Source organism: Tenrec ecaudatus, chromosome 4 (genome assembly GCF_050624435.1).
Source record: "Tenrec ecaudatus isolate mTenEca1 chromosome 4, mTenEca1.hap1, whole genome shotgun sequence".
Taxonomy (NCBI): domain Eukaryota; kingdom Metazoa; phylum Chordata; class Mammalia; order Afrosoricida; family Tenrecidae; genus Tenrec; species Tenrec ecaudatus.
The window spans coordinates 79,992,087-80,112,047 of NC_134533.1; the positions used below are offsets into that span (position 1 = coordinate 79,992,087).

At 41.2% G+C, this 119,961-nt stretch overlaps 3 protein-coding genes and 1 pseudogene across 4 annotated transcripts; 2 read left to right on the forward strand and 2 right to left on the reverse strand.

The window, feature by feature from the left end:
• Window positions 1-8,924: 8,924 nt before the first annotated feature.
• Window positions 8,925-92,534, reverse strand: PRCP (prolylcarboxypeptidase). The gene is made up of 10 exons (XM_075546364.1): window positions 92,484-92,534; window positions 91,842-92,057; window positions 49,348-49,488; window positions 45,729-45,830; window positions 39,125-39,306; window positions 38,774-38,931; window positions 37,007-37,179; window positions 25,653-25,817; window positions 23,645-23,832; window positions 8,925-9,649 (listed from the first exon to the last, which is right to left on the reverse strand). Exons 1-10 carry the CDS (start codon window positions 92,517-92,519, stop codon window positions 9,445-9,447), a joined length of 1,566 nt encoding a protein of 521 aa, XP_075402479.1. The 5' UTR covers window positions 92,520-92,534; the 3' UTR covers window positions 8,925-9,444.
• On the forward strand, window positions 92,226-107,466 carry DDIAS (DNA damage induced apoptosis suppressor). 2 transcript variants are annotated; one of them, XM_075546363.1, is made up of 7 exons: window positions 92,226-92,589; window positions 93,115-93,329; window positions 96,930-97,027; window positions 97,434-97,562; window positions 100,523-100,684; window positions 101,117-101,234; window positions 104,736-107,466. In XM_075546363.1, the coding sequence occupies exons 4-7, from the start codon at window positions 97,450-97,452 to the stop codon at window positions 107,322-107,324; spliced, it is 2,982 nt and encodes a 993-aa protein (XP_075402478.1). In that variant the 5' UTR covers window positions 92,226-92,589; window positions 93,115-93,329; window positions 96,930-97,027; window positions 97,434-97,449; the 3' UTR covers window positions 107,325-107,466. The 2 variants fall into 2 exon arrangements, with proteins under 2 accessions (XP_075402478.1, XP_075402477.1); XM_075546362.1 differs by lacking the exon at window positions 96,930-97,027 and having other exon boundaries at window positions 92,227-92,589.
• A 340-nt stretch (window positions 107,467-107,806) lies between these two features.
• LOC142444959 (small integral membrane protein 30-like) lies at window positions 107,807-107,944 on the reverse strand. The gene has a single exon (XM_075546366.1). It carries the CDS (start codon window positions 107,942-107,944, stop codon window positions 107,807-107,809), a length of 138 nt encoding a protein of 45 aa, XP_075402481.1.
• Window positions 107,945-115,200: 7,256 nt separating this feature from the next.
• Window positions 115,201-116,440, forward strand: LOC142446965 (small ribosomal subunit protein eS1-like; annotated as a pseudogene).
• Window positions 116,441-119,961: the final 3,521 nt, after the last annotated feature.

Here is a 119,961-nt window from a genome sequence, read left to right on the forward strand (position 1 = left end):
ATTCAACACCTTGTGTTCGCTGAGGCCGTGTGCTTCTTCTCTGCATCACTTCTCTTTTCTTCAGATGGGAAGAGACCAATATTTACACCTTAGATGACCCCTTTGGAGCTTGTAATACCCCAACCAATACCTACCAAAGTAGGATTTAGAACACGGGCTTTGTGAACTCCATTAGGGACCGTAGTTTCCCCATGACAATGCTCCTGAGTCCGCAGGCTCAGAGATTCAGTCTGTCAGGGGAAGCCTCCTTTTATATAACACCTATTAGCATCTTGTATTGCTAGCAATCTGTGAAGCTCATCTGATAAAAACTGCTTTATGGTTTGCATATCAAGGTCCATTGTATATCATGATCCCTTTTAAATCTCTCTGTCCCACTTGTGTTTAATGTATATCTTTCAGTCACCAGAAACCCTTTCATAATCAGGTGAGATAAAAATAAATGAATACACAAACAAGCATGTTGACCTTAGGGCAAATAATTTTCACACTCCAAGTCTGAATTTTTTACATACTTAACACATCCCGAGAAACATACCTTAACCCTATTATAAGCATTTAGTCTCCTATCCTCTTTATTAAAGCTAACAAAATATACTGGAACCAGTACAAGCATAGGAGCCCTGGTGGTGCAGTGGTTGCACATTGGACTGCTGACTGCACGATCAGCAGTTCGAAACCAGCAGCCACTTCTTAGCAAAAGATAGCACTATCTACTGCTGTGAAGAGTTACAGTCTTGGAAACCCACAGAGGCAGTTCTACCCTGTCTTATAGGGTCACTGTGAATGGGCGTTGACTTGATGGCAGTGAGAACATATGCATTGAAAAGAAGCTCCTGAAAAATTCTTCCATTTGGATGGTTTGGTGTCTAGTCAGTGATCTGTTCCCACCTAATATCAAGGCAGAGTTACATTCAGCCTCTTGACAGAGTGATGGACTGGAACTAGCGGCACAGGTATTGAAGTGAGGGTAAAGTGAAAGTGTAAAACCTGGAGGTACTCAATACTAGGTCCCCTTTCCAAGATCCAGGGAAGACAAGGGCAAGACATGAATAGAAGGCCTGCCCATCCACCCTTCATTGAATCCATCCAATATAAATGCATGGAGGCTCTCTTGAGACCTAGTTGCCACATTCCATGCAAGATGTTGGAGGAGTAAAAGGATTGATACACAGACCCTGCCCTTGGAGATTTTGGTTTTCCTAAAATGAAAGTAAGAGGCATTTAGCAAAATATTACAATATAGAGTATGTATAACAATATAGAGGTGGGCACACCGAGGCAAAGCACTGGGGGAGAGCAGCGGAATAGCAAGGGAATGGAGCGGCCAGGTCCCCAGGGAATGATGAAGGTGGTCTTTGGGGCCAGGGCGTGGTGCCCCAACAGACTGGACTGGAAAACACTCCGAAAAGCCAACAAACAATCCTTGAACTAACTACAAGCTTTTCTTTCTTGTTGTGTTTTATTTTGTTCTTTGTCAGTGGTTTGCTGGTGTTGTTTTGTTGTATATTGTTGCTTGGTTGCTTGGTTATCTCCACAAGTCTGTCTAAATAAGATAGGCTGGATGAACAATCTGGAGGAAAAAACAACAGGACCGACAGTTCCGGGGGGAAATGGGACAAGGGGAGGTGGGGGCAAGGGAGTGGTGGTAACAAACCCAGGGACAAGGGAACAACAAGTGCTCCAAATTGGTGGTGAGGTAGGTGTGGGAGGCCTGGTAGGGCATGATCAAGGGTAATGTAACGAAGAGGTATTGCTGAAACCCAGGTAGGGACAGAGCATGATAGTGGGACAGGAGGAAAGTCAAGGGAAATAGAGGAAAGAACTGGGAGGCAAAGGGCATTTATAGAGGCCTAGACAAACACATGTACATATGCAAATATATATACGAGGATGGGGGAATAGATCTACGTGCCTATATTTATAGGTTTAGTATTAAGGTGGTGTAAGGACATTGGGCCTCCACTCAAGCACTCCCTCAATGCAAGAACACTTTCTTCTATTAAATTGGCATTCTATGATGCTCACCTTCCCGACACAACCGTTGAAGACAAAGCGGGTGAATAAGCAAATGTGGTGAAGAAAGCTGATGGTGCCCAGCTATCAAAAGAGATAGCGTCTGGGGTCTTAAAGGCTTGAAGATAAACAAGCGGCCATCTAACTCAGAAGCAACAAAGCCCACATGAAAGAAGCACACCAGCCTGTGTGATCATGAGTTCTGAAGGGATCAGTTATCAGACATCAAAGAACAAAAAATCATATCATTGGGACACACCGCCATGATACAATCACTGAAGACAAACGGGTGCATAAGCAAATGTGGCGAAGGAAGCTGATGGTGCCCGGCTATCAAAAGCTATAGTATCTGGGGTCTTAAAGGCTTGAAGGTAAACAAGCGGCCATCTAGCTCAGAAGCAACAAAGCCCACATGGAAGAAGCACACCTGCCTGTGCGATCACGAGGTGTCAAAGGGATCAGGTATAAGTCATCATCAGAACAAAAAAATCTTACCATAGTGAATGAAGGGGGAGAGTGCAGAGTGGAGACCCAAAGCCCATTTTGTTGGCCACTGGAGATCCCCTTGCAGAGGGGTCTAGATGAGATGAGATGAGTCAGTCAGTGTGCGACGTAGCACCAATGAATACAGCTTTCCTCTAGATGCTCCCTCTCCCCCTCCCCCCCCACTATCATGATCCAAATTCTACCTTGCAAGTCTGGATAGAGCAGAGGATATACACTGGTGCAGATAGGAGCTGGAGGCTCAGGGAATCCAGGGATGATGATATATTGAGGACCAGGGGTGTGAGTGGCGATACTGGGAGGGTAGAGGGAGAGTGGGTTGGAAAGAGAACCAATTACAAGGATCTACATGTGACCTCCTCCCTGGGGGACGTACAACAGAAAGGTGGCTGAAGCGAGATGTCGGACAGGGCAAGATAGGACAAAATAATAATTTATAAATTATCAAGGGCTCATGAGGGAGGGGGAACAGGAGGGAGGGGGGAAAAAAGAGGACCTGATGCCAAGGGCTTAAGTGGAGAGCAAATGCTTTGAAAATGATGAGGGCAATGAATGTACAGATGTGCTTTACACAACTGATGTATGTATGAATTGTGACGAGAGTTGTATGAGCCCCTAATCAAATGTTTTTTTTTTTTAAAAAAGGACAGAAACACATTAAAAAGGGGCTACAAAAATGTGATGAGTTGTATGAGCCCCTAATAAAACGATTAAAGAAAAAGAGGTGGGTTGGTGCTCTTTTAAGAAAATTTTTAAAAAGACAAGTCCCACTGTTTGGGATTTAATTGTGTTCACCAAAATAGGTATTGAAACATTTGTCCACAAAGTTTTTGTGGCACAGGACAATGGTGGATGGCATGAGGTCACAGGCAGGCAGGGGGAGGTTGGGTGAAAGCTTAAAAGTATCAGAGAAATGGAGTGAGGGGTATACAGGGCTGGGATGACGCAGGAGTGAGACCCTCACCCAGGGTCAGTAGCAAGATGTGGCAAGAAGAGGATGAATGGGGTCCCCCACTCAGGATGAGCAGGAAGAGGTGGAAGGTGAAAGCCAGCAAACAGCACGTGATCATCCTCCCCATCACTTGGGCTCTGCCATACCACATGCACACTGAAATATGAGGGGGTACCCCCCCCCCAAAAAAAGGAAAAAAGCTCCACTAGGAGACCTTTTGTAGTACACATTTTCCCCACTAGGTGAACACTGAACAACCTCCTCTGAATTAATGCACACAGTGGTGTCACCTGGGAAAGTTCGCTCTGGTCACAGAGAATTTTTTTGTAAAAGCAGTTTCACTTGAAACTTGTTTTTAAAGATGGCCAACTTAAGAAAACAGTGTGCAACTGTGAAATTTTGTTTCCTACTTGGGGAAAATGCCACAAAAACTGTTGTGATGTTAAACACAGCCTCCAAAACAGCACTATGGGAAAAATTTAAGTGTATAAGTAGTTTTCTCATTTCAAAAAAGGTGAAATGTCAATTTTTGACAAACCTCATTCTGGATGTCTGTCAACTCCCAAATGGACAAAAATGTCAACTCATAGTGCATTTGGCACATTCCACCAGATCAGACTGTTAAACTTTTTATTTAGAGGTTCTGAAAAGATTACATAACAGTGTGGGACAAAAAAGGCCTGACTTGTGGCAAACGGGACTAGTTTTGCAACCACAATGCACCTGCTCACGCAGCCACCTCATTGCGCCAGTTTTGGGCAAAAAACTGCATGCCTCTCTTGCCCCATGCACCTTACCTGATCTCCCTTCCTGTGACTTCTTTTTGTTTCATCAAATGAAGAGGGACATGAAAAGAAGCAATATGATAAAGCAAGACGTGAAGAAAACAAGGAGGGAGGTGCGTCAGCTATCCAAACAGATGAGTTTGAAAACGGTTTCCAAGAATGGAATCGCAGATTTGATGTATGTATTAAGTAATGGAGAGAACTTTGAAGATGAGAAAATTTTTGTTAAAAATTTTAAATACATGGCCATGAAAAATAATCCCAATTTTTTGGGGTACCCCCTCATATACCTATGGTGTCCAAAAGTCAGTAAATGTGTGGGGCTGTAGCACAGAGGGATCACCAGAACTGAAGATAGAGTGTGGCCCGTCCACTTGCAGCATGGCAATTTCATATAACAACCATATATCAGAAAGGGGCAAGGGGCTGTATTTGGAATGGTGAGAAATTATACTACTAGAGTGTCAAGTATTAGGGAAGTGTGTGTGTGTGTGTGTGTGTGTGTGTGTCAGAAAGAGTGCATAGTGAGTACTGTGAGGTAGGTCCCAGGTTAAGAAAAGCTGTAGGAAGATGAGCAGCCCTGGCAGCATATGGTTATGTGCTGAGAGGCTAACTGCAAAGGCTGCAGTTCGAAACCACCATCTGCTCTGCAGAAGAAGGCTTTCCACTCCCGTCAAGAGTTACAGACTGAACAAAGTGGGTGCATAAGCAAATGTAAAGAAAGCTGATGGTGCCTGGCTACCAAAAGACATAGCAGCTGGGGTCTTAAAGGCTTGTAACTAAAGAAGTGGCCATCTAGCTGGGGAGCAGTCTGTGTGAGCAGAAATCAGAAGTTCAAAAAACTGCAACCCACTCAGTGTGAAGGGGCATGGATGCAATAGAGACCCAAAACTCACCTGCATGGTAATTGGACAGTCTGTCTCCCAAGGGCCACATGGAAAGGCTGATAAATCCAGGGTGTGGCATGGCACTGATAAACCACATAATTATCCACTAGTTCTTTAAAATGTCCTCCCCTTACTATTAAGGCTGTTGTTTGTTTTACCTCATTATTCTTGTTGGATTTGCATATGTTCATTTGTATATTTAAGATTGATTGGAACATGAAAGCCAAGATAGATAACCCTGCAGAACAGGAGTAGTGGTTCCCTGAAGGTACAGAAAAGGGGGGAATGGAGAGCTGTTAGCATTGATGATTGTATAACTCCAATCAATGGGATTAAACAGAATTGTATGTGAATGGATATATTGGATCCTGAAAGATTTGTCAATAAAACTATTATAAATAAAATTTTTTAAAGAGTTTGTCTAGGAAACTCACAAGGGTGGTTCTACCCTGTCTTACTGGGTCACTGTGAGTGGCATCTACTTGATGAGAGTCAAGTGGGTTTTTTTTAATATCAAGGCTAAAATGGTAGTGGTTTGGTTCAATGCGGAGTCATATATACTGCAGCTGTAGGGGAATTCATATGTTCAATGACCTATTCATAAAGTATCATAACAGATACAGGATCATCTGAAGAATTTCTCAACACTACTTCCCTCAGCCCCCATTCCACACTTCACCTTCTACTCACCAAGGGCTCTCTAGCCCAGAATTCCAGGTCTTTAGATCCACAGCCTGCTCGACAGCTAACTCCACTTCTTTATTTCAAAGGTCTATAAAAGTTTGTATGACAAAGCTGAGTTGAAATCTTAATTTTTTTCCCCAAATTTAATTATCCTTCAGTTCTCCTTCTCCAGAGTATGGTACCTCCTTCTATTCAAATACTCTACCAGAACCCCACATTCTTGGTCATTGCTCTTCTTGTATCTTTTATAGAACCCATCATCAAACCCAGTTGACTTTCCTTTCAAAGCCCCTTCCCTTCAGCACCACCTCTAGCACTCTAATCCAGTGTCCCTCTTCTCTGACCTGGAGAACTGCAACAGTGGGTCTCTTACACTGCGCTCCACAGCCAGTGAGCCTTCTAAGTAAAAATATGTTCATCTCACTCCCTTGATCAAGAACTGTCCATAGTTTCCCGTCTTTAGGACTTCGTATCATAGTCGAATGGAATGAGCTCTCCCCTAGACTACATCTACAGACTCATGTCACTCTCTCTACAGTTGTCGACTGTCCCATTACAATGGCCGCTTCTCGTTCCTTAATGTGCTAAAGCAAACATTTTTGCAAAAGTCACTTACTCCACTCGTATCTCTAGATTAACTTCTATTTATCATTTGAGTCACAGCTAAAGTGTCACATCTCAAAAATGCACTTTATTCCCCCATCTCCCCACCCCACCCCACTTAGATTTTCCTGCAAAATGCCTCAATTGCCTCCTCCCCTCATAGCATTTAACATTTCCTAACTCATTGCATAACTTAGTGTTTTGGTTTTGTCCTACTAAAAGGTCAACTTGGTTAGAGTAGGTATCATATCTGCTTACTCACCACTGTATTCACTAGAGTCTGGAATAATAGATGCTTTGTACACAAAGTGGGAAAAATGCATTCTTAGTTACCAGTCTGCAGAATCACAATGTATCCATGTCGACTAAAAAACAACAAAACAAGAATTTAACTTTGCTTAGTCCATTCTTTTCCAAACTTAAATCATGGAACTTTCGACTGCATGGTTACTAGCATATGGGGATGGGGTGGGGTGGTGGCAGTTGTGTTCCAAGAAACACTATGACCTATTTTGAGTGTCTGTACTGCTTCCCTGCATACCCAGGAAATAGATCTATGTCGCTATGCTTTTATGGCGCTGTTCCTCCCCTAGAGACTGAGTGGTGGAATTGCCATTCTGAGAAGTCACCGCAGGCCTTCTACAAGTAGAGAAGAGAAAAACGTCTGCAGGAGAAAATGGAGCCACCACAAAGCAAACACTTTAGGATGGCCTCTCCTATTCAGAGTGAGTCAGCCAGGATAATCGGTGTGAAGTGCACAGAGGGGCTAAACCCTTTCTGGAGGGATTCAAATTCAAAACTATTTAAACTAGAGGCTCTCAAAGTGTGATCCACCCAATTCAAGCACTGGCTCTGACAAAAATGACTACTGAGTGAGGCATTAGACAAGTCTCTTCTTTCTGGGCAATGAAACGATGGCGTTGGACTGGATATGTGCGTCATATTCTAATACGCTAGCCTACACACAGGTTCATCTGAAGTCTCCTTCTACAGATCCCCGAAGGAAGAGTCAAATTTCTTTAGTTTGGACTTCAAGTAGGTAAGTAACAAAAAACAGCTCTGGGGAGAGATGATGGTGGGGAGAGCTGTGCCTCTCTTTCCCTATTTCAAAAACACAATAGAGAAATGCTTTAAAACGTAAGGCTTATTTGATGTTCCAATTCTTTTTCAACTTAAAAGTAGACTTTTATACTAACTTCAGTTAGACCTATGAAATACATGTACATAAAGACCAAATTATGCTTGTGAGAGATTATAATGACAGGGTGGCTTCAAAATGTTTGGGTGTTGGGGGGAGGAATTCTGGGGGGATGGGAATCTATATTCTTTTTCAATTCACTTTTTCTATGAACTTTTTGAAACCCCCTCATTTTTTTCTTCACAACTCTTCAACTCAACCAACCAATTGACATTACAGGAAATCAGAGATTTTTCAACATTTTAAATAAGTAAAAAGTTTTAAGAAAAAATACCCCAAGATTAATAGTAAGAATGTCCGAGGGTAAACCTACAACTATGGGTTATATAACATTTTAGTTGACAATGAATAAAACTAATATTGTTTTGATTCTGCCCCAGCACACTGTTTTGTGATGTTGAAATGAAAATACTAACCAGAGGCTCGGCTGGACAACTCACTACAATGAGAATGCCAGGCTTCCAAAACGAGACGCAGGTTCTCCTGCCTCTCCCAGAATGCAGGAAAGTATGTCAATCTCCCACCCAAGAATAAACCCAATATCTGCACTGTCTTACATCCTTTTAAAATGATTCAGCTCAAGGTACTTTTTTTTCAAAGAGAAAATGTTCCCAAGGCAGATGAAGGGAAAAAAATTACTGAGAGGGGGGGAAAAATGGGGAGGAAGAAATCTTTCAAGAGTGTAAACTGTTGGTCTCTCTGTGTGACCTTGAAAGGTTTAGATCCAACCCTGTTTGTTATCCTAGAAAGGCTCTTCTGAAGAAAGGTTTCAGTGTAAAAACTGCTTGAAAGAAGCCAACCCCTTGGAAGAGGAACGGCTCAGCCATTTATTAATGTCAAATACGCTGCCGCATGAATCGGTCAGCTTGTCTTTCTGGAAGCCATGGAGAAACGCTCTGTGCACCTGCTTCTCGAGCCCTGACACAGCAGCAACAGCCACTCTGTCCTTTCAGTCGACCGTAACTGCACTCCCTGCATGGATGCCTGCTAAAGGCACTGGCTGAAGCATCATCGGTGACTACAGCGTGTCAGCCTGCTCAGATGTAAAGTCAAAGGCAACACAGTTATTTTCCTAAACTGGGAGAATTTAGGCAAATTATCACAAAACTGACCCTAGAAACAAAGAGAAACGGAACAGAAAAAAGGCCAGATTTTTCCTTGGCAACACCCAGTGGCATATATCCCAGACCAAGCAAAGCTGCCAACTGGATATTAAGAGACTTTCCAAGAACAGCCAGGAGGTTTACACCGCGTTCCCAACAGCTGGAGCGAGCTGTGAAAGCAACACACAGGGATAAGGTCCAGCCTTATTCTTTATTTATGGCACGGTTCAAAGTCAATAAATCAAGCACAAAAGAAATGGCTTCCATTTCCTGGGTTGGCATCGGACATCCTACCAGCTGCAATTACTTCATTTTAATCTCTCTTTTGATTTTCCGCTTTGGGGGATTGGAGTGAGGAGTGACGAATGGGCCCCAAGGGATGTCTTCTTCAAAACCAAGGGGGAAGCCGCTCCTTGCAGGGAAACAAAGGCAATGAGGCTCCCTGTTGTTGAAGCGAGCTGGAACTTGCCTCCAGTTATGAAGGTCGCCAGTGCCGAGGAGCAGATGAGATTCTCTTCCTGGAGGCGGTTCGAAGACGGCAGGAGGCTCGGAAATCAGACCTCTCCCCCACCCCCACTCCACCCCCGTCAAGTCTAATCTTTCTCCCAGAAGAGGGAGAGATTGTGTAGGAAAACCAAAGTAAACAGGAATGTGGGTGGAGTAAACATACAAGAAGCAACTGCTAGTGACCAAAAGTTGTTCAGTCCTGCTTTTACATGTTGGCATAAAAGTCTTTGATCCACTTCTGCATGTAACGAACTTCCAAGGAGCGGGCTAACCGCACAGTTTGGGGATCTAAGGGATTGCTGGATCGGAGATCCAGATGGTGGGCACCATATTGGATGTTGATCGCAACCAAATCGTCCGTGATGTTCTGGGTTACTCCACCTGCTGACCATGGGTCTAGTTCACCATTGCTGCAAGAGAAGGGGCAGAGGCAAAGTTGTTAGTTTTTCATATCTAGAGTCAGATAAGGCAAGGGAAACCTATTACATATCCAACCCCTACAATTATAAAGGAATAACCTCAGGGTTTAAGGCTCTAATCTGTGATACAGACAATATATCTACATTCACGTGTAAGAAATAGAACGAGAGAAGACTGAAGGTGATACTCCAGGCACCTAGAATGTAAAGACATGGAATTTAGAAGACTGCTTTCTTATTCTTCTTCCAGCTTCATCACTCAATAGCTACATGGCTTTAAGCAAATTACCTAAGTTGATTTCCTCACTTGTAACATAAAGATAATAAAGCCTATTTCTCAAAGCTGTTGTAAGGACTAAACATGTGGAACTATTTACTATGCATGAGACCAGCTACCTAAGAGTCTCTCCATTAATGCTAGTTTCCCTCATCCCTTCGGCCCAAACCACCAAAGTGATTAAAAATAACAACAAAACATCCATATTTTAAAAGTGCTAATTATCTCTTCAATCTTTAAAAAAAAACCAAAAATCATCTTTAAAATAAGTAACAATTTAGCCCAAAAAATAAAAATTGTCACCCTTGCATATTGAGTTTTAAAAAAATATTCTGCATAAAACCAAGGGGGTCAACAGCTATTTTAAAGCAAAGATGAAAAGGTTTGCTGGGTGGGTAGAGGGATTAGGAGATTTGGTTAAGGAAAGTAGAACCACTAGAAAAAAAATAAATTAACTTTAAAGAAAAATACTGTTCAAAAACCAAACCCACTACCATCGAATCAGATCCTATGTAGGGTGTCTGAGATTGTGTATCTTTACTGGAATAGACAGCCTCATCTTTCTCCCACAGAGAAGCTGGTCGGTTTGAACTGCCAACTTCACAATTAGCCATCCAACCCAACCTAACCCAAAGTACCACCAGGGCTTTTGTTTAAAACCTGTAACTAAAACCCCCGCTGGAGTTCATTATATTATATATATGCATATATATACATACACACACACACACACATATATATATTTCACTCCCAGTACAGTATTTTCAGAATAAGTGGTAGAATTAGGAAGAAAAGTCATGGATTTGGAATTAGAAAATATGGGCATAACTCAAAGATTTGCATCTCACATTAGCTGTGAAGTTAAGGAAATATGACTGGGTTGTTACTGTTCTTGGAGGGTCCACACAACATATTTTAGGATGATGTAAACAGGAACAGTCATTGAACCAGGTTGTTTAGCTGAGTAAAAATAATAATAATAAATGACAGTATCCTCACTACTATTTTGTCTTATTGAGCTATAATTAACCAAGCATAAATTTATCCATTAAAAAATACAATTCAGTGTTTTTTAACATATTCACTGAGTTGTACAGTTATCACTATAACCCATTTTCAAACTTTCATTAACCCCAAAAGAAACCTCAAACAATTATGGATCCATTCTGCAACCCCCAATATTGGAGCCTACTCAGTGCCAGGCAACTACTGTGCTGTCTTTATAAGCATTTAGACTGGCTTCTCTCATCTAGTATGTTGCAAGATCCATCCCGGTTAGAGTGATAGTAGCAGACTCGCAGCATGGATTTTAGGATTAGAACTAGGGTTGGCTTTGGATGAAACTGAACAAATATGTACTGAATGAACAGAGAAAGGATATAAGTTTCCATAAACTTACAGGTACTTTATAAAGAAATCTTGTATATGTACACAAGTTCTTGGGCATGGTGCAACTCACTTCAGCCTTTTTTACATGGAAACACAGATTTAATATGAATACATGAAGACGGGCCTTCAGCTGTGTGGATTAGTGGAATAAACAATAAGCTAAGTCAGCAGATTCCATTCAGTCTCTGAACCTGAACTCCAACATGTACCACAAAACATAAAAAGTAAGAAAATATAACACTGTTCCTTCACAGTAAAACAAGCACTGGTGGAAGTGGTAACCACAAGGTCCTCAGGTCAAACCCGGCAGCTACTCCAAGGAAGACAGATGAAGCCAACTGCTTCCATAGAGATGGACAGCCTCAGAAGGATCACTGGGAGTCGAAATCAACTTGACGGCAATGAGTCCCACCAAGGTGATAATGTGAGGACTTGTGTTGATGACATAGGTAGGAATAAGATGTAAACTACAGAACACTACACAAATGTGAAACTTTACTCCTGGGGTGAGGTCCAGGGAGTATGGCAGGGGTCACACCAAATCCATACATACGGGATACATACAGTAGCCAACTAAAAAGGAGAGGGGGAAAAAGAAGAAGTGAGTAGCAGGGAACAGGGCACTAACCCACCCAAGGGGAGGGTATTGTTTATATCTCCACAGGGTAAGAGGGACCAGACTCCAACCCAGTGCCCCAAGATGTGAATGCAACATACCAGCACCAAGCAGGGAACCAATAGAGATGTCTGAGGGGCTGGCCCCAATCCCAACTACGTGGATAGCCCCCCTCCCTCCACAAGAATTTACTTCAGAGGACAGCACTGAAGCTGCAGTTAAGGGAGAAGGACATGTCTCATCAGAGAACATGGGAACAAATGAAGGGGGAGGAAGAGAGTGGAATACATCCTGGCCCACCAAGCCCTGAGGATGTTATCCGTGCTCAGAGCAGTCAATACACAGAGAGGAACACATGGCCAGCACCACGATGACACACAACATCCCTCATTGACCCATCGCCCCACAGGGGACAACACTGGAGACACAGTATGGGAACTGTGCCCAAACTGACCCACCACACCGAGGCAAACCACTAACTGCGTGCAACAGAACAGCAAGGAGGTCAGAGCAAGGAAGTCCCAAGGGAATACCAAAAATAAGCCTGTGGGGCTAGGGCATGGCACCCCATCAGACTTGACTGGAAAAGACTCCTAAAGGTCAACAAACAGACCTTCAACTATTTTCAGGCTTTTCTTTCTTTTTGTCATTCGTTTGCTGTTATTGTTTTGTTACTTGGTTTTGCTCTATCTTGTTTTTACGCATATTATTATCTCTGCAGGTCTATCTAGATAAGATAGGCTGGATAAATAATTTGGAGAAGAAAAAAATGGGACCTACAAATCCAGGGGGACATGGGAGAGGGGGAGGTGGGGGAAAGGAAGTAGTATTAACATACCCAGGGACAAAGGAACAACAAGCGATCCAAAATCAGTGGCAAGGAGGGTATAGGAGGCTTGGTAGGGCTTGATCAAGGGCAATGTAACCGAGAGAAATTACTGAAAACCAAATGAAAGCTGAACATGATGGTGGAACAAGAGGAAAGTAAAAGGAAATAGATGAAAAAACTAGGAGGCAAGATAGTGTGGCAGGGGCCAGACCAAATCCAGGAATACATATGGTAGCCTTTTATAGAGGTCTAAATACAGGCATGTACATATGTAAATATATATTTACATATATATGATGGGGAAATAAATATATGTGCATATATTTACAGGTTTAGTATTAAGGTAGCAGGCAGACATTGGACCGCCACTCAAGTACTCCCTTAATGCAAGAATACTTTGTTCTATTAAACTGGCATTCCATAATGCACAACTTCCTAACACAATCGCTGAAGACAAATGGGTGCATAAGCAAATGTGGTGAAGAAAGTTGATGGTTTCCAGCTATCAAAAGATATAGCATCTGGGATCTTAAAGGCTTGAGGATAAAGAAGTGGTCATCAAGCTGAGAAGCAACAAAGTCCACATGGAAGAAGCACACCAGCCTGTGTGATCACGAGGCGTCAAAGGGATCAGGTATCAGGCTTCAAAGAAGAAAACAATCATATCATTGTGAATGACGGGGAGTGCAGTTGTGGACCCAAAGCCCATCTGTAGCCCATCTGTAGGCAACCCAAAGCCCACAGAAGGATCCGGGGGAGGAGACAAGCCAGTCAGGGTGTAGTGTAGTGATGCTAAAACATACAACTTTTCTCTAGTTCTTAAATGGTTCCTCTCCCCCACTATCATGATCCCAAATTCTACCTTACAAATCCGGCTAGACCAGAGCATGTACACTGCTACAGAGAGAAACTAGAAACAGGTAATCCAGGGAGGATGATCCCTTCAGGACCAGTGGAGAGAGCAGTGATACCAGGAGGGTGTAGGGAAGGTGTGGTAGAAAGGGGGAACCAATTACAAGGATCTATATGTGACCTTCCCTCTGGGGACGGTCAACAGAAAAGTGGGTGAAGGGAGATGTCAGACAGTATAAGACATGAAAAATAATAATTTATAAATTATCAAGAGAGCGGGGCAGGGAGGGAGGGGAAGAGGTGAGTTGCTGATACCAAGAGCTCAAGTAGAAAGCAAATGTTTTGAGAATGATGAGGGAACAAATGTGCTTGACACGATGGATGGATGGATGGATGGATGGATGGATAGACTGTGATAAGAGTTGTATGAGCCCCTATCATGAGGGTAGAGGGATAGTTGAAGAGGGGGAAAGGGGAGCCTATCATACGGTTGGATATGAAGCGCACCCCTCCCCAACCACTAGAAGGTGATGAATAACAGAAATATGGGTGTAGGGAGATAATGGACAGTGTAAGATATGAAATAATAATAATATATAATTGATCAAGGATTCATGAGTATGGGAGGGTGGGGGAGGGAGGGGAAAACAAGAAGCTTATACCAAGGGCTCAAGTAGAAAATGTTTTGGAAATGATGATGACAGCATACGTACAAATATGCTTGATACACTATTGATGTATGGAATGTTGTAAGAGCCCCAATAAAATTATTAAAAATAATTTATTTTAATGTGAAACCTTATAATTATCATAGTCTGTACACATGAGAAGTGTTAGAAGTCCATGACTCGTAAAACTCGATGTGAAAGCATGTCTCCTAACAATGTAGTCAGAAAACAAATGCAGGCAACTTTGTCTAGGCAAACATGCAAATGACATGAGTGAAAAGGCAGGCACGCTAAGCTGGTGTGTGCTAAAACACAACTGCCAATTTCCTATTTTACCATCACCACTTTCAGTATGAAGAAAAAAAGATTGAGTCAATTTCAACTTAATGGCATCATTCTAGAAGGTCGGTAGTAAAAAATAAATCCAAAAAGGCACTTTTTTGTTGTTTTGTTAAGAGCAAAAGGGAAAACTGACATGCAGAACAGCAGCCCAAGTTTTCAGCTGCAAGATAAAATTTTAAAGTAAAACTACACACGGGGTTGGATTCTCTTAGGTGAACAAACAACCTTTATTGTTATTTCAACTTGACAGGCCCAACCCAGATAGGAAACTCTCCATTATTTGCAAAACAAAAAAGCCATCCCAACAGCCACATAATAAGCAAACCGCATTTGATTTAAAAGGTCATCTGAATCAGCCTCGTGGCTTAGCAACAGTGTTTGGAGTTGCTGAGAGACCTAAGATGCACATGGACTTGGATTTCTTGGTCCTAGACATGTGAAAGCTAAAACCAGTCATCAGGAAATCTACAACAAAAAAAATCCACTGCTTTCATAAGAGAACTTAGATGCCTGCATAAGATTAACAACAGTGAGTTTCACATAATAACTGGTAACAATTAACTCACCTTACAAATTATGTTAAAATAACCATATTTAAGTGTATATTTATGTGTTTCTATTTAAATAACTGAGACTAACCATTGGTAAGATCATTTCTACCAGTGTAGAATTTTTAAATTGTTTTCTAAAATAGAACTACTGTTACCTTTTTAAAGCCCTCATTCATTCAATTCATGGGGTTGTTTGTTTTTTTTTCAATTCATGTTTAGAAGCTACCTACTATGTGTTACACACTGGTTGGGCACAGAGAATTGAGCCATAAACAAAGCAGATAAAATCTCTGCCCCTCCGGTGTTTACATCCACGATAATCTATCCACACCTAAAAATAACCCTGGTTAAATAGTCATTATTGGCAACTTTTATAAGTTGGCTATTTGGCCAAAGCTATGCAATGCAGTTAAATCAGTGAAGAATCGCAAGCACACTGCAGACTCCAAAGTGGCATATTTCCAATTCAATAATAACAGGCTGGGCTTCCAATCAGAGAGGCAGACTTGGATTTGAATGAGGCTACTTCAGGAGCAAAGCCTGAATGAGCATCAGCATCTTTCCACATGGTTCCCCGGGTATTTTCTTAGTCATCAGCCAGAGATATTTTGGAGCTGGCAGCCATTAAACTAAATGCACACAGGACCCAGTGTTGTTCCAATACTTTAAGAATGTGCTTTCTTCAGGAAAGTAGAAGAATTTAGAAGTTTTCATTAACTTAATAGTTTTACATTAGCTACTTCATATCTAGTATTCTATAGAAAAATATATGTTCTCAATGTCAACTCACAGCTGCAGAAAGATAAACTATCATCTTCACATAGTCGTAAGCTTTATATTTCATCCTCATGTTTATCAACACATACACTCTTATTTGGCATCTATTATATGCCAGTCTCTGGGGCAGGTACTAAAGAAACTGAGATGATGAAAACAAAGTTCCAGCCACTGAGAAGTTCATAATCTTCTGAGCACAAAAGCAGCACAGCCAGAGAATACCACAGCGTGACAGTGATATTCACTGGCACTAGGGGAGCACAGGTTGACCTAACATCTCTAGGATGTCGGGTAAAGTTTCTTAGAGAAGGCTTGAGTCTTAAAAAATGAGCAGGTCACCTTCCCAATGCAATTGCTAAAGACAAAATGAGTGCATAAACAAATGTGGTGAAGAAAGCTGATGGTGCCCCGCTATCAAAAGATATAGTGTGCCTGGCTGGGGTCTTAAAGGCTTGAGGATAAAACAAGCATCCAACTAGCTGAGAAGTAACAAAGCCCGCATGGAAGAAGCACACCAAACTGTATGATCACAAAGTGTTGATGGGATCAGGTATTATGCATCAAAGACCCCGAACAAAAAATCCTAGCAATGTGAATGAGGGGGAGGGTGGAGTAGAGACCCAAAGCCCATCTGTAGACAATTGGGCATCAGCTTACAGAATGGTCACAAGGAAGAGACGAGCCAGTCAGGGTGCAGTATAGCACAGATGAAACATACAACTTTCCTCTAGTTCTTTAATGCTTCCTTCCCCCACTGTCATGACCTCAATTCAACCTTACAAATCTGGTTAGACCAAAGGATGTATACTGGTACAGATATGAGCTTTCAACACAGGGAATCCAGGACAGATAACCCCCTTAGGATCAATAATGAAAACAGAGATACCAGGAGGGTAAGTGGAAGGTGGTGGGGAGAAAGGGGGAACTGATCACAAGGATCTACATATAAACTTTCCTAGGGGGATGGACCACAGAAAAGTGGGTGAAGGGAGACGTCAGACAGTGTAAGAAAAAAAAAAGGAAATGATGATGGCAACATATGTACAAATGTGCTTGACACAATGGATGGATGGATTGTGATAAGAGCCCCCGATAAAATGATTTTTAAAAAGGAGAAGTAGAACAAAGCCTATTCCTAAAGTCATCTTTGAAGCACTTACTGATGAAGATCAAGGATTGCAGCCTCCAGCATGGATTACAAATCAATGGAAAGAAGACCCAAATCTTCACAACCAAACTAGTAGATTACATCATGATAAATGGAGAAAAAGTTGAAGTTGTCAAGGATTTTGTCTTGCTTGGATCCACAATCAATGCTCATGGAAGCAGCAGTCAAGAGATCAAACAATGGGCTATGTCATAGTAGGTGTACCTACCTATATAGGATAGGCACGGGAGGCATGTCCTAGGAAAGAGCAGCAGGACCAACGGTCCCAGGGAGAACTGGGAGGTGAGGGCGGTGGGGGAAGGGGGCAGTGAGCAGGCTGCGCCATAGACAGCAGAACAACTGGGTGTTGGAGTCAATAACAAGGAGGAGATAGGAATCTGAGGTAGGAGGTTGTAGGAGCAACAGCTAACTAGCTAAGAGGAGGTACCAAGAGACAGAAAGAGGGAACAGTGACAGTGGGGCAGGAGGAAGGTAAAAGGAAACAGAGGAAGGACAAAGGAAGTAAAGCAATGGATAGAGGTATAAACATAGTGTACATATGTAAATACATTAATCCACAAAAATAGAGGTACTGGCCCATGTACATATATTTATACAGCAATACACTGAGGTAGGGGATGGACTTTGGGTCTCTGCTCATACCCTCCATCAATACATGAACACTTTGTTCTAACCAATCGGCAGTCTGAGCTGTTCACCCTCCCGACACAATCACTGAAGAAAAAATGGGTGCATAAGCAAATGTGAAGAAGAAGGCAGATGGTACCTGGCTATTAAAAGATATAGCATCTATAGTCTTAAAGGCTAGAAGTTACACAAACCACCATTCAGCAGTGAAACAACAAGTCCACATGTTAGAAGCACACCACTGATGCGATCATGAGGAATCATAGGGACTGAGTAATAGACATCAGCAGACACATAACGAACAAAATCATATTGTTGAGAATGAGGGGGGCTGAAGCGGAGATCCAAAGCCCTTCTGTAGACAGTGGAACAATCTCCCCACACAGGGTCACAGGGACGGGATGAGTCACCAGTGTGCAGTTAAGCACCAATGAAACACACTCTATTCCTCTGGTTCCTTGAGCTTCCTCACCGCCCACTACCATGACCCCAGTGCTGCTTCTCAATGCAGACTAGACCAGAACATGTACACAGGTATGGAAAGGGATGGAAGCTCATGACACACAGAATCCAGGGACAGGAGTGGGAATAGTGATACCAGAAGGGTAGGGGGAAGAAGGGGAGAGGAAGGGAGAAAGGAGGAACTGATAGCAATAACCATACACCACTCTACAGGAGGAAGAACAGAAAACATGGGGGAAAGGAGGCAGCGGTCAGTGTGAGGGGATGAAAATAATACCAATGTACAATCTATTAGGGGGTTGTGAGGGGCGTGGGAAAGGGAGGGGGCAAAAAAAGAACTGACACCAAGGGCTCAATAGAAAGTAAATGCCTAGAAAAGAATGATGGCAACATGTGTACAAACATACCTGATTCAATTGATGTATGGATTGTGATAAGAGTTGTACGAGTCCACAATTTAAAAAAAAGAGATCAAACGACCAGCTGCATTAAGTTAATCTGCTGCACAAGACCTCTTGAGAGTATGGACAAGCAAGGAGGTTACTTTGAGAATGAAGATACGCTTGACCCAAGCCATGGTCTGTTCAATTGCTGCATACTGCATGTTGGACAGTGAATCAGGAAGATCAAAGAAGAATGATGTATTTAGGGGGGCAATAAGTGATTCAAACTCAGTAACAAGAAGGGCGTCAGAGGTCTGGTAGGGATTTAGCAAGGGCAAGGTAACTAAAAGAAATTACTGAAACCAAATGAAGGCTGAGCATGATAATGGAGCAAGAGGAAAGTAAAAGGAAATAGAGGAAAGAACTAGGTGACCAAGGGTATTTATAGAGGTCTAAAGATTGCAGTGTACATATGTAAATATGTTTATATAAAAGTGTGGGGAAACAGATCTATGTGCATATATTTATAGGTTTAGTATTAAGGCAGCAGATGGACATTGGGCCTCCATTCAAGCATTTACTCAAAGCAAGAACACGTTGTTCTATTAAATGGGCATTCCAGGATGCACACCTTCCTGACACGATTGCTGAAGAAAAATGTGTGCATAAGCAAATATGGTGAAGAAAGCTGACGGTGTCTGGCTATCAAAAGATATAGCATCTGGGGTCTTAAAAGCTCAAAGATAAACAAGTAGCCATCTAGTTCATAAGCAATAAAGCCCACATGGAAGAAACACACCAGCCTGTGTGACCACGAGCTGTAGAAGGGATCAGGTATCAAGCATCAAGGAACAAAAAACCATATCATTAAAAATGTGGGTGAGTGGAGAGTGGAGACTCAAAGGCCATTGGTAGCCAACTGGAAGGAGATGAGCCAGTCAGGGTGCAGGGTAGCAACGATGAAACTTTCCTCTAGTTCTAAAATGCTTCCTCCCCACCCCCCACCCCCACCCCCACTATCATGATCCCAATTCTACCTTACAAATCTGGCTAGACCAGAGGATGTACATAGGCACAGATAGCAACTGGAAACACAGGGAACCCAGGACAGATGACTCCTTCAGGACTAGCGGTGAGAGTGGCAATGCCTGGAGTGTGGAAAGAATGTGGGGTAGAAAGGGGGAACTGATTACAAGAATCTATGTATAGCCTCCTCCCTGGGGGATGAACAGCAGAGAAGAGAGAAGGGGGAGACGTCAGATAGTGTAATATATGACAAAATAATAATATATGAATGATGATGGGTTCATGAGGTAGGGAGGAGTGGGGAGGGAGGGAGAAAATGAGCAGCAGATATTAAGGGCTCAAGTAGAAGGCACATGTTTTAAGAATGATGATGGCAACAAATGTACATGTTCTTGACACGATGTATGTGATAAGAATTGTACGAGCCCCCAATGAAATGATTTTTTTAATTGACGTATTTGAATTATGGTGAACTGCTAAAAGGACAAACCAATCTGCCTTGGAAGAAGTATGGCCAGAGTGCTCCTTCGAGCCAAGAATAACAAGACCTAGTCTCATATACTTTGGATATGTTGTCAGAAGGGAAAAATCCTTGGAAAAGGACATCATATTTGATAAAGTAGAGGGAAACGTCCTCAAGGATCTGGATTCACACAGTGGCTGCAACAACAGACTCAAGCATACGAACAATTGTGAGGTTGGTGCAGGACCCAGTCGTGTTTTCATTATGTTTTACATAGGGTTGATGTGGGCCAGAACTGACTGAATGACCCCTAACAAAAACAACACCCTTAAGACTAGTGTTTGACTTAAAAACCATTACTCAAAAGCAAACATAAAAAGATAAGGGGGTGGGGACACTAGAATACTAGAAATGAGACAAGCAGATCACAAAGAGAATGCAGACACATTATCATAAATGTAACTGTTGTCATCGAGCACTTTTGCTGTGTAAACTTTAAGCAAAAACTCAACAGAATGTTATTTTTTAAAGAAAGAAAACAGCATGAGCACAGTAAGAAAGATTTTTCACAAAGTGGGCAAATATCACCAGCTGTGTGTGTCTCATCAAAGCCATGTTCCTCATACCTAAAAGTTACACCATGTCCCCAAAGCTGAATTTTACTTTAGTTAAAAGTATTTCATTAAAAAAAATACAGTTCCTCATATTGTGGTGACCCCCAACATGAAGTTATTTTCATTGCTACTTCATAACTGTAATTTTATGACTGTTATGAATCGTAATGTAAATTATCTGACATGCAGGATGTATTTTCATTGTTACAAATTAAACATAATTAAAGCATAGTGATTAGTCCCCCAAACAATATGTAATTATTTTTAAAAAGAATTTGAAAAAGAATTATAACAACACAGGCAGTCTTTGATTTACAAGGAGGTATTTGAGTAACAACAAACCACACAATCACCTGGTTTTATTTTTTGTCTTGTGTTTTGGTACATCTTAATCTTTTTTTTTTTTTGCAGTCTCCTCCCGCCCTCCCCCGACATCTTAATCTTAGTACTATGTGCTACATAGATTGTTAGACTATGTCTGTAAATTTATATGTAATGTTTCCAACCACCAAAAACCAATGGGATCAGATTTATAAACATACTGATAATAAAAGTCAATTAAATGAAACCTAAAAATAGAATAAGTTTCTTCAACTTGTTTCAGAAGTGACTTATGAGCCATTGGAGTGAACTCCACTGTAACTCTGGGATTACCTAAAATAGATGCAGCCTAAGAGGTAAGTGTGAGTATCTCTACCATATTTATGTAGCTCTGGGGAATTTTGGTTAACCAGTTGCTACCTTAATGACTGATAACTTAATGATAAACTAATCCATAGAAATTTTGAAGTCACAATCAAGTGTACCTACAAAACAACAACAATCAAACTCATTGCCATCAAGTCAATGTTGATAAAAGTCATAGGACAGGGTAGAAGTGCCCCTGTGGGTTTCTGAGGCTAACTACAGGAGTAAAAAGCCCCAACTTTCTCCCTATAGTCTACTCAATTAATTTGAACTGATACCAAGTATTTCACTCCTTACAAAGTAATGCACCGGGCCTCAACTCCGTACTCCCTCAACGTAAGAACACTTTGTCTAATATCCTGGCATTTCTATGATGCTCACCTTCCCAACACAATCATTGAAGACAAAATGGGTGCATAAGCAAATGTGGTGAAGAAAGTTGATGGTGCCCAGCTATCAAAAGATATAGTGTCTCTGGTCTTAAAGGCTTGAAAAAAAAAAAAAACCAAGAGGCCATCTTGCTGAAAAGCAACAAAGCCCACATGGAAGAAGCACACCAGCCTATGTGATCATGTGGTGTAGATGGTATCAGGGATCAGGCATCAAAGACCCAGCACAAACAATCATATTGATGTGAATGAGGAAGGGCAGCATGGTGACCCAAAGCCCATCTGTAGACAATTGCACATCCCCTCACAGAAGTGTCACAAGGAAAGGACCAGCCAGTCAGGGGGCAATGAAACATACAACTTTACTCTAGCTCTTTAATGCATCCCACCAATCCCACCCCCCACTATCAGGACCCCAATTCCACCTTACAAATCCAGCTAGCCCAGAGCATGTACACGGGTAGATAAGAGCTGGAAACACAGGGATAAAACCCTCAGGACCAATAATGAAAGTAGCAGTACCAAGAGGGGAAGGGGAAGGTGGGAGTTGAAAGGGGAAACCAATCACAATGATCTACATATAACCTCCTCCCTGGGGGAGATGAATAACAGAAAAGTGGGTGAAGGGAGACATCAGTCAGTGTAAGACATGAAAAATAATAATTTTTAAATTATCAAGGGTTCATGAGGGAGGGAGGTGGGAGAAGGGGGAAATGAGCTGATACCAAGGGCTCAAGTAGAAAGAAATTGTTTTGAAAATGATGATGGTAACAAATGTACAAATGTGCTTGACACAGTGGACAGATGGATTGTGTTAAGAGCTGTATAAGCCCCCAATAAAATCATTTTTTAAGATGAAAACAATAATTTATACATCATCAAGAGTACAAGAGAAAGAGAGGGTGGGGGAGGGAGGGAAAAATGAGAAGCTAATAAATACCAAGGGCTCAAGTAGAAGGGAAATGTTTTGAAAAGGATGATGGCAACATATGTACAAATGTGCTTGACACAGTGGATGTATGGACTATGATAAGAACTGTAAGAGCACCCAATAAGATAATTTTAAAAATTTTAAATCCTCACAAATGGACCAATAAATGGATAAATGGAGAGAAGGTAAAAAATGCACCAAAGAAGAAAACCCAATAGTTTTGTAGTCAGGCAGGCCAAGGATGAAACCTGGTTTTGTCGCTTAGTAACTCAAACAAGCTGGTTGAGCTTTGCCATGTAAACTGAACACTGTGACCTTCAATTTCCTCTTCACTAAAAAAGGGACTCACATCCCCTTCACAGGGCTGCTGTGGGGCTCCAGCTAGGTAATTTATGCCTGTTACACTGCTAACACCAAATCAGTCACTTCAAAAAGTGCTCCCTGAATACACGCTGGAGAATTTTATGATCATTAATAATAATAAAATAAATTGTGAGAGGAGTGAATACCAGTGGCTCAAGTAGAAAGCAAATGTTTTGAGAATGATGAGGGCAACAAATTTACAAAAGTGCCTGACACAATGAAAATATGTGTGGATTGTGGTAAGAGTTGTACAAGCCCCCAATAAAATGATTTAATTATTTTTTTAAAAAAGATAAATTGTGAAAATAGGTCAGAATTCATTTTGTGCTACCAAGGTTTTTGTTTTGCTTTATGGTTATTTGTCTTTAAGCCTTAGGTCCCTTGGTAAAAGGAATGCACAGCTTTTTTTTTTTTTCCAGCATCCTCTGTACTTCAAGGACAAGGAAGACCTAATGGCTCTGCGGTTGTCGTCTCTATCACCTTACTGGCCAGCATTTTTGTGGTTCTGGCACCTGAGATCTTCTACCAATGTCTCCTCCATCAACTCAGACTCTCCACCACCAAACACGTACCTGAAAACGATGTTCTTGTGGGATTTAATGTTTCTGCCTCCATATAGCGTATTGATCCAGGAAGGCCTGGGTGTCACACCCCACTGTTTAAAACAGTCTTCAGCTAACTCCTTCGGGTTCCATGAGTGTGGTTCAAACATGTCATTGACACCAGTGGTACAGAGGGGCATGATTATTTCTGTACAGGCCTGAAAGGCAAACCAGGAGAGAATTCAAAAAGAAAAGGAAGCGGGGAGATGTGTCCGAAGCCACAAAGTTATTTTGTAGCACCTGGTTCTGAACTCAGGTGGACTGGCTTCAAATCCCCCTGCTATCTACCTCTGTGCCATGCAACCTTCTCATTGTTCAAAGGAAGTGTGGCTGAAAAGTCATAGAAGTTAAGACTATGTATCCCTTCTTGGTAAACATTGTTTCATTCATATCTATTGTTATACTTAACTCTCAAAACAAATCTGGGAAGTAAATGTTATTATTATTGTTTCCCAACAGTTCTATTGATACATAATTCTTATATATAATTTACTAGTTCAATCTCGTCAAGAAGACTTGTACAATCATCACCATAATAAGTTTTAAAGCATTTTCTTCATTCTTGTACTCATCCTTAATAGCTCCCCATTTCCCCAACACTGCCTGCCATATCCCCAATGAACCATTAATTCAGTTACTGTTTCTATAGATTTACCTATACTGGATTTAATATACAGAAAAATATTTTAAAAAACAAAACTAACAAAAATAACAAACTAAAACAGATAAAAATTTCAATCAAAAAGAAAGGAGAAAATATTAAAAACTAGATCAAATTTAAATGGACCCCAGGGAGATCCAATGATGGGGTTCTGAATCTTAGCCTCGCTGCATCGGTAGCAATCCACTTTCTAATGCAGTGGTTTTTAACCTTCCTAATGCTCTGACCTTTAATACAGTTCTTATGGCTATAGTGACCCCCCAACCATAACATTATTTTCATTGCTACTTCATTACTGTCATTTTGCTACTGTCATGAATTGGGCGACCCACCCCTATGAAAGGGTGGTTCAACTCCCATAGGTGTCGGGACCCACAGGTTGATACCGCTGTGCACTCTGCATGCTAGCATGGCTCTTCACACGCCTGCTCCATGGTCAGAGGGGACTGATTAGTAAATGTTATTATTAATCTAACTGTAGAATAGAGGCTCACAAAGAGTCAATGGTGTACACTAATAACAGTGAATACAAGAAAGAAGAAATTGTTCTAAAATTGATTGTGGCAATGATTTTACAACTCTTCTTGATATGATTTAACTGTTGAATTGTATGATATGTAGATGAAGTGCCAGTAAAATTGTTTATAAAAAAAGTCAAGGCTTCTTTTCTGTCATCAGCCTTGGTGAGGCAATGGTTAAAGCACTTGGCTGCCAACCCAAGGTTGGTGGTTCAAACTCACCAGCCTCTCCCCATTGGAGAAAGCTATGGAAATCATCTTCTGCACAGATTGATGGCCTTGGAAGTCGTGGGGCAGTTCTATTCTAGAGAATCCCACAGAATCACCATGAGTGGGAATCAACTCAAAAACAATGGGTGGGTTTTTTGTGTGTCCATAAAATGCTTTCTTCATAGAACTTCTTCAGATCTATTATAATATTAGCACATAGTTAACCTGTCTTTCTCACCAGGCTGTACTTAATAGTGATGTCATGTTTCATTTATCTTATGGAACCTAGAACAATGACTGATATTTAGTAAGTACACAATAGACAAAGGGGCTTCAAAAAGGTCATGGAAAAGTAGAATTGAAAAATAATGGAGCTTTTCCATGAACTTTTTGTCACTTCCTCGTATATACATTTTTTATAATGACTACTAAATACATGAATGAACAAGGACACTTGTCCAAGATCGCACAGTGTAGCATGAAAAAGCCAAAATATGGATACAAGTTAGGTGACAAAGTATATTTTCTGTTACAGCACAGCTGTATCAGTGAAAGGCAAGTTCTCCTTGGGGAAACTACTCACACTTACCTGATAGCTCCAACCCAAGGACCCCAGATTGCTAGTAGTTGTCTCTGAGATGTTCAGGCATTTCGCCTGGCCTGAATGATTGTAATATACATTCAGAGCTTTGAAAAGATTAAGTATCAGCATTTGATCAGATACTTTGGGATCTTTTAAATGTTTGCAAACTGCCTGCCAAAGAGATAAAAGAAAGAATCACCAGAGTATTAGTACACAAACAGTTTTAGGGGGAACAAATCTGATTTTTTTAATTTTGTCATTAAGCATTTAAGTACCTAACTCGAGCCTCTTGTGAGCACCCCTTCATAAAATGAATAAGGTCTGCAATAACTCCCTGGCTACAGAAATGCTTCTTTACATGGGGAGCAGGTCTGCAAAGCCCTGCTTTCCCCCACCTTCCACGTGTGCAGCCCTCGTGCTAGTCTATGGAAACTCTCCCTCCATCCACCCCACCCCCAGCCTCCTTCCCTCTCTTTGCCTTTGCTCCTGCCAGCATGCCCTTCTCCCAGCCTCTGGGAGACACAGCACTCAGGAAGTATCACCTCCTCTCTCAGGCCTGCCTTAGCAATGCCCCACAGCAGCAAAGAATCACCCACTTCCTTCCTTGCACCTAGTTCTACCAGAGTCGAATCCTCGTGTAATAAAGAATTTTAGCTGGCCTTTGTTCCAGAACTCCAGGATAACTCCCTCAACACTTGGCAACTAAATGTTTGCTGACTAAATGACTACATTTTTTATGACAATGCAAAATGTATAAAGATTTCTCATCGAAAAACTCTATCAAGTGCCAACGTCAGTGGTGTGGTTAAAAAAAAAAAAAAAGCACCAGGCCACAGATATTTTAACTACAGTTTAAAATCAATGCTGGAACTTCTAGCAATGAAAACCGAGGTCATAGACTCCTAACTGAGTAACAACCACAGCAATAACAATAGTAGATACTAAACATTAATCCTGGGCTTATAAGCCTTATGTGACTTCACTCTCAAAAAATCCCATAAATCTATTGTCTGCTATTACACATGAAACGGAGACTTAAATCACATTACTCAGGGTCTCTCTGGTCATAAAACATTTATCTTACCCTTTAGGTTACACAGCTATGGAAATACTCTCTTGAAAAATTGCAAATAGCCCATTATGCTATCATCCTTTTCTAACATCTTAACATGATTTTACTAACCCAGTTTTTTCATGTTTCAGAAGAAAAAGATATATACCATGGAGAAGTCATGAGGCACAAAGAACCTAGTCCAGAGAAGAAGGAGCCAGAAAAGGAGGCAGCTCAGGTCCCCCACCTCAGAGCAGATTCTGGAGAGTCCTGGTAACAATGTGCCTGAGCTGAGGACGCAGTCCCAGCTGGGAATGGCTGGCTGGCACAGAGAACAGAAATGAATGAGCAGCTGGGAGGCAACTCTTTATCCAGTTCTGCCTGTAACCCGCTTCCAGCAACACCTTTCTGAGTGAAAAGAAACTTAACAACCCCCCGCAAAAAATTCATTATAAGGGAAAATTCAAGGTCTTTCCCCCAAAAAATAATAGTTCTATGGAATGTTAATTGGTACTTTGTGAAATTTTAATTCTGTTAATTAAAATGATCTCAGGCAATGCTGCAGGGACAAACGTGAATAGCTTTCTTGCTGGCAGGGTGCTTCAGAGGTGGGAACACCTCACTACAATTGATGTTAGCCAAAAGGCCAAGAAGCGATGCCTTTGGCATCTTACCACCAGCGTCATTTTCTGAAAGAGAGCCGGAAGCTGTTGGAAGCACTGATTGTGAGAAAGTCAGAAATGTATTTCAGATGTTACCTGCTCCTTTAACAAGTCGTGATGAGCGCAGGAGATGCCCCAGGGGTGGTTGGTGTAGCCCTGCTGTCAGGTCCCACCGAGTCATGATAACCCACATACTAGAGTGGAAGCCCCCCAGGGTTTTCTAGAGTGTAACCTTGATGGGAGCAGATGGACAAATCCTTCTCCCACACAGCTGTCATGTGTACAAAGCCCTGACCTTTCCATTCGTGCTTCGCCTTGACACCACCAGTGTTTGTATGCCACAGTTTAGGGTGGACATAAAGAAACAGAACTGAGTTAAAATATGAGTCCAGTCAGAAATACTCCAGAAAACACAAACATCAAGACTAATCGTGGAATGTGCTGTCATAGTAATTCATTGCAACAGCTGGTCAGCATTCTTTCCTGATCTGGACACCTATAGTGGGCTCAGCTTCTCCAAACTGCAGCAAAACCCCACAGAACAGACACCCAGAATGCAGAGAGAGACATCCTGTTCAGACACAGCACGGTAGGTGAGGCAGAGTGACAAAGAGAGTGAGGCAGGGGCACCAGGGGAGACTAATACACAGCACCATGTGGACTGAACTCTGGGAAGGAGCAGTGACAAGTGAGTGTGACTCACATGCTGGCACCAGATCCTCTCTCAGAGCAGGAACACTGGGCCTCTGTCAGGCAAAGAAAAGGAGTCCCCATGAATAGCCATCTCTGTAAACAGCAGTTACTGTCACTGCTCAAAAGACACAAGCATGGCTGGTGACAGGCACTGGCTGATACTACTGGATTTCAGCAGGCCCGGTTGAACAGACTGGATATCCTGGTCAGAAACTTTGGGTCCCAATTAAAACAGTCATGCTGAGCCCACTGTCATCTGTGGGGTCAGACTACCCACAGAGCACTGGGTCTGGTTCCTTTAAGAAGCACACTGAGCAGCCTGAAAAAAATCAAGAGAGCAATATGGATTGGGAATTGAGAAACACTTGAAGTATCCCTAAACTGGTGGTCATTCTCAACCAATCACTCTTATAAATTAATAAACAGTCCTGGGGATATTTCCACATATGCTTCATTGTTTTCTTAAGATAAAGTCTTAACTTGCTGGTTTGAAGTAAATAAACATTGTAAAGACATCTGCTTGTTGCTCTTGTTAGGAGCAAGTTGAGGCCAATGCAGAGCAGCCCCTGCCCAACAGAGCCAAGCCCTGCCCAGTGCTGTGTCAGCCTCATTGTCTTGATGCTGCAGCCCATGATTACAGACACTGTGTCAGGCCACCTGACCCAGGGTTTTCCTCCACCTTACCCAAGCATGAGGTCCTTTCCCAGGACTTCTCTCTCTTGATGTCATGTCCAAAGTCGTGAGACACAGTCTCACCATCTAGTTTCTATGGAACATTCTTGGCTAACTTTTTCTAGGATGAGTTTGTTAGCTCTTCTGTAAGCTCCTGGCACTCTCACTATTCTTCACCAGCACTCTAACTCAAATCTGTCTATTTTCCTTTAGGCTTACTTATACAATGCCCACCTTTCATGTGCATATGAAGCGATTGGAAATACCATGCTCACAGGTGGGCCTTAGTCCTAAAAGTGATGTTCTTAAAGTGACAAGAGACTTTTGATACATCCTGTCAAAGTGCCTTAAAGAAAGGACCAATTTACAATTCTACTGGCATATTAAATTAGGAGGCCTGAAATTTGTTTTACAAAATATTCACACATATACTATGACAATTTTATTTTACATGGTTCTAGACTTTTTAACTCAAAGATGCTGTTTAAAAAGCATCATAGTAAAAAAAAGCATCATACTTAAGCATAAAAAATAATTTCTGCATATCCCCATGCATTTCCTTAACAAATTGGAGAGTAAAGAGTGAGTGAAGTTACTGTACATATATATACATACATATATATAATTCAGACTAAGAACTTGGCATTATTCCCATGCTTATTCAAAGATTAGTAGTTCAAAAGAAGCTATTAACACACTCTTATAAAAAATCCATAAAGTACATAAAATTTATGAAAATATCAAATTCAACTTTATGAAAATACCATTTTTATAGTCAAACAGTGTAAAATATCAGCAAATTTGGTTTGGTTTCATGGCACTCATTTTGGTTTAACCCTTTCAACTTACAGATATTACCTACTTGATGAGGGCAAGCCCGTGGAGCTACCAACAAATCAGACAAAGAGAAGAGTTTGAGAACTACTACTTTTTTGCAAAATACTCAGTAAGTAGCCTCAGCTCCGTAATTTCTATTTCTTTTGTGGGCATTGGAAAAAGGCTTTGTCTACCAATCTCTACCTAAGGTATACCATTCCTATTTATGCCCTAAATGCACAGAAATGGACCACCTAGAGCTGCTGAAGCTGCTGGTACAATTATTGAATATTCCTTGTGGCCAGGTGCTTTCCTGACAATAAGTCAAAGAAGTGGCATAATGGTTATTCCTATTGCACAAAGTGAAAAGTAAGCTCTGGGAAGTTCAGCTACAGATAATCAATTTAAAAACTGTAAACATAAGCCCCGAGCCCACAAAGTCCTAATAAAATAATCTGCTTTCTTGATGTTATGATAATAATAACCTACCCCATAACAGGCAAACGTTAGCATTTATTTATAACAATAAACGTCTCCTGAGCTGCCAGGCTGCTTGGTGGAATGAGCTCAAGAAAGGAGGGAACACTGGGTGTGCTAAAATAAAGCAGAGGCGGTGACAGCTGGCATCCTAAAGGGGCCACCATCAGGGGTAGGGAGTAAGCAGGACCTGAGGACCTGGACCTGGACCCAGGGCCAAAGGATAACAGAAACAGACCAGAGAGGTCTCTGAGATGCGGCACTCAAGTGCCCAGAGCCCACAGGACCCCATGTCAGCTGATTGGCATGCATTCAATCCTTTCATCTTCTTCCATGCCCCCACCTCAGTAAGCAAAGGCTGACTGCGCGGTGCTGGGATCAGTGGTGAGTGGCTGGCAGAGCTACAATTTAACGCAGAGGGAAATGACTGGGCCTGGCTGACAAGACCCCAAGAAAGCACTGGATTGTCAATTCTTGTATAGCGTACGAGAAGTGCACATTGATAGCCTAGGGATGCTTGGTGGAGAGATGAGCAGAGACCAAATGAGCAATGGACTCTCCCCCCCGCCCCCCCCCACTCACACACGGTGGCACTCAGACCTTCCCATCCATAGACAGAGTGCCCCTTGCCCCTACCAAAGCCACCAAGGGCATTTTAGGGTTGTCGAAGAGATGCACCAGAGTCACCCATCCTGTAAACAGAGTGAGGCAAGAGAGGAGGGAGCCCTGAGGATATGATAGGGGCAAGTGGCACTTGGGCACTGAAAGACCAGCAGCCCTCCCCCTGAAGGACGCCATGGGAGCTGAATTCTCCTGAGGTAACCTGATGGGAAGGAGAGCACTAACAACTGACCTCAGCAACGGACTGGCAGGATACTCTCAGTACAGGTGAGATGGTGAGCTGATGTAGTCATCTTCCATTTTTGCAAAACACCAATTTTTGCACACTGACCTAGTCTTTGGAACTAGCCATGCCAATAAGTAAGGAGTGAGTTTAATGATAATTATTATTATACAATAACCAATGGTAATTGAGCACTGCACACCAAGTCCTATTGAATCCTCATAGCAACTCTAATAAGCATTACAATTACAATTATCTCCCATTTTGCAGGTGAGGAAACTAAAGCACAGAGAGGGTAAGGCAGTTGCCTAAAGCAACAGAAGGGGCAAGTAGCAGAGCCAAGATGCAAATGTAGACGGACTGGAGCTTGCATTCACAGCCCTGACAGCACACCTTCGCCACTTTACAAGTTATAGTGGAAGAGGACAAGAGCACAAAGAGTGCTTCAACATACCTACCATTCAGGTTTACTTTTTCTTTAACAAATACTTTTGGATTCTAGCTTGTCCTTATATTTTTCCAAATATATTTGTTTTAGGTAAAAACCAAGAAGAGATCATATGAAAACATGCAGCTTTCTGATTCTGCAACAGTAGAAGGCAAACACTGAGCTGGGGGGAGGGGGTGAATGCAGGCTCACGGAGGAACACTGAAAAGGGACACATCTCATCCACCTGCCATTGCCCAGAGCAAAGGTGAGAATTCAAGACAGCGATTTCAGGAGTGTTAGAAATTCACCTGAATAACTTTGATTTTAAAGAGTATGCAAATGGGGAGACAAATAGAGCATTTCAGCCTTACTACCAAGCTAATCGGCTCTGTCCCCAAATACTTAGGCTTTACCCTTTGACCCTATGTCTACCAAAGAAAGTAGAAATAATGATTTGTTTAAAAACTTTAAGTGTCTCTGCCTCTAGAAATAAGTATTTGAATATGGAAAAGAAAATGAAGGGGGCATGGAAAGAAACGTCTTAAAAAAGCAAGAAAAGAAGATAGGTTAACAAGAAAAGAAAAAGACCAACCCCCTCTGAGAATATGGTCCATCCACATTACAGAAAGGATTAAGCAGATACATTCAGCTTCTCTAACAGATTTTCTTTCTCTAAAGCCTCAATACCCCTCTCTCACACTCGCTCAGATAATCACATTAGTTTTGTCATTAAAAGCTCCCTTTTCATAGAATGCACCTAAACCGCTTAAACCACCCAGAGAGGTCGCATACATTATCAAACAACAGGACATACGGAAGCGATTTTCCATCTTATGTCTTATTATTTCACTGTGCCTATCTGCATGCTCAAATGGCTACGCTAAGAGATTTGGTGCATTATCAGCTGAAAAATGATTCCAGAATAAACAAACTGTACAGTATCTTTTTTTTTTTTTTTAAGCTGCTCTTTCAACTGAGAAGAGACCTAGAATCAAAAGAGTTTTTATGCTGGTAGAACAGTCAAATGACAGAGGGGTTTTCTATTTCCCTTTTATCTTCTTTGTATTCTATCAGCCAAGTCCATGATTATTTCTGCATGAATGTTGCAGCTTCTGTTAACAGTAAACAAAAGCAAATGGAGCCTGAGTGTATAAAGTCCATGGACAAATTAAAAAGAATGATACTTGAGTTGACACGGAAAATGGCATTTAGTCGCTGCCTGTGGGTCCTTCAGAATTGTGCAGGGTCCAGTCAGAACTGGAATCCACCTGCTTGCTTTCTTTCATAACCCAACTGCAACATATTAGCTAAAGATCCTAAGCCTGAGTCACAGACTCGGAAAAAAGGCGACTGACTGTTTGTCAGCCCTTTAAAAAGGAGGAAGTGTATCAGAGGGAGGAGGAATCCTGGCTAAATGGAACTATCCAAGTGAAAGAGCGGTCCCCAACCGGGTAGTGTTCAAGGGATTAGTGGGTTGAGAGAACAGAGAGGGGTCAAGAAAGGAGAACAGAATGAAGAGTGAAAGAAAGTGATCCAAAGCTAAGAGTTTGCTAGGGGGACATTAATGGGAAAAATTCTGAAAACCAGATAGGTAACTATAGGATGAAACTGGAACTGCACAGAGGCAATGGAAGCTTGCCAAGCAAGAGGCAAAGAGTGAGGCGTATTCCGGTGCTGTGCAGGCAGGAAACAGAGTCAAAAGTGTAGAATACGCAACTTAAAATCCCTTAATAGGTTCAGAGAAATGATGATGTCTGTAAGAAATAACCAAAGAGTATAACAAGAACGGGCTCTGGGTAAAAGAATTAAGAGGTGATTATAGGACGACAGATGCGAGAGTGCCTTGCCTCCAAACTAAGCTTCGGGAAGGAATATATACAGAAGACAAAAGGGCAGTGCTAAATCACTAAGACGGGGCACTTTGAAATAGACTCGGCTGCTCAGAAGACAGAAAGAGTAGAATATGTATGTACTCAAAAGCAAAATACTTCAAGAGCAACTTTAAAAATTGGGGAGGAAACTGAAGTTAGATGCTCATTGTCCCAAATTAGGATACACCAACAAACTCAATCTTTTTCTAGATTAGGAAGTAGCAAGCTACGGCACCCAGGCCAAGTCCAAAGCGTTACCCTCTCTACAAATAATTATTGAGAACACAGACGAAATCATTTGCTTATGTAGTGTCTATGGCAGCCTTTGTATACAGCTGCAGGGCTGAGAAAGTGCAACAGAGACTATACAGCCCAGAAAGCCTAAAACATTTACTATCTGGCCTTTTACAGAAAAAAAAATTTGCCAGTGCCTGTTGTAAATAACATGGTAATTCACCATATGCTTTTATCATCTGGTAGCTTATTTGTTTTTCAGAAGGGAATAAAGATGCAAATATAATTCTCACTTTGTACAGAATTCAATCTGAAAGCTGTCACATTTGAGGAGGTGAACTACCCCCATCATATGTTTAAGTCAAATCTCTTCCTAGTTCAGTGCAGTGGAGTAAATGATCAGAGGATAAGTACAAAGCCCACTTTCCACCATCTCTTGGAGCTCACTACCATCAAGTCAATTCCCATTCTCAGTAGAACCGGCCCTGTGGGTTTCCAAGACTGTAACCCACTATGACACCACCAGGGCTCTTCCACCATCTCTTAGTTAAGCTTACCTTCTTTTCAGTAACACTGAGATTTTGCCTTTCCCCCACATAGCATCTTCTTTAGGCATAATTATGATCGCATATCTGAAGGTACTTTATAGATATACTATACTTACTGCTAGAGTCATGTCAACTCATAGAGACCCAATAGGGCAGAGTACAACTGCCCCTATAACTTTCCAACACTGCACATTTTAAAAAAATATTTTATTAGGGGCTCATACAACTCTTATCATAATCCATACATACATCAATTGTGTAAAGCACATCTGTACATTCTTTGCCCTCACCATTTTCAAAGCATTTGCTTTCCACTTAAGCCCTTTGCATCAACAACACTGCAAATTTCGACAAGAGTAGCAAGCCTCATCTTTCTCCCGTGGAGTGGAGGGGGGTTCAAACTGCTGGCCTGTGATTGGCAGCACAGCACATGACCCACTATGCCAGCGGGCTCCTTGATTTATAGATAATGAAGCAAACGGAGAAGGCATTATTACCACATACACACTTAAGGAGACCGAGGGGGTTCGATTTCGTGGCTCCTCATTACTTAGAGCCAGATTTTCTTAACCTGAGATAAATCTACTCTTTTTAAGACGGTTTCCTATAAGAAATCCAGGGCGGATGATCCCTTCAGGTCCAGTGATATGAGTAGCAATACTGGGAGGAGAAAGGGAGGGTGGGTTGGAAAGAGGGAACCGATTACAAGGATCTACATGTGACTTCCTCCCTGGGGAATGGACAACAGAAAAGGGGGTGAAAAACGTAGGACAGGACAAGATATGACAAAATAATAACTTATAAATTATCAAGGGCTCATGAGGGAGGAGGGAGGGGAAAAATGAGGACCTGATGCCAGGGGCTTGAGTGGAGAGCAAATGTTTTTAGAATGATGAGGGCAATAAATGTACTGATGTGCTTTACACAATTGATGTATGTATGGATTGTGATAAGAGTTGTATGAGGCCCCCCTAAAAAAAGAATTGTATGAGCCTCTAATAAAACGATTTTAAAAAAAGACTGCTCTCAACATGGGACCCAAAATGGCAGTGAGGGGGGAGTGGCAGGCCTGGTAGGGAATGATCAAGGGTAAGGTTACATAAAGAAGAGATATAGCTGTAACCCAGGTGGGGACAGAGCATGGTAGTAGAGCAGGAGGAAAGTCAAGGGAGATGGAGGAAAGAGCTAGGAGTCAAAGGGCATTTATAGAGGTCTAGACAAAGACATGTACATGCAAATATATATGTGAGGATGGGGAAATAGATCTATGTGTCTATATTTATAGGTTTAGTATTAAGGTGGTGGAAGGACCTTGGACCTCTACTCAAGTACTCCCTCAATGCATGAATACTTTCCTTTATTAAATTGGCACTCTACGATGCTCACCATCCCGACACAACAGCTGAAGCCAAAGTGGGTGAACAAGGAAATATGGTGAAGAAAGCTGATGGTGCCCGGCTATCAAAAGAGATGGTATCTGGGGTCTTAAAGGCTTGAAGATAAACAAGCGGCCATCTAGCTCAGAAGCAACAAAGCCCACATGGAAGAACACACCAGCCTGTGTGATCACGTGGTCCCGAAGGAATCAGTTATCAGGCATCAAAGAACAAAAAATCATATCATTGGCTGTATACCTCCATAATACGATCGCCGAAGACAAACAGGTTCATAAGCAAATGTGGCAAAGAAAGCTGATGGTGCCCAGCTATCAAAAGAGATACTGTCTGGGGTCTTAAAGGCTTGAAGGTGAACAAGCGGCCATCTAGCTCAGAAGCAATAAAGCCCACATGGAAGAAGCACACCAGTCTGTGCGATCACGAGGTGCCAAAGGGACCAGGTATAAGGCATCATGCAAACATATAGATACACCATAGTGAATGAAGGGGGAAGTGCAGAGTGGAGACCCGAAGCCCATTTGTCGGCCACTGGAGAGCCCCTCATAGAGGGGTTTAGGAGAGGAAATGGGTCAGTCAGGGTGCGAATGTAGTACCGATGAAGAACACAGCTTTCCCCCAGATCCTGGATGCTTCCTTCCCCCCAACTACCATGATCTGAATTCTACCTTGCAGGACTGGATAGGGCAGAGGTTGTACACTGGTGTATATGGGAGCTGGAAGCACAGGGAATCCAGGGTGGATGATACCTTCAGGACCAGGGGTGTGAGGGGCAATACTGGGAGAGTAGAGGGTGAGTGGGTTGGAAACGGGAAAGTGATTACAAGGATTCACATGTGACCTCCTCCCTGGGAGACGGAAGGCAGAGAATGGGGAAGGGAGACTCCGGATAGGGCAAGATATGACAAAATAACAATCTATAAATTATCAAGGGCTCATGAGGGACAGGGGAGCAGGGAGGGAGGGGGAAAAAAAGAGGACCTGATGCGGAGGGCTTAAGTGGAGAGCAAATGCTTTGAAAATGATTAGGGAAAAGAATGTACGGATGTTCTTTATACAATTGATGTATGTATATGTATGGATTGTGATAAGAGTTGTATGCGCCCCTAATAAAATGTAAAAAAACAAAAACAACAAACTGTTCTCTGTATTCTTCAAATTCGATTTTATTCAATATACCCTCATAAGCCATTTTAGAATACAAGTCAGAATTCCGCTCCACCATTCTGTATGGGCTGACTCCTCCAAATTCTATGTAGCACTTCAGATGCTTTAGCAGTAGACTGAATCACATGACTATGATAACAGCTGACATTTATTAAATGTTGGTCATGTCTTACATGGGCATTACATGTTTTACACATGGCAAGAAGAGTACATAAACTATATATGCAACGTGTATAGCACAAGACTTAACACAACTATTATTCTTGATTCTGATCCATATAACTCTGTAACTTAAGCATTTTATCTCAATATTTTAGAAGAGAAAACTGAGAAAAAGAGGTAAGTACTCAAGGACCTGTAACCAATAAATCGCAGAACCCAGGATTCCAGCACAGGTCTGATCAAATCTAAAGCCCCTGTGCCTGGACCTTCCTCCGCTGTTGAAAGTCAGAGACTGACATGAAGGGGAAAGGAGACATGCTATTATAAAAGATGAATTACCTTAACAGGCCATGCAGGCAAAGGCTGTAAGAAGTTACACTCATAAGGGTAGTTCACCATGGCCAGGTTCACCCAGGTTTCCGAAATCCAGTCTTTCAACATCTGGATGTCGTGAAAATCTGTTAATGGGCTGCATAAGTGAAGGGTCTCAGAAAGCCAATACAAACTACTTCCTGAGAATAAAATCACATTGTTGGAATTTAATTCTTCTCAAAAAGTCAACAGAGGACTTTATACAGCACTTGTTCTTCACTTCATATTTTAGAAAATTCAATCTTCCATTTCACCAACAATGTTTCCACAACATTCAAAAAACTATTTTTAGAGAAAGTAACTGGATAATCTCATAAAAGACAAGGCACAGATTTTACCAGAATTAGTATTCTGAATGATCCCTCTTTCTTTTAAGACACTATGTTCTATTGTAATTTTAAAATTACATCTTAAAGAACTGATACAAACCAATAAACTAGAGGCAAATAACACTGTTTTTTAACTGGGCCCTTAAATGATCATTTCACAAAATAAAACACTTAAATGGAAAATTATGATGTGCAAAAGTACTCACTCTTATTAGTCATCAAGAAAAAGCAAATCTGAAGCATAATATCATACCATTACAAACCCATCCAGGAGCGTACTACTTATCTGGATGGTACACGAAAAACAACACAGCCATCAGAATAGCGGAAATGAAAAGACCTAGTGCGGGTTCTGATGTAAAGGAACTAAAATGCTATAAACTATGGGTGGGAGGGCAATTTGGTAAAATTATCTTTGAAAACTATTAAGTAGTATCTTCCAAAGCTCAATATATGCATATATTTTGGCCTAGTATTTCCAATCATAGATCAATGTCCAACTAGACAAATTTGAGAATAGTAGCACTTAGCACCACGGCCAAAGTCTACAACAGTTCCGATGTCCATTATGGGTAGAATGGGCTGGAGATATAAACTGTGAAATCATAAGTTTATTCCCGGAGCCCTAGTGGCACCTAGTGGGCTAGGTGATGTGCTAACTTCAAAGTTGGTGGTTCAAACCCACCAGTTGCTCCACAGGAGAAAATGAGACTGTCTGTTCCCATAAAGAGTTACAGCTTAGGGAACTCTATACAGTGTTATAATGAGTCAGAAGCAACTCAAGGGCAGTGGGTTTGGGTTATATTCATTCTGTGGAATACTATATAGCAAGGAGAATGTATAAATGTAGTGTCAACCAAGAAATAAAAAACATAAAATACACTCGCATGTGATTTCAATTGCTAAATTATCTCAATTACTCTATAACTTTAATTTCTAGAAAATTCAAGAATAGGAAAAATGAATCTATGGTTCTAGAAGTGAGACTAGTCATTCCTCTGGTGGATATGAAGGGAGTGACTAAAAGGGGTAAGACAGGATATCTGAGATGCTAGATACTAGTCACACTATATATTTGCTTTGTGTAAATCCCTAAAACTGTAGCTGCTGATATTTGTACAATTTTTTATATATGCTATCAAAACAAAAACTCACTACCACTAAGTTGATTTCAACTCATGGCAACTCTATGACAGGGAAGAACTGCCCCTGTGGGTTTCTGAGACTGTCACTCTTTACAGGAGTTCTCCTGCGGAGCCACTGGTGGCCTTGAACTGCTGACTTTGCAGTTAGCAGACCAACATGAAACCACTCTGCCACCAAAAGTTTACTTGAAATGCAGAAAACAAAAGGTAAACAGAGACGACACACACACACACATTCCAACTTCCTGACAAGAACTTACTTGACGTTCCAAGTTTATCAATGACACCCCATGATCTGCGGATGTTTTCTGGACAATGTGGGCTACTTCTCTTAAAATCTCTAGTAACAATCTCCATAAACGTGGAACAAGGTACCAAATTTTCAAACTGCATGATAGGAGCAGAGGCTGCAAGAGCTCTGAATGGAAAAAGGAAGGGGAAAAATGTAACTCAAATGATCATTTCAAAGTTGACACTGAGATCAAACTAAAAGGAGGAGAAAACTAGAAATGTCTGTACATAAGAATGGGAAATATTTTACCTGAGACGAATCTCTAAGTTTCCCTGGACAATCACGAAGAACTACCTGTGGCCAACAGCAACACACTTACCCAACTACCATATGAGGGTACTTCATCCTGAACCATGCAGCCAGCATACCACCATAAGAGCCCCCGATTGCAATCACAGGTTGACTCTTAGCTCCTGGAATTGTGTGTTTCAAGTAGTTGACTATCTCTGCAAAATCAGCCAGGGCTTGTTCTGATGTCAGAAAATTCAAGTGTCTGGAATCCTACAGAAAAACAACAAAGCCATGAGTATAAGTGTGTATACAATAGCAGCTTAACACAGCACAGATCTAGGAAAGAGCCTGAGTCTGATAAGCTTTTATCCAAATAGAATGTCCAGGCAATTGAGCTAGTAAGGCAGTGAAAGCAGCAGTAGATCTGATTTAAGCAGCTCAAGAAAGGATGGCGTAAGCTCACAACATACCTTGCACTCATGTAATTTCTACTAAATGTCATTTTCTAAAGATTTTGTTAAGGCTGTAGAAACTAATCTTTGCTCCCAGTTTTCATGGTAGGATATACTGCTGAAGGAGGCCCAGGAGCACAGTGGTTAAACACTTGGCTGTTAACATAAAAGTCGGCAATTTGAACCCACCTCTTTCACAGTGAGAGAAAAGACCTGTGATCTGTCCTCGTAAAGATTTTAGCCTAGAAAATGCATGAGACTAAGTGTAGCAATCAACTTGACAGCACACAGCATCATATACAGTTGTGTAAGTCGGGGTAGGTAGAACACATATGTATATAAGAGAGAGTTTTCTGGAAAGGGTAATTGTACATTAAGAATGCATTTCCTCCCCCCTCCCAAAAAAAAGAATGCATCCCAACCCAGTTCAGTCCAAGCCCATAAGTCTGACATCAGCCCATATGCCCCAAACAATCTATAAAGTCCTCTTCAGACTCATGAAACACATGCAATGACCCCGAATGCAGGATAGTCACAGGCCAGTGAGTAGAAAGTAAACTTTGGATCCAGTGGTGGTGTAAGCATCTTAGCAGTGGCAGAGGTCTCCATGTGGCTTCTCCAGCTTCCTGGGTTGCATCAGGGTAGGTCCATGTAGCTTCTCCTCAGGGATGTCTCCCAGGGATCGCAGAGAGAGAGAAATGTCTCCCACCTCCAACGAGGAAAATCAGATTTTCCAGAAATCTCAGGAGAAGGCCATGCTCACACAGAGGCCTCATTGGCTATGATCTGATGGACAGACTAGACTCCACCTCTTCACTAATCATCCTTTCAATTGACACAAGATCATGTTTAAGCAAATTCTTCTCCCAATCTTTGCATACTATTTGTAACAGCTCCCATGGTACTGAAAAGCTGTGAGCACATGAAAGGAAAGAAGCATATCAAAGAGAACCATTTCGCTAAAAGCACATGAATCCCAGGACCCAGAAGGGAAGTTATGCTTCTATCTACACTACGCTTCCTTCCTCCCAATGGCTTCAAGACCTACAACTCCCTAATCAGATATCCATGCAAGGTAATAAGCTACAGGATAGACTTCCCCATGAAGCCTACCAAGCAAATTAGTATGTCTTCTATTTATAATACATGGGCATATTTTTATTTATTTATAATAAACCTCTGAGAATAAAAATTAAAACTCTTTTGAAAACAGACTGGCTAGAAAATGAGTGGCCCGAATTCTTCTAGCTCAGAATTCCCTGAAAGCATGGTATGGGTGTATACTGGTGGCATGCAAATGATATTAAGTCATATATTAGCATTTTTATCTAATGTTAATCCTTTTATTTTAATGCAAATTAGATAAAATAACTAGTACATAAAGCACTTGGTTTTGCTAACATCATTGCTTAAGATAATGCTAAATGTGAAAAGTAGTTGTTTAAAAGAAAAATATTCATGACAAACATTCAAGTGGCAAGCTGATACATACAGAATCTGGAGAGTAGGACATGAGTGACAGACATTTTCTCTAAAATTTATTGTGGTCAACACTGTACACTCATCGTGATATGACTGAACTATTGAATTGTATGATATGTGGACTAAATGCCAATAAAACGGTTAAAAAATAAAAAAGAAAACTCTTCTAGTTCCTTAGGTGCAGACTCTGTGGCGAAGGTCAAAACTCCTTGTGAGAATAGCAAAGGCCAGAAGGGAATCCAAGTAGTCATGGGGTCTCATAAAATCATAGAGATTAACTTTATTTTTTTGATTATATTTTATTGGAAACACCTTACAATTCAAATATTTGAATTGTTATTGTTAGATGCCATTGAGTCAATTCTGACCCATAGCAACCCATGTACAACAGAACAAAATACTGCCCGGTCCTGCACCATCCTCACAATTGTTCCTATGCTTGCGCCCATTGTTGCAGTCACTGTCAATCCACCTTATTAAAGACCTTTCTCTTTTTCACTGTCCTTCTACTATACAGCAAACATGATGTCTTTCCCCGGACACTGGTCTCTCCTGACAACATATTCAAAGTATGTAATGCAAAGTCTTGCCATCCTTGCCTTTAAGGAACATCCTGGCTGTATTTCTGCCAAGACAGATTTGATTGTTCTTTTAGCAGTCCATGGTACTTTCAACATTCTTCTTCAGTCTTCCTTATTCAATATCCAACTTGCACATGCTTATTTTAGTACTCTATATAAAGGGGTACCCCAAAAAGCAACCACAATTTTTCAAAGCCAAGAATTTAATTTTTTTATTACAAAACAACCATATCACCTTCTAAGTACTCTCCAATACATTTTTCAAATCTGTGATTATATTCTTGGAAACAGTTTTCAAATCCATCTGTTTGGATGGCTGACAGCACCTCCCTCTTTTTTTTCTTCATCTCTTCTACGTCATCAAATTGCTGCCCTTTCATTTCCCTCTTCATTCGCAGAAACAAAATGAACTTGCGTGGAGCGAGGTTAGGTGCGTAAGGTGTGTGGGGCAAGAGAGGAATGCTATTTTTTTGCCCAAAGCTGGAGCATTGAGATGGCTGTGTGAGCAGGTGCATTGTTGTGGTGGCAAAACCAGTCCCCCTGTCTGCCACAAATATAGACCTTTAATGTCACACAGTTATGCAATCTTTTCAGAACCTCCCAATTAAGAAAACTTGATGAACAGTCTGACCTAGTGGAACAAATTCCAAATGCACTAACCCCCTCACATCAAAAAAACAAATGAGCATCATCTTGATCTTTGATTTCATTTGATCTTTTGAGGGACAAAGTGATGATGGCTTGATTGATGTTTTCTTTGGCAGTCCTCAGAAGAGCACCCTGTCTCATCACCAGTAATGACCTTGGGGAAAACAGTCTGGGTCCCTTTGAAGCTGTTCTTTCAAAGCACAGCATGTTTTCACTCAACACCTTTTCTTGGTCAGTCAGAGCCTGGGGCAGTGATCCTTCTCATTTTTTGCAGTGATCCTTCTCGTTCCCAAATCTACAGAGCTCCAAGGTAGTCCAGATAACATCCCCATCTCTTCAGTGGTCCATTGTCATCAGTCTTCAAGCACAAGTGCACAAATTTTGTCGACATTTTTGTTAATTCAGGAAGTTGTAGGCATCCAGAATAAGGTTTGACATCAATCGACATTTCATATTAGTAGGGAACAGGAAGCATTAAAGAACTAGAGGATTGTTGTATGGTTCATCTGTGCTATACTGTACCCTGACTGGTTCATCTCTTCCTTGTGACCCTTCTGTGAGGAGATGTCCAATTGTCTACAGATGGACTTTGAGTCTCCACTCTGCCCTCCCCCTCATTTTTTTGTTCTGGGTCTTTGATGCCTGATACCTGAGCCCATCAACGCCTAATGATCACACAGGCTGGTGTGCTTCTTCCATGTGGACTTGCCGCTTGTTTCTCTTCAAGTCTTTAAGACCTCAAATGCTGTATCTTTTGATAGGCGAGCACCATCAGTTTTCTTCACCACATTTGCTTATGCCCCCATTTTGTCTTCAGTGATCTTGTCAGGGAAGGCGAGCATCACAGAATGTTGGGTTATTAGAACAAAGTGTTCTTGCATTGAGGGAGTACTTAAGAAGAGGCCCAATGTCCATCTGCTACCTTAATACTTAACATATCAATATATGTATATAGATCTATTTCCCTATCGTTATAAATATATGTACATATGTACATGCCTGTATTTAGACCTCTATAAATATCCTTTGCCTTCTAGTTCTTTCTTCTATTTACTTTTACTTTCCTCTTGTCCCATTATCATCTTTGACCTTCATTCGAGTTTCAGTAATTCCTCTCATTTATTTTGCATTTGATCATACCCCACCAGGTGTCCTACACTCTCCTCAACATTGATTTTAGATCATTTGTTACTGTTCACATGTCCTGGATTTGTTGTTACTCTCCTGCCTTACCCCACCTCCCTCTCTCCCTTGTCCCCCCAGAACCGTTGGTCCCATTGTTTTCTCCTCTGGATTGTTTAACACACCTATCTTATCTAGACAGACATGCAAAAACAATAATAAGCACAAAAACAACAACAACCAAGAAAAGCTTATAAACAGTTCCAGGTCTGTTTGTTGACCTTTATGAGTGTTTTCCAGTCGAGTCTGATGGGGTGCCATGCCCTGGCCCAAAAATCTCAGGGACTTCACTGCCTTAACTTTATCTTAAGAAGTGATCTAAACATGTACATATGTAAATATATTTATGATTATGGGGGAAATAGACTTATGTGCATATATTTATAGGTTCAGTAGTAGGGTAGCAGATGGGCATTGGGCCTCTTCACGCATACTCCCCCAATACAATAGCACCTCACCCTGCTAAACGGTCATTGCATGATACCCACCTTCCCGACATGATCACTGAAGACAGACGTGTGTGTAAGCAAACGTGGTGAAGAAAGCTGATGGTGCCCGGCTATCAAAAAGATATAGCATCTGGAGTCTTAAAGGCTTGAAGGCAAACAAGCGGCCATCTAGCTCAGAACCAAAAAAGCCCACAGAGAAGAAGCACACAGCCTAAGCGAATACAAGGTGTTGAATAGACCAGGTAGCATACACCAAGGAACAAAAACAATCATTGTGTGATCACCTTCCTCACATAAACGCTGAAGACGAAGGTGTGCATAAGCAAATGTGGTGAAGAAGGCTGATGGTGCCCGGCTACTGAGAGATATAGCGTCTGGGGACTTAAAGGCTTGAAAGCAGCCATCCAGCCCAGAAGCAACAAAGCCCACACGGAAGCAGCACACCAACATGGGTGATCGTGAAGGGCAGAGGAGACCAGGTCTCAAACAACAAAGGTGGAGGGGGTGGTGGTGGGAATCACATCACCGTGCATGAGGGGGAGTGCGTGATGGGGACCCAATGCCCATCTGTAGACAGCTGGACATCCCTTCCAGAGGGGTAGTGGGGAGGAGATGAGTCACTCAGGGTTCAATGTAGCAACAATGAAACTCAAAACCTTCCTCTAGTTCCTGAACGCTTCCTCCCCTCCCAATTATCATGACCCCAATTCTACGTTGCAGACCTGGTTATACCAGAGGATGTACAGCGGTGCAGTAGGGTTCTGGAAACACAGGTAATCTAGGACGGATGAACCCCTCAACACCAGCAGTGGGAGTGGCGACACCAAGAGGGAAGAGGGTGTAGAAAGGGGGAACCGATCTTGGAGATCTGTGTGACCTCCTCTCTGGGCAATGGGAAGGTGGGTGAGGGGAGACGCCGGGCAGTGTAAGGTAAGATAAAATAATTATTTATAAACTATTAAGGGACCAGGGGGAAGGGGGGAGCAAGGAGGGAGGGGGAGGGGAAAAAGGAAACCGAGCTGATTCCAGGAACCCAAGTGGAAGGCTAATTTTGAGAATGAAGACTACAACAAATGTATAGGGGTGCTTTGCTCAATTGATGTATGTATAGATTATGATGAGAGTTGTATGAGCCCCAATAAAAAGATTTATTAATTAAAAAAAATTTTTTATGAGGCCTTTGGCAGCAGATTCGCCTCGCACCACATGTCCTTCAATGTCTTGGCACTGTTCCCATGGGCACTGATAGTCAATCCAAGTAATATAAAATCCTTTTTGTTCAAAAAAATTAAAAAGTGATCTAAAATAGATGACAATAATATAGTTTCCAAATGCTCAATCTGTTTCAATTACATATAAAAGTAAAAGCAAAAGAGAAAATAAAAGAAAGAAAGAAACCGAAGTTGCCCAATGGTTACCATGGGTAATGGAAGAAGAGATTTTGTCTGAGGGATCTTGAGTTTATGTTAATGGTAGTGGAATAATTTGGAAAAGGCTGCACAACATGAAGAACATAATCAATGGCACTGGATTATACCTGTAGAAGTTGTTGAATGGGAGAATATTTTGTTGTGTTCATTTTTGCCACAATTAAAAAAATTACAATTACACTAATAACACCGAGTACACGGAAGAAGGAAATGCTCTAAACTTGACTGTGCTAATAATGATTGTACAGCTCTTCTTGATATGATTGAACTTTTGAATTGTATGATATGTGGAATAAGAGCTAATAAAATTATTATTTTAAAAAAGTCAGAGTACACTCAATTGACTGAGAGTGTAGGCACAACAAGTTAAAGCTATCATTTCTTTCTCAGGGTGGGGAATGTAATAGAAAATGTTCTATATCCTTAGAGAAAACTTTTAAGCTTCCAAAAAAGAAAAAGCGCACTTACTTGGAATGATCTGGAACCAAAGGGAAGGGACTCTCCATAGTATCGATGTTCAGCAAACACCAACATAGCATTCAGTTCCTCTGCCACATCCCACATGAACCCCTAAGGAAATTTCACAAATTCACAGTCAGGATGTGAAAAAGGTCACTGAACCTGTTTGGGGGAACCCTGTTGAAAGAGATGCTAACCACCCCAAAAAGGGGCCTCCAGGAAGGAGTACAAGTTATGTTTGTTATTTCATTGTTACATATCAGCCTCATAACGCATTAGAGTGAAACAATAGGAAGTAAACCTAGCGTGTTCATCTACCAGTTACTCCAATTATCTGAATCCTGGCATGTTAGGTAGGACATTCGAGTCCTAGAAACAATAGTATGTCCACAATGATCTTCACATTTTCCTCATGCTGTATGTCAACTAAGTACTCTAGGAAATAGCTCAGGACATATAAGCTATCCTCTGACTCACAGGCATTTACCACATAAAGAGAAAACAGGACAAACAAGCACACGGGTTCCTGCGTGTGTGTGTGTGTGTGTGTGTGTGTGTGTGTGTGTGTGTGCAAGAAGAATCTACACTAATATTTTTAACAAATCACAACTAACAATAGCTAATCTTGAGTGTTTACATTATGTCAGGCCTTGGTCTCTATATGTGTAAATTCATTTGAGTCTCACAACAAACAATCTTAGAGACAGACACTTTGATTATACCTCCTTATTCTGCATCTGAAGTTGCTCATTCATTTATCACTGCTTTTTATTTACTTTTTTTTTAACTGTCCTCAACTGTGACTTCAAAATCCTTCTCAATCTAGAAAATCTAGGCAGTCTCCATCAATTGCTTAGATTTAAATTCAGCACGACGAGTCCTCGTGGCTCGTGGGTAAATGCTCAACTAACAAACGTGTCAGCTCACCACCACTCATGCCCACCCTTTGGGAGGAGGAGGGCGTAGGGGGCCGTTTGCATCCACAGAGATGTACAGCCTTGGAAACCCTCTGAGCGGCTCTACTTGCACTGTGGGGTCTCCAGGTCAGAAGCGACTGGAGCAAAAGGTTTGGCTTTATTTTTTTTAATTTAAGATCAAAAGGGCAGCGTTTACCCAAGGGCAAAGTATAGAAGGTTAGGAAATAAGGAGAGGTTGAAAGAGGAATCAGAGAGAAAGTGGAATAAGTAAAGGCACATTGAAGGGATTGCAATGGAGGAGTTAAAACAAAATGTGTACGTGCTGTTAAATGTAAAACCAATCTGCTCTGTAAATCTTCACCTAATTCACAATAAACAGGTGGGGGGTTGTTTTTTTAATTTTAGCACAAAAGATTACAACCCAGTACCAACTACTGTTGTTTTCTAATAAGTTATTACTCTCAAAGAACTAATAACCTCTGAACATCTGTTTGTAGTGATAAGTGAACAGCTGGAAGACCTATGTGCATGTGAGAATGGAGAATTTAACCTGGTATCTCTGATAATTTCAATAACCCTACTTTCTCTTATAAGGATCTACTCACTCACTACCCTTTGTCCACATATCCTCTGTCACTCAATTCAAGTTTCCCTGACTCGGACTGGCTCACTCCCTCCATATATCTCAAGGATATATTTATTGTCCACAAAAGGTTCATATAATATCATATTAACATCTAACACTATGTAACAGCACTGTTCCAAGTTCCTTTTTTAAATTTATTAACTGTGTGAAATTAAATGTTACTATGCCCATTTGACAAACGAAAAAGCTGAAACAGAAAGTGAGCTGAAAGTTATATTACTTCTTACTCTTACAAATATTAAAAACTGGTAGGACAGGAAAGCTAAATTAAAATATAGCTACATTTTTGCCTTTGCCCTTTCACTACATGCTTGTCAACTTTGTAATCACCCTTCTTGTGTTACATTGGCTTCCTTTAGGTTTGAGTCACACATTCACCTAGCAAATATTTCTTGAGCACCTGTTCTATGCCTAGTATAGTCCTGGATTGTGTGAATGCAACACTAAGCAAATGCAAAAATCTAAGTCCTTCTGTAGTTTTACATAGTATAGACAAAACAAACCATTAACAAAATAATTAAGTGAATAAATGGCATTTTAAGTCATATGTGGTAAACAGAAAAATAAAGCATACAAGGAGACAAGAAATATATAAAGAGCTCCATTTTAAATGTATCATTCAGAGAAGAAATTAAAAACATATACTTCTAACAGAAACTTCAGAAAACCCAAATGGGTGAAAACAGAATCATCCATACTTCTACCACAAAATGACAAGGGCTCACATCGAGTCCTGTGACCTAGCCGTCTTTCTGATACAAATGGGAAGATGTAGACAGTAGTAGTTTTTGTTTGTTTTGCTGTTATGAAATTAGGATTATATTGTCCCAACTGATGATAATAATGGGTGGTGAGATCCAGAATTTGTAAAAACAGAACCAAAAAATGCATTTGTAACATAATTTTGGATCTTAACAATCTATTGTGACCATTTCTTCATGTCAGGAATGTATCCTCTACAGCAGTGGTGTCTGAGAGGAAGAAAGAGCTCTATCAGAATCACCTGGGACACATGCCTGAGCCCACCACATGCATGCTGTTATGTTACATAATTTCATGTCAATTCGAAGATATAAAAGTGTAGGGGTGGAGCCTAGCCTATGGATCAGGTCACAGCTTGTGGGTGCCTCCTCCTGGGTGTGGTCTTCTGATAAGGAGGAACCTCCACCTGGGAACCTCCCCACACTCTCTGTGGCTTCCCCTTCCTGTTGAGAAGCCATGTGGACACCTGAGCCAGCCCTGTGATGTTTCCACACCATTGGATCCACAAGACTTTTCACCAACTGGCCTGTGATCTTCCTGCGTTCTGCATCATTGCACATGGCTGTGTGAGCCTGCAGAGGGACTTACGGACTCGTTTTGGACTTAAGGACTTGAGTTGGACTGAGCTGGGATGTTTTCCTGACATACAATTCCTTTTTGATATAAAACTCTTACACATACACAAGTGCTAATGCATTGGTTCTCTAGTCAACCCGGCCTAACACACATGCCTAAGGACATGAGCATCTTGGTGGAGAAAGCAAGCGGGGAAAAGTACTGGAAAGTACTGCTGTGAGCGAACCTGCACAAGTCCTTCCCTCCTTCAAGTAGTTCTTCATTCAAAGTTGAACTCCCTTAGGCCAAGGTAATATTATTAGTGGAAATTACATTGTGTGACTGCATCTTGCCTTACTTGATCACTCCTAGGTCACTAGCATTAAGCAGTTTTTAGTCTTAACTTATAAATAGCATTTTCCTATATCCTTGTTCAAACCAAAAATTAACAAAAGTATTTTAAAATTTGATCATACAGAATAGTGTTTCATTTTTTAATGTGTATACTTTAAATATGAAAATGCAGGTTCACTGGGCATCCTTATTATTCTTTTATGAATGGGCTTATAGTTTTTCTATTACTAGTGTGCTTCCCTCTTTACTCTTTTATGTAAAGAATTTCACAATTATGGAGAGTAATCCTTAGTCATATACACTTCTAATTATTTTTTTAGTTGCTTATATCAAAAGGCAAATTGTTTCAGCAGAGGGAAAATGTCACAAAAAATTTTCACAAATTTGTACGTACCGTATTATTGCAAAACCAAACAATGTCCCCTTCATTTCCAGTGTAGAAAAGTATTGATCCACCCTGTTTCTTCCACTGTTTATCAGCTATTAGGTACCGCTGTTTAAATTTCTTATTAATATCAAATCCAAAATGATCAACCTATGGCAAAAACAAAACATTAAAACCAATTAAATGAAATCAGCATTAAGTAAATAGATTCATTCTTCCATCAAAATCAACCTACTGTACAAAAATAATAACAACAAAATCTTTAAATTTCATTCGGTTTTGTTGTTAGGAGTAATAGTCCTATTGTTATTTTTTATATTTTTTAGTATTATATGAGAAAGAAAAGCAAAGAGGTGATGATGCTTTTGTTACTGGATTTCAAGATTATCAAAGTAGGAGAAAAGACAATTATAAAATCAAAGTAGCTATTTTAAAACACAATCACATTGAAATTAAGGAGGTCCGGTGATGTAGTAGTTTACATACTGAGGTGCTAACTGCAACGTCAGTTTTAACCCACCAGCTGCTCTGCTTCCATAGGGATTTTTTAAAGAGTTGGAAACCCAGAAGGTTCCATTCTACTCTGATTTAGAGGGTTGCTATGAATCAGAATTTATTCAAGAACAGTGGGGGGTCAGGGTATGTTTACAATAATGTGGACCCAGTCTTTTTAAAAAATACAGATATCTGGAGAGCAAATGCCTTGAGAATGATTGGGGCAGGGAATGTATGGATGTGCTTTATACAATTGATGTATGTATATGTATGGATTGTGGTAAGAGTTGTATGAGTCCCTAATAAAATGTAAAAGAAGAAAAGAGAAAAAAATGATTAGGGCAAAGACTGTACAGATGTGCTTTATACAATTGATGTATGTATATATATGAACTGTGAAAAGAATTGTATGAGCCCCAATAAATTGTTAAAATTAAAAAAAAAACAGATATCCTGTTTGTACTTTGATTATCCCAACGCACGAGATCAAAATTCAAGACCTAAGGAGAGCACTGAGAATGCTTGGCACCGTGGCTGATAACAACAGACACTCCAAGTGCCAGGGTCCTGGTGTCTAGCTCCCACCAGACTTCCGAGTGACACAGCCGCTTGTCACGTAGGACAAAGGAGCTGTGCACTGAGTCTACTCTCTAGGAACCAAGGGACTGAGTGACAGTGGAGCAATTTCAGGGACTATCACTGGGTATTTTGAACCATCTGAACATAAAAAGAATAATGGCTACAGCTGCTTTAAACATTCGACTTAGGAAAACCTATTGTCCTCATTATATCCAGTCAGAGAAAGCAGGCAAAAATTACTTTTCGCACCATTTAAGGTGGTTATCAAATCAGGCTACTCTGAAAGTAGAAAATGAAAAGGCAATGAACTCAACATGTAACTTGCCTTTCGAAGAGAACTTCATTTTAGGGTGTTAAAAATCATTTCAGTTGATTCAAAAAAGAGTTGTTTAATTGAATGCCAGCTAATAAATTAAGAATGACAGAGCTAGAAAAATGATAGTCTGGAAATGCTCGATGAAGTTATTGATTTGGACAAAAATTACCAACGGTTGTTAAAAGCAGTAGGAGAATAGAAGGTAGGGAAATAGACACCAATGATCATGGAAGCAGCAGTCAAAAGATCCAATGCATTGCACTGAGGAATCTGCTGCACAAGACCTCTTTAAAATGTTGAAAAGCAAGGAGGTTACTTTGAGGGCTACAGTATACCCAACCCAAGCCATGGTATTTTTAATCACCTTATATGCATGAGAAAGTTGGACATTGAATAAGAAAGACTGAAGAAGAATCAACACGTTATGATACCACAGCCTGCCAAAGAACCAGCAGCTCTGCCTTGGTAGAAGTGCAAGCAGAACATTCCTCAAAGGCAAGGATAGTGAGCCTCTGTATCATGAATGTCAGACATATTGTCAGGAGAGAGCAGGCCCCGGAGAGGAGAAAGACATCATGCTGGCAAAGTGGAGAGGCAGCCAAAAAGGGGAGGGGCCTTGACAAGAAGGCTGGCACAGCGGCTGCAACGACAAAGGGCTCAACATCCGGTGAGGATGGAACGTGCCTAGTGGTGCTTCCTTCTGCTACACATAGGATCACTATGTGTCGGAACCAACTCAATGACACCTAACAACAACAGTGGTACCAAAGTAATGCAAATGTACTATGGGGGAAAAGGATATTCTACAGAACACAGAATGCTGTCTTACTACAATGGGAAAATGTAACTTTATAGTGGAAGGACCAGCCTGTCATCATCGACATCTTGTAACTAATGTCAGCTTCACTAATGATGAGAATCAGCTACTTCCTCATGTGGCACCTAAGGCATACATCCCATAGAATGTATTCCTGCCCAAAATATTCTATTTATGTCTAATTCAGTCTTTATATCTAATTTCTAATGCCCATCAAATACAGAGGGCAGAAGAACTTGTTGAAGATACTCGAAATAGGCAACCTGACAAACCCCAAAACTGCACTATTGTACAAGAAAATGGCAAGTTAATGGCATGGGGGGTGGGGGGGGGAGTTCCGTTCAATTCCATCAATCTTAAAGAAGATAACCAGAGGAAATTCATGATCCTGGGTTGAATTCTGGTTTGAGCAAAATATAAGTGGCAATGTGGGGACAACTGGATTCATTTAATATGGACTGAAGACTTATTGTTAATTTTCTTAGGTGTGGTTTCAGCCACACCTATACATTGAAGGACTCAGTGATAGAATGTCAGGCTGTCTGTAATTTACTTGAAAGCAAACATTAAAAAGTGAAGTTAAAGGTACAGATAGCAGTAATGACTGTATATCATGACGAATATAATTAATCTACCTAATTGTATGTGTACAAAAATGTTTCAGCAGCTACAGTTTTGTTAATAAACATTTAACACACTAAGAAAATTAAAATTTTAAAGTGAACTTTAAAAAAGCAGCATTTAACCTATATGAAGAGAAAACACACCCAAGATACTGAGAGTTTTAAAGGCTGGATAATATGCATGTGTAAAAAATAATAATCATGGATGCAGTAGAGCACCGATGAAACATATAACTTTCCTCCAGTTCTTTGTTTTCTTCCCCCCACCCCCAATATCATGATCCCAATCCTACCATACAAATCCACAAATCCAGCTAGACCAGAGAATGTACACTGGTACAGATAAGAGATGGAAACACAGGGAATCCAAAACAGATAAACACCTCAGGACCAATAAAGTGAGTAATGATACCAGGAGGGTAAGGGAAAGGTAGGGTGGAAAGTGTGAACTGATCACACACTGATCTACATATAACCCTCTCCCTGGGGAATGCACAACAGAAAAGTGGGTGAGGGGAGATGGATAGTATAAGATATGACAAAATAATAATTTATAAATTGTCAAGGGTTCATGAGGGAGGGTAGGTGGGAGGAGGCGAAAAATGAGCAGCTGATACCAAGGGCTCAAGTAGAAAGCAAATGTTTTGAGAGTGATGATGGCAACAAATGTACAAAAGTGTTTGACACAATGGATGTATGTATGGATTATGGTAAGAGTTGTACGAGCCCAAGTATGAGCACACAATAAAATTATTAATAATAAGAATTGTTTTAAGCTTAAATTGGGCTTATTTTAGATTGGGGAGTTGCTTACTCTCCTTAGTAAACTCATAATTGAAAACCCAATCATCAAATCCTGTGACATGAATATGAGTTCCCCCACAGTATAGAACACCACAGCGTGGGGTCATGGGGGGGCTGAATTCTTCAGTTGGTCTAAAACAGACATTGGCCAACCTAGTGCTGCTCCATACTCTCCGAGCAGGTGTTGGTTCTGCCCTAAACCAAAATCCAGAAAGACTTGCCGAGGCCACTAAAAAATGGACGGTACACCCTGTGTACACGGGTTCACACACACTGCGCCTTCATACCACAGATCTCAAAGAGCAAGATTCTCAAAATGTCTTCCACCAAGTGACTACCTTTTGATGTCTATGATAAGCACTGTCTGTAGCCCTAATATATAATTCACTCTTATCTAAAAACTACCTACCTTTCAGGAAATAAGTACCTTGCATAGAGCAGGTATGTAATAATGATCTCCATGTAATCTATACCATTCCAGTTATTTATGATTAGTTTAACCAACCACTCACTGAGCAAGCATCTAGAGTCTAAACCAAGTATTGAGCTAAGCAATGAGATACAGAAGGGGCTAAGCCACGGCACCCGCATTTCACTTATACTAAGTCAACCATATCCATTTGGCTGAACAGTAAGAGTACAAGCAACAGTGAAGGGGAAATGCGCAAGGATCTCACCTGCTTCCGTTCAATTAGGTCAGTGGTTCTCGTCATGAGGGTCCATACTAGCAGTGTTAGTACCACCTAAGAACTTGTTAAAACTACAAATTATCTGAATGCATCCCAAACCTACTGAATCACAAACTGTAGTGGGGAGCCCAGTAATTTGTACTCACCAGATGATCCTATGAGTGACTAAATTTGGAGAATCATTGAGTTAGTTTATGCCCCCTAATGAGATTGGTCTGCTATTCCTTCTCTTGGTTTTGGATCCTGAAACCCTCAAATACATTTCAATGATACTGTGAGCAACTCCCCACATTGGTAAGACTCTGGTCAAAGATCTGAACCACCACCAAATGTGGTCCCCCAACATAGCCAACTCTATCATCTGAAGCTCAGTAGTAGAAACCATGTTACCATTGGCGAGGAAGGCTGGATGGGTGGGATTTCATGAAAGGTGGTACATAGCTCCTTAACAAGATGCTTTCCCAGGGGATTCTCAAAGATAATACTGCTAGTGATTATCACCCTACCCATCAATGTCAGAGCCTAACCTAACCTAACCTCCCTGTACAAAATGAGCTATTGCTCCAACCTTTAAAAGAAGCCCACAGAGAAATACATTTGAATAATCTGGTCTAGCAGTTTCAAATTTGAAAATATGGATGTGTAAATATGGACATTTGAAAAGGGCAGCAGTGATTCAGTGGTAGATGTCTCATCTGCCAAGTGAGAGACCCAAGTTCAATTACCAGTCAATGAACCTTGAGGATAGTTTGTCAGGGGCTTTCAAGTTGCTATGATATGGAATAGTTTTCAGTAGAGCTTCCAGACTAACAGAGTTGGAAGAAAGGCCTGGTGACCTACAGCCAATGAAAGCACTATTGATCACAACAGTCTGACCCTGTTGTTCTTTGGGACCCCGGAAGTCAGAAGCCAATGTGGTGGCTGCTAACAACAATCAGTACACAGAGGAGTCCATGGGTGGAGCAAATAATTGCTATGCTCAGCAGCTAACTGGTGGTCTATCCAGAGACATTTCAGAAGGAATGCCTGAAAATCTACGTTCAAAGAAAGAGAGAGGAGGGTGCATGGAAAGCCCTGTGGAGCAAAGTTGTAGTATGACGCACATAGGGCAGGCAGGGGTCAAAGTCAGCACACCAAAAATGAATTTTTATGTTGTTGTTTTAAGCACAAAGTACTTGAGAGGATAAATGAGGTACAGGAAGAATCCTTAGCATGTCAAATATCCTATTTCTAAGTGTTTCATCTAAATAACAAGGCACTGAACACACACAGTGAAATCCCAAATATTAATTTAAGGAATTTTCATGGCTCTATCCCCCTCATCAAGGATATCAATATTTGTCTAGATAACGCGACCTTGCCAAGGCAAACAGAGTAGCCCACTGGGAGCAGGGTGCCCTCTTCTGGTGAGAACTGGGTCTTACATGCCTCTTCCAGCTCTGTGCGCCTGAATAGAGAGATTATAAATCATAAAGTGAAAAGGCAGCAGGGGCTTTGGAAACCATTTCATCTGCGTGGTCTAAATGAAGAAAACAGGCTTAAATAGGTCAAGTGCCTTGGCCAAGGTCAGAGGCTGACCTGGAACTTTTGATTATCTCTCTAAGTTTGATTTATTGAAACAAGCAAAATAAATAGTGCTGTAAAAGCAACACAAGCATGTCCTCAAAAAGGACATGCCAGGAGGCCTCACGCAGCAGTTCTTCCCAGAAAGCTTCACCCTTCACCTTGTAGAGCAGAAGCAGATTCATGAGCCTGGACAGGAGAGGAGGGACAGAGGGCAGGCAGCACCACGGAATCCGTGCCATCAGACGGCTTTGGGAAGCTGTGCTAGCAACCTGAGGACAACCAAAGTACTCACATGTGCAAGTGGACCCTCACAGAAAGGCTACAATACAGAAATCTGGGGAAATGTTCCACCAGCAGAGGGTGCTGTTGTGTAAGTAGTAAAGCTGGAGAGCCCCATCAAGTTTTAAATATTACTAGATTGGGGGAAGGGGGATTAGGACAGGATGGTGATCCTCTTAAATAAAGAGCCTGAGACTCTGAGAAGTCAATTACTTAAAAATCTTTCTTTTATAAATTATTTTAATACTTGGATGGTAAGATTTCACTTTTTTTCTTTTCTTTTTAGTCACACTTCTTTTTAAAATCAAGATCCAAAATGTATGATGTGAAAAGCCAGGATAGGGGGAACTGATCACAATGATCGACATAACCCGTCCACCCCCCAAGGGGACGAACAACAGAAAAGTGGGTGATGGGAGACAGCATACAATGTAAGATATGAAAATAATAATTTATAATTTATCAAGGGTTCATGAGGGAGGTTGGGGGAGGGAAGGGAAAAAATGAGAAGCTGATAACAACGGCTGAAGTAGAAAGCAAATGTTTTGAGAATGATGATGGCAACAAATGTACAAATGTGTTGACACAATAGATGGATGTATGGATTGTGATAAGAATTGTATAAGCCCCCAATAAAATGATTTTTTAAAGGAAAGAAAGGTTGGATAACAGCTACATTTACTATTGCAACCCCACCCTCCATGCCCATTCTTTTATCTAGAAATACATTCATGCAATTAAAATATGACAATCACTTTTTTTTAATCACCCTTCTTTTTAAAGTCAGAGTTCAACATGCATGCTGGTAGAAGCCAACACAGTGGTAGCCACTATGCCACTAAGGTATGTTGTACTAGATTACACCTATGGTAAAGTATCCATTTATTAAAAATAATTTATTGGGTATTCACTAAATAACAAGCAGTGAACCAGAGGACATATATAAAGCATAGGTATATGAATAGATCTTGGGCTCACATTTAATCACAGTCCTAATTTAAGAACATGTAGTTTGGAGTTTTTTGTTTTTTAAATCATCTTATTGCAAGCTCTTACAATGCTTATTACAATCCATACATCAATTGTATCAGGCATATTTGTACATATGTTGCCTTCATTCTTTTCTAGACAGTTACTTTCTATTGAGCCCTTGGTATCAGCTCCTCTTTTTTCCCGTCCTCCCCACCGCACCCTGCCCTCGTGAAAAACAAGTTGTTGTTTTTTTTTAATCATGTTATTGGGGCTCATACAACTCTTATCTGAATCCACACATACATCAATTGTGTGAAGCACACTTATGCATTCATTGCCCTCTTCATTCTCAAAACTCTGGCTTTCCACTTGGGCTCCTGGAATCAGCTCATTTTTCTTCTCCCCCCTCCCTCCCCGCTCCCCCCTCCCTCATGAGCCCTTGATAATTTATAAATTATTATTTTTATCATATCTTACACTGCATGTCGGCTCTCTTCGCCCATTTTCCTATTGCCCATCCCCCAGGGAAGAGGTTATATGTAGATCCTTGTAACCTATTCCCCCTTTCTACACCCCCTTCCTACATCCCTCCAGGTGTCACCACTCTCACTACTGGTCCTAAGGGGTTCATCTGTCCTTAACTTCCTGTGTTTCCAGTTCCCATCTGCACTTCTGTTTCCTCTGGTCGAACCAGATTTGCAAGGTAGAATTGGGATCATGAAATTGGGGGGAAGGAAGCATTTAAGAACTACAGGAAGGTTGTGGGTTTCATCAATGCTACACTGCACCCTAAATGACTCATCTCCTCCCCACTACCTCTCTGCAATGGATGTCAAGTTGTCTACAGATGGGCATTGGGTCCCCATCACGCAGTCCCCTCATTCACGAAGATATGATTTCCACCCCCCTTTGGTGCTTGATACCTGGTCCCCTCAACCCTTCATGATCACACAGGCTGGTGTGCTTCTTCCATGTGGGTTTTGTTGCTTCTGGGCTAGATGGCCGCTAGTTTACCTTCAAGACTTTAGGACCCCAGATGCTATATCTCTCGATAGCCAGGGACCATCAGCCTTCTTCACCACACTTACTTATGCACACATTCGTCTTCAGTGTTTCTTTGGGGAAGGTGAGCACACAATGATGGTTTTTGATCTTTAGTGTCTGTTACCTGGTCCCTTCAACACCTCATGGTCACACAGGCTTGTGTGTTTCTTCCCTGTGAGCTTTGTTGCTTCCAAGCTACATGGCCACTTGTTTATCTTCAAGCCTTTAAGGCCCCAGACACTATATCTTTTGATAGCCAGGTACCATCAGCTTTTTTCACATTTGCTTACGCACCCATTTGTCTTCAGCGATCATGTCAGGAAGATGGGAATCATGGATTGACTGTTTAGCTGAGCAAAGTGTTGAGGGAATGCGCGAGTGGAGGCCCAATGTCTACCTGCTCCCCTACTACTATATCTATAAATATATGCACATAGATATATTTCCCCCTTAATCATAAAAATGTTTATATATGTACATGCATGTATTTAGGTCTCTATATATGCCCTTTGACTCCTATTTCTTTCTTCTATTTCCTTACGCTTTCCTCCTGTCCCACTACCATGTTCAGCCTTCATTCCGGTTTCAGTAATTCCTCTTGGTTACACTGTCCTTGGTCACTACCATCAGTCCTCTCATCCCTTCCCTGCCACTGGTTTTGAACCACTTGTTGTTCCCTTGTCCCTGGGTTGGCCAACACCTTCTCCCTTCCCCAACAAGTCATTTTTAAGACACTGCCTACTCGATACTCACTCTCTTAAAGAAATACTGTGGATATAAGTGCTACAGCAAAGTGTGCTGAAGAAATCAGATAGTACCCAGATATCAGAAGAATAGCATCTGGAGTCTGAAGGGCTTGTCTTCAAACAAGTAGCCATTTAAGTGAGGTATCTACTAAGTCCACATGGAAAAAGCACACCAGCCTGTGTACGCCCAGGTTTGTAAATAATAAAATCTAACATCAGTAGACGATGTTGAATTGTGGGCACACAATTTGCAAAAGGCTATAGATGACAGTGGAAGTCCAAAATCCACTTGCAGGGTCCCCACATGGATTAAGCCTCCTGTGAATTCCCTCTGAGTATAGAACAGAGAACACTGTAAAATCAATTCTGGCAGGTATAGTCAGGTTAAAATGTAACACCTTACCATTGGATCTCATTTTTTATCCATTTTCAAGCTGTTTCAGTTGCTTGTTTGCTTTTAATATTTTCTGATTCTTTTTCTATTGAGATTTTTCTTTTATTTTGTCATTGTTGTTGACAGGTTTCTGTTTCTTGTTTTTGTTATATATGATTTTCCGTAATAAAATACAGGAAAGGTAAATCTATAGAGAAAATGACTGGTTTAATAATCCCCTAGGGGCATGGTAGGGGAAACTAGTGGGCAATGAGAAGCTAACAATGAGTATGAGAAAGAAGAAAATGTTCTAGAATTGATAGTGGTGATGATTATATAACTTTTCTTAATATGATTGAACTACTGAATTATATGCCACTAAAAGTATTCTTTTTAATTTAACACAAAGTGAAGAAATCATCCTGTGAGGATCAATTGTAATGTAATTAATAAAGTACATTTTTATAGATTGTAAAACTATTTTTATCCATGTTTCATAACAATTTCAAAAATACTTCTTGATTTAGTATGCCTCCCATTAATGAAAACAACGTGTATCAACAAAAAATTCATAACAGAATGTAATTGGGTCGTGACTCATTTTGTAGTTATTCTATTTTAAGAAGTAAAAAAAATCTTGTCAAAATTCGCATCTTATTTTAAAATTGTACAACTTGGCACATTATTGGACAAAGCCTGAATGTTTATATTCTCTGGCTGTGAAAATCAAAATATGAATATATTGCTAATGTTTTCTTCATTTATGATTTATTATTCTGAATGCTCTGGTACATGCAGAACATAATCTGAAATCACTGTGACAATCCTATACCAAACAAGAACTTCTGAGATGTAGAGACTAGTAGCTCGTATAAGGTCAAAGGATAAAAACACTTACACACACTTACATCCTACTCCTTAAAAAAGGTAAAACCATGGTTCTCACATGTGAGAGTAGAACTGTGACCTCGGAAACTTGTAATTTTCTCTTCCGTACATGCTATCCCTCCTCTGAATACAGTCCTGCTAATGAGGGCTGCCTGACTTCCCAAGTCTGCCCTCCAACTGAACAACCTGGTTCTCCCTGTTTTCCATATAACAGTATTTCCAAAAGTCTTCATAACATTGCCCACATCCTAGCTCAACTAATGCCTACAGACGGTATGCCCTAAACCGAGGACAAGTGTAAACTGTAACCTAGGGAAAAGCCTCCCTCACCACTGATGTAAACTACGTAGCTGGTGAGTGTGCTCACAGCTGCAGCTCCACTACTGCAGCCTACTTGTAAAGGAAGGTCACGGGATCTGACACTGGAAAGACAATAAAGAGCTGACAGGGGAAGAACTCTAGGAAGAACAGAGCAAGAGTCTGCAACGTGGACAAGGAAAGTGAGCAGGGCCAGTTACACCATGGGAAAGAGTTTGGAGTTAATTTTAAAAGAAACGGGAAGCCTTCAAGAATTTTAAGGTCTGTTCTCATTGATGTTTTAAAGACATTGCTCTGGTTGTTCTGTAGGAGATGGCCCAAATGAGAGGGGAAAAAATTTAAGGGGAGGTGGGGAGCAAATAGAAAACTATTAAATAGTCCAGGTGAAAGATGAGATTTCAACCCCATCTTTCTTCAACTGCCAGATACATATCTAGGTCTAGCAATATCCAGTTTCTAAAATTGCACTCTATTTAGTGCCATACACTGGGAAAGATCACAGTAGACAAAGCTCCTACCCATCAGAAGACCCAAAACAAACATATCGATGTGAACAAGGGGGGTCAGAGTGGAGACCCAAAGCCCATCTGTAGACAATTGACATCCCCTCACAGAAGGGTCACAAGGAAGAGAGGAGCCCCAGCCAGGGTGCAGCATAGCACAGATGAAACACACAACATTCCTCTAGTTCTTTAATGTTTTCTTCCCTTCCCCCCACTTCCCCCAATGATCATGACCCCTGTTCTACCTTACAAATCTGTCTAGACCGGAGCATGTACCCTGGTACAGGGAAGAGCTCTCGACACACAGAATCCAATACAGATAAACCCCTCAGGAACAATAATGGGAGTACCAATACCATGAGTGTGGGGGGAGAAGATGGGGGAGGAGGGAAGGAAGGGAGAACCAATCACAATCATGGACACATAACCCCCACCCCCCACCCCAGGGGGACGAACAAGAGAAACATAGGTGAAGGGAGGCAGCGGATGGTATAAGATATGAAAATAATAATAATTTATAATTAATCAAGGGTTCACGTGGGTGGGAGGAAAAAATGAAGAGCAAATACCAAGGAGTCAAGTAGAAAGAAAATGTTTTGAAAAGGATGGCAACATATGTACAAATGTACCTGATACAACTGATGTATGGATCGGTATAAAAGCTCTCAAAGCCCCATAAAATGATTTTTTTTAATTCCAGGAAAAAGAAAAAGGCCCTGGTGAATGACACCAGCAGTGTTCATATCAAAGCAATGAACAGCAATCAGTCAATCTTGAACAACTGTCGCCATCTTTACTGTCCTTTAATAAAGCTGCACTCACCTGGACTGTGCCCATCTTCCATAGTCAATTGCTGGTCATTGGCATCAAATTGGCCCGGATCGACGCTAATTTGTGCCATTCTCACAATTATTAGTATGCCAAGCCCATGGTTTCAGTCATTCCATAAATCCATCTCACTGAAGATTTCCTTTGCTTTTGCCAAGCCTCTTCTTTGAAAAGCACACTGTCTTTTTCTAAGGATTGGTCTTTCACAATGACCTGTCCAAAGTAAAGACGACAAGGTCTCACCATCCTTGTGTTACAGGACCATTTGGGTAGCTTTGGTCATTCTTCCAGCACTCACTCCACAGAATAGTCAATATGCTTTGTCAACACTGCAATTCAACTGCATTAATTCTTAATTGAATGTCCTTTTTCATGCAAGTGAAAAAGCGATGGCTTAGGTCAGCCACACCTTAGTCCACCTATTCCTCACTCATAAACCATCTCCTCACTTATTCGATATTTTGAATTAACAACAATTTTGAAAAACAAAAATCTTGGGCAGCACCTCTGGTGGTCTGGGTACCACTTATGGCTGTGGCTAAAGCCCAGGGTACATCTGTCCTTTGGGCCGGAATTGAAGCAGCAACCTAAGGATAGCTACAGGAACCGTACCTACAGTCCTCCACTCTACCAGCTGAGCTATCAAAGGGCCCATAACCCGGGGTACATCTGCAGGCCACTCACACAATTGATTGCTGATGGCCAGGCTGCATGAGGCGCAACACCAACTACCTGTGGGGCACCTTTTTCCATGTATCCTCTATGTCTTAGTCTGACCACAGAGGGCACAGGGTAACAGCAAGACAATGTAAGTCATAGGCCGGGACCAAGAAGCCAGGCAAGGGCTTTGAGGTGCCAGGGAGGTCAGTGGGGAGAGGTAAGAAAGAAAATAGGAAAGAGGAATACATAAAGCTATAGGCCAAAGTAGATGGCATATGATTTGGCCCTCTACCCATTTTACCTAACAACCTGGTCTTTGGAACCCAACTGTTGGTATGTAAGGAGTGGTTATAGTGAAAGTGACACATCTTTGCTTTTTAATACTTTAAAGGGGTCTCTGGTAGATTTTTTTAATGTGATATATTTGATTTCTTGACTGCTGTTTCCATGGGCAGGCTTCAATTTTTGGTCCAAATAGAATTAAATTCTTGACAACTTCTTTGCCATTGATTGTGATGCTTACAGGGACAGTTGAGAGGTTTGTTGTTTGTTTTGTGTTGAGGTGCAATTCACACTGAAAGCTGTTCTTTGCCTTTCTTCAGTAAGGGCTTTAAGGTGTCTTCTTTTTCAGAAAGCAAGATGTGTCAACTGCATATTGCAGGTTGATTGTGACTTTTCCTTCAATCCTGATGTCCTATTCTTCTTCATAAAGTCCAAATTCCTAGATTATTTGTTCAGCATACACACTAAATAAGTGAAAAGATACAATCTTGCCATACGTGTTTTCATACTGTAAATACAGTCTTCCCTTGTTCTTGTCAAACAATTGCCTTTTAGCCCATACCCAAGTTCCACATGAGCACAATGAAGTGCTTTAGAAGTCCCACTCTTAGAATGTTATCCATAAATAAATAAACGAATAAATAAATGAATAAATAAATAAATGCATTTGGATCATCCACAAAACCCAAGTAGACATCTTTCTACAAGCCCTGGTTGTGCAAGGTTAAAGTGTTCAACTGATAACCCAAAAGCCCCTCCAACAGTCTGCTCCCTCAAAGATGAACTGCCTTGGAAACTCTAAGGGACAGTTCCATTCAGTCCTACAGGATCACTGTGAGTTGGAAATAACTTGATAGCAATGGATTTGTTGTTTTAAAAACATCTTTCTGCATTGTCTGCTTTCAGCCAAGATCAGCTTGATGTCAGAAATTATCGTCTATCTTTTGTTCCTCTTCTGAAGACAGCTTTTAGTTTAGGCAGTTTCCTGTCATATGACTGCAGCTACTTTTTATTACTGTAGCAAAAGTTTGCTAGAATGTGATATTAATGTGAATGTTTGATAATTTCTTCAATGTTTGACTATCTTTCTTTGGAAGAGCATGAACACAGATCTCTTCCAGTTGATTGGCCAGCTAGCTATCTTCCAAATTTCCAAATATTGATGTTTGTTGAAGTATCTCAGTTGATATTCTATCAATTGCTAGATTTTTGTTCTTCACCAATAATTTTTTTTCACCAATAATTTTAATGCAGCTTGAGTTGCTTGAATTTCTTCCTTAAATTCCATGAGTTCTTGATCATATGCTACCTTCTGAAGTGGACATCAATCAATTCTTTTTGGTACAGTGTCTCTATGTCTGGTGTGTTTGTTTTTTTAAATGTTTCCTGTGCCATTCCTTTTGGGGGGCCGTAGAATCCTTTTTAGTTCTTTCAGCTTGAGAAATACTGATCATGATTTTCAATTTTGTTTTTCGAATTCTACATCTCTGCAATGATAATACTAAACTCAACTCACTGCCATCCTATCAATTCTCACGCATAGCAACCCTTTAGGGCAGGGTTTCTGTAACTATGGAAATAGAAAGTCTCATCTTTCTCCCTTGGAGTTGCTGGTGGTTTCAAACTGCTGACCTTTAGGTTAGCAGCCAAAGGTATAATGCCACCAGCGCTCCTAATACTAGTAAGAGTCCTACTAAATTGACGATCAACTCCTCTAGCATTTGATGGAAGTTAACAAATACATTCTAATGTCACCTTTTTTCTCCAAACTTTTTTTTAAGTGATACTCTAATAGTTTCCAAAGTTTGAGATATTCCTTGTTTCCTTTTAATGAAACAAAAGACAATGAGAAGCCACAGTCTTAACCTGATTGCTACTGATGCAATAACATATCCTCTTCCCAGACTTTATTTGGAACTTATTCTGCCTCTGATAATTAAGAAAAACTACATGTATAAAAAAGAAAGTAGTATATATAAGGCATGACACTAAAACTTAACAATAACAAAACTGCTCCTCCCCTTACATGAAGGGTCTTCTAAGAATCATGTGATCATCGTTGAAATGAAAAATTCACACTGCTCTCTTTTTATAGAATGATTCCAAAGGAATTACCTATACTAGTAAACTGAACGTTTCTGAAAGGCTTTTAGTATTCTGGCGGGGGGGGGACAACTTTATGAAGTCACCAAATGATGAGCATCCATAAAAGGAAGAAACTGCTCCTAAAGGCTAACAAACAATCCTTGAACTAAAAAAAAAAAAAAAAAGGGGGGGGGGGGTGGGGAAGAAACTGAAGACACTAACCCACCCTGCATTTTCTTCCTGAGGAAATCCCACATCATGTTGTCATTCCTGATTTCAGAGTAAAATGACCTCCGGAGACTTTTAATCATCATCTTAAAAATACAAAGGGGCTTCAAAAAGTTCATGGAGAAGTGGAATGAAATGATAATGGAATTGTTTGCACCAACTTTTGAAGCTCCCTTGTATACGCTATAGGCCATTAAGAGTATTGTGGATTCATCTGGTCTAAAGGATAAAAAGATAAGGAAGGGAAGAGGATATCCTTAGCTGAAACCAAAACACTCAGAACAATGACAGCCAGTTCGGACATCTTCATGTTACTTCCTTTTATTATGTTGCCACAGCTTCACCATTTTTTGTATGGCAACTGCCCAGACCCAATACGGTGCACAGTGAAATGATAGTTGTTGGTGGTTGTGTTCATTCTCTCATCCATTTAACAAGTATGTCTGCAGTGACTACCGGAGGGCAAGTGCTACACAAATATTAGTGAATAAGTTAGACACGGCACTGCCCTCACAAGGCTGACAGTCTAGTGAATGAAACGGACAGTAAACACACTAACAAATGCTTAAAAATTGTTATGGTGCAGGATCTATTTTGATAGCCTTAACTACCAAGTCTTCTCAAAGGTTCCCAAACTTATTTGGCCTGCTGCCCCTTTTACACAGGGGGTGGGGAATTACTCAGTGTGGCAGTTACATAATCGCTTGTCAACTGGCTAAGGGGTGGAGTCTAGCCTGTCAATCAGGTCATAACTAATGAGGTCTCTCTGTGGGCATGGCCTTCTCCTGAGAATTTTGGGAACTTCTGTCTTCCTCCCTGGAGGCTGGACATGCAAACATACAGACTATCAAACTTATGGACTTGATGTGGAGTGAGCTGGGATGTTTTCTTAATATACAATTACTCTTTATATAAAGCTCTCTGTCACATATATATGAGTCCCCTTGGATTTGTTTCTCTAATCCACCCTGACTACCACAGTAAGCAACCCTGTGAAAGGCAGGGTTCTCTAGAGAAACAAAATCAGAACACTATTTTATATATATATATGCCGCGAGAAGGAATATAACAGCTAATTAGTCCAAACAGCAGTACAGCGGGCTCAGTTCAACTCACTTTCATAGAACAACTCACTGGCTGCAGGTCCAAGGTCAAGGAAGCAGAAACAGAGTCTTCTCTCAGGCAAGACAAGAAAAGTCGGCCCTCAGGCAGAAGAGAGCAGGGTGGGTCAGTAGCTCAAGCAAAGCAGGTCCCAATGGGCTCTTGAACTCAAATGATGCATGGTGACAAGATTCACCAGCCTCATGGTGAAGCAGATCTTAAAGGAGCCTCCAGCTCTAGCTACATGATCCATGAGTTGGCTCAGCCCACAAGTAGTGCAGCACACAGTTGAGGCAAAGAACTAGCTCAAGCAGCCACACACTGGACTGATAATAAGGAGGAAGAGGGATGGGTGCAACACAAAGTATTTATCTCAGTCACACTCCAATCAAGCTGTGACCTGAGGTGCCCACATATTCCTATGGAAGCCTAGTTGGCACAATAAACCTAACTATCACAGAGCCCCTGGCAATTAAAAATGTTTGTTCTATGGTCCATAATCCAGGATATGGTGCACATATCTGCTTCTGCAGCCCCACTGGATTGCCTAACCTGTCCCCACCCCCCATGCAACAGCAGCACTTACTTTGGGAAACATTGTTTTACTCTGTTATTTCAGCTGTGTGGGGAAAGTCCCAGGGTTCTTCTGAATGCTACCCCCAACATGAAGCCTCCTGGCCTCCCTGCTTTCTTTGGGCTTCCATTATAATTTGAACTCTGTTATAGTGCAACCTTGCATTTTAATTAGTCAGTTAGTTAATCTCTATATTCTCACAAGATTGCAACTTAATGTAAAGAAAACCAAAATCCATACAACTGGACCAACAGACAAAATGATGATAAATGGAGAAAAGATTGAAGTTGTCAAGGATTTCATTTTGCTTGGATCCATAATGGATGTTCATGGAAGCAGCAGTTCATCGAAGTATTGCATTGGGAAAATCTGATGCACAAGACATCTTTAAAGTGGTGAAGAGCAAGGATGTCACTTTGAGAAGTAAGGTGAGCCTGATCCGTCGTGGTATTTTCAATCACCTCATATACATGTGAAAGTTAGACAATAAAGAAGACTCCAGAAGAGACAGTGCATGTGAATTATGGTGTTGGTGAAGAATGTTGGAAGAACCATGAATTACCAGAAAAACAAACAAAAGTGTCTTGGAAGAAGTAAGCCAGGAAGTTCCTTTGAAAAGAAGATATTGAGATTTCATCTCACATATCTTAAAAATATTATCAGGAGATCAATCTCTGGAAAAGGACACCATGTTTGGTAAAGGACATGGTCGACCAAAAAGAGAAAGGCCCTCAGTGAGATGGACTGACACAGTAGCTGACACAATGGGCTCAAAAATAACTGTGAGGATGGCTTAGGACCAAGTGATATTTCATTCTGTTGCACGTGGGGTCTCTATTAGTTGGAACAATTCAACAGCACCTAACAATACTCCACAGCAGAAAGTTCGATGCTCGAGGGCTTGTTCCATCAACAATGAGTTGAAATGAGAAGAAATGGGATGTAATACCAGAAGGCTAATTGACCTAACTGGACAGAGGCTACGTTGTTCAACTCTGCTCTGAGTCTTTGGGGTCACTAGCTAGATTCTTTATTTTTCTATGAGGGGTGTAATGGCCTCAGCAAATGTGAACTGTTCCTGAAATTACTAAGGTAAAATCCAACTCAATTCTGAAAAGGTAGAAGGAGGGTAAGCACATAACAACAAAGGTGAATACTGATCCTCCTTAGCAGACAAAGCCCTTGAATCTGCAAGACATTCCTTAAACATCCACAATGTATACCTGGCTACATTGGAAACAGGATTAAAGGTGAAGTCTAGAGAACAAATTAAAAAAAAAACCCTATTTCTAGTCAAGGAATGGGGATTATAAATGTGCGTAAGAATAGGATATTTATTTGTTATGGCCGCCAAGAGGATCTGCACCCAACCAGCCAGTGGCACTGGGGCTGACGTAATGACAAACTCAGAGAAGTGGATAATGACTGTCTTGGAGTCCTGCCAAAGTCTTTTCCTGTCTCATCCCCTACCACTTGCCCCTCTCACACTTGATAGTTCAGAGATCCTATGGTCATAATGTTTTTTCTCAAGTCTCCAGTGTTTTTCTAGTGAATTTCTCTCTACTTAGAACACCTTCTACCTTCATACTGATACAGAAAACTACTATTTTATAGGATAAGTGTTCACTCAAGCTGGTCTCCTCTTAAACACTTTCTAGGAAAATCCTAGGTCCTCTTTGCCCTTTATGTGAAAGCAGGCTCCAGCACAGCTGCCACCACATTATGCTGTCACTGTTTTGAAGAGTGGCTCAGTTACACGAACGAGTCCAGCTTTGTAGCCTGACAGTTCTTAATTGTACCACTTCCCAGCTAGGTGACTTCCAGACATTTTCACTGCTCTGTACCTCAGTGGCCTAGACTCAATTAAAAGTGTTTAATCATTCCTTACCAGACTATAAGGATTCAAGGCACTGTGTGTACAGATATCTGCCTACAGAATTACTGTATTAGGCCAGGTTGACTAGAGAAACAGATTCAGTACACTCATATAAGTGTAAGAAAGAGCTTTATAGCAAGAAGCAATTGTATATCAAGAAAACATTGCAGACCAACTCAAGTCCCTGTAAGTCTGATAGTAGTCTATAAGCCCCTCTTCAGACTCATGCAGCCACATGCAATGATGCAGAATGCAGGAAGATCACAGTCCAGTGGGTGCAAAGTTGTGTGGATCGAATGGTGATGGCTCTGGCATCAATCAGGGTCACCAGCAGGAAGGTGAGGCAGAGAGAAAGGGGGAGGTTCGCAGGACCCTCCGTATGAAAAGGCCATGACCATAAGGAGTCACTATCAGTCTGTGACCTGATTGACAGATTAAATTCCACCCCTACATGTTTAGATATCTTCAAGTGACGTGCAATTATGTAACTACCACAAGTATAAATGCACAATTTGAAAAGTTTGGCCATCAATAATTTTGTATGTAGTACTAGAAAAAAACATTTAAAAAATCTGTGGAAGTACAATACCACCATATGGATATTTTCATAGTATTTGGCATGTGCTCCAGGGTTGCTTAAAAAGGCAATTTAGGGGATTTTCAAACTCCAATATAATTTTGTCCTTATTAGGGCAATAACGATAATGCAAGGGATTCTATAAAGAATGGATCTTCAATAAAGGAAAAGAACTGTCACACAGAATCTAGCCAAGAAAAGTCCCAATTCAAAGGCTCACTTCATTTGAAAAAAAAAGTAAACAACAGACATCATATTCTGAGGTCAATTATTCATGGATCATAATTATAGTTTGCTACAACTACTTACAACAGGACATTCCTTCCCTTTAAATTATAACCCTAGCAAGCTACAATTATAAAATAATTACAACTATTTATAAATGATGATGCTTCATCTCAGAGAGCCTAAGACCTCTTAGCACTTCCCATTTTAAACATAGTCCTTTTTGGTCATCCCCAAAGTGGGCAAGTACTTAAGAAGTGAATCTTCTCCCTACTGATAGCGTGTTTTGCTCTGTTGTTTATAACACAGTCCAAGTCAGAAAACCTCAAAAACAAGCCCTGCTATTATGCAAACATGGAGAAAGAAAACAAGATGAATAAATAAAAGCCTAAGAAAACTAAGGGGAGGAAACAAACGTGTTAACACCACTTGACCTCGTGAATAAAAATCACTCTGAAGGGAATGATCTGACAATATGTGAAAGAAGTTGCAAACTGAGAAGACTCTCTCGGTCTCTAATAGATAGCCAAGTCCCTTGTTCACCCAAACAGGACCACCTGCCCACAATACCAAACTGTTTGCAACATGCAATTGACCTTCTTCTGAACTTTCACGGTATATATCTTTTTGGCAAATTTTACAACAGTTTTATGGTAACCTTTTTTTTCCTTCCATTACTTATGACAGGAGAAACATTCATCTGTGTAAGGTCTGAGCAGTGAAGATCAATGTTTTTCAAATGGAGGTTCTAATTCATTACTGGACAATGGAAAATCAACACAGTACATTACAGCATTTTCTTCAACAAAATTGTAAGAATCGTTATGCTCTTGTGGGTGTATTAATCTAGGCCAGGCATCCTCTCCATTTGAGGGGCAAAGCCAAGCTAAATCAAGCCAAACTAAAAGACACCACATGGAGCTCCCTGGCAGTGCTGAGATGCTCACAACGCCACTGGATCCACAAGACTTCCCATCCACTGGCCTGTGATCTTCCTGCATTCAGCGTCATTTCAAGTGTTTCATGAGTATGAAGAGGACTTTATAGATTGGTATTAGACATACGGGCTAATATCGGACTTATGGACTTGATCTGGACTGGGCTGGGATGTTTTCTCAATATTCAATTTCTCTTGTAATATAAAGCTCTTCCTTATATACCTTATGAGTCTCCCTGGATTTATTTCTCTAACACAGTTGGATTGTAGTATGGAGGTGAAGTTAAGAAATTTGAATCACTCGAAGAGGTGCGTGCGAACAAGTGGGCCGCACACTGGGTGTGTGGGAAAAGAATGCAGGAATCCCCACTACTTGTCCAATTAACAGGGAAGCGTTTCCTGAAAGAACAACAGAGTCTTACAATGCTTTAAGCTGAATGATACATGCACCCAGCCCAGACCAACAGAAAAGGGAGAGTTTTAAATTGCCATACACCTTGAAAGATTGAAGAAGAACTTACAGAATAAATCGTTGCAGAAGAAACAAAAAGAAAGAGTAGGTGTATGTTTGTTTGGGGAAGGCTTACACGTGGATTGAACAGTACGGATGGAATAAAAGGCAACCCAGAGACTACCCACTCACTGTTATCTCACTGAATTAAACTTCTAGTGATCTTGTAAGACAGAGTAGAGCCGTCCCTCTAGATTTATGGGAGCAGAAAGCCTCCCCTTTCTCCTGTGAAGCAGCTGGTGGGTTCAAACTGCTGACCCAAAGCCCCTTACCTGGAGAGCAGCGACTATAAATCAATGACTAGCGATTCAAATTAAGAACTTTCCAATGTCATGTTATTGTTAGATGCCATCGCATTGCCTCTGACCCACGTTGACCCTGTGCACAATAGAACAAAACCGGGCACAGTCCTGTGCCAGCCTTACAGTCGTTCTTATGCCTGCGCCCATTGTTGCACCACGGTGTCAGTCCATCTCCTTGAGGCCCTTCCTCTTTCCTGCTGACTCTCCACTTTACCAAGCATGATGACCTCCAGGGACTGGACTTTCTGATAATGTGTCCAAAGTCTGGGAGATGAAGCATTATAGAGTCCTATAAATAGTCCTGGAAATCTTTAAAGAGCACGATCCATACTTTTTGAAGTCTCCATGGCAGCTCAGCCAACATTCATTTTACTATGAAACCTTCATTCTTCAGAGATGTGCCAAAATCCTGTCTGTAAACTATAATCAGCAACAGGCTCTTCTACAAGCTGTCTAACAAGCAGTACTTATACTTAATGTCCATGGCACCATTGAGCATGACACAGAGTGCCATTGCTTCAGCTCAGTGCCACCTTTACAAAGCTTGGTGCTATCAGGCGTCCCAGACTTATGGACAAGTAAGACATGTTTGCCCTTAAGGAGCTTACAGAACAGTGCTCAGGAAATATGAATTCCCTACTCTTTTAAATGGCAGTTTTGTTTTTAATTAAACTACATAAAGAGACAAAGAGCCAGCCTGTTTTAGTCCACACTGGCTGCCTTGATCATGGTCACTGAAAGACAATTGTTCCAGAGAAAGGAAGCATCCAGTGCCAAGGAGAAGGCAGTAATCACCATTGCTTTCCAAAATTATTGTATAAGGACTTCCCTCAGAGGAAGAGGCCATCAGTGCTCAGGAAGAGACAGGGTTTCCGACAGGGTTTCCCGACAGTGTCTGCAGTGTGACCCATGGCTCAACATGCATAAAAATAAAAAATTCACTCACAAATGATAACAAGTACTTCCTCACTTTCCTATCTGCTAAATCAAAGCCATTGTTTGGATTGTAGTCCCTTGTTTAAATTAGGTCATTAAATCACAGTGATGCTGGCCAAGCATCCTAGTCTTAAACCATCAGGAAAGCATAACAAAAACACCAATTGTGTGCCAAGGCTTAAACACATACACACATTTTGCCCTAAAGAATCTAATAAGTACCAATGGCATTTTTTCTTACTTTAGGTTTTGTTTTTCTCCTTCTGAAAATTATAAATACCCTGTGATGCAGTGCAAAGAGAAGGGATTTTTTAATTAGCATATATCACATATTATACCATGTAATTGTTCAATATCAGGAAGAGTTGTGCAATCAGCACCACAATCAATTTTGGGACATTTTCTCCTTGTACTCGGTGTTGTTGGCTCCCGGTTTCCTCCATCTTCCCTGCCACACTTCCAGATAATTATCAACCCAGTTACTGTCTCTCTAGATTTACCCATTCTGGGTAAAACACAAACAGGAAGGAAAAACACAATAACAACTAGACAAAATAGAAAACCCTCAATTAAAAGCAAAGCAGAAAATATAAAAACTGACACAATTTTAAAAGGGGTCAAATGATAGAGCAATGATAGGGTATACAATTTTAACCAAACTATGTCTGCCATAATCGGCTTTACAGTAGTCTCTGTTAACAAGGCTGTTCACCTCCCTGGACTATGTTCCACGGGATTCCCCAGTGCCTTCATCCAGGTGTGGACCCTGCAAATGGATTTTAGGCTCCCACTGTCATCCATAGCCTTCTGCAAACTGGGTGTTCACAATTTAAGCTCTGATACCATCCCCTCCTGTTGATTTGGATTTTATTACTTACAATCCTTGGATCACACAGGTTGGGGTGTTCAGAGAACATAATTTTAAAGCAGACCTGAACTCTGCCATCTCTGTACCTGTTTTCTCATATACACAATAAAACAAATAAATAAGACCAATCAAACATCATTGGACAAATCTCCTGCAAAAGAACCTTTTAAAGAATTTTTTAAATATGATAATCAGCATGATGCCAATAAATAAAAGGAAGACACAAAGAGGTATAAAAAAAAGAAAACACCAAAGATGTCACTTTGAAGACTAAGGTATGCCTGACCCAAGTCATGGTGTTTTCAATGTGAAAGATGGATATTAATAAGAAAGATAGAAGAATTGATTCCTTTGAATTTGGGTGCTGGAAAAGAATACTGATTATACCCCAAAGTGCCAGAAGAATGCCTAAATTTGTCTTGGAAAAAAGTATGGCCAGAGTGCTGTTTGGAAGGCTGGCAAGACATTGTTTTACAAAAGTTGACGTTATCAGGAGAGACCAGACGTAGAGATGGACATCATTCTTGGCAAAACAGATGGTCGGTGAAAAAGTGTTAGACCCTCAACAAGGACTGGCGGGGCCTGGGGGGGGCGGGCACTGTAAAAATAGGCTCAAATATAGCAACACTTGTGAAGATGACAAAAAAAATATCAGTGTTCTGTTTTGTTGTTAATGAACCAGTATGAGTAGAAACAATGTCAGTGGCACCAAACAACGAAAAGCCCAGAGAGGTCTTAATGTCAACAGAATGATCCATGTGAAGAACCCAGCAAGGTCCTGCAGAGTGAGGGCTTTTATATATAGTATATGTATTACACACATCTTACCAATTGAAGGCCATTGCCAAACACACAAACATTATAATATGTTATCAGTGTTTAATATTGCCACCTTAGAAGAAGAAATTAGGAGACTTTAACAACTTGTTTTGTGTTTATTTTTTAATTTTAATGAAAACTTTTGCAACCATCTTGGAACGAACAGCAGTGGCACTGGGGGAAGTAAGAGCCCCTGACATACCAAGAGTGATGTGTCCTAGTGAAGAGTTGTCTTAATATGCTTTTGATTGTGACTTTCTGCTTAGTTATCCATTTCTATTGCTATGGTATGTTCAAAATAAATACTGGATGACACAGTCATCACTATATAAACTGATGATCTATCTCTAAGAGATAGTGTATTTATTGTACAAATAAAACATGATTGCTGTGGATATTTCCCTTAAAAGGATTACTGTTACATAATCTGTGATACCACTTTCATCACTTTATGTGCTTAAAATTGTCAATTGGGCTCCCGAAGGACTATTTCTTTCCTCTTAGATGGCAGGATAATGTAATTATAATCACTGTTCAAACAGCCAGACTTTTCATAAAAGTGGCAAAAGAGACTGGAGTTAACAACCTTTAAAATTAGCACTCATTATTAAGCAGAGATGAGATGAAAGATTATTCTAAATATCATGCTTAAAGATGACAGCAGTATCCATGCTTTGAAAAGATAGCACCTAGGTACAGTTAGGGATGTGATTCATTAGAAGCTGGTAAGATGGTTAATACAGTGCCCAACAGCCTCTGTTTCTTTTTGCTACTGGGCAGAAAGGGCCTCTGCACACAGTGGATGATGAGCAGAGTGACAGGGACAAGTCCGCATAGCATACATTGGGAACATTTACATCAACTCTTTAGTGACTTATTACAAACTACATTGTATATACAGCTGCTGAGAAAGCTTAAAATGGAGAAACCTCTCATGGAATTAGGGTAAGGTGCCCTTAGCAGTGAGTTTAAGAGGACAACATGTTGTAGCTGTGATCTCGCTCCTACCTTACCAATTGAATCTTGCCCTTTATTCTCTCGTGTTGCATCCTTTTGTGGTAGTCAGTGGAGTTATCCTAACATACTGTATACTAAGAATATCTCATAGTCCATTTTATTGTGGCATAGTTCAAAATATATGATATTCCACTTTATCTTAGAACATTTCATAGTCTTCTTCTCAGGTAAGTGTCAAGGTAGAAGAAAGCCCCCATTTGCTTTTAGACAGTGCCATTAAGGTAGGTCTAACTTTGCTATATGAATTTCAATGACTATTAGAGAGACCTGTGTTATCCTGAGCAGGTCTCTTAGGATTGCCATGCCCAGGATTTAGATGGCTATTTTCATATGGCTGGTACTAAATATCATAGCCTGTCAAGCACCAGATAAGGCCCTCAAAAATAGACATCAGCAGTTTATCCTTTCAATCTTGAACTCGTCCAACCAGCTAAGCAGGAACTGGATAGTGATATCACCTTGGGAGTAAAAGAAGAAAAAGGGTGTTGAGAATGACAACAGGATGCGGAAAATATTTGGCCAGGCTGACTCCTAATATCTTGAGCTATACTACCATCCATCTCATGATGATGCCAACATCATGAGGTCAACAAGATTCCCAGGATGAGAGCTAGTGGGGTCTGTGCCTTGACTTTAATACCCCAAGAGGCTACTGCTACTGAAGGATTTCCTAGCAGCATTCATGGAGGACTTGGTGAGTACAGCCTTTCCAATTTACCCTATTTCTCATATATCCACTATAATCAAAGAGTTACTTCATCATATCACATTGCAAGGCTGCTCAAAGAAAGCACCTAAGAAAATCTGATTTAAATAAATCTGCCTTTTCCTAACCCAGCTGTTCTCAACCTGTGGGTCATGACCACTTTGGGGGTCGAATGACCCTTTCAGGAGTAGCCCAATTCATAACAGTAGCAAAATTACAGTGAAGTAGCAATGAAAATGATTTTATGGTTGGGGGACTCACCACCACATGAGGAACTGTATTAAAGGGTCGCGGCATGAGGCAGGTTGAGAAACACTGTCCTAACCCATGTGGGCAGCCTTCACAACATCAATTACAAGAAGGATCCTATCATGACCCTGCCAGTATCATGGGTGTGGCTTGGCTGCTTTTCCTCTTAGGCCCTGTATCATAGGGCAGCTGGGAACTGACTGATAGGAACCTGAGTAATTAAAAGTAAGGATTCACAAATATATAGTTAGTTGGCCAAAATAATACAAAGTCACTGCCTGCATTTTAGCTCACTACTAAGTATGGTTGGCACACCATTACCATAGAAGCAGCCTTGAAGGAAACCTTTTGCCTCCTATCTTTATTCCTCATGCTTACCACAGTCCTGCCCAGGAAAACATAACGGGAACTGTTGCAGTCCCTCCTATGGCCCTTTCTCTGTCAATGTGTTGGAATATGGTAGGCCTTCAAAGAGGTCATGGAAAAATCTAATTAAAATACAAATTTTCCACAATTTTTGAAGGTTCCTCATATTTGCCAGCAGAGATGACTAGTTTCAGTTTCCAGACCACCAAAAGAAAACAAGAACAAGCAAGTTCTTTTGTTATTGTTTCTGTTTGTTTGTTATTGGTCTGACCTTGTACCTTGTTCCCCATGAGGATATAAGGCAGGTAGGAAACAAGTTTCCATAGTTCTCACCATCACGTTCGCCCACATTCTAGAACGAGAGCCTTTCTACCTCCATGTGTAGGAAAGCAGGAATGGGGGCAGAGGAAAAGAGCAGATTACAATTCAACCCACTTGTATGAAGACCAGTTTGTATGAGCTGTTGAGTAGTATGGACCTCTAAAGACATATTCCCTGATTTTAAAAGGGTACACACACACAAAAGTACAATAAATGACAACATAGGATTGAAGTAGAGCACATGCCGTGAGAAAAATACAAAGGAAGGTCTGTCTGGTCTACTGCCCAGTTCCTGGAGGGTTAAAATCTTGTTCACAAAGGCAGTACTGTAAAAAAAAATAAAATTTTTTAAAAAGGCAGTACTGTTTGAGATAACCTTTAAGATGAATGCGATTGACAAAGGGAGGAGGGACCTTGGGAGGAAGACATCCCACACAAAGGAAACCATGTGGGCTAAAGCACAGAGATAGGAAAGACCAGTGTGGGGAATAGCTTAGCAAGCTGGGAAGGTGAGCTGAGGTCATAAAATAGAAGCATGAATGCCCCGGGAGTAATGCAGGAAACCAGGAAGATCAGTCTAGTAGTCTTCTAGTCGTCTTAGCAGGATGTAATTGGGACCACAACCTGGGTAAGGGTGGTAAAATGAAAATAACAAATATGAGATAGAATCAATTCAAGTTGGTAGTTACAAGGAATAGGGAAGAAAGAAGACTCTAGAATAACTGACATTTCAAGCATTCAGGTCAAATATTCCAACCTCAGACAGACCTTCCAGATATAAAGCCTCTCTCTTCTACAGTACTCCATATTCACAAACATAACAAACTGGCTATTTACTTCATGGCAATGATTAAAAAACAAAAACATACTGCCATTGAATCAAATTCTGACTCATAGTGACTCTCTATAAGACAGTGTCGACCTGCCTTTGTGGGTTTCCAAGACTGTACACCTGTATGGGAGTAGAAAAATCTTTCTGCTCTAGAGCAATTGGTGGTTTCAAACTGCTGACCCATGCATAATCCACCATGCCACCAGGGTTCCAAGGCAATGATGGCACTCTCTAAAACAGCACTGACAGTTTATGTAATTATTGTCCACTTCATTCCTCACCAGAAAATAAGATCCATGGGAGGAGTTCGTCTGCTCTCTCAAAACACATGCCTGGTACATACATACACCCTCAATAAACATTTTTATTGATGATAATAGGTCTATCAGGATAAGGATGGATGGTCATTATCTAAGCAAAGGAATTTGGTTTCAGAATTAGAGAACCTCTTAGTAAAACCATCGAGAGATAGATTGGAGTCATAACTAAAACACAGCACTTATTTCAAAAAAAATCATACAACTAAAAACTCAATTAAAAAGTGGATAAATAACTTAAATAGACATTTCCCAAAAAAAAGTTTTACAAATAATCAATAAACACATGAAATAATGCTCAACATTACTTGCTATTAAGTCAATGCAAATCAGAACCACAATGAGGCATTACTTCACATACACTATGATGGCTATCAAAAAAATGGAAAATAAAAAGTTTAGATAATATGAAAAATTGATCTTCCATTGCTAGTGGGAATTTAAAATGGTTCAGTTGTTGTTACAAATAGTTTTTGTGGTTCCTAAAAGAAGTTAAACATAGAATTATCATAGAACTCAGGAGGTTTCAATCCTGGAACTGAAAAGAAAGCAAAGGACAGAAAACACGTGCTCAAAAAAGTCCAGTAACAGATGGATAAGCAAATTTCAGTATACCCATATCCACCGCCATCATGTCAACTGACTCATAGAGACACTATAGGACAAGGTAGAACTGTCCCCTTTGGGTTTCTCAGACTGTACCTCTCCATAGGCCTCATCTTTCCCCTGAGAATCGGTTGGTGGTTCTGAACTGATGAGCTTCAGTTAGCAGCCCAACTCATAACCCCTACTGTGGGAAACAGAAAGATTTCTCCTGTTTTCTCCCCCAAATATATCCCAAACTTAGCTGTTTGCTACTACTCATGGCAAATGACTACACTTGGAGGTCAACAAAAGTAGGTCAGGGGTTTTTCTCCCTAAGGGTTATCAGTCCTCCAGAGCAAGCAGACACCACTATTTATCCCACAAGTTGGGCCCACTCCTTCTGATAAGGATGGTAATAGATTGTTTCCCTGAAGGAGAGCCCACTCAAGGGTGACCAAGGTCAGGCTACCATCATGAATACAGGGTCTGCCCTTCTTGTCACATGCATACCCTTAGTCCCTCCCCTTCCTATCATGTGTACACCTTCCTGTTACGTTTATGCCCATTTTATATCCCCTCTCCTATTGCTTGTATTGCCTGTTGTGTAGCCCTTTCCTGTGATGTGTGTGGTTACCTGTAATCACGCCCCTTAAAGAGATATAAGCCTTGGTTAGGAATAAATCTCTCTCCCCCCCTAGCTCTCTCTGGCCCACCCGTCTCTCTCTGCACGTGGACCACCAAGTGAGGCTGAGGTGAACATGCTACTATGAAATGTGTCTGACTCCATTATTTCAATCTCTCTTCTATCTCTCATGCTCTCTATGATTTTACCCTAATCTTTACTTATTATCGCTGCACAATTGCGCCTACCGGACCTGTGATGATAAGGGGCTCTCTCCCCTGACACCCTATGTCACCAGGGCTCCTTAATATACTCATACAGTGGCACATTATTCAGCCACAAAAAGAAATGAAGTAGGGCAAGTCACTGACTAGATAGCTGAAAAAGTGAAAAAGGAGAGAAAATTAAAGAAGTACTTATATTACTACAATGTAGATGAACCTCAAAAATAGTACACTAAAGGTCTAGCTTAGTCCATTTACATGTACCTATGATTCCATTTACATGTAGTATCCAAAACAGTAAAACCATAGAGACAGAATACAGATTAGCAGTTGTCAGGGATGAAAAAAGGGAAGACTGGGGAGAAATTGTTTAATGGTACATGGTTTTCATTTTGAAACCGATGGAAACATTTGGGAATAAGATGGAGGTATTGATTGTATATATATTAAATGTCCTTGTTTACTTTTAAATGGTTAGTTTTATGTTTCTTACACTTCTTAATTGATTTCAATTTTTTAACTATGTAAAAGAGACTCATATAAGGCTAGGCTGAGTATATAATCAAATGTTCATTCATTTGCTAGTCATAAACAATAACTAGGACATTTTCTTAAGCTGTGAACCAGAAAGAAAATTTTGCTGTCAAAAATATGTTCTAATTCTGTAAATAAAACTGTCAGTTCAGAGGTTTTCTTTTGGATGAGTGATTATCCAACATTTACCAAACCAGACTTTATCTTTTTATTTTTTCAACCATTTTATTAGCAAGTAATTTACAAATCATATAATGCAATAGTTCAGTCATTCAATCACACCACAAAGAATTGTTCAATCACCCCCACACACATCAATTTTAGAGTGTTCCCCCCCTCCCATGGTTAAATGACCAGCCCCCTAGATGATTTATGCCATCTCAATCCGTTCTAGTGTCCCTCCCATCTTCATTAGTTGATCCCAAGTTCCCTTTCCCTCCCTGTCTTTCCACCCCATCCCCTGCCCCTGTATTCCCTAAATCTCCTTGTATCCGTAATTATCTTTATGCATCCACTCCACCTGTGCCTCACAGCTGGGAAACCCAAGGAAACAACAGAAAACAAGATCACACTGAGGCGGTAAGGGTAGAAACATAATAGTATACAGACAAAATTACTAATATTGTATAAGGAAAAGACCTCCTGCAATAATCAAAAAGCCAGGAAAGAAATATCTGTCATCGAACCAGTGAGATACTTGCACCCAGAACAAATTCAGATCACATCTACAGGGAGGTCAACTGGCCAAGTATGGAGTTCAATCCAGCAAAATCAAGATGACAATGGCCTCTGCCTGTCAACCAGACTTTGATTTTTATTCCTTCATAAAAAAAATATATATCAATTTTATTTCCATTTATTCAAAAAGAAGGTGAATTATTCTAACTACTAAAGGACGGTATGAATAAATAGATTCTTTTCATAAGTTTTAATGCTTATTATATTCATCAGATCAGTTAGTTATTAAGATAAATTTCAAATTGCAGAAGAGCCAACTAAATAGATCAGCCTGATGTCAAAAATATGCTTTGACAATTTACATGTTTTAGCCATATGCGTGCCAGGCCATTCCATCAAGGATTTTCTTTTTCAGCTATAAGCTTGGGTATGTGAAATTGGAACGGTCAACAAATATAACATAAAGTTTTCCAAGATGTGATCATCTCTGACTCCCCATGACCTCACCCAGTGTCTCATATAATAAAGCAATTGGATTGACGCTGAGTTGGTATGTGAATGGGTTGGTAAATAAGTGAGTATGGTCATTAGTGCTGTTCCTCCTTCTGGGCACGCCAAAGTCCCTCCACCCCCACTGCCTTGGGATGGGCACAGCCATGGAACCAGTTCTGATGGTGAATAAAGAATTATTTCCAGGCCGGACCACTGAAATGCTGCTACAAACCTCCTCTCCAGGTCCCTTTTCCACTGCCATGGAAATTATGAAAGCATATGTTGAAAGGAAGCCTCCATCAGTCCTTGCACCTCGGAATAAATGCTCCTCTCACTGACTATTACAGTGGGCATTACATTGCTGTTGTCGTAAGTCACTCACACCTTCTGCTACGTTTCATGAACCAGCCCATCCCAACTCACTACCATTGAGTCAATTCTGACTTATAGTTACGGTATTATCTTATTTAGTGTTCTCTATTTACTTCTCTGGGATTATAATATTTGGAATCTTAACAGCTCATTTTATACAAAGCAAGATGGCATCCCAAGGAGCCTGTTTGCCAGCAGTATCTCCCCCAACCATCTCACCAGACGCATGTGCAGGGAGAGGTTGTTTGGCGGTGTTAGAGACTGGCTAGATGAGCCACATTAAACAAGTAACTGCTTCTGTAGCCACCTTACAGCACAACAAATAAAGGAGTGGTATTTTAGAGCTAGAAGTTCCTCCATTTAGTTTAAGTAGAACAAAAACAGAAAAGCAGCGCACCTTGAGCACATAACTTGACTAGTCTGTACAATTATTACATCGATAAAGTTGGATAATAATAGTACTTACCTTGTAGTTATAGGCACTAAGTAAGTGCTTAGCATAGAACCTAGAGCAGATCAAATTTTCGATAATGTAGTCATTATACATTGATAAACTAGCATGTGCATTTTAATCTTCTGCCTTGTATGCCTTCATTTTACTTTATAGTCAGTTTGTTCAGTTCAAACATGAGAGAACTACCCTGTAGGCACGGTTGTGGCATAGTGAATACAGGGTTTGACTGCTAACCACAAGTTCTGCTGAGGGAGAAAGATGAGGCTTTCTATGCCCAAAAGATCTATAGCCTCTGACACCCAAAAGCAGCAGGCCTTCTCTTCCCTAGAAGGTCCGTTGGAAGCAGAATCAACTCAATAACAGTGGGTTTTTTGGACCCTGTAGAACGTACCACACCAGGCACTGGGAATGCAGATAAATAACATAAGACTCGATCTCCAAGGTCTTTATTATTTTTTCTTTATGGTTCTTTCTTCTTCAATCTACTGATAACAAAGCAAACTTTAAAATCATAAATAACAATATGCCTCTTTGTACTATAAATATTATGTCAATGGTAGAAATTTTCATTTAAAAAAATAGGGAAAATAGATGTACATATATTTATAGGTTTAGTATTAAGGTAACAGACAGACATTGGGCCTCAACTCAAGTACTCCCTCAACACAAGAATACTTTGTTCTAATAATCCAGCATTCTGTGATACTCACCTTCCCAACACAATAGCTGAAGACAAAATGGGTGCTTAAGCAAATGTGGTGAAGAAAGCTGATGGTGCCCATCTATCAAAAGATATAGCATCTTGGATCTTAAAGGCTTGAACATAAACAAGCGGCCATCTAGCTCAAAAGCAACAAAGCCCATATGGAAGAAGCATACCAGCCTGTGTGACCATGAGGTGCTAATGGAATCAGGCATCATTCACCAAAGACCTCGAACAAAAAATCATATCATTGTGAATGAGGGGGAGGGTAAACAATTGGACATCCCCTTACAGAAGGGTCACAAGGAAGAAATGAGCCAGTCAGGATGCAGTATAGCACCGCTGAAACATACAACTTTCCTCTAGTTCCCTAATGCTTCCTCCCTGGCACTATTATACCCCAGTTCTACCTTACAAATCTGGCTAGACCAGAGCATGTACATGGGTACAGATAAGAACCCACAACACAGGGAATCCAGCACCTATAAACCCCTCAGGACCCATACTGAGAGTAGCAATACCAGGAGGGGAAGGTGGAGAGAGAAAGGGGGAACCAATCACAGTGATCTTCATATAGCTCCCTTCCAGGGGGACACACAACCGAAAATGGATGAAGAGAGACATTGGTCAGTGTAAGATATGAAATAATAGTAATAATTTATAAATTATCAAGGGTTCATGAGCGAAGGCAGGTAGGGGAGGGAGACGGAAAAAGGAGTAACTGATACCAAAGGCTCAAGTAGAAAGAAAATGTTTTGAGAATGATGATGGCAACAAATGTACAAATGTGCTTGACCCGATGGATGGGTGGATTGTGATAAGAATGATAAGAGTTGTATGAGCCCCCAATAAATGACTTTTTAAAAACTTTATATGTTTCCATATCTTACTCGAAATCAAGAGGGAAAAATTGGCTAGAACCTATTCCATTTGGGCAATTAACAGTAAAACAAAAGATTGACCCTTTATCTTTAATTCAATGACCTGTAGCTGGAGGCACTCGGGAAACACAATTGCAGATGCATCAGAGATCAGGAGGGTCAATCCTCTTATCTTACAAACTGTTAGATCTAGAAAGATAGGTAGCTGAATCATGGTCACAAAGTGAGCAAAGGGCAGAACTAGAATCCAAATTTTCAAAATGTTTCAAGTACTTAAACTCTCTAAAGCACAAAGTGCCCACAATCTGCTGACAGAAAAATCTAAGCACACAGTGAAAAATCTGAAATTAATCTATACTAAAATGGTATTTTAGCAATAATTATGGTGCTTGAGGCAAGTAAACATTAAAAACTCAATTATATATGAGGGTGTACCCCCTAAAATGAATTTTTTGGTTCAAAGCTATGTACTTACATTTTTTTTACAAAACACTCTACATTACACTTAATACATTTATCAAATCTGTGATTCCATTCTTGGAAACAGTTTTCAAACTCATCTGCTTGGATGGCTGACAGCATCTCCCTCATTTTTTTTTTCTTCACCTCTTCAAATCACTGCCCTTTCATGTGCCTCTTCATTCGCGGAAACAAAAAGATGTCACACAGAGCAAGCTCAGGTGAGTAAGGTGTGTGGGACAAGAGTAGCAGGCGGCTTTTTGTCAAAAACTGGCACACTGAGATGGCTGTGTGAGCAGGTACATTGTTGTGGTGGCAAAACCATCCTCTGTCTACTACAAATCAGGCCTTTTTTGTTTCACACTGTTACACAAGCCTTTCAGAACCTCCAAATAGAAAGTTTGATGAACAGTCTGACCTGGGGGAACGAACTCCAAATGCACTACGAGTGGACATTTTCTTCCCTTCGGGAAGTTGACTGATGTCCAGAACGACGTTTGTCATCGACAGACATTTCACCTTTTGAAATAAGAAACCACTCATACACTTGAGCTTTTCCCATAGCGCTGTCCTTGTGAGCTGTGTTCAACATCACAAACAGCTCCTGCAGCATTTTTCCTGATCAAAAAACAAAATTTCACAGCTACACGCTGTTCTCTTAAATCAGCCATCACAAGAAACAAGGTTCAAGTGAAACTGCTTTTACAAAAAAATTCACTGTGCCCAGAGAGAACTTTCCCAAGTGATGCCTCTGGGTACACTAACTCAGAACAAGTTGCTTGATGCTTGCCTAGTGGGTGAAAAATGTGTACTACAACCAAAGCTCTGATCTGCCCAGCACAATTCCTGGTGTTTTTTTTTGGGGGGGGGGGCACCCCATCGTATTACTATCAAGATGGTACCTGCAAAAATCTAGAATGATACAATCCTCTATCTTATTTTTCCTTCCACATTTTACCAGAACTCAAAGTATCACAAGAAAAAAAGAATAGCTTCATAGGTCTCTCATTTATGGGTACTGTGTGAAAAAAAAAAAAAACTTCAATTAAGGCCAAAAAATTAAGTCCTCTGCCTCAAGCCTGTAAAATTATGCCCCACTGAGAAAACAACAAATAAACCACAAATGTATTATTTATGCAGCAGAAAAATTTCCACATTGATTTTTGTGTTTTCCCAGTAATTATTTTAGGTATAATTAGAAAGTATTTATATTTTTAGAGTGAAAATGGTAGCTTATACATAAAAAGCTACAAGATAAAATAAAACTATTTGTTACGAATTGACAAATAGTATACACTATTATAAGTAAGCACTTTGCATATCCCACCTCGTTTCACAACAAACCTGTGAGACGGACAGTATAATTACCCCTATGTTGCTGATGAGGTAATGGGAGGCTAGGATAAAGCAAGCACAGGACTCTACCCTGTTGCTTTGTCTCTAATGGCTGTGTTATTCACTGCTATCACATTCAAGTTCTAAGATCAAGTCAAGTTCTTGAGCCTCCAGAATTTAGACTAGGTCAGTGCATTACATCTAAGGAGAGTCATCCAAAAAAAGACGACCCCCCCCTTCCCCCAGTGAGATGAATGGAGAGCAGCTGCCAACAAAGGGGCTCAAACATTACACAAGTGTGAAGACCGCACAGGATGGGGCAGTGTTTCATTCTAATGTGCGACTGTAATGTCCTACAATTCAGAGCCAACTGAAGGCACCTAACAACAAAGGTGTAAACTACGTGATCTCTGTTGCCAGAAATGGAACTTGGCTCAGAATTAATATATTTGTGAGAGTATCCCCCAGGGAAAGCCATTAACAGATGAACCACTAATAAAAGGCAAAAAAAGATTAGAGATGTTTTCAATGTTATGCTATTGACTAAATTAATAACACCATCAATCGAATTACTTTATGCCCCAGGGGGATGATTGATAATGCTCCCAAACATAAAATGAGGATGTCTCCAAAGTACACCGATGACATATAGAAATCATGGCTATATGCCTGGATTTGGGGCTCTCACTTAATGAGAGCCCCAATCTAAGAGCAAATTGTTCTTACAATTCAGCCCTGCTCGCTGCTCACCTTCATGAAGAGATCACTGAAGATATGGGTGCTATAGGAAAGTGTGGGGAAGAAACCAGATGGTGACATGAGGGAAGGGGGAGCGGGGAGGGAGGGGAAAAAAAAGAGGACCTGATGCAAAGGGCTTAAGTGGAGAGCAAATGCTTTGAGAATGATTAGGGCGGGGAATGTATGGATGTGCTTTATACAATTGATGTATGTATATGTATGGATTGTGATAAGAGTTGTATGAGTCCCTAATAAAATGTAAAAAAAGAAAAGGAAAAAAAAGAAAGAAAAGAAAATGATTAGGGCAAAGAATGTACAGATGTGCTTTATACAATTGATGTATGTATATGTATGGACTGTGATAAGAGTTGTATGAGCCCCTAATAAAACGTTAAAAAAAAAAAAAAGAAACCAGATGGTGTAAGGCTATCAGAAGGAGTAGCGGCTGGGGTTTAAAAGGTTGTCTTCACACAAGCAGCCATCTAAGTCAGGAATCACATGGAAGAAACGTGTCAGCCTATGGGATCCAAAGATTGTAAAAATTAAAATACAAATCCAGAGGAGGGAATGGCATCAAAGTTTACATTGTGAACACCTGGTTTGCAAAGGCTAAGGAGGACAATGGAAGCCCAGAATCCACACATGGGAGTAAGCCTCCAGTGAACCCTTCTGACCATAGCTGAGGGATGTGAATAGACTTGTTGTCAGACAAGAGTGTTGTAACGTCATTGATAGCAGATGTAGTTAGGTTAAAATGCAGTACTTTATCATCTGATCTCCTTTTGACCCATTTAAAAGCTGTTTCTGTTTTAAAAATAAAAAGTAAAGGGGAAATGCACTTCGATTAAGCCTCGCCATCATACAGAACACATTAGAAAGTGGATTTTTGCAGATGCAACTAGGCTAAAATTCAACTCCTTATGATTTGATCTCCCTTTTGAACCATCTTAAATATTTTCTAGTTTTTAATGTTTTCTATATTATTTTTAATTGAGGTTTTTTTCTGTTTTACTTTGTTATTTTAGTAAGTTTGTTGCATTTTAAATGTTTTTCTGTATATAAAATCCAGGACAGCTAAACCTACAGAGACTGTAAAATTTCTTAGGAGTGTGGTAGGGGAGATTGGGGATAACAAGTATAAGAACGAAGAAAAAATATTTTAATTTTTTTAAAAAGAATGAAGAAAATATTCTAAAATTGATTGTGGTGATAATTTTACAACTCTTCTTCATCGGATTTAACAATTGAATTGGGACGTAGATGCCAATAAAACTGTTTTTGTAAAAAGAATCGAGGAGGAGGAACAGCCTAAGTCTGTTCCAAGGGGCGCAAAGACAATGACATTTATAAACAACCTAGGCCACTGTGATGAAAACGGAAAGGCGGTGAAACAGATTACGGAATTGAAAGCAGAACAGTACAGAGATGTCGAGAGAGCTCAGCCCACTGATGCCATAGCCCACAGTAGACACAAAAAACAGTGTGGGAAGACTCCGGCAGGAGTCAGTGGCCATGAGCTTACTTTACAATAACGGCCAAGATGCAGTTTTACGGCATTAAACAATCTGAAATGGGCATAGCTGGATACCAGTGGCTCATCATTGGCTTCTAGAAGAGGCATTACCACAACTGTAATGTATCTGGATTGATCTGAAATGTATAAACTGTGTGAAGAACACAGACTCAGGGCACAATGAGGAAGAAACTAGCATTTACTTTATTTGTTCCCATAAGTTCCTGCCATGTCTCAGGCCCTGTGGACGTGCTTTCGTATGGTACCATATTTAACCCTTCCAACAACCTTGGTAGACATTGCTCCCCATTTTTCACTGAGAAAAATGGTGGTCTGAAAGGACCCATGTTTCCTCCCCACTACATCACAAGTAAAATGTTCTCAGGCCTGACTTTCTCACCTGACAGGGGAGCGGGCACCCAGGGAGCCTGTTACAACACTGGCAGCAGCCTTGCTGTGTCTAAGTGATGTGCTGTCCTTTGTGACACCTCCTAATTCAGTTATTTCATATAAAACATCCCTATCAAATCAACAATATTTGAAAATCTTGACAGGAGTTAAAATAAGAATGAAAGGGAAAGAAACAACAAAGTATTTGTTGCAATTAAATGGTAGGAGCTGGAGAGAAGATGGAGAGATTTGGTCTCGTATATTATGGGAATACATACCATCAGGAGAGATCAGTCCACGGAAAAGGACATCATTCTTAGTAAAACGGAAGACCACAGTAAAACCTGTCCTGGACCAAATGGATTGACACAGTGGTTGCAGCAATGGGCTCACGTATAACTACAATTGAGAGGATGGTGCAGGACCTGGCAGTATTCCATTCTGTTGTCCACAGGGTCCCTATGAGTGGAACCCACTTGACATCACCTAACAAGTCTTAGCTTTGTTTAGATTTGCTTAAGATAGTAAGTCATCTACTCTCAACAAACTACGAGTTTTATAGGTTCTGGTCAGGACTGGTGCATGCTGTGTGGCTGGAAGGACACACAATAAACAATAAGAGTCCACATCGAAAAAGACCAATAAGATTTTCCTAACAAAGTCAAAGTTTCCCAAGAGAAGTGTCATTTGAACTGGGCATAGAAGGATGGGTTTAACAAGTAGGGAAGAGGAGTAGAGTTCCAGGTGGAATCTGTGACACAGTACAATGCACTTGGGTTCATGAGACATGCTGCTAAAAGGGCATCTGTACAGAGGTACAGAGGAACTACTGCAAGATATGAAGTTGGAAAGGTCAGCCGGGTCACGTGGTGAGAAACAATGGATAGCAAGGAATGTGGCCTTTATCCTACAAGCAATCAGTTATGCAGGACTTCTAAACAAAAAAAGCCTTTTTCACTTATTGGTATTTTTTACCAAGACACGAGGGAGCGCATGGGAACAAGCGGACGGCTAGGACTAGCTCAGTCAGTTGGATACCAAACTGCAGAAAAAAAACATTATAAAACTTGATCAAAATTAAATATTAAAAAAAATTAAATATCAAACAAAACCCAAAAAATGCCGTTGAGTTTACAAAGCTAGCCCCAACTAATGATCTATATAGCGCAGAAAATGGGAATTAATATTAAGGACCTTCACATCTTTTAATTCCATTTTCAAAGAAATTTCTGAATCCTCCTCATGTAACTATTATACATATCCATAAGCATATGTGACAATTTTTCTCAAAACTCAATGTGAACTGATGAAAGGAAAATTACTGCCACGACCATAAAAACACACATAGAATTTGTGCCCTAAAATATGTTTGTCCTAAATATAAACAAAAGAATAAAAGATGGCTGATTAAGATAGATTTTGCAAATCACCAACAATGGAGAGAAAGAAACCCCAGCCTTGAGCTGTGTTTCGAAGGAGTGAAATGGCTAAGAAAAGAATCCACGGTGAAAGCGATAAAAATGAAGAACTAACTAACGGACCATTCACCCCCTTCGACCACAGTACTTTGTCATGATTCCCAAGGGAATTTTACTGCTTCTTCGGTAAAATCATTTTCCAATTTTACTTGAGTCATGAATCCCTGAAAATTGTTTTGTTTTTTTAATGTATATAACAGACCGAAACAGAATACCCAGGTTGGAAAGGGCCAGCAAGAATGGGGTACCTCAAGTTGGTCTCCACTCATTATCCCCAAAGGACCCTTGTTTTCTGAAACGCACTGATCCTACATACAGAAATTGTGGCCAGGAAGAAAAAGTGAGTCACCTGAAGGGGAAAAAAAAAAACCTGTTTTCTAGTGCCTCTGATAAGATTAAAGTGCTTTCTCTTCCACATGCGCTCTAATTCAAATATCTTTTTTGGAGTTTTGATTTTTATTATCACACCCTCAGGAAATATTTTGAAGTGATTTATCAAGATGGACTTCTTGTGAAGGAGCAGTTGAGGGTATACAAAAAGTACAAGAGGGTTTTTCCCTCAAAGTCGGCTTCTCCCAATGTCTTGCCGACATTTGGATATGTATCTAATATGATTTTTTTTAATTTGTTTCCCCCTTACTCCCTTTCCTTCCCACCCCATTTCCCTGTAACCATCTATTTCTTTTGATAAGGGAACCTTTTTTAACAATGTTTTTCTTTCCTAACAGTGAGTGTTGTATAAAATATATCTTCATGTGATGGACTCACTTCACTCAGCATACTAGGTCCGTGTCATGAGGTGTTTGGCGGTTTCATCATTATTCCTTAGTGGTGCGTAGGATGACGTTGTGTACCTGAACCACAGATCATGTATCCATTCCTCCACTGACTGCCACTGGCAGTGTTGCCATCTTCTCGCTCTTATGAAGAGTGCTGCCATAATCATGGTGTGCACCTATCTGTTGGGGTTTGGCTCCTTACAAATGCCTGTGTAAAGATGGCTCCTTAAAGGACACAAACCAAAGCCTCTACTACCATGAGACCAGACGATCTAAATGGTGCCCAGCCACCAGTACCACCTCCTCTGATCAGGATCACAACAGAAGGTCCTGAACAGAGGAATTTTTTTTAATCTAGGTCAAAATCATAAAAAGGCCAGTTATTCCTCTGACAGAAATTGTAACCCTTACACCCTTCAAGCCTGGAATTGAACCCAGCCCAAAGGATGAACTTTCAGCCAAAAAATAAGCGAGCTTACAAAGTGATAAGACAAAGGAGGGACGTGCTCCTCAGTACAACTATCCAGTGGAGACTATTGGAACTAATATACAGTATACAAAGGAGCAGGAGGAAGAGGGAGGAGGCTTTCCTCTCCAGTAGAGAGTGACAGTCTCTGAAACCTACCCACAAGGGCAGTTTTATCCTGTCCTACAGGGTTGCTCTGAGTCGTAATTGACTTGATGGGTCAGGGTGTGTGTGTGTGTGTGTGTGTGTGTGTGTGTGTACGCGCATGCGCATGCAAGCGCATGCATGTGTGCATGCAAAGAAACTAATGGTTGTAAACATTAAATTAATCCAGGAAACAGGCACTGTACAGAGAAACCACAGGCTGCAGAAACAATGCCTTGAGGGGAGCATAACAGAGCAGAACAGACAATGTGACATTGTAAAATAACTCATAAAGTTGTCTTTCAGATCTCAAACTTCCTCCTTCTCTTCCTCCTAAAAGACCGGGTTCAACTGGTTTAAGAGATGCACAGCAAGGACACTTGTGACTGCTAAGTGACCTACAATGGTGACTCCAGTACAAACCCAGGATTTGAAATAAGAACGAGGGCATTGTGTGCATGCCTAAATAGGTAAGTATTCCAGGAGCCCTGCTTATAAATTTTCAGACTCAAACTTGGCTCAACACTGTGCGCACATTCACTGGAAAAAGGAACCAGGAAAGTGTTCATAAAAGCCATATGACTGTATCAACTGCTCACACCGGAAATGTTACCCCAAGAAACACACTAAGAAAACAGCCCTACAAAGACTGTAAGCCTGTAGAGACCCTGCTGCCTACGGCATCTCCCGAGCAGGACTCTAGTCTTTCAAGAAATGCCGAAATGCAATTTTTACTTTCTAGTCATTTTTCCCACACCCACCTCTGAGAACAAGACAGCATTTGCCCAAAGTTCCAAAGGCAGGAAGGGACAGGAAAGACAGATGAATGGCACTAGGGAACCCACAAGGGAAGTGAGAAGAGGCTGATGGGAATGCCACCAATGTCACAGAACGAAATAGATATAAAATGTTGAAAAGATAACTAATTTGCTCTGTTGACTCTCACTCAAACCACAACAAAACATTTTTTTAAAAATCATTCCTTAATCCATAAGGGGCAGTGAATTGAGGATCAACTTTCAAAGGGAAGGTGAGTATGGTAGCACAATTCGAAGAATGTAACCAAAGTCACTTCAGACACATGTAGAAACTGTTGACTTGATGTATATATTGTTCTATATGTTTTCCAAATAAAGAAGTAAAATTTAGGAGTGAAATATGCTTCCAGAAATGCAGAACTGGATGGAATGCGGTCATTTCGCAGTTTCTATTTTAGATCCAAGCTTGTTGGGAAATACCCTATCTTGAAGCCAAGCACAACAGTAAGGCTACCTGAAGCTTCTCAACGTGATGTGGCCAACCACAGATACTCTGACACCGCCAGCCCCACTCCCACCCACCCCACTCCCCCAAACACCATTTACAAGCATGGGTTTCATATTTCCAGTTGTTTAGAGAATGAGGAAGGTGGATTACTCTTCATTAAAGTGCAGCAAAATCGACTTGGTGGTAAGCATGAGACGACAGGCTGGCATTTTAGGTTTGGCAGATATTAAATACTATCTAATCATTAAACTTATTACAATTTGCACTTAAGGGCTGCCTTGAAACAAAATATGACTGTTACCTGGGAATGTGGGGGTGGGGCACTGTTTTCATTTAATCATTTGATGTAGCAAAGGAATTTGGATTCCAGTATCTTTCGGGAGCAAAGAGAGTTGAAGTGACTGTCAACAACAAAGGACCCTGAATGGAGAGTCTGAAGCCAATAACTGATATTACCTTATTGGTAATGGGAGCAAAGATTTTAAACAGCACTAGCACTTGGGGCTCTCCTTTTGCAAGTTAGGTGCCAAAGTCCTGGCAGGTCCTAGCATTAAGGAGTCTGAATTTCTGGGTGCGGGTGAAGGTAGGAGTTAAGAGGTGGGTAATTTCAGAGCTGGGCTGTGATGCCAGGCGGCACAATAGTAGCGAGGTTGGTGCTGGGACTCTTCACGAGATGAAGAGTGTGGGTGACTCATCCAGGGCAAGGAAACCTAAGTTACCGCACACCCTAACCCCTACTCCACCCCTGCCTGCCTTCTTACCTTCTGTCTGATGTAGTGAGTGGTGAAGTCCCTGGTCACTGTAAGACGGGCTATGTGTCTGGCTGGCATGTGCAGGGAGCTGAGGTGCCGCATGGCCAGCGATGGCGGGACAGAGGCCCCAGTCGCCAGGAGGGGCAGGAGCAGAATCAGGAGCAGGAGAGAGAAGCGCCCCATGGCCCAGGAAGGCAGCAACAGGCAGCCTCCGCGAGCCGGCGGCTGAGGGCGAGCAGACGCGCGGCCTGAGCCTGGCCTTGCCCAGAGCCCCGCCTACCGGCCGCCGTCCGACTCCTCCCCCCGGAACCCCGAAGTCTCGGTGCCACTGGGCACCGCCGACTTTCGCCGACTTTCGGGCGCCGCCTCCGCTCTACACTTCCTGCCTTGCCACCCTCGTCTCGGAGCCCGGCTTCATAGCGGCCACTTGGCCAGTCGGCTGCTCTATCACCCCAGAGCCACCTCCTCCCTCACCGCCATAACCTACCCTGACCCATATAGCCCACCACGCCAGAACTCCGTCTGGCCATCCCTCACCGCCCTCGGCGCCCACCCGGCCTGCCCGAGTCGCCTCAGTTCTAGGGCCACACCCACTGCCCCCCGCATATCTCATAATATAAAAGCTGCCGTGACAATTCACTCGTCGTTCACCGCAGGCCGTGGAGTCCCGGGATCTAACGCGGTCATCACGGCCCCCCTGTGGGTCACGTCCGCTCGTTGTTCCCGCTTCTAGATGAGGACGTCGGGACGACGCGAGGTGCGGTGACCTGCTCGGGTCATTCTGAGAAGCACTAGCCTCTAGGGACAAGCGCCTAGCCCCGCGGGCTGCTGGGTCGGAAGGCCCGGGCTCGGCTCCGTCCATCCCACCTCCACGCCATCCTAACCATTCCGGTAGCACCCCGGCCCGGAGTCACCCCAAAGCAGGGGTCTCCCACTCAAGCCCTCCCTCCGGAAACCTCGCCCGGCCCACGTCGCCCCGGAACCCTGCGGAGGCCCCCATGCCATCCTCAAGCTCCAGGGTAGCAAGTTCCAGGCCCGGCCCCGCTCCCTCCTCCACCCGCCCAGGACAGAGCGGTCCCTCTCGGACAGCGCCCTCTTCCGTCGTCAGGGTTCGGCCAACTCTGTTCAGTCAGAGTCGGGTCCCCTTTCCAATGGCGCCGTCCGGGCCCCCGGGCGCCCCTCCCTGCTAGGGCTTCCCCCGAACGCGGGCTGCACCGGAGCTCTGACCCGGACGAACGCCTCAATCTACTGCCACACCCACTTAACGAGGTTCTCTCCACAGAGCCCGCGGGAGTCTCGGGCTGACACCCGCCCCGCCCAAGCCGTGGAGCCCGGCCTTCTGATTGGCTCTGAAGAGGCACCGCCCCGACGTCACTTCCGGCGGAAAGGCGGCGGGAGATTCGAGCGGAAGGCGTCTGGCAACCAGCTGTGGACGCTGACTTGTGCCCAGCGCAGACATGAGCGTCTCCTCGGCCGAGTCCCGTACCACTGCCCCAGGTGAGGAGCTGGGAGCGGTTTTCGGGGGATTCCAGAGTTGCCCCACTTCCCCAGTGTTGATTTGAATGAGACTCGGGGCCCTGCCGTTGTAGTATTCGAATTTCCAGGACCGCCTTCTTGTTGCTGTTGTTGTTGTTGCTGTTAAGTGTATCTCTTGTCCGTACACTGGTCGCCACTAACATAGCTTCAACGTCGTGCTTGCTGACCAGCAGTGACAAATAACGTCCGCGCTCGTTTTCCGGCTTTCAGTCTTGTTCTTTCCAATCCAGTCTCCACGCTGTTTGGCTGAAAAAGTGCAGATCTCACTAAGACACGCCCCTGTCCTTCTGGCACTCGGGTTTACGCTCCAGGTTGAGGCCAAACGCCTTCGACGACAGCCTATGGCGTCTGGCCCTTGGCTGCAGCCATGCACATTGTCTTTTTTTTTTTCTTCTTCAGATTGTCTTTTTAGCCCCTCCCGTGCCCCACCCCCTACCAACAATTCTTTACCTTAAGTTTGTTTACAAAGCTTTACCAGTGAAGACTCCTTTCCTGATCCTGGAAGGCTGTGTTGCAAAGCGCCAGGACATATTTATTCTTTCTCCAGGTCGTTTTAAGTACCTGCCTCCTCTGTGCCAGAAGCTGCGTATCGTGGGCATACAGTGGTACACAAGAGAAATAAATTCCTACCCTAAAGGAACTTAACTGTTATGGATTTAGAATGACAATAACCTAATGGGGAATTTACTCGAGTTAGGTTGGTGTTGGTAAGACCTCTTGTGGAGGAACTGACATTTAAATATGAGAACGATCCAGCTATTCAAGAGAAGAAAAAAACATTCCAAACAGTGAATAAAACTTCACCCATGGTTACCTTGGAGAAGGGAAAGAGGTGTTGCATAGGGGCGTTGAGTTTATGTCAATGGTGGTAGAATCATTTGAAAATGGATATCAATAATGGTTGGGTAACACGATAAAGAGTATAATTGTAAAAGTTGTGCAATTGGTAAATGTTCTGTTGTGTATATTCTTGCCACAAATAGAAAAAAGTTACATGAATAGCAATGACTACAAGGTAGAGGAAAGTGTTCTAGAATTGAATATGGTGACAATTGTACAACTCTTCTTCATGTGGTTGAATTGTGTGACATGTGGATGAAGTGCTAATAAAACTTTTTTTAAAAAGTGAATAGAATGTGCAAAGGCCTTTGAAAACAGTTGTACAAGCTGGGCATCTTAGTGTTCATGAACCTAAGACCAGGGATGTAGCAAACTCAGAGGGCAATTGTATGAGAGAATTCTGAAGAGATAGATGAGATATTCAGTTGCGAGGCTAGTTCAGCATCCTAAGCTGAAAAAAATGATGGCGATCTGAATTAAGGTTCCTGCAAAATATATGGAGGGTGGTGACAAGTGACTGATGGTTGCTAGGTAGAGAAATAGACTTGCCAGTGGGTGTGATGTGAGATGAGAGGGAAAGGAAAGAAGGAAGGATGATTCCTAAATATCTGGCTTGATTTACTGGCTGCACTGTAGGATCACTTATTGAGATGGAGAAAACTGAATTAAGAACCTATATTTATCCAGGGTGGATGATACCTTCAGGACCAAGGGTGTGAGGGGCGATGCTGGGAGAGTGGAGGGTGAGTGGGTTGGAAAGGGGGAACTGATTACAAGGATCCACATGTGACCTCTTCCCTGGGAGAGGGACAGCAGAGAAGGGGGGGAAGGGAGACTCCGGATAGGACAAGATATGACAAAATAATGATGTATAAATTACCAAGGGCACATGAGGGAGGGGGGAGAGGGGAGGGAGGGGAAAAAAAAAAGAGGACCTGATGCAAAGGGCTTAAGTGGAGAGCAAATGCTTTGCGAATGATTGGGGCAGGGAATGTATGGATGTGCTTTATACAATTGATGTATGTATATGTATGAACTGTGATAAGAGTTGTATGAGCCCCTAATAAATTGTTTTTTAAAAAAAGAACCTTTATTTAGTAGGTTTTATTGCCTATTAAAACTTGAGATGCCTTTGAGTTGGAAAAACCATTTCACAGTTTATTGCTGTGTCTGTCGAGTAGTCCACCTCACCGAGCTGCGAAGGGGAGAGATGGGGCTTTCTACTACTGTAAAGAGTTCCACTCTTGGAAACCCAGAGGGGCAGGTCTTCCCTGCCCTATAAGTGAGTTGAAATCGACTCAGTGGCAGTGGGTATTTTCTTGTTGTTTGGAAGAGTGTTGCATAATAATGTAAAACTTTGGCACTTCAATATGTCCACCTACACAGAACTTATTTTAATAACCTGGGTAATCTCTCGGCTTTCCAAACAAATGCCACTGAGGCCGTACGCTCTGGTCAACCAACCTGCCAACACCTAAGACTTTTCCTCAAATGCTTTCCACCTCTAATGTCCTTATTTATATATGTATGAGAAATGGAAAGGAACCTAGATTCTCTTTGTACATTATTACTGATTTACCTTCTGAGTATTTTCACCACATTTATTGATTTTTAGAATTATGAAAGCAGTACTTTAGAATATGTTTTATATGTGTGGAAAATCACTTTTAACCTCACCATTCAAAGAAAATGCACTTAAAAATAGATTCTATTTCTAACTACCTTACACTTCCTCCTAAATCCCACTCGAAGGCAAAACTCAGTCAGTCATTCCTTGTTACATTCTCTTGTTGTTTATTCTGATAACTTTCCCCTATAGAATTCACCACAGTTGCATTTACATGTTTTGTGTGGTTACCTGTTTATTATCTGCCTCCATGGGGAAAAAATATCCAGTAACTAGATAGGACCTTTGTTTGCCCTTCTATATCCAACACCTGGTGCTAAGCAGCTATACAGCAAAATAACTAATGAATCAGTTTGTTATTTATTGTAAATAACTAATGAGCTTGTTGAGTTGGAATCTAGCTTTCTGTGATGGAAACTAAAAGAAGTGTGTTATCCTTCCCAGTAAAGTAAAGAATTAGGAAAATTCCAAGAGATGCCACATATGAAATTGTTCATAAGTCTTATATCTCATAACCTTAATATGTGCTACTCCTTCCTGGCTCTTCTTTCAGATTTTCGTCCAACATGAATTCAGCGTATTATGAGTCAGGCAGTAAAGAAAGGAAGACAGAACCAATTGGGTGACAAGTATGAAGGAAATGCTACAATGACAGCAAAAGGCTGTTATTACACAGTGGTTCCAACACATATAGTGACAATCGTTTATTGGCCTTGTTCATTTCATTTCTAATACACCAGGAAGTTAAACAGCTTTTTAGACATGCTTGTTTGATCCATTAGGGGGTAGTAAAACCTTAATTATTAAGACAATTTAGCCAGCTTTCCTTTAAATCGATAGCAATTAATGCACACACAGTTAATTTAGAAACTAATCACAAAGATTTTCTGCTCACTTAGTTTTTTTATGCGTTGGTGAGTTGCCTGCCCAATTAGACAGAAGTTCCTTATTTTTATTTGTGTCCCACACATGAGCAGAGCATCCCAGTCCCAGTTATGTTCATCCACGTCCTAACATCTAAATTTGATAACTGTAAAAAATATGTTTTGCTGAATGTCTGTAGTGTGTTGGTCCTATGTAAACTTCTATTTCAGAACTTCAAGGATGGTCGTTTCTGCTCACCGTAAACCCACTCTGAAAACAGCCTGGAGAGGACCACCTCAGACCTCCTTGGCGTCCCTGTGTTCACAAGGTCCCTACCCAACACCCTTCTTTCCAGAATTACCTTCTTTCGCTCCAAGTTGTGTAAAACTGTGCACACTAGGAACTAGAAAGGCAGTTTTTAGTTGATCCGAACCTTTTTTTTTTACCAGTTTAGGTTCTTTTAAAAATGAATGTAAACTCATGTAACTTTCTTCTTATTAATGTTCAAAACAAGATTTGGTGAGATAGAGTATTTACTTGAGCCACTCTTTTCTTTTTTTATTAATGCTTTCAATTAAACAGGAAAGGAAAATTGATAGTTCCTAACTGCACTTTGAAAGTAAAGCAAAACAAATCTGGCTATGCAGTGGAGATTCACTGATTTCCCTAAGAAATGAATGTGCACATACAATTAAAGTTTTGTCATTCATCCTAATGGCTATCTTGTTTTGTAGGACATAGTGTGAACACATGAATGGGAAAAGAAAATTTCTTCTTGCTTCTGTACTTGCCCTCCAGAATTCAAGTTTTATATATCCATCATGTCAAAAGTGCCTCTCTCGGATCACCGTGGTCTCCAAAAGGTACAAGTGTAAAAGCCTACAAACATGGAAGAGGAAGTATAAAGTATGCTGTAGATTTCCTAGGACTCAAAAGCACTTAGACTAGACATAAAATTCTCTTGGAGTTGGATTCTTCTGTTGTACTACAATAGATTCAGCTGACATTCCTCTGTTGTAGAGGTCTGTTTTGAGTAACTTCTTTGCTAACTACCTACGTTGGTGAAAAAAAAATAGCTTATTAGAGAATGCATGCCATTCTTACAAAGTGTAGCGCATTCCTGGGATATCATGCTCACTACAGCAGCACATACCCCCTCTCTGGGATACCCCTGGAACTAAAGAAGGAGTGTTTGTTTTTTATGATCTCCAGGTTCTTAAAAAGCAAAATGAACATCTTGAGAGCAAGGACTGTAGTGATCTCTGAGTCATTCGGTTTGTACTTTGCTGTGGTGCTGAGATGCAGGCCAGATGTACCTGGGGAGCCTAGATCCTCCATCTTCTTGGAGTAGAAGTCAGAAGTTCAGATCAGAGTTCTTTAAACAAAACCAAAAAAGATTAATAGTTCAAGGGAAACATTTGTTAAGTCTTAGAACAAAGACAAGACAAATACAGAGACATCATTCGCATGAGGGAGCTCATTATTAGCACGAGTTCATGATGGTGTACGAAGTGTGTGCTGAGATTCAGCCAGCAAATCTTCTTAGTCTTTTAGTTAGCATTACGTAGGGAGAGCGTGTCTGTTCTAAACCACATGGAGGCTGTGAGTCATCCTAGCAGTTACCACTGTTAAGTGAGCCTTCGCAGGTAAACTGAGGGTAAGTTCCTGTTTGTGTTCATCGTGAAATCCTCAACATCTAGCCCAGGGTTTCCAAAAGCAGGTCAACCCACCCCACCCCACCCCCTGGGGCTCTCGAATGATCCAGGGTTGCTGCAAACGCAAGTCCGGACACTTTATCCTATATTGTGGGCTATAGGACCGGAAATGTTAATTGCCCGGGGACACGGAGTAATTTTTCTGAAAAGAGGGCAGAGGGCCAAATAAGTTTGAGAATCTTTGGGTCCAACCTGTAGACTACTTCACAGAAAATGTTCAACAAAAGTTTGTTGACTGAGAGAATAAATGACAGTATGATTGTCTTAAGTCTGGACTTATGATCATTTTTAGGTTCCTGCTTATCACTGGAAAAAAACTAAAACATATTTGCCTTTGAGCAGGATCTACTCTTAAAATATAGTGGGAATATATCAAGTTTCAGAGCCCTAACAAGGTTGTATATCGGCCCTGAAGTTGTATAACTTCAGAAAAGAAAGTTAACTTCTGTCTAGCTACCAATTGCTGTTGAGTAGATTCTAACTCATGCCAGCCTCTAAACTTTGGCAAATGAGAACTGGGCTCCCTTGGGGTTTCAATTGGTGATCTTCAGAAGTAGATCTTCTATAGAAACATACAGAGTACTTCCAGCCTGCCATATGGGGCTTCTGTGGGTCATAATTGACTTGACAGAAGTGGTTTTATCATTGATTCTGTTTATTTGCAAGATGGTTCGTTACTTTCCATGTCCCTCCAGTTATTGTAAGAAGTCAGGCAGCCAATAACTAGGCTATAAGTGTAATTCCTTGAATTTGAGCCATAACTTCCCTCGCTTTTTTACCTTGAGCAAAAACCCACTCCACTTTTCCAATAATTGTATTAGCTTCCGTGCTTCCTATCAGAAGAGTTACAGGAGGCATAAGAATGAAAGAATGTGTGCGAAAGACTAGATGCGTGTAAGTTAATCTAAGATTTGCCAGAAAATGTTACATTAAGCCCTAATGTGAAGCCTTTAAGGGAGTTCTGATGTATAGGTAAGCGTTTTATCAGCTTTCCCTAGAGCCTGGAACTAATGAGTTTTTATTCCTCTAGTGCAGGGGGGTTGGTTGTGGAAGTGAGTCAGTTGCCTCACTTTATCCTATGACCAAACTCCGATATAAACTCCATCAGATTTGCATAAAACATACGCTCTTTTAAGTGCAGTGTGACAAAAGTACATGAGCAGAGCTCGAATCCCGATGATTGAGCAGCATCTCACATAAGAAACCAGCCTGACCTTTGTTTTAAGATAGGCGGGCACCTTGATGCTGTGAGGTTTGGGCTCCCCCTAGTGACTATGTGGCAGCAATCAAAGTTTTAACACTTTCTATTTGCATTCTGCCAGTCTTATGAAGCCAGATCATTAGCAACCTGTTTCCGTATTATTCATTAACAAAAGATGTTATAATAGAGCTATTTGCTGAACTAAAACCATGAAAAATGAATATCAACTGTGATAAGACAATGCAAACAGCTAGGAAAAAACATTGAGTAGAAGTGACAATAATTATGCTATTTAATATAATTATGAGAGGGAAACAGGCTCACATCAGTTTGGCAAAATCTTCACTAAATCCATTATTTACCTCATTTTATCCTTCTCCAACCATGGATTTTGCAGATGAGGAAATCAAGGCTTAAACAATTACGGAACTATCCCAAGGCCTCAAAGCCAGTGCAGGATGGTGAAAGTACAGTTGTCCGGTGCTCTTTGATTAGCAAGCCAACCCTTGGCCATTGTCAATTCATGCCTTAAAAACACGTTAAATTTACATGATTTTCACATCTAGTTTTTATAATCTGATAAATTCTCAGCATGGAGAGGGAGGGAGAAAATGAGCTGATATCAAGGGCTCAGGTAGGAAGAAAATGTTTTGAAAATGATGATGGCAACAAATGTGTTTGACACAATGGATGGATGTATGGATTGTGATAAGAGATGTAAGAGACCCAATAAAAGTATTTAATAAAAAAAGAAGATGCTGACCTGAAATCATTTAAGGAACTAAGTATACATATACCTTTGTATGAAAAGTTACTTTAATTTTTATTTTGCTTATTTGCATTTGTTTTTCGTTATATGAACCATTATTGCTAAACATCTCTGTGTTGTTTTTCTTTCATTTTCCAGATCTAATTGTCCAAAGTGTGGCTCTACTGGGGAAGCTGGAAATACTAATTATAGATATAAACTTGCCTTAAAAGTTACTGAGTCAAACAGACTACTTAGCATCACTGTGTTTGGAAGCTGTTTAGATGCGTTTTTTGGTGTTACTGCCACTGGTTTGCACAGGTAGGACTATTTAAAGCACGTTTTCCCCAAGCTACTTCTCTCGTATGGCAGTGACAGAATTTGAAGATGAGTGGTTTTAAGGTACTACGTGTTTCATTAAAAAGATGTTCAATTGACCTTAGAGAAGCACTAGTTTTTTAAAAGGCAATCAAGTGAGTGATCAATTTTTATTTCCTGACTCCATATTGTGATGATGTGTAGTCAGATTTCATTTATTCCAGCCAGCTAAACTGTAAAGAAAACACTGGTTTAAATTATAAATTCTAATTCTAATTAGAGAAATACAGAAAAGGGAAGTAAAATCATTTCAAGTTAAAGGTTAATCCAAACTGAGATTAGCATTCAAGTGGCTAAGGTGTATTGAGGCAAAAAAAGCTATCAGAATATTTGCATGACAGAAGTTATTTTACTTCTATTTTGTTTCCAACCAAGGTACATTGAAGATCCTAATAAAATTCCAGAAACATTGGACAGTGATACAGCTCAGAACCTGTTAACTAAAGCAGTTGAAACTTGTTTTCTCGGACAAAGCTTTATTTTTGGAGTGACGGTAATTGAGACCAGCTTTCTTTTTCATTTTCTGTTAAGACTTCCGTTGGGATGGAGCAATTTGAATTTTCTAAAGCGGTCTTATGGGTGATAAAGTGCGGAGGTATAAGAAACGCTTTATACTGTTTAAAAATAGTATATCTCTGAGCTGCTCAAACACATATGTGTTTACTTCCCCTTTTAAAAGTTAGAAGAGCCGACTTCGGGTAATGAATTTATTATAAATTCAAACCTGCTAAATGTTTTCTTTTTAGAGTAGGTCAGTATTTTACCCCTCAAATTTTGCTCCAACTTTGTAGAAAGATTTCCCACAACTCTGCAGTTTTTCAGTTCTTGTATCTATAAAAAGAAGAAAACTAACATTGAAAACAATGTGGGTATTGGTTAAAAAAAACTTTAAGAATAGGGTCGCTGTGAGTCAACCTCAACTCCATGACAGTGAAGATTTTTTGGTAAAAAGGAGCCTTATTGTTTTTTAACATTTTATTGAGGGCTCTTACAGCTCTTGTAACAATCCATACATCAATTGTATCAAGCACATTTGTACATATGTTGCCATAATTATTTTCTAGACATTTATTTTCTATTCAGCCCTTGATGTCAGCTCCTCTTCCCCCTCCCCATCACTCCCTCCCCATTGTGGCCCCTTGATAAATTATAAATTATTATTTTCCTATCTTACACTGACCACTATCTCCCTTCCTCCATGATTTCTGTTATTTGTCCCCTGGGGGGAGGGGGTGTCATATGTCGATCATCACGATCAGTTCCCCCTTCCTCCTATCCCTGCTTTCCCCTTGCTTTTCTGATATCACTGTTCCTAGATTCCATGTGTCGTGAGCTCTTGTGTCTAATCTGTATCTGTGCATATGCTCCGGGGTCATGATAGTGGGGGTGGTTAGAAAGCCTCAAGGAGCCAGAGGAGTATTGTGTATTTCATTGTGCTTTACTGCGCCCTGGTTGACTCATCCCTTCCCTGAGATCCTTCTGTGAGGGGATGTCTCATTGTTTACGGGTGGGCTTTGGGTCTCTACTCCAACCTCCCTTGTTCTCAACAATATGGATATCTGTTTGATGCCTATTACCTGATCCAGCAGCACTCATGATTGCACAGACTGGTGTCCTTCTTCCATGTAGGCTTGTTGCTTCTCTGCTAGATGGATGGTTGTTTAACCTCCAACATTTAAGACCCCAGACGCTATATCTTTTGATAGCCGGGCACCATCACTTTCTTCACCGCATTTACTTATGTACCCATTTTATCTTCAGTGATTGTGCCGGGAGGGTGAGCATCACAGAATGCCAGGTTGTTAGAACAAGATGTTCTTGTATTAAGGGAGGGCATGAGCAGAGACCCAGAGTCCATCCACACCTCAATGTATTGCCATATAAATATATGTGAATGGACCAGTACCTCTATTGTTATGAATTAATGTATTAACATGTATATGCCTCTGCTTCTATCCTTATCTTTGCTTCTCATCTTGTCCCTCTGTTTCCTTTCACAGAAGGATAGTCTTGATTATACAAGTCACTTAAGCTGTCAAAAGACTAGTAACCTTAAAGGATTCATCATGTTTTGGGTTTTTTGTCAAATACTTATTAAACACCTATTGTGGTCTAGTCATTGTGCCTAGGAAACAAATAAGATATGTTATCTTTTGGTCTTTTCATATTTGACTTGAAGAAAATGGGGTTTTAACTATCATTCTGAGTGAAGACCTATATCCATTAGACTTTGTGATATTTCTTTGAATCTTGGGGCTCAGTTCTTTTGGGGAGAAAAGCTTACGACTGACTCAAGCATTTTCAGAACATAGTATTATTACTCTGCCAATGAGAAAACACATTCAGAAAGGCTAGATTGCGTGTCTTGGGTCACACAGCTAGTAAGTGGGAAAAGCCAGGGCTTCTGCTTTTTTTCTGAACAGGGCTCTGACTCTAGGTCTGTGTACATATTTTAAAAGTTACAGAAGTGATTGTCGGGTTGCACGTTAAGAGAAGTGATATCACATACTTTACTCAAACCACTTCTAGAGTTCTGGCAGCTTCCTTCTTATAAGAGGGAAGAATTACCCCTGCCCATCACTCGAGTGAAACCAGATTAGAAGGATTCAATCATATCAGCTTCTGTTACCTTAGGTTCTGCAAGAAAACTAATCCACACAGAAAATTATGTTAGGGACTATTTTTCTCAATTCTTCCAAGAAATGGTACACATCTAATACTACTCTTAGAGATACACAGGGAAAAAGCTGGTTCATTATTTACAGTAGATGTCATAAGGCATGTTTTGTAAAGCCTGGAGAATGTGTTATCAGGTTCTTTGTGGTCAAAGCGTCCCTGGGAGAAATAAAGTAATGCAGATGTGTGCGAGCAGGCACAAAAGTTATCCATAAACGATTCCGCAAAGCTACATGAACCTTTGGGAGTTGGTCTGAACAGAGAGAGAAGGAAAAAAGACAGTGGAACAGAGAGCTTCAAACCTTGTTTTGTTAAAATCTTTGCAGCTTCTCTGAAAACAGCAAGGAAAGACATTCCCTAAAACGCAGACGTTTCTGGAAGCTAGCAGGAAATAGAACGAGCCCCAGCCCTTGCCATGGAGTTGGTTGTAACTCATAGGGACCCTATAGGAAAGAGTAGCTCTGCCCCATAACGTCTTAAGGCTGTACATCTTTGTTTGTTTGTTTGTTTTTCAATCATTTTATTGGGGGCTCCTACAACTCTCATCACAATCCAGACATCCATCCATCCATTGTTCGAGCACATTTGTACACTTGTTGCCATCATCATTCTCAAAACATGTGCTTTCTACGTGAGCCCTTGGTGTCAGCCCCTCAGTTTTTAGGCTGTGCATCTTGGTGGATGCCGACGACTTTGTTGTTCTCCTGTAGAGCAGCTGGTGGGTTCAAACCGCTGACCTTTCAGTTAGCAACACAGCACTTGACCCGCAGCTCACTTTCCCTATGTGATTACTGATACAAGAATCCTGCATTTTTATCTTTACTTAACAATAAGAAAACTAAGGCATTTTTATTTTAAACATGGGGAAACTACAACTCAGAGAGATTTGGGGACTTGTCTAAAGACTCATCCCTAGTCAATGCTGGAACCAGGGTTTGAAGCTTGTCTCTTACGTGCTCTTACTCCTGCTGTTCTCCCTCTAGTGTGTCAGATGCCCACAGGTCAATTTAGCTTAACCTGACCTCATGTGACAGAATAGAAGCGCCCATAGGGTTTTCTAGGATGTGATCTTTATGACAGCACGTCACCACCCCTTTCCGACACTAGGTGAGTTTAAACTACCAACTTGTAGGTTAGAAGCTGGTCATAACCATCAGGTCAGCAGATTTCCTCGCCTCTAATGCTAAAGGAAGTAAAACCAGGGAGGGTGAAAGGTGGAAGATTAGAGTTGATCTGCTTTAACCTTAACATTGTTATTTCACATTGGAGCAAAGAAAAAAAAATTGTTCTCATGTATATGTATGTATTTTTTGCACAGAATTTCAAAAACCAACATTTGGATTCCAGGAAATTCATACCTGCCCACAAAAGACAAGTTCAAGCACTAGTAGCTTCCCAGATTGTTCTGCCAGACCCAAGTGTTGCAGGCTTCACTGTCCTTGACTACTTCCATCAGCTCCTGCAGCCTTCCAACTTACGGAGGCTTCCCCATGGCACCCAGGCAAACAGCTGCGTGCCTGCTTCAGGTCTCTCGGAGAGTGCCCTCAGCAGCATGTGTGGTTCTGACCGCAGCTCCTCGTTTCTCGAGCCCTGTGGCAGGGATGCCTGTCTGAAATTCTGGCAGCCATCTCTCGAACTCACTTCCAGCGTGTCACACCTGACAGATGATGAGGGTTTTTCAGCTTCAGAACAACGCACGGCCATTGGTCTTCCCCAGAACAGAAAGTGTATCTCCTTTGCAGAGGTTCCTGGTTCCAACGGCGACCAGGATGCCCTTCAGCATTCACGGAGCCGTGGTTCATGTGTAGAAAAAAAGAATAACGCAGAAAAGCCAGGTGACGAACTTGGCTTACAAGCTAATCATGGTGATGCAGTTTATAGCAATCATCATGAAATTGGAGTTACTGACTCTAATTTGTTCCCTATGAAAATGCAAGAGCTCCTTGAGCAGAGCAATACAGAATCCCCCCACAGCGCAGTGGAAATTAAAAATAAGCATTACCAGCCTGAGCTAACAGCAGGTCACCAGCATGATGATGCAGATATCCCTTGGGGTCTCCAAGAGAGCACTGCGTGTGCGTCACCACCACGCAGACGAGAAGAGATAGCTGGTGTTTCCCAGGATTGGGGCCGTGAGGTGTGGGATGAGCTGCCGTTCTCTGAAAGCCTGGACAAGTTTCTGGCAGTTATTGAAAGTGATATTACTAAAACTCCAATAAATACCAGTAGTAGGAACTATATAGATAATGGCCATGATGAATTGCGTACAGGCCACATCAGGTTATCTGTGACTCCCCAGAGAACTGCTGGAGCCCTGCCTTCACCACCTACAGCTTTAAGATCACCTCAAACAACGGCCAAAGCAAACTCTAGCGAGGACAGCTTCCGTTCCAAGTGTGAAGCAAATCCAGGTCCTGGTGTTCAAAAGAAATCACAACCAGATCACACAGAGACTGTCTCTGTAAGTGCTAATAGAAGAGAGAGTTCTGATTATTTTCTACCGAATGCTTATCTATCAGTTATATTTTCATCTTCAATAGCGTCTGAAACAACCATTCCTAAGAAAACTAGCATTTCACCCAAGCCCAGTGCCTCAGAGAGTGGCCTTTCTTTTCTCAATGTCAAATATACTAATGGAGAAAACTCACTTGCCGAAAGGAGAGAGAAGTTGGCCTCTTTGTGTTCTTGGAAGTATGCTGTTTCTGATCTGTGCAACTTGGAAAAGAAGAAGTATTATAGGTGGCCAGAGAACGAAGATGACAGTCTTACAATTTGCAGGCAACTCATATATCCTGTAGAGCCTGCTTGCAGCAGTGCAAGTCCAAACACACTGAAAGAACTGCCTCATGGACCTTTCTGTAACTTAACACAGAGTTACTCTTGTCACCTTGGACATAGCTACAATGCGTCTGCTGATCTCTTTGATGTTAGTGCTAAAGAAATGGAAATTGCGACCCCGATTACCAAAAGATCACCGGATATTGGTTCACTGTGGGAACAGTCTTTGAAAGAAAGTCATCGTGCAGAGTCGTGTTTTTCACTAAGATCACTTTCTAAGAGCTCAAGCCAGTCACAAAAATTAGCCACACAAAACATCTTGGCTGTGGCCTCAAGAACACACTCACCACCTCACTTTCTGTCAGATTCAGAATATGAATTTGAAGATAGCCAAGACTTTGTTCCATATTCACAATCCACTCCCATTTCAAGAGTCCACCAAACAAGAATTCATGAAGTAAAAAGAGCTTTCGAAAGACTACCTGCCTTTTATTCAGATATGGATGCTAATTATAAAAAAAGAAGGATTTCTTCTGAAATTGACACACAGCCAGGTACTCCAAATGGTCCAAAAAATAAAAACACAAAGCTCCAGATATCCCAAACCCCTGTGGGACAGGGTACTACACTGGTGTGTCTCCACGACAGCCCTGCTGTTGCTGGCTGCTTCGAGCCTGGAGACAGTGACTGGGTGCCCCCTACCGCAAGAAAAGAATTTCTTTCAGATAAGCTTCGATTCTGCTTTGAGCCTGGCCACAGTGACTGGGTGCCCCCTACCACAAGAAAAGAATTTCTTTCAGATAAGCTTCGATTCCAAAGCGTGAGTCTAAGAAAGGGCCTAACCACCTGTATTTCCCCTTATCAAAAAGAGTTACCAAGAAAGAGGCTAAAACCTGTTCAACAGAGAACAGAGAAATGTTTCATTAAAGAGTTAAAGAATAAACTTCCAATAGTTACAAAACCGAAAACTCCTAATTATGCCTGTAAACATTCAGGCTGGACTTCAAGAGAGTCACCCAGTTGTTCAAAAGTCAAGAGTTGCCTCCCATTCTCTGAAAACCGACTTTCTTCAGTGCCTGAAACTAGTCATACTTGGTCTCCGGAATTGTTTTCACAAAAAGTCACCTGAACACAATTACTAAACCTCTTGCCATCACCTCTGTATGACTGGCTGGCCATACCATCAGGACCAGAATCCTGTACAGGTTTGTGGCTGACCAGACTTTACTTTCAACTACTGCTCCTTGAACCAATAAATTTTATTGAACACATACTTATGTGACAAACTCTGTTTGATTCTGTCATTCCATTAAAAATATTCAGCATATTGCTTATTGAGTTCAGTCCTGAGGCTACTTTGAGAATTAAATAAGATACCATTTGTGAACATGATACCTGCTATCAAACTCTGCTTATTTTATACCTTCGCATCTGCCAGTGCCAGCTTCCATTGACCTCTTTGTTTGTGTAATATTTGAAATGAGCACTTACTGTAGAGAAAAGGGAGTCTTTCCAGTCCCAGAAAGAGTTGGGGTCTTGGAACCCACAGGGCAGTTCTGCCCTGTCTTCCATTCAGGAGGCCCTTCAAAACCACATTTGCCCAGTTCTCTTTCATGCATATACCCCTAGACAAGTATAGATGCTTGTAACACTGAGAATTACTCCCAACAAGAGAACAGTCATACCTGCTTCCACCAAAGGCAGCAGTGAAACCAGGACGAACACCCACTGTGTGGAAACTGAGGGCATGATGCTGGAACCTTGAGGTGATTGGATCTTGAGCAGATGGTTCCAGAGAGAGGGGTGTGTGTATATATACATAATTCTGATTTTAAATACTCCATTCTTGGGATTCAGGATGCAGAAGCTGGGGTTCCACAGGACACTGCCTTCCAGGCATGAGTCAGAATCAACTGTCAGTGAGCTTGGTTTTCGTAAAATCACAATACCTCCACCATGACTAAAATTTCTCAACAGCATAGGTTTATATTTTATATGGCACTTATGGGAACATTAATTAGTATAAAGGTTTATTTTTTAAAGTAAATCTCCCACTTCAGTGTTCAATATTAACTTTTTAAAACATTCCATCATTTCTTCTTTTCAGTATTAGATAACGAGTATAATTTTCTAAGCGTTGTCCCGCCCCTAAAGAAAAGATTCAACCTTAACTATTTTATATGTAACTATAACATTAACTTTGGCTGTAAACAGCACAAGCCCAGTGAAACGGAAAAGATCCAACGATTCTGCACAAGGGCTTCCAGCTGCTCTCTTCTCGGGGCTGGTTCAGCTGCACAATTTCACCTCCGTTCTAATCGGTAAACAAACCATAGCCTGAACTTCCCAGTACATCTTGATGTGAAAACACTTCCCCCCATTTCATAGACTCAAATTGTTCCCAGTTAGAGGAAAACATCTAGAAGACAAAAGTACCCTATTAAGTCTGTTTCTTTGGGAATGTTCAAACATCAAAGGTCAGTTTTAATGACTTCAGTAGCACACAGGGTTTCTGCAAATGCAGAGGGACATGAAAGAACAGTGATTTTTCGAAAGAGGTAAAGGAAAAACAAGGGAGGTATTGTCCGCCACCCAAACAGATGAGTTTGGAAAATGTTTTCAAGAATGGAATCATAGAGGAAAGAGCTAGGAGTCAAAAGACATTTATGGAGGTCTAGACAAAGACATGTACATTGCAAATATATATATGAGGATGGGGAAATAGAGCTATGTGTCTATATAGGTTAAGTACTAAGGGGCGGAAGGACCTTGGGCCTCTACTCAAGCACTCCCTCAATGCATGAATACTTTCTTTTATTAAATTGGAACTCTATGATGCTCACTCTCCCGACACAACTGCTTAAGCCAAAGTGGGTGAACAAGTAAATGTGGTGAAGAAAGCTGATGGTGCCCGGCTATCAAAAGAGATAGTGACTGAGGTCTTAAAGGCTTGAAGATAAACAAGCGGCCATCTAGCTCAGAAGCAACAAAGTCCACATAGAAGAACACACAGCCTGTGCGATCAAGTGGTCCCGAAGGGATCAGTTATCAGGCATCAAAGAACAAAAAAATATCATTGGCTGCACACCTCCATGATAGGATCGCTGAAGACAAATGGGTGCATAAGCAAATGTGAAGAAAGCTGATGGTGCCCGGCTATCAAAAGAGATAGTGTCTGGGGTCTTAAAGGCTTGAAGGTGAACAAGTGGCTATCTAGCTCAGAAGCAAGAAGGCCCACATGGAAGAAGCACACCAGCCAGTGCGAAGTGCGATCATAAGGTGCCAAAGGGACCAGGTATAAGGCATCATGCAACAACAATATATATATATATATATATATATATATATATATATATATATATATATATATATATATATATATGCAGAGTGGAGACCCAAGGCCCAAGTGTTGGCCACTGGAGATCCCCTCATAGAGGGGTTTAGGAGAAGAGATGGGTCAGTCAGGGTGCGAGGTAGTACCGATGAAGAACACAGCTTTCCCCCAGATCCTGGATGCTTCCTCCCCCCAGCTACCACGATCCGAATTCTACCTTGCAGGGCTGGATAGGGCAGAGGTTGTACACTGGTACATATGGGGGTTGGAGGCACAGGGAATCCAGGGTGGATGATACCTTCAGGACCAAGGGTGTGAGGGGCGATGCTGGGAGAGTGGAGGGTGAGTGGGTTGGAAAGGGGGGACTGATTACAAGGATCCACATGTGACCTCTTCCCTGGGAGAGGGACAGCAGAGAAGGCGGGGAAGGGAGACTCCGGATAGGGCAAGATATGACAAAATAACGATGTATAAATTACCAAGGGCACATGAGGGAGGGGGGAAAGAGGAGGGAGGGGGAAAAAAAAGAGGACCTGATGCAAAGGGCTTAAGTGGAGAGCAAATGTTTTGAGAATGATTAGGGCAGGGAATGTATGGATGTGCTTTATACAATTGATGTATGTATATGTATGGATTGTGATAAGAGTTGTATGAGTCCCTAGTAAAATGTAAGAAAAGAGGAGAAAAAAATGATTAGGGTAGACTGTACAGATGTGCTTTATACAATTGATGTATGTATATGTATGAACTGTGATTAAGAGTTGTATGAGCCCCTAATAAATTATTAAAAATAATAATAATACAAATAAAAACAAAACCAAACTAAACCCTCACATCCCTCTCAACATCCCTGAGCAGAAAAGACTCCATTATCTCCATGACCTCTCCTCCAATTCCCTTGAACCCACTCAAGATATTTCATTTCCATTTTTCTGCTAAAACAACTTTTCAGGGTCATTAGTGTCCTACATATTGTTAAATCCATGATTACATTTTTGTAAAGGAGAGTTGGACCTTGGTTAACTCGTAGTCTTTTAGCTTTTGTGATACCTTAACAGGATTTTATACCATTGATAACAGTTTCCTTGAAATATTTCTTCACTTGGCTTTTAAACAGTACTCTGAGTTTATCACTGTCTTTTTTTGTAATCCTTTTATTGGGGGCTCATACAATTCTTATCACAATTCAAACATCCATCCATTGTGGCAAGCACATCTGCACATTTGTTGCCATCATCATTTTCAAAACATTTGCTTTCTATCAGCTCTTCTCCCCATGACACTTCTGTAAGGGGATGTCCAGCTGCCTACAGATGGGGTTTGGGTCCCCAATCTGCAATCCCCCTCATTCACAATGATACAATTTTTTTGTTCTCTGATGCCTGACACCTGATCCCTTTGACACCTCATGATCACTCAGCCTGGTGTGCTTCTTCCATGTGGGCTTTATTGCTTCTGAGCTAGATGGCTGCTTGTTTACCTTCAAGCCTTTAAGACCCCAGACGCTATATCTTTTGATAGCGAGCACCATCAGCTCTTCACATTTGCTTATGTACCTGCTTTGTCTTCAGTGATCGTGTCAGGAAGACTGACTTCCTGCAAGATATCCCCAAGGAGAAGCTGCATGGACCTACCCCGATGCAGCCCTGAGTGCTGGAGCAGCCATGTTGAGACCCCTGACAGCGCTGAGATGCTTACACATTCAGTGACTCGGCTTTCCGCCTGCAGTAGGCGTCATTGAATGTGTTTTTTGAGATGGAGGAGAACTTTGTGAATTGGTGTTGGACATATGGGTTAATGGGTTAATGGACTTGTGGGCTTGGACAGCACTGGGTTGGGATATTTTCTTGATGCACACTTAACCTTTATATAAAACTCTTATACATGAGTTTCTGTGGATTTGCCAGACTAATACATCGCCCATGACTCTTTTTTCTATATCCAAACTGTGAATAAGACCTATAGGTTCCACCTTCTAAGTGTATACAGAATCTATACATGGTAATATTAAATTTTTATTTTTAGGAGTTTTGGTGTGATTTTGTGGTTATACTTTTTTACTCCACATATATTTTTATACGGTTATTTCTTGGTTCCGCATTGAGGGGGCTTCTTGGGGGAGTTACTAAGTGAGGTTCAGGAAACAGTAAGGACGCAGTCACTGAGTCACAGCAACTCCTCCCCTCAGCCAGCAGCCCGTCTTTCTCGCCACCGCTCAGCCTCTCAGCCACGGGGCCCAGGGAGCTTGCCTGTCTCTCTGCCTCCCAGACGCAGAGCCTTGGTGTGGCACCTCTGTTCTGCTCATGATATCCTTGCTCTCACTCTGTCTCAGCTTAGCTCCTTTGCTCTGTCTCATAGTGTCCCTGCACAGGCGTCTCCACGACTTCAGACAGGGATCTAGAATGTGCTACACTGGTGGCTGTTCTTCCAATGGTCTTAGGATTTTGCTCTGTGTCTGAGATGGCTCTTACACAGGAATGGTTTGGATAGAGGTGTGGTTTTTGTCTTTTAGCGGAACAAAGAAACAAAGGGTGTGACTTGGTTCACACTTTGATAAAGTCAGGTCTTAATCCCACCTTAATCTTTCCCTTAGTATTTAGCATAGCAGAGAACTCCCTCCAAAATGGGATTGAAGCCACAGGCAGAGAGTCCAGAATTATATCACATAAGGAATTATGGCTAGAAGGACCATAATCAATTTTTAATCAAAAGTACTCAGAGGAGGAGGAGTTGGTGTTAGAAATGATGCAGTGGAGGTCCGTTTTGGAAAGGTTGGACATCTGGGGCTTTTGTTCCCCTCCATCTTCTAGGGACCAGTCTTTTTCTGAGCCTCTACATGTACCATACTAAGAATATTCTTTGTCTTTCTTAAAACCTACCCACTTTCCACTCCATCTACTGAAAATCTTTGACTGGGTTATTGTGAGGATTAAATATGGATATGAGCTTCAATTGGTTATGTAAACTGTTAGCCTCACACATTTTTTCAGTTTTGTGGTTTTATCTCCAAGGTCATAACTGAAAATGTATCTTGATCTACATGTGAAAATACTAATTCTATGGGAAGATGGCATTGATCTCAAATATGAACATTTAGATAGAGCATCTTGTACTACAAACATGTGGTTTTCTACAAGTAGTGGAAGTAAGACATTTCAGTTCCTAAAATATACTCCAGTTCCTGAAATATTCAGATGTGAACACCTGCCCCAAAGCACAACCACATGATTATAGTTTCACTATAACTCTAGGTTTCATCTCTTGGCTGCAAATGTGTTTGAGTATATGTGGTATATGAAGTATAGGCTATTAACAGACATAATATAATGAAGTCAACTAATAAGACTAATCCTCAGGGTTTTTCAAACCACTATTTTCTAATAAGTTAATTGTGTACCTAGAGCAGTGGTTCTCAACCCGTGGGTCATGACCCCTTTGAGGATCAAACAACCCTTTCACATGGGTTGCCTGATTCATAACAGTAGCAAAATTGCAGGTATGAAGTAGCAACAAAAATAAATTTATGGTTGGGGGGGGGGGAGGTCACCACAACATGAGGAACTGTTTTTAAGGAAGTTTCAGAACCACTGACTTAGAGCATTATATCTATAACTTGTCTGTCACTTGGTTGTATTGTGGTGGCTTGTGTGTGTGTGTTGCTGTGATACTGGAAGCCATGTCACTAGTACTTCAAATGCCAGCAGGGTGGCCCAAACAGACCAGGTTTCAGTGGAGTTCTAAACTAGGAACAGACCACCAAGAAGGAATGCGTTCGTTGTCCCCTTTGGAGAAGTGAGCCCTGAAAACCTTAGGCCTCCTATGGAAACCTTGTCAGATACTGAAGTGTAATGAACAGAAGCAGGGTATTGTCAGGGATAGTGCCAGAAGATGAGCTCCCCAGTCCGAGGGCACTCACAATATGAGGAGGAAGAGCTGCCTTCTCAAAGCACAGTTGACCAGATGGCTTGACCGTCAGAGTACAGCCTGCGGGACCTCAGCTGCTGATGGGGCCCCACACAAAATGAGAAGAAACAGCTGCAGGAATCTTATCATTGGAACTTGGAATGTACAAACTAGGACAATTGGAAGTTGTCAAAAATCAAATGGAACATGTAAAGATCAATATCTAGCTGTTAGTGAACTGAAATGGCCTGGTACTAACCACTTTGAATCTGAAACCCATATGGTTTACTATGGGGAATGACCCAATCAAGAGTGGATTTGCATTCAGCCTTAAAAGGACATTTGAAGATCTGTCTGAAGGACAATGTTGTCTGGGCTAGGATTATATCTATGTGCATTCAAAAACAATCCACTCAGTACAACTATTCTTTAAATGTATGCACCAACCACTAAAGGTAGTGATAAAGAAATTCAAGAATTCTACCATCATCTTCAGTCTGAAATGTATCAAACATGCAATTAAGATGCATTGGTGATTGGAATGCAAGAGTTGGAAACAGAGGAAGGCAGAGTAGTTGGAAAATAAGGTCTTGCTGAGAGAAATGAAGCTGGACATCCCATGAAAGAATTTGGCAAGACCAATGACTTGTTCGTAGCAAACACCTTATTTACTTATATACTTTTTTTTAGCAAACACCTTTTTATGACAACACAAAAGGTGGGCAAAGGCTTCTCCCGATGCAAGACACAGAAGTCAAACTGACCACATCTGCAGGAGGAGACATGGAGAAGCTCGACGCCGGTCACTAAAACCAAATCAGGAGCTGACGGCAGAGCAGACCAACATTGCTCACATGTAAGTTCAGCTTGAAGCTGAAGGAGATTAAAGCAAGTCCCCAAGAGACAAAATACAACTTTGAGTCTGAATGTAGAGACCATTTCATGAGCAGATTGGACTTACTGAAGCCCAGTGGCCGAAGCTCTGCTGAACTGCAGGCTGACATTCATGGAAGAGAGCAAAAGGTCATTAGAAAGGCGAAAAAGAAAGCTAAGGTCAAAGTGGATGTCAGAGGAGACTGAAACTTGCTCTTAATCATAGAGTAGCCAAGGCAAATGGAAGCAATAATGGAGTCAGGCTCTTTTCCTTTGGAGTGCCACCTTGATCCTGATGTCACCCTGGGCCGCCCCCCCACCCAGGGCTACCGGGACTGTGAGAAGCAGCCCCACCCAAAGTCCCGCTTCTGCCGAGGTGTCCTTGATGTCAAGATTCGCCTCTTTGACCTGCGTGGGAAGCAGGCAAAGGTGGATGCATTCCCGCCGGGTGGCCCCATGGCGGGGAGGAGGTCAAGTTGCTCCCATCCGCAGCCCTGGAGGCTGCCCGCTGGCACCGGCGCTAACAAGCACCTGGTGGGCAGTTGTGGCAAAGATGGCTTCCGCATCCTAGCGCAGCTCCACCCGGTCCACGACGTCCACATGAAAAGGTTGTCGTGCTCCAAGAAACGTGGCTTTCCCAAGGTTAATGCAGATGAGCTTGACGACATGGTGGCTGTGAACCGTTTTTAGAGCCCCCCTCGAAATAAACTTTATTATTAACTTATTTCAACAAGAAAAGAAAAATTAGTTCTTATGACACGGCCTTTCCAGATGCTTGCCCTCATGAGAGATCACTGAAGATGGGGCTTTCGCTGACTGTGGTGAAGAAACCAGATTGTGGGTGGCCTGCTTTCAGAAAAAAAACAGCGTGGCCTTCTGCCTCTCTGCAGGTGCCATGGTGGCCTGAGAGAACAAGCGCCTTACAAAAGGTGGCCCAAAGGGGCTCAGAAGAAAGCAGTGGATCCATTTCCAAAGAAAGATGGGAATGGTGTGAAAGAAGCAGCTATGTTCAATATAAGAAATATTGGAAAAGCACGAGTCACCAGGATGGGAGGAACCAAAACTGCATCAGATGGCCTCAAGGGTGGAGTTTTTGAAGTGCGCCTTGCTGATCTGCAAAAGATGGAGTTGCCTTTAGAAAAGTCAAGCTGATGACTGAGGACGGTTGTGCCCCAAACTGCCTGACCGACTTCCCTGGCGTGATCTCACTCGGGACAAGGTGTGCTTCATGGTCCAAACATGGCAGACCATGATGCAAGCTCATATTGATGTCAAGACTACCGATGGGTGTCTGCTTCGTCTGTTCTGTGTCGGTTTTACTAAAAACCGCAATAATCAAATTTGGAAGACCTCTTATGCTCAACACCAGCAGGTCTGCCAAATCCAAAAGAAAATGATGGAAATCATTACCCAAGAGATGCACACAAGTGACTTGAAAGACGTGGTCAATAAATTGATTCCAGACAGCACTGGGAAAGACACAGAAAAGGCTTTCCTCTCTATTTATCCCCTCCATGATGTGTTTGTCAGAAAAGTAAAGATGCGAGAGAAGCGCCAGCAGCCTGAGCACTGTGTAGTCAGCGCACCCAGCGGTGCCTCCTCCTGAGGTTCCTAGAATGTCTTCAGCTCACAGCAAGGGCCAACCTGACTTAAGCTCCCCCAAGATGGCCAAGTAGCCAGATTACAACCTGGAGAAAATTGAGAACAAAGCAGAACCCGCTGTAGACGTGCTTCTCAGTTACCTGCAAGCTTTCAAGAAGGCCCTGGACCTGGTCATCCAGGTGCAAAAGCAGATCAACAAAGAAACCAGAATAAGAAAAAGCCCCAGTGATGACTCCAAACGAATCTGAAAATAATGGAAGTTTGCCACAAACTTTTTGAAGCCCCCTTGTATCTATCTCACAACTTTTGCCTGTTCAGTATTTACAGGTTTAAGCCTTATTGACTGCAATTATAAAAATCTGTTTTAAAGCTAAAAAAAAAAGTAAAGATGCTGAACAAGCTTCAAGGTGAAGGTGGACATTCTGGAGAAACTACTGGCGATGAGATAGGTGCAAACGTGGAACGAGCTGATGGCTCTGAGCCACCAGTTCAAGGATCTGTTTAAAATTCAGACTTTTAAAGTTGACAAATAAAAGGTCTTATTGTGAGAAAAAAAAATAGTGCCTGGGCTTTGAAAGCCTTTTCTTAGACAAGCAGCTATCTAAGTGAGGTGTCCACTAAGTCCATAGGGAAGAGGCACACCAGCCTCTGTGATCTAAAGGTTGTAAATAATCCAATCCAAGTCCAAAGAAGAGAATTGAATCAGAGCTTACATTGTGAACACCCGGTGTGCAGAAGGCTCTGGATGAGAGTAGAAGCCCACAAGCCACGTGCAGAGTCCCCACCTGGACTAAGCCTCTGGTGAACCTCTCCGATTATAGTCCAGGGAGGCGAACAGCTTTGCTATCACACAGAGAACATCATAAAGTCATACAGATGTAGTTAAGACATTATAAAGTCTTGGCAGATGTAGTTAAGCCAAAATCGTTTGGTCTCCTTTGTGACCTACTTTAGAGTCGATATTTGATCCTTTCTTTCCAATTAAGGTCTTTCTATGTTTTCTCTAGTCATTGCTGTTGGTTGCTTGCTTTCGTCTTTTATTATTTTCTGTATATAAAATCCTAGATAGGAAGATTTATAGAGACAGTAACTGGATTGATAATTACCTAAGGGTATGACAAGGGAGGATGGGGTAATGGGAAGTTAATAATCATGAATACAAGAAGAAAATGTTCTGAAATTAATTATGGTCATAATTGCACAACTCTTCTTAGTACGATTAAATGATTAAATTGTATGATAGTGACGATAGTGACGCATATGCCAATAAAACAATTAGGAAAAGAAAGAAGTGGAAATGCAGGAGAACTGATTACAAGGATCTACATATAACCCCCTCCCTGGGGGACGGACATCAGAAAAATGGGTGAAGGGAGATGTCAGACAGTGTAAGACATGACAAAATAATAATAATTTATAAATTATCAAGCGTTCATGAGGGAGGGAGGGAGGGGAAAAATGAGCAGCTGATACCAAGGGGTCAAGTAGAAAGCAAATGTCTTGAGAATGTTGAGGGCAACAAATGTACAAATGTGCTTGACACAATCAATGTATGTATGTATTGCAATGAGTTTACAAGCCCCCAATAAAATGATTCTTAAAAAAAAGTGGAATGAAAGATGGTTGGCATTTCCAGCAGCAGCAGGAATGGTGGGGAGAAGATAACAGGTATAGGCCTAGCATGGTCCCCTTGCACCCTAGCAGAGGTGGGTTGCAAAGAAGGGCCTGAGTTCTCTCCATTCATCCAGGTCTCCATTCCCTAAGATCCTCCCACAAAAGAAGCCCAAGGCAATAGCTAAGGGGTCATCCAAGAAGCTAAAGGCCAGACCTGAAAGAAAATGGATAGATGAGGTCCAGAATATAATCCCTCTAATCTAGCATCGCCAAAGGAGCATCATAGGTTGAGGGGTCTGTAGTTAGGACATCATCAGGGCAGAGACGGACAGCACAAATCTACTCATCCTCAGCTTGGAATCCTGTGAGCATCTCAGATTGGTGAAGCTGAGGGAATCCAGCTTGATCAAACATGAGGCCACGCACGCTGAAGATGAAGCCAAGGCACCATCCAAAGCCAGGTTACACTCACTCGGTGCAGGCTTGTACCTGCAACAGCCTCAAGGGTCAGGAACACCAAAGTTCCTACCTCTAGAATGAACCCATCCTTGGTCCACTAGCCATCGCCACAACTCAAGCCACCTCACAATGACACTGAGGATCTCAGCTCAGCACTTTGATCGCTAAGAGTATGACCTTGTGTGTGTGTGTGTGTGTGTGTGTGTGTGTGTGCGCGCGTGCGCGCGCGCGCGCGCACAGAGAGAGTGGAAGCCTGAGCTGTGAACATATACTTTTAATGAAGTGCTAAAAAGAGAAGTTTTTGTTGGACAATATTATTATAGTAATATATAATGACAGATAAGGTTATAGATTATCTGTGCTCAGTTCACTAAACACTATGCCAGTGACTCCAAAGTTATAGGTTTGACCCCTTTATCATCCTATTGACTCTACCATGCTCTGTGACCCACTGTACTTCTTAAATTTATCTATAAAATATATGTCCCAAGACAAAAGACAAGAGGCATGGATTAGGGTGGAGCCAGATTTCAAAATACAAATATGTGATGCCTTCTTTAGGAGTAAGGGGTCATCTAAAAGCAGATTCCTGAACTTGTTTTATATGTTGATACACTTTGGTGAATGAATGGGTAAACAAATGAGTGCCTTTATCAGTCATGAGTATATTCTTTCATCCTAATTATAAAAGATCAAATAAGTTTTAATTCTAAAGGATGTCGAGCTATCGAATGTCTTTTGTTTTTCATAGAATGTTTTATAGCTGGAAGGGAATATAAGCCTATCTAATATAGTATCCACATTTTTTAGTTGGGGAAATTAGGGCTTGAAATAAAATATCCAAATCACACAAATTCTCGGTGTCAAAACTGTGACTAGAATTTGTGACTCCTGATCTCAGTATAGAACTCCTTCCAGTATACCACAGGGCAAAGCATCTGTCTCACCATTAGAATTATTAGTAGATAGTTTTCACATCCTAAATATAGCAGTGGTACTCAATGCTATAGCTGGAAGAGGCTTTGGAGATGATCTAATCTAACTTATTTCAAAAATAAAACCATGGCACAAAAACGTTTAATGATTTGCCCTAAGTTAGCCAGCTAGAGAATGAACATTGAAACTCAAGTTTTGAGATCTCCAAATCCAGAACACACCCACATCGCGTGGAAGGGCAATTTCTTTGCTTTCTGCAGACTTTCAGGGCAATGATCCTCCAAATATGGCAGCAGAAATGTATATTTATCTATAAGTACACGGGGAGGCAACTTTCATTTGGCTTTTTAAAAAAAATGGTAAAATTAATAGCAGTCATCCTTTGCACACAAAATATATTTTTTAACTTCAGTATGAATTATTTCTTAATACTAAAAACTTAAGCTTCAATGGTCAAGTGGGTTGGCATTTTGAGTGTCTTGTCAAGGAGGAAAATCCAAACTTAAAAAGACTGTCAACATCTTAAAGAAATTGTATATTAAAAATAGTCCTTTATTGAATGTTAAAAGTTTCTGAGAGTGAGAATTCCTCTCCAGCATGCTTCCTGGCTGTCCTGTGAAGCGATTCCAAAGACTTCAGAACTTCTCTTTGTGAGGTCAACCACTTTCTAAAGACTGATGCCAACTTCATGAAATACATGATCATATCCAGAAGACGGGCACACAAAATAATTCTACAGGACATATTGGAGATTTAATCATGATTCAGTGTCTCCTAATTAATCAATTGACTCTAGATTATGAATTATATTCTCCAAATGAGGTTTTAAGAAATTCTACTGAAATGAACACAGCTGACTTAATTTGTTAGAGAGTGGCTTTTTGAGAGAGAGACAAAACCGTATGCCCACATAAAAACTTGTATACCAATGCTCCTATGCAGCATGTCATTATAGCCAATGGGAAACAACTCAAATGTTCATCAACTTACAGACAGGTAAGTAAAGTGTGGCTTGTCCATGCAATGTAATATCATCCAGCTAGAA

Coding starts and splice junctions, on each gene's coding strand:
- PRCP (XM_075546364.1), bottom strand. CDS start 92,519: ATGACCGCGTTAGATCCCGGGACTCCACGGCCTGCG. Junction 38,932..39,124: donor TACCCTCATATGGTAGTTGG/GTAAGTGTGTTG, acceptor TTTTCCATTCAG/AGCTCTTGCAGCCTCTGCTC. Junction 9,650..23,644: donor CACAAGAACATCGTTTTCAG/GTACGTGTTTGG, acceptor CTTCTCTTGCAG/CAATGGTGAACTAGACCCAT.
- DDIAS (XM_075546363.1), top strand. CDS start 97,450: ATGAATGGGAAAAGAAAATTTCTTCTTGCTTCTGTACTTGCCCTCCAG. Junction 97,563..100,522: donor ATCACCGTGGTCTCCAAAAG/GTACAAGTGTAA, acceptor TTCATTTTCCAG/ATCTAATTGTCCAAAGTGTG. Junction 100,685..101,116: donor ACTGCCACTGGTTTGCACAG/GTAGGACTATTT, acceptor TTTCCAACCAAG/GTACATTGAAGATCCTAATA.
- LOC142444959 (XM_075546366.1), bottom strand. CDS start 107,944: ATGCCCTCAGTTTCCACACAGTGGGTGTTCGTCCTGGTTTCACTGCTG.